Genomic DNA, 144179 nt, shown 5'->3' on the forward strand with positions numbered 1-144179 from the left:
CAATTTACACATTAGATTATCTGATTATTTAGATAATTTGGTAATTTATTTTACATATCTTTTATGCTCTCATCTTTCTTTCACTCTTTTTTTCCTTGTGTTCTGTGTTCTTTAGTTTGGATATTTTGTATTGAACTTTTTTTATGTTCAGTTTTCTTGTCTTCTGCTATATCTGTTCTGTTGTCAAATCCATACAATTAGTTCTTCATTTTAGGCATGGAATTTCTCATTTCTTAGAGAATTCATATTTTAGAGTTCTAGGTCTCAGGTGGAGTTATTTCTTTTATCGTTTTAGTTCATTTTGAAAATTTCCATCTCTATGTATTTAATTAATCTTTTCATATCTCTTTAAAAACATACTAATCATAGATAGTTCTCCTAGACCTTTGAATAAGAGAATAAAATAATAAATATTTTACATTTTCTCAAACCTGGAGGTTTCACACTTGGAGATTTTGAATGTGCTATTTATCTACTACATGCAAGTTTAAAATCCAGTAAATGTTTTCAGAGGGAAACAGTCACCTGCTTGTAGCAATCTCTAACTGAAATTTCATACCATGTAATCATGTAAGACTTTACTCTGCCTTTCATGCTCAGCTTTCCAACCTCACACATTTTTTCAGAATTCCCCAATGTCCTGTGAGAAAAACTAACACATATATCAGTTAGGCCTTGTTTGTTAATTGTGTTATTCAAATATTTCATGATTTAACCATTTTTTGTTACTTGTTTTATGAATTACTGGGAGAAGCACATTAATGTGTTATACTCTGTGGATTAGTCTATTTTTGAGTTGTGTTCATTCTTTGCTTTATATATTTTGAAATTACATTATTAGATACACATAAATTTAGAGCAATTGTGTCTTCTGGTTGAATTGAAACTTTTAATCTCATTTTATATATAAGGCAAACTCCTAACTATATATATATATGTGTGTGTGTATGTGTGTGTGTAAGTATATATACAGAGAGTTTATTTTGTAAACTTTGTATTAATAGACAAATTACTATGTGTATTAATATGAAGTTACTATGGACTATGTAATATGTAAGTTATTATGTAAGTTTAATTTGTAAAATCTGTATGAATATGATAATTTTAGCTTTGTTTTGATTAGTATATATAATTTTTATCCTTTAACTTTCTCCTTCTTCTTTATACTTCCCTGTATGTTTGTGTGCTTGTTTTGGTTCCGGGGATTGAACTCGGGGCACTTGACCACATTCCTAGCCCTATTTTATATTTTATTAAGGGGGGGTCTCACTGAGTTGCTTTGTGCCTCACCATTGCTGAGGCGGCTTTGAACTCTCAGTCCTCCTGCCTCAACCTTCCGAGCCTCTGGGATTACAGGCATGCACCACCATACCTGGCTCTACTTCCCTATGTTATTATATTTAAATAATAGTATGTAGTCTACTTTCATTTTATCACCTGAACTCTTTTTCCTTATCTGAAATATTTATGTCATTTTCATTTAATGTATTTCCAATAAAATTATTTTTGTTCTTCTTTCTTATGTGCATTTTATTTTTTCATCTTTGCTGTTTTTAACCTTTCAGTTTTCCTTGTGTTGCACTAATTATTTTTACTATTACATTTCTCACTCTACAATTTTGAAACATCTTAAAACTGTAAGTAGTTATACTGAAAGCTTATCTTTCATCTTTGTCTTACAACTTTTTAGAAACTTTAATCTTCTTGGATTACACAGGGATTATGGAACACTTTAATACATTAACTCCTCCCCTCTAAACCTGTAGAAAATTATTATGATATATTTTAATTCCACATGTTAAATCCTACTAGATAGTACCAATGTTTTATTTGTTCATCGCTCATTTAAATTTTCCATTTGCTTTGTATTAGATTCTTTTTTCCCCCTGGGGCTATCAGTAATCTAATGTCACTAAACTAAATTTCAAGCTTATAATTTTTGTGTGAATTGCCTTGTTTTACTTTTTTTTTGGTACCAGGGATTGAACTCAGAGGCACTCAACATTGAGCCACATCCCCGGCCATATTTTGTATTTTATTTAGAGAGAGGGTCTCACTGAGTTGCTTAGTGTCTCGCTTTTGCTGAGACTGGTTTTGAACTCATGATCCTCCTGCCTCAGCCTCCTGAGCCCCTGGGATTACAGGCATGTGCCTGTTCCTGGATTTCTGTTTGATCTTATTTGTAAGATTTCATCATTCAGAGCCTGAAAGCATGAAATTTTGCCAAGGACCCTCCCCATTTAGGCCCAGGATCCCAAATTTTGTCTCCTTAGCCTATTAGTATTTTTGAAGCATCAGTTACTTCTTCTGATATCTATAAAGTCTTCTATAAGAAGATCCATGTGCTAGTTTCGCCTATCTAGATTTATGTTTTCTGTCAGCTATTTCTTAGCTCTCTGATACCTTCAAGAATATGCTCTTCCACTATTAAAGAGTTTGAGGAGACTGATACAAGGGTTAAAGATTATTAGAGGAATTTTGAGGGGGGTGCTGGTAAGCTAGGGTTGTTGCTTTCCATTTTTCCTCAAGTCAGGAGATAGAACTTGGGGTGATCATTTGGGGATCTTAATGTATATCTTTGTAGTCTTTTATAATGAACTGGTAGCTGATTATTTGTGGGTTAAGATGTCATTGCCCCCCCCACGTCTTTCAGAAAGATATCTTGAAGTCCTAACCCCAATTACCACAGAATGTGATCTTATTTGGAAATAGGGACATTGTTGATGTAATTAGGATACCATAAAATGTGATCTTATTTGGAAATAAGGACATTGCTGATGTAATTAAGATAAGGTCACACTGGAGTAGAGCAGGCCTTATCTACATGAAGGTGGTCTTACAAAGATAAAGACAAGAGGGGGAGGTCATATGAAGACAGAGGCAGTAATTAGATTATGTTGCCAAGAGCCAAGGAACTGCTAGGGCTACCAAAAACTGAAAGAAACAAGGAAGGATCTTTCTCCAGAGGCCTTGTAGAGAGGATAACCAAGCCAACACTGGATTTCAGACTTCTAACCCCCAGAACTGTGAGAGAATAAAATTGTTATTTTGAACCATACTTTGTAGTCTTTCATTATGACAGCCCTAGAAAACTGTGGGTTCATACCCCACATCTTAAAAGGGAAATGGTGACAGTTGACTGGGTTGGATAACCTTCAGTTCCACATTTGTCAATGCAAATAATGCATGAACATTATTAGAGATGGGCCATATCTGAGAATGAGCCAGCATGGAATTCTCTCAGATCCTATCTAACAGAGCCACCAAGTTGTGAGGAAGATGCAACAACAGGGAAAAATTCTAAAATTTCAGAGGCCAAGGAAGAAACCCAACCCAACAAGTCAGAAAAAAATGCAGTTACCTATACTGAGGGCAGTAGAGCGAATAGATCCTCAATAATGGATAAACGGAGGTCTCAAGACAACTCATTAAAATGCCCCCAAAGAGGATCACCTTTTAACACATATCCCAGAAAACACACATGGCTTCTCATAACACCATTATTTGGGTAAGAATTTTCTGTCCCTTTTCTTCCAAAGAAATAAAAAGAACTGGGATTTATGAGATACAAGGAGGAACAGTAGAAGTTCAACAGAGGACATACAAATCATAATTCTTTTCCCTTTATAGTTGGTCAGTTTGCAATAGACCAAAGTCAAAGAAGAAGGAGAAAAATGCATGAACATTAAAGTTTAAATTTTCTAATTATTTTCCTGTGTCTTAGTACAGTTAGTGCTGCTATAACAGTATACCTATACGGGTAACTTATAAAGAACAGAAATGTATTTTCTCATAGTCCTAAAGGTTGGGAAGTCCAAGATCAAGGGTACCTGGTATGGGTTTTCTTGCTGCAATGGCTGAAACAATAAAGAATCAACTCCCTCTGTCAGATGACTTTATGGGTGCACCTACTGCCATTCACAAATGAGGAGCCCTCATGACATAACCTTAACTCTTCACTTCTTAACACTTTCACATTGGTAACTATTGAATTTTGAAGGAAACACATCCAAACCATAGCACATTGGATCAGACATTTTAATTCCTGAGCAGAAATGTTTGGGAACTGGAGCAATCAAGGTCTATTTTCTTACTTAAGAACCAAAAAATTGAAATGAAAAATTGTGCTCTATATGTGTAATATGAATTGTAATGCATCCCACTGTCATAATAAATAAATAAATAAATAAGCAAACCATAATGCTAACTTAAAATAAATAAATATAGAAGTTAAAAAAGTCATTGAATCTTCTGAAAGGTTATCCAGAATCAATCCTACCCTTTAAAAAATTGTTAGGAGAGGAAACAGGGACTAAAGTTGCCTGCTTCTTTGTTTAACAGTACTTGAAACAAACAATCTTCAGTAGAAAATACTATAATCAGTCTATAGAGAGAAGCAGGTGAAAGAATTCAGCAGGATGTTTGAGTCACTGACTCATTCTGGTTGTCTCTCTTTTCACCTTGTGCCCCAACCACATTGCATTCAAGAGACCCTGTCAGCTAACAATAATTGTATAAGAGGGTTACAAATAATCTATATCTCTACCTCTTTGGGAAAAGATTCTTTTTATGTTATGGGATAAAATATTGTGAATTTTTGTTATGTATCTGTGGCTGATTCATGGGCAGGGACCGACCATTTTACTGCACATCATGAGCTTGAAAGAATAAAAACTGGATTGGTGTCATGGAGACTTGCAGGGAAAACATACAGAATGACTTTTTAAAAGGGCCAAATAAAAGAATGAATGTGATTACTTAGGAAGTAGGTGAGAATATATATATATATATATATATATATATATATATATATATATATGTGTGTGTGTGTGTGTGTGTGTGTGTGTGTGTGTGTGTGTGTGTGTTTGAAACATCAAAATATTTTCATATGCAAAACTAAAAATTAATAAAGATGAAAGAATCAAGCCCTAAAATTTCTACAGACAGAAACAAATAAACCTAACTATATATCAAGCTGATATGAATCAACTCAAGAAACTTCTGAACATAATACTCTAAATACTTTTATGGAAATTTAGTTTAAGGGCAAAAAGAACTACAAAGAAATCTTGAACTTAGTAAAATTTGTGGCTAGTGATGATTTCTGTGTATAGATCAAATGATAAATATGTTAGTGAGGGAGAAAGAATAAATAAACATTGAATTGGAGGATATGAGAAAGAACTCAGCAGTGTTGAATATGAAATATCATTATAAACAAGTGATTTTAAAATGTTATTTATTCATTCATTCATTATTTGCTCTATAAATGTAGCCATTGAAACAATGATAACTTGTATGAAATTACTACTGCCCAGATTTATTGGAAGGTACCAGATCTCTGAGAAATGGCAGAGTTCAGGTCTATGACAGAATGAGCCTGAACATGTTATTGTGCCAAAAAGCAAAGCAGACTGAAGGGGACATATCAAGAAAGCAAAAACCGACCAACAAACAAAAAACTGACTTGAAAGAGCCCCAACTGGGGCTGGGGTTGTAGCTCAGCGGTAGTGTGCTCCCCTCAAATGCAGGAGGCCTTGGGTTCGATCCTCAGCACCACATAAAAATAAAATAAAGGTATTGTGTCCATCTACAACTAAAAAAAAAAAAAAATTTTAATGAAAGAGCCCCAACTGACCAAATCTGAACAATTTAAGCCCTGAAACAAATAATGATATATTATGATATGTTGAATAAAAATTGAAACTATATTAAGGAAAGTGGTGGGTAGGAGGAAAAGTTCTTCTTTATTAAAAAATTATATATAGTTATTGATGGACTTTTATTTTATTCATTTATTTACATGTAGTGCTGAGAATCCAACCCAGTGCCTCACACATGCTAGGCAAGTGCTCTTCCACTGAGCCACAACCCAGCACAGCTCTTCTTTATTAAAGAACACAGCTAGTACATATAGAAAGAATGGGGAGAGAGAGAATTTTTTAATATTTATTTTTTAGTATTTGGCAGACACAACATCTTGGTTTGTATGTGGTGCTGAGGATCGAACCTGGGCCGCACGCATGCCAGGCGAGCGCCCTATGGCTTGAGCCACATCCCCAGCCCATGGAAATGGAAGGAGACCCTCATTGTTATACAAAATTACATATAAGAGGTTATGAGGGGAATGGGAAAAAAAAAAAAAAACAAGGAGAGAAATGAATTACAGTAGATGGGGTAGAGAGAGAAGATGGGAGGGGAGGGGAGGGGGGATAGTAGAGGATAGGAAAGGTAGTAGAATACAACAGTTACTAATATGGCATTATGTAAAAATGTGGATGTGTAACCGATGTGATTCTGCAATCTGTATTTGGGGTAAAAATGGGAGTTCATAACCCACTTGAATCTAATGTATGAAATATGATATGTCAAGAGCTATGTAATGTTTTGAACAACCAATAAAAAAAATAGAAAAAAAAGAAAGAATGGGGAAAAATATCATTGTGCAACCACCAATCTAAAGTTAATTCAGACAATGTTTGACAATGGGTGTCAAAAAATATTAGGTAAATTCTTAAAATGTTCACTCAGTTCTCAAAGTATCACCACTCAGATTACTTACTAATTAAAATGTACATTTATAATGGAGCAATCTAACAGACACCATGTTAACCAAGTAGCCTAACCAATGATAGAACAAACTATCGCATGAGCCTTTTCATGCAATGCAATGATCAATATATAACATCACCTCAGTAATGCCAATTCCAAACAATGTTCTACATGGATATAATCACAGGGAAACAATCAGATTAATCAGACTGTGGGAACTTCTGTAAAACTACTGCCCTGGAATCTTTTTTAAAAAGTAGCATGATTGTATAACAACAACAAAAAAATATTCTGGGGATATTTATAGGTAAATGAAGACTATAGAAATAATACAAAGATATTTGTGATATTTCACTGGATCCTAGATGAGAAAAATATGTAAAGAACATTATTCAGCTCTTACTCTTACTCTCTTGCTCTCCCTCTCTCTCTTACTCTCCCCTCTTTCTCCCCCCTCCTCTTTCTCTCCCCCTTCCCCCTCTTCTCTCTCTCTCTCTCTTTCTTTCTCTCTCTCTCTCTCCTCCCTTCTCTTCTGCGACTGGCCACTATGGTCCTGCTAATAAAATCTCGGACAGGTAAAAAAAAAAAAGAAAGAAAGAACATTATTCAAATGATTGGGGAAAATGACTGGATATTTTATTAGGTAATGTTATTGAATCAATGTGAAATATCAAATGGTATTATGGTTTGGAAGTGAGGCGTCTCCCAAAAGCTCACATGTGAGACAATGCAAGAAGGTTTGGGAAAAAAAAAAAATGATTAGGCTATAGCCTTATCCTAATGAGTAAATTAATCCCTGATAGGATTAACTGAGTGGTAACTGGAGGTAGGTGGGGTGTGGCTGGAGGAAGTGGTTCATTGGGGGTGTGGCTATGAGGTATATATTTTGCATCTTGCCAGTGGAGTGCGTGTGTATGTCTCTCTCTTTCTCTCTCTCTACTGCAAGCCCTCAAATAAACTCTTCTTCTATCATTGTGCTGGCCAAATCTTTCAGTCACGGCAGCAAAAAAGCTTACTAAAATAATAGTTGTGTTAATCAGCTTTACTTTGTTGTGACCAAAATACCTGTCAAGAACATCTTAGAGGAGAAAAAGTTTATTTAGGCTCATGGTTTCAGAGGTTTAATCTATGGTTAGTTGTGTTCATTACTCTGAGCCCCAAATAAGGCAGAATATCATGGTGGAAGAGTAAGGTGGAGAAGTGCTGCTGCTCCATTTATGATGGCAAGGAAGGAGGGGGGGTGGAAAGGGGCTGCAGAGAAGATGAACCCTTCCAGGGAATGCCCCAGTGACCCACCTCCTCCAGTCATGTCCCACCTACTTATACTTACCACTCTGTCCATTTCTCAGGGAAAACATGCCAAGGTGTTTGGGAATAAAGTGTTAAGAAATCAGTAATTTATGCTAGATAATTCTATACTTGGAAATAACAAAGGGATGACTATAAATATGGCAAAATAAGAACTATCAGGAAATCTAGGTGAGAAATATGTGTGGTTATTATGTTATTATAATTTTTTTTTTTTTGGTACCAGGAATTGGTGCTTAACTGTTAAGCCACATCCCCAGTCCTTTTTTATTTTTATTTTTTTCATTTTGAGACAGGGTCTCACTAAGTTGCTTAGGGCCTCGCTGAGTTGCTGAGGCTGGTTTTGAAATTCTGATTCTCCTGTCTCAGCCTCCTGAGCCTCTGGACTCGTTGTGCTATTCCCTTTGGGTTAAATAATGACTTGGAAATGGAAAGGTAAGAATAAATATGTTATGTTTCATATGAGAAATAATTGACATGAAAGAGAAATAGAAAATCTGAGGAGCTAGTTGGTAGTTTTCATAGATTTGAGGGGCTCAAAGTTCAGAATCAGCAGAAAAGACTTCTGGATGAGAAGAGAATACAATCATTCAGATAATAAAGTATAATATTGTTGGTTCTTGGCCTCTACAATGGGAAGCTCCAAAAACCAAAAACAAACAAACAGAAAAAAGAAAAACAAAAACAAAAAGAAGATTGCCTTTTGGATGGTAACCTTTCAGATTAGTAACATAATGCCACAGAACAGAGGTTGACATAAAGTCACTTTAAAAACAGAGAATTGGCTTCCAGGCTTGCCAGGTATAATTGAAACCTGACATTTCTCAATGAAAGGGCTAGTCACCAGTGGATACAGTGGATAAAGTTAGATCAGGAAATACTGACTGTGACTCTCCCAGAGAATGTTGGCCAAAAAGTGTCAAAATTTTCTCTCTCTACTCTTTTCCCTCTCTTCTCTCTCTCCCCTCTCTTCCCTCTCTTCCCTCTCCCCCTCTCTCCCCTCTCTCCCCTCTCTCTCCCTCTCTGTCTCTCTCTCTCCCTCTCTTTGTGTGTGTGTGGTGCTTGGGATTGAACTCATGGCTTTGTGCATGCAAATGCAAGTACTCTACCAACTAAGCTATATCCTCAGCCCAAAATTTTCATTCTTTTACAAAGACAAGTCTTAATGGAAGTTGGATGCATAGGGATGAAAGGGTAACCCCCTAGTTCTCAGAAGTTTCTTTTTGCTTCTGTATGCTTTGTCTTTTGCAGATAAATTGCACACTAAAATCATATAGAAATTTGTAAAAACCCTCCGTTCCTAGCACTCCTTAGTCCCAAGTTATGGGAGAAGGTCACATCTGGAAATATGTTTGCCAGAAACACTGACCACAACTAACACCAGTCATAGGCTATTGTAATCAACACAGAAACTTTCATTATTTATGCATTCTGTAGAACCACAGGATTGCAACTCTAGCTAACCTATGTGAAAGAGATAAGATGTACACAGTGCACTCTCCAGAGAGGTTACTTTTTGAAATACTGAACAAAGTGAGGCACCCACCTGTCCAGGACCCACATATCTTCCCCTGAAAAATCATATAAAAGATTCTCCCTTAGGGCAAGGGAAAGATGGTCATTGAAGGCAAAAGCAATCATCTTCCAACACTACATGGTTTGTTGCTAATGAAACTTTTTCTCTGTGACTCTGCCTTTCCATACATTGTTTACTGATTATAGCTAACTGAACCTCATGCAGTTACAAGGTATTTAAGCTTATTGTCATCAAAAAGTCAGTTCCTTTAAATTCTTTTCTCTACATTTTAATCTTCATGAGGAAACAACTGCTAGTTGGGGGTCCTGTTTATCTTCTTATAAGAAAAGACTGCTCTGATCACATATCTTCCAGCTCTTATGACAGTTCTCAATTTTAATAAATTGGTCTTTTGAATTATAATTCCTCCTCTCGAGCTTGGTTAATGTGCATTGCATTGTTGGGATAGCTAAAATAGGTTTCTAAGTCTGGAAGCATGAAGTCTAGACCCAAACTATGGTACATTCATCAAGTGTGACTGGTTTGATCATTATTTTCTGTGCAGGGCAAATGTTCTTGCCTCCCTAGATCTTACCAATGTACTGCATGCCAATTCTAGATCCAGTGGCCAGAATTTCTCTTAAGGCTTTTTCTGACCAGTTGAAGCTTCCATGATCCAATCACAGCAAGCCAGTAGGATTAGATTACTGTGTTATACACTCAGGATAACCGTAAAGTGAGTGTTCTGCACTGGCTTCCAGAATTTCTCAGCAGAAGTAAATTCCAGTTATTCACAGTGGGCACTTGATTGGTAAGACACATGTTTGTTGTTGTCTCTCTGCCCCAAATCACTTTTTTTTTTAAACTAATTTTGTATTAAAGCATTATCTCAAGATCTGTTGTGGAACATGAACAAAAGACAATCTCATTCATTTATTAATCAAAATTTATTGGGCATCTATTATGTTCCAGACACTGAGTTAAGTCCTTAGCAATGAATTATCTCTTTAACAGTTATATTGTCTACTTAATCATCACAAAATCATCCTCTTGTTGAAGAAATCAAGGTTTAAAGAAGTCAAGCAGCTGTTCTAACATTATATGATTAAGGCAGGGTACTGGAAAGGGGTTATGGCAGATCAGGCAGGTTAGGTGTCCCAAATGCCACTGAACTGAACAGTATGAAAAAAGAGCAATTTGAAAGTATTATTATGGTATAGCACTTCCATGAAGCAATGAAAGAGAATATTCAATGATTAATAAAATATTTCAGTGGTGGTGTACACCTGTAATTCCATTGGCTCTGGAGATGGAAGCAGGAAAATTGTAAGTTTGAAATCAGCCTCAGCAACTTAGCGAGGCCCTAAGGAACTTAGTGAGACCCTGTCTCTAAACATATTTTAAAAAGAGTTGGGGATGCGGTTCAGTGGTTAAACACCCTTGGGTTCAATCCCTAGTATGAGAGAAGAAAGAAAAAAACATTTCATTTCATTGAAACATTTTTGAAATTAAAAAAATTATCTTAATTAAATTTATTCAAGAAACTTTTAGGTGAAGCAACATGCTACAACAAGAACACATATGTATATATGTGAACATGAGTACACATATGAACATACACAGGTAGGCTTAAATCTAGCCCTTTTAGTTTTTAGCTGTGAGACAGGTATGTTACTTATCTATTATTCTAAGCTCAGTTTTTTGTTTTTTTTTTAAGGAGAGAGAGAGAGAGAGAGAGAGAGGGGAGGGAGAGAGGGAGAGAGGGAGAGAGGGAGAGAGGGAGAGAGAGAGAAAGAGAGAGAGAGAGAGAGAGAGAGAGAGAGAGAGAGAGAGAGAGAAACTTTAATATTTATTTATTTTTTTAAGTTTTCGGCAGACACAACATCTTTGTTTGTATGTGGTGTTGAGGATCGAACCCGGGCCACACGCATGCCAGGCGAGCGTGCTACTGCTTGAGCCACATCCCCAGCCCTAAGTTCAGTTTTCTAATCCATAAAATTTATAATAGCCAAGATTGTTGTAATAATTAATTAAATTTATTCAAGAAACTGGCACTTAATGAGTACACAAATTTAATCTGTGGAAATATACTATAATTTCAGGAACTTTGTGTTAAATACTGACAGGTAGATGCAGTGATTATCATGCTTAGCAGGAACTTAAAAACAAAGAGGTAACAAAATATTTTGTTATAAATAATATCCATATCATTATCTTTAAAGATCTTGGTCTTTAAAATTTAAAAGCAAGGTTGTTCTTAAAATTCTGTTTGAAGCAGTGTCAAATAATCTACATAGTAAAATTTATTCTGATAACAGAATTTTGTATTTTGTATGTCATTGTCAAGCAAGACTAAAAAAATTAATAAATACAAATGATATTCATGATTCTTCCATAGCTAGATGTCTTTTTTAGTTGAGAGACCATGAAAAAATCCCAATAATAATAGTTGCTGCACTATCTTTAATACCAAGATTTTATTAAATCAGTGCCCTTCCTTAGGTTAAAAAATATTTTGTTATAATCCCTGTTAGAATCAACAAATGCATTTAAAATATTATTAGACATATGGATACAGCATGAATGAATTTAAAAATCTCAAATGATGCATTTGTCAAAAGGAAAACTATTTCTAAGTGTTGCTTCATCTATTTGAGTGGAACTTTTGTATCCAGAAAGCTCAGAAAACTGTAGCAGCAACTGATGTTCAATGAAATGCTTCCTTTTTCACCTTTTCTCCAGCTGAGTTAAGGCAGGCACAAAGGGATTGAAATGACCAAGGTCAAAGCATGATTTGATAGAACTTCCAGGTTTTTGCTTCAATAACTTTGTATGTAGTCTGGGATGTAGGAGCAATTAGTGGTTGAATTCATTATAGGTGAATTGGTAGTTGAGTAAATCATAGATTCACAAGTACTTTATCTTAATTTTATACATGATATACTAAGGTTCCAAAAGATTATTCATTGTTGCTTACCTAGTTACTGGAATTCATGAGAATTTTTTACAGTAAATTAATTTGCCTGATTTTTCTGTCCCCAACTGAATTCCGTAAGCAAGCACCTCTCCACCTTATATAACTTGACATAGATGAAATGTGAAATATCTAAAGATACACTACTTTATCACATGGTAGCTTAGTAAAGGGTCCTCTGTTTGACACGCTGGTCTTAGTTCTTAACTTCCTCCTTTTCTTTTACCCCCTTTACATTCACAAGGGCTGATTCACTCATTCATTTGAACATTTTTTGAGGAGTTATCCACCTTCATCCATTGCATGCAGAAGGACTGCAAATGACTCAAGTGTGTAAGTACTGCTTGGGCAATGAGTTCATGTTGATATGGGGAGATGGAACTGGAAGGGAGGCAGGGGCCACATTTAATAAGCCTTGTTCTTGGATTTTAGACCATATTCAGAAGCCATGGAGAGTCATTGATAAAGAAAAGAAGTAATATAGTCATAGTTTTTTCTTTAAAAAAAGATTCTGTGTTAAGAACATACAGTAGTAAAGTAGTATAATATAGACAAGAATTTGCTGAGTGTTGAGTATAAAACAGTGAATGAAATATTATGGCCTTGCCCTTGTAGATCTTACAGTCTAGTTCTGAAACATTAAGGGTCTAAATTAAGAGAGTAACAAAGCCATTATAGAGGAGAACATGAATGTTACAATAATGGTGATAATAATAATGATAAAATCAGGAATCGTCATCATGATAGTGCTTATTACCATTTACCGGATACTTCCCATTTGTCAGATATCAAACACTTTATATGCTCTATTTTTGATTCTTCACACTGTAGCTATGTAATTTCTACAGGCTATATATTTTTTAAAAACTTTCTCAAACTCTTCCAGAGTCTTCCCACATCATTTAGTGGCTATACCCACGTTCTTAGAATAACCAACAAAGCGCTCCAGGCTGTGACCCAAGGTGACTTCTTTAACTTCTGCTTTCTCTGCTCCAGCCATAGTGTATTCCTACGTTGTCTGAGGTGGCTCTAGGCACCTTTTTGTCTCAGTGCTCTTTATGTCCAGAATGTTTTTTTCCCCATTATATTCCCCACAGCTCATTCTCTCACTTATGTCAAGCCTCTGCTTGAATGTCATATTTTCAATGACACCTTCACTGGCCACCCTGCATGACATAACTCCTATAACGGTCTCTATTCCCTTTGTATTGCTTTATGGTTGTCCTTGACATTTATCATATTCTGACACACCACATATATGTTGATTTTCTTTCTCTGTTAGATCATAAACTTCATGAAGGTAGTCTCTTTGTTTTGTTGATTGTTCTATTCTTGGCACCTAGAATAGTGTTACTACATAAGATCTGCTCAAAACTAATATTGAATGGAAGAACAAAGGCCTATAGTAGCCTTATGAGATCATTACTATTATTTTTCCTACTTTACTGATAAGGAAACATATCAATTGAAATACTAAAGATTCTGTATCTGGCAGAACTGAGATTTGGGATTTAAAAAAATTCACATTTGTTGTACTATGCGCTGGGCATTCTTCTGAGTGCTTTATGTATATTAATATCTAATACTCACAACAACTCTTTTTATACATGAGGAAACTAAACTGGGGAGGGATTATGATCTTGCTTGGCATCTGTCACTTGCAGGTAAATTGGGGGCCTGTGCTCTTAACTATTTTGCTACATTACCTGATATGAATTCTGGAAGAAATATGTGACTTTGCCTCTTGGGAGAAAGAACTCTAGGATTTCTAAGATTTATTTTGATTGGGAACTTCCACAGATGGTAATCAAGTAAGTCAAGGATGGTAGGATGATTTGGTTTCATTCTCCCCTAACTCCAGACTTCTGTATTAGGATACAAGTTCATCTGTAGTAAAAGGGATCTAAAGTAGTCATGGCAGATTACAAATGTTAGCAGCTGATTCAAATCGAAGTTCAAACTGATACACAGACTTTGCCTAATGAAGGCCTCAGGATCCTCCTTATTGCTCTGTGATAATGGGAGTGCCTTCCCCATCTTAATTTGTGCTGCTATAACAAAACACCTGATATTGGGTAATTTACAAAGAATAGAAATTTATTTTCTCACAGTTCTAAAGGCTGGAAAGTCTAAGATCAAGATACTAGCAGGTCCAGTGTCCAATGAAGGCTTCTCTCTGCTTCCAAGATGACACCTTGTTGCATTCTCTGCAAGAGATGAATGCTATTCACATGATGGAAGTGAGGAAGGGCAAAGGAGGGTCTAAAGTAGTTCTTTCCAGGACTTTTATAGGCGCAATAATCCACATGTGTAAGGGCGGAGCTCTCATGACTTAATCACTTCTCCAAAAGGTTTTACCTCTTAGTACCACCATAATGGGTGGTAAGTTTCAACATAAATTTTGGTGAGAATACCATCATTCAAACCTTCCAACAAAACAGCTCACCACATTTCAATCCTCAGAAAGGGATGAAGGGAAACAGCAAGTGGAATTCCTTTTCTTCTTCTTCTTTTTTTTTTTTTTAAACAGAGGGTCTCATTATGTTGCGCAGGCAAGTCTTGGAATCCTGGGCTCAAGTGATTCTCTTCCCTCAATTTCCTGTGTAGCTGGGATTACATGCATGCACCACTGCAGCCTAGCATCATTTCTTTGAATAGTGTGATCCAGAAGGTACAAATATCATTTTTATTCACAGTCTATTGGCCAGAATTTAGTGACATGACACACTAAGGGGTCAGTATGTGTAAACTGATATGCACATTAGGGATCAACAAGCAAGTAGTCTCTACTACAGCTGTCCAATAAGCTTTTCAAATTTATCATTGTCAAAACCGAATTCCTTCTTGTTATTCTAAAATCTGCTCCTCTGCACAGATATCCCCATCTCAGTTAATGATGGAAAATAGGACAGTGTTTGAGGTGTTATAGAAATCTAGTTCAAATTCCCTACAAAGGGTTGAAAACTTAGTGTCTTAAGTTTCCAAGTGAGGTCTATGTTCAATATTCAGACTTGAACTCTGACCAAAGTGAAAGAGAAAGAGTACATGTAAATTGTAATATGGAGGGCAAAGAGAACCAAGGATGGAGAGGAAGAGGATTCTGCATAAGAGAATTGAGGAAGAGTGGCCCAAAACACTTGGAAAAAAAAAGTCAGAGAACTTAAGGTGATGGAACCAAAGAGCAGTTTCCAGGAGGCATTGGTTAGCATGTTGAAGGTTGCAGAAAGATCAGATACTATGAAAAGTGAGAAGCAACCTTTGATTTAGCTATTATGTTATAGTGACATTGATACAAGGAATGTATAAAGTAAAATGGAGGTAGGTGCTAAAGTTTAGTAGTTGAAGAAGGTTTTGGAAGGAAATGGTAATCTGAGTATAGATACCTTTTAAAACAGAAAAGACAAATAGAGGGAGAATTTATGAACAGGAGAGGGAAAAACAGAGGGAGTTAATTTTTTTTAAAGGGGTCTTGAGGCGACCCCTTTTAAAAAATGTCTGTATAAAGGAGGAAGGATGATTCATACTTGGCAGGTCAGGAAGAAGGCAAATTTAGCTCTGTATGAATGAAAGCAGGGCACTAAGGAGTTCATACTGGATATATGTAACAGTAAATAACAATATTAATAATACTAATATTACTATTTCTAGTAAGCACTAACATTTATTGTGTTCTTTATTTATTGAAACTAACATTTCTTGGGTACTTATCACATGCTTCTTGGAGTTAATTTTGCTTCAGAAGTACTTGTTAAATATTGGGAACTACTCATACACCAAAATCTTAGAATCTTTCAAGAGATGAGTGTTATATTTTGATGCAGCCTAAAAATAGCAATTGTGAATATTACCACATCTGAACTTTCTCCTTCATGCTCTCAGATTATTTCTGATTGTGGGGCATGCTGTATAATAAAAAATTGTGGTTTTATTTTTTAATTCATCTGTTGTGATTCACATCAATAAGAAATTTTGAGCACTGAAACAGCCCTGTCAAAAACTCCCACTTCACTGGCAGATTAGGGAAAAATATTTCATTTTCAAAAAGTATATTAGTATTAGTACATATTAATAGACAACCCTACTCCACATGAAAAAGTGTTCAGTTTTTACAGGTGTGATATCCTCCTGAACTGCCTTCTAGAGGGGAGGATAGAGATTGTTGATCTTTTATTGATTCCCAAGGCCTGGCACAGTTCTGGGTAAACACAAGTTCAAAGTTTGCACATAGCATTGATGTATACACTTATAAAATTATACTGCTTTTTACTTTTTACCTGAAATGGGAAAATTATTAGAAACTACTGGTTCTCATTTGGACTAGAATAGTCTAAAGAATTTACTGCAAACTTAGATATGAAGTTTTTTTTTGAGAAAACATACTTGAAGAGAAATAAGGGTCTGGTTTCAGATAAACATTTTCTTTTTCATCAAAACTTGTATGTATGGAAATGGAACACTACTGGTATCCTGAGGACTCCTGATAATATTCATTGCTGACAATTTTTATTAATCAACATTTCTTAATTTAAAAATGGGTAAACCAAAAAATACAGAGTTCCTGTATCAAGTTTAACACTGTAGTCACACACAAGAATATATATATATATATATATATATATATATATATATATATATATATAACTTGAAGAACTAAAAGAATAAGGGTAATTTTTTCAGATTCCCAGGAAGAATTAGTTTTTTTTTGTTGGTCTTACTTAAAACCAGAATAGTCATTTCAACATCTAAAAGTAGATTTACTTCCCTCAGTCTTGAAACTCTTTTAGAACTCATGGATTTCAGCCACATTTGAAACTTCAGTCTATTATAAAATTAATTTCACTTAGACAATTCCTATTTAAGAGAAAATAAAATATCTAAAAGTATCTTCATATGATAAATCTAGTAGTAAAATTTTGCTTTATTTATTCTAATAACGTATTCAAAGATTTTCATTCTCAGTTGCCAGTAGCTTCCAAATGTGAATCTGTAATGGGGGAGAAATGGAAAATGAATAAAGATATTTTAAAAATATCTTACAATCAGACATAGCTTAATACTTTCATTTATCATCAACTGTCCTAGAATAACTTAAATTACTCTTGCTTATTTTTTATAGTTAATTTAATAATTGATTATAGGTGGGAGGTGGATTATTTCTATCCATATATACACATTTATGTATAAAAATGTCAATTACCTGATTTTTATAAAAAAGATGATGTTAAGAATTGCAATGTAAAAATTCACTGCTGATTGATGACATTAACATTTTCTGAATACTAGATGACTGGTGTATCACATAGTACTTAAAGGCTTATCCAAAAAGTGGAAAACCTTAAGACTGAATTAGTGATTTTTAAAATAACTTCGCTAGCAAAATCCCCCTTGAACAAAACAAAAAAAAACAACAACAAACAACAACAAAAAAACCCCAACCCTTTTTAAGTTGCCCTAGTACCAAGTATGACACATGGATTTAAAAAGGCTAGGCTGTTATACGGATTAAAATTACCCTCTACCCCCATGGAGTCAACTAAGAGACCACTTACTTTGACAACCCACTAAATGTCAACACTATGGGAGGTGGGCTTTTACCTTCTAATCACATCCTGTGTTGTCAAGTGGCCTAAGCAGATGACCTTGGTCCTTGAACACTGGCTCACACTCTCGGGCCACCCCTGAAATGTTTACAAGGGCAGCTCTGGGAGAAAAGGAATTCGGGTCGGAACCTAGTATCTGTCGGTTCTGCCTTGCCTCGGGCCTGGGGACTATCAACACTGCCCAAGCTGACATACGGAATCAATTCATTCCCCAATAAAATCGGAGGCGTTTCTTGGTTGGGTAGGCCCGGGACTCCAACCCTTCTGGGGATCGCTGGGGTTTCCAGAGTGTACCCAATTCTTTCTATTAGGCGACAGAGAGCAGGGGCTTAAAAGGGAGATTATTCTTTTTGCCCAGTCTCAAGATGGCGACCAACCCTAAAGAGACTCCGCGGGACCGCGGGCCATCTCCCCTTCCCACGGGCCCCTGCGCCGGCGGCGACGGTAAGCGGGAGGTGAGGGCAGAGTCGCACGGGATTTGGCCCCGCCCTCCCGCGCTCATCCTAGCACCGCCCCGCGTCCCCGCGTCCGGCTTGGAGTCCTCGCCTGGCTGGGAGGCGCGCGCTGCCTGCTGGGATACTCGGCCCGCCCAGCCAGTCCTCCCGTCTTGCGCCGCGGTCGCGAGATCCGCGTTTCTCCCAAGATGGTGGCGCTAGGCTCTGGGTGACTACAGGAGACGACAGGGCCTTTTACCAATCGCCAGGATCCCGACGCATCATACTTCGCTCGCTTGCGCACCCTGCCACCGCGTAGTTATTGCCGACCCGGGCGCCCGCCACCCGCCTCCGACTTACGCTTCACCTCTGCCGACCCCGGTCGCGGGCAGCGGCGCCACCCCCAGCTCCTCCTCTCAGCTCGCGGCCTGTAGCCCCTGCCAGGAGGGCCTCGCAGCCCCCCAGTGTGGACAGACAGCGGCGGCTAGCGACGAGTGCCGGGTTTTCGGCGGCCTAGGCGCCCCGTTTCCCGGCCTCGGTTTCCAGAGAAGGAAGCGCGGGTCCCGCATGAGCCCCGGCGGTGGCGGCAGCGAAAGGGAACGAGGCGGTGGCGGGCGGAGGCGGTGGGCGAGGGCGACGACGACCAGTGAAGCGGCCGCAGCTGCGAGGGCCGCAGCCCAGGCGCGGGGGCGACGACAGGTTAGTGTTGCTGCGGACTCGGTCTGGGCCCGGAGCGCGTTCTCCCCTCGGTCTCCTTTTTTGCCCTCGCCATCCTTCGGGACCCTTCTGGCAAGGATAGGCATCCCTTCCCCCACCCCCACCTCTGCCGGATAGAGTGTTTGGGGGCGCGTGGTGTTGAGGGGCCGGTGCCAGGAGTAGGCCCCTGGTGGCCGCGGCTGCTGCAGCCTTAACTGTCAGTCCTGGATATACGCTGGAGGGAGGGTTTTGTCGTCCAAGGGGACTCGAGAGGGCCCGGGGCGGGGCGGACGTGCTGGGCGTCGAGATGGGGCCCTATTGGAGCTAGGATCGCAGAGCCGGCCAGGGCCTCTAGGCTAGCAAAGGATGCCTTTTCATTCAAAGGGGAGCTCTTTCTCGGCGTTTTCGGCTCTCTTGGGGAAGACATATTTAATCGTGTGCATAGTGGGTTGGGGTTTTGGGGGTGGATTGATACTGAGGGAGGGCGGATGAAGTGGTATGTCAATCCCAAGGATTGTGCTCACAGATTACTCATGTCTTGTTGATCGCCAGGTTTCTGGATTTGAACGTGAGTTCTTGGGTTTGTTAGAGCTGACTTAAATATAAATGCAAATCTTAAAGCGGGTGGCTTTTTTGTTTTTTTTTAACCTTTCTAGTTAAAGAATGAAAAGGATGTTTTCCTCATCTTGGGGTAGAGGCTTTTGTTGGTAAAGCCAGAATTAAGTGTGCCAAATATTTTTTTAATATGTAAAATATAAAATATGATTTTAATGCAGACACTAGTTAATCTTAGAATTCTAGAAAGATAATCTAGTCCATTATTTTTGGCTTCCTGTGGTCGTATTAAAATAGAAACACCGCAAAATCTGTTTGAGATTATATTTATTTACTGGCTAGGGTGCTGTTGGAAATATAAACTGAATAGCATATGGAATTTACAGGCCTAATATGGATATGGCCCATAATTTTTGATCATTCCATTCATGCAGTATTGGGGGAAAAAACCCAAATGGTTTATTCTACAGTGTTTTTTGTTTCTGTTTTTTTGGAAAGGGAAGGGAATTTGAAATAAAGACAACCTAAAGTTTAAGGTTTAAGAAATAAAAATATTAAAAGTTATGTCAAAGACACGTCGGTACCCAGTAAATCTTGGTGGCTAAATTGAACAAGTGGCATCAGAAGCGTTTTTCTTACACATCTGACTACACTTAAATACACTTACTTAAGAAATTATTTGGTAAATCGTGTAAAATTTAGAATTTAGGAGAGAGAAAAAAAATTTGGTCTTGGTATGTGTAGTGAAAATAGTTTTGGAATTAGATTTGCTTTTAAATATAAGCTACTTATCATGTTTTTAATGAATTGAATACAGTATTAATGATGCTGTTAATAAGCTTTAAGGATGACTCCTAAACATTAAAAAGCACCACAAAAACCGACTTAAAAAAAAAAAAAAACAACAACATTCACAACAGCAAAAAAAAAAAACTTCAGAAATAATTTATAATTTTTACATATTTGTGATATGCATAGAAGGATGCAAAAATATAGAAATAATTTGTAATCTTTATTTATAAAAATAGAATGTATAAGCTATGAAAATAAGCTATGAAAGTCTTATTTTGTCAATATTTAACTAGCATTAGTGTGCTAAGTAGTGTACACACCATCTATTGGACATTGCCCTCATCCCTGAGGAGTGTAACCTATGCAGAGATACAACATACTGTGTTTTGATTTCAGAGGTTTTGTAGTCTGCTTTTGTTTTATAGCTCTTAAAATATACCCTTATTATTTTTTTTTTCATAGCTTAAAAAGTAACTTTGTAAGTAAGGGTACTTATTAGACATCCCACTTGTCTAGTCCATTTAACAGGATTCTTTGGGTGCCTACAGTGTCTTTGGCCTGTAACCTTTAATCATTTGTATTTCTTAAACTTTGGGTGATTTCTGCGTCAGTCTCCTTTCTCAAAATAATTGTAATAATTTATTATTTCAATATTGGAATGACCCAAAACTATAGATGGATCATATCTCAGTTTTTCTTCCTGAGCACTTAATGTTTCCAAATTTCTATTTTTTAAAATGAATATTGGTTATATTATCCAATCATGTTGTATACTTTTTATTTAGACTTAATAAATTGTACAGGCTTAAATGCAGGTGCATTTAAGGTGAATATACAGCTATTAAAAGGTACAGTTTTCTGATGTTCATGGGTGAAGAGAAATCAAAAAGTGATCATTCAAGTAAGTAATGCATGTGCCACAAGGTTATATTTTTTTAAAAAAAAGTCTTAAATGCTCTTTTCATCATAATTCAGGATGATAATTTTGAATAGCTTTGAAAATTCCCCTCTCAGACAAGTGTAAAGATAATGTAATCAGAGATATCTTGGTACATATAGTGGAAATAGCTTTGCCATTAGAACCTGTTTTTAATTTTGGTGAATCACAGTTTTGTTATCTGTAAGACAGGATGGTGAAACTAACTCAGATTTGCAAGCATGTTAAATGCTTAATCCATGGGCACTCAATAAATGTTACCTTATAGTCTTCCTCTTCAGTTTTTTTTTTTTTTTTGGAAAGGTCTGAAGTACTATATACATAGTGACCTATAGCATTTTATGCTTTATACTACTTGTTTTCTTTCACAGTGTGAACTCAACTTTTAGAGGGCAAGGATTCAGAGGATTCCTAGTGTTTACCTGAGAGTATGTTACTAGATGTCTTAGTCTCTTCAGGCTGTTATTATAAAATACTGGAGACAAACAATTATTTTTTAAAAAATTTATTTTTCACAGTTTTGGAGGATGAGAAGTCCAAGATCAAGGTGCTGGCAAATTCCTGTATGTTTGGTGAGGGCTTTCTTCCTGGATCTTAAGATAGCTACCTTTTCACTGTAACCTTCTGTAGTGAAAAGGATAAAGGGGTTTTCCTTTGGGCCTCTTCAGTAAGGGCATTAATCCATTCATGGGGGCAGATCTTCCCCAAAGTCCTGCCTCCTAAAAAGTAACTTTGTAAGTAAGGGTACTTATTAGTCATCCCACTTGTCTAGTCCATTTAACAGGATTCTTTGGGTGCCTACAGTATCTTTGGCATATAACCTTTAATCACTTGTATTTCTTTAGGTAATTTCTGCGTCATTTAGGCTTTCAGCATAGGAATTTGTAGGGGACACAAATATTGAGACTGTAGTTTTAGAGTATGCTTCAGTTAGTTACCAGTGAATTAGCAGGGGGTCCACTAATATCTTTTAGGTACCTACTGTGGCTACTATGAGCCAAGATACATTACAGAGGCCACAAAGACCTTTGGAAGTTGATGAGTCTAGTGATTTTCTCCATAAAACACATTAAAAAAAATTAGTAAAGCCCTGTTAAATATGGAACTTCAGTCTCCATTCTCTGCCCTTTTAGCTTTAGGGCAGATTTCTATAGATTTAACACCTCCCATCCCCCACCTTCTACTCTACCTGTTTTACTTTTTTACATCCCTTTGGCATGTTTTTTACTTCAGATTTTGGTCCTAGCGCACCATTCAATATTTGGGCATATGTGTGTTAGTGTTTCTAGATCTCTGTGTGTGTGTTTGTATAATTTAAAGAATTTAGTACTTGCCTGTGAATACTCCTTCTTTTGGGGGGTGGTGATTATCATTATGTCTTCTAGTAATAGATTCTTAGATGTTGTAAACCTGAGTAGGATTATCCTACTCTGTTTCATTTTATACATAATTGAAGTGTAAAGATGGTTTTCTTAATGTCTCACAGGTGGTGGGGCCATAACCAGCATCTCTGGACTCTAGTTCAGATTCTAGTTATGACTTTGCATGTAGTTAGGTCTTTGCATGCTCTGTACATGTTTTGTCTTACCATTGTGAAGAGTAGTTAACACTTTGTAATTATCCATCAACTTGTGGAGTTATTTTCTACAGTATTAATAGAAGCAAATGAAGTACCACCAGTAGACCTTTTCTTCTACTAAAAAACAAAATTTAATAGAAATAATTAGTACTAATCTTGTAGAAACTTATATTCTATATCCAAATGTGAGATGTTTGAAATACTTAAAGATGCTGTATATATTTCTTTAATAAAAGGACCTATTAACAAATATATAGTGAATATCTTTGCCAACTTTCATTTAATTTAATCTCGAAAATGTTACTAATAGTGCTTTGATGTAAGTTATCTTTATCAAGTAAATTCCAATATGGATAATAATTTGGAAAGGTTATTAATAAGTATTAGTAACCTGAGAATGAAATAAGATTATTTTTTAATATTGCTCTTTGTGCTTGAGATTTAGCTAGAAGTCAGCTATTACTGTTTGCTTCTAAGATTTAGGATTTACCCCTCTAAAATTATATAAGATTTTAAGTTCTTCAGCATTTCAACAGGTTCAATGAACAGAAGCCACCCTGGACCATTGAAATGGAGAAAGGAGCACACTAGCTTTGATGTCAGAAGATCTTGGGCTCCTTTGTTTTCTCTAGCTTCTCAACTGGTTACAAGCAGGTCATTTAGTTTTCTAAAAGCCTTTGTTCCTTGAAGTTCCTTACTTGTTTTGTTTCTGAGGACTGTTATATATTTATGTATAATATATATTATATATGTGATTGTTGAAAAGTGAATTAATAATTGACCTAGTGATTTGCCTAAGAAGATTGGTGTGTGGTAGACAGGCAGGTGACTAGAATCTTGGTACATACATTTTCATGTGTTTTTTTTTGTTTGTTTGTTTGTTTATTTGTTTTAAACAGTTAACCTCTATTTAGAAATATTATTTGGGGAAATGTATAGTATGTCAATTTACTTTAAATATGGTAAGTACATTTGAAATGAACAATAGATCTTGGTAATACATCTATTGTAGAAAAGTTATTAATACATCATTTAGTGTGACTGATTTGAAGTCAGATTCCTTTTGTGATTTTTCTCTATTTGATATGTAGTTTTAATTTGATAAATGGCAAGTGAGTGGATTGACCTGAGAAGAAGAGAGGTTTTAGGGGACATAGAATCCTATGGAATCAGATTATTCATAAAGTTCAGTTCCAGGAAATCTGAACAGGAATCTCATGTATGGTTTTGCCTCTAGATCATAGAACAGAATCCTATGTAAGACTTTATTAAATTCAGCATCTGTATCTCAAGCAAAAGCATACAGGTGCTATATAAGTTCTGAAGACTTACTAATACAATTAGGATAAAATCTTTTCGTGAAACTCTTGGCTAGTCAGTAGAGTCTAATACTGTTAACCCTTGGCAGCTCAGGGTGTTCCAGAAGTTGGTCTTCTATACTTGTCAGGACAGTTGAGTAGTGTAGCATAGATTCCATTAAGCTACAGAAATCAAACATGAAAAAATTTTTTTGTTCTCTTTGTAGGCATCATTCACTATAGACAAACCTCATATTTGCTACTTCCTTACACACTCTAGTTCTCCCTATAAAACAGATTCTTTATTTTCTTCTTATTTATTGCCTTTATTACTGTAGCTCTTTTCTAGTTTTTAATGTGTACCCTATGTATGTATGTTTGTATACATTCATACATACATATTTTGAGAAATTGATGTTATTTTTCATGTTTGAGATAAGCATTGTTGCACAAAACTACATAGATGTGGACTAAATGAAGACGCTGTCAGTGTATGCTTCCACACATATTCTGTTCATACATGACTGTTTCCTTGCCTCAAAAGGGATGACTTATCCATTTCAAGCTTCTAATGGACTTCTACAATCAGCATTATCTTCTCAAATATGAAGAAGTAGTCTTAGAATTGCCCTTGTAGACTGTAGCCACCATCATGGCTTATATATTTGTATATTCTTTGTGATAATAGAATTAATTTTGAACCCCCTCTCCCAATTAAATATATAGACAACACAGAGAACAATAACAACCAGCCAGGTGTGCATCATTCACTATAGGCAAACCTCATTTGCTACTTCCTTGCACACTCTAGTTCTCCCTATAAAACAGATTCTTTATTTTCTTCTTATTTGTTACCTTTAGCACTGTAGATACCACTAAAGGAATTTCCTACCTATTACCAAATACTTTCCTATCTATTATCAAATGTCATGCTTTGGAAAATTAATGATGAAATGGCCAGTAGTGTTTTCTATGTAAAGCTAATATATCATGGGGGGAAATATGGGTTATTTCCAGCTCCCGACTGATCTGACATTAATTATCTTAAGAATCCTAAAATATTGTTCCCATCTCTGTGTATAGAGCAGTTTTGTTAACCATACAGTGAGCTGTTAATAAGGAAGTTTAATTTTCCTTTGTTAAATATTTAAAGTTTCTTTGGGGTGGAATTAAACATTAGTCTTTTGAGCACCTATTGTATGCAACATTTATGCCAATAGATAAATCTTATTTCATACAAAGATTAATGGGAGTAATATTTTTCTTTCCTAGTTTTTTGAAGTGTGCTGACAGTGTTCTGTGATAGAAAATACGCTGTTTAAGATAATCCAAATGCAGTTTATGAGAGATGAAAGGGTCCCTAATTACTTAATCTGCTTCATTCTCACTCTGTCTTAAGCATTATGCTGTCTTTGTAATATATTAAACAGATTTAAAGAACAAAGAGGGAAATTGGGGAATTAAATGGATAAAGTTGGATAACTAATGAATCCACTGGGCTCGATTGGAAGTATTTCTTAAAAGTAGATTACAGTATTGAAATAAAATTCAAATATAATAATGTATTTGAATAACTTGTTAATTTTAGTGGGTTTTTTGGGGGGGTGGATACAGGGATTGAACTCGGGCACTCCACCACTGAGCCACATCCCCAACCCTGTTCTGTATTTTATTTAGAAACAGGGTCTCATTGATTTGCATAGTGCCTCTCTTGGCTTTGAACTTGGGATCCTCCTGCCTCAGCCTTCTGAGCCTTGGGATCATAGGTGTGCACCACTGTGCCCAGCTAATTTTAGTTTTTTACACACAAGAAACTAGATTTCAGCATTTCAAATTATGTTGTGTAATTATTGCTCAGTGTATCATATTTCAAATTATTTTAGAAATGATGGTCTTGTTTTATTTAATTCAGTATGGGATCATCCTCATCACCAATCCTGAAAATTACATCTTTTGGCATAAATTGAAGATAAGGGATGCATCTCAGACTGGTTATATAGCTCAGTGGTAGAGCACTTACTAGATGCATGGGGCTCTGGATTCAATCCCCAAAACCGCAAAACAAAACAAAACAGATGGATCTCAACTGGAGAATAGAGTCACTTATCTCAATTGAAATTAAGTATTTTTTTTTTTTTTTTACTCCTGAATGGAGTAAAAGACCAGTATATGTTTGTGCACAAACTCTTTTTTCCATATGCAGATTTAGGAATTTGTAAATGCTGGAATGAGTGAACTGCTTTCTAGTTTGTTCAGGCTTGCTTTATTGCTATGGGCTCATGAACTATGTGTGAATGATCAGGAACAATCAGTACTCCAGGCTTGAGAAAATAAAGGAGTTTTAAGTGCAAATAGGCAAGTGATCTTATTGTAAAATGTATCACTTTTGTACCTGTGCTGAATTTCAGCTAGTCATTCAGAGACAAGGTGGAGGTGTTGATGTGTGTATGCATGTGTTCTTATTGCTAGTTAAGTCCAGATTTTCAGAAATGGGCTTATCTCTTCAGTGATGAAGATGTAAAGTATCTATACTTAATGCTAGCATGTATCTAAATTGCCATGTTGCAATAGTATTTATATTAATTATGTTTTTAGTAGTGTATCTTTTCTTAGTTATAAGAAGTTTGATGATCTCCAAGACTGTGACATTTTAAGCTAGGACATTATATACTAATGCATTTTTAAAATATATGTAGATATTTTAATTCCCAAATATTTAAAACATAGAAAATAATGAATGTCCATTTACATACCACCCCCAAATGGAAATTATGTCAGATTTGATCTTTTGGAGAAAAAATGAATAACCCTATAGTGACTCACTTGTAGCAACTCCATTCCTCCAAATGTTAGTGCCCTCTCTTTTTACCCAGAATAACAACTGTCTTGAGATTCTTGAATACATTTTATAGTTTTGCTTTGTACATGTGTCATAAGTGATATAAGGTGTTTAAATTCTTGCAGATATGTTTTGTATATCTTTCAGTAGATTATTAGTATTAGTATTTGAGATTGAACCCAGGGCCACTTAACTACTGAGCCACATCCCTAGCCCATTTTTAATTTTGATACAGCCTCCCAAGAGGCTGAGACACTGGGATTGTTGGCAAGACCTACCACGCCTTCCTTTCATCAGGTTTTTAAAGTCAATATTGGGCTGGAGATGTAGCTTAGTGGCAGAGCACTTGTTTAGCATACACAGGTCCTGGGTTCAATCCCTAGTACTTCCCAGAAAGCGGGGGATGGGGTGGGGAAGGTGTCAATATTAAGTTTTGAGATAACATACGTTGGTACAGGTGGAGCTAATTTGGTTTTATTGCTTTATGGTCCTCCGTTGTATACAGATATAAAATGTTTATATCTCACTATTGATGAGTATTTTTATTTGTTTCCTATTTTGCTTTTATAAGTAATGCTTATGCATTTTTTATACATGTGTCTGCCTCTGCAGATGTTTCTCTTGGGAAGATCCATAAAAGAGATTGGTGGGAAATAGGATCTGAGTTATTTTTAATTTTATGATATTGCTGAATTATGTTAAAATGGATTAGCCAAATATACTTTGTTAGCAATGTGTGGGCATTTTTGTTTTTAGAATCCTTCCCTGGTTCTTGAGATTGTCAGATTTTAAAATATTTGCTAAAAATGATGGATATGAAATGCTATATAATTTGCATTTACTTCATTATGTGGAGTGCTTGGTAAAAAGATGTGAATTTTATTATTTTCTGTATGTTTTAAATATTTCATAAGTTAAAAAGTACTTTTCTTCTAAGAAAAGAGACACCATTGTACATTTATATTGAAAAAGATCTTAAAGGTCATCTCATCCAACCTTTTTACTTTACAATGTAGCCAAGGAAAGTTTTCAGAAAAATATAAAATATAAAATCTGGTCCTTGTATTCTTTTTTATCCTTTGGAATTTCAGCGTTTTTTAAAATATTTATTTTTTAGTTTTAGGTGGACACAGTATCTTTATTTTATCTTTATGTGGTGTTGAGGATCGAACCCAGTGCCTCCAGCATGCCAAGCGAGTGCGCTACCACTTGAGCCACATCCCCAGCCAGGAATTTCAGTTTTTGATGTCAAAATAAGGAGTTGTTCTTAGGATTTGTGCTTTTTGTTTTGAGGAATTACTCTAATAGGACTTTTTATTCCTAATTATTTACTTGTTTTTTTTTTTTTGGCGTTTAGGTCCATCTTAAGGAAGTTAGGAATTTTTTTTTTTTTAACGTGTGAAAAACTAGTAGTTCCAACATTATTAATTCTTCCCCCATATATTTTTTTAAAATGTCACTTGAATCATCTCCCATATGCTTGGGTATGATTTTAACTTCTTCATTCTTTTTTGTTTGATTAATTATTTCCAAAAAATGGTCCCACTATACTACTATTGTTTTATTTATAATAGCTTTATATAAAGCTTTGAAATTTGGGAGTTTTCTCAGCTTCCGCCTGTATTGTTTCCCAAATTCTTGGCTCTTCTTGAACCTTTACTATTCCATAATAATTTAAAACTAGTTTTTCAGGTTCTTTTGTGGAATTCATACACTATGTGTCCTTTTGTGTGGCTTCATTACTTAGCATGGGGTTATTGAGGTTCATTCTGTTGTATCATATTATTGCATTTCATTTCTTTATGAATGAGTAACATTTTGTAGATATACTCCATATTGTTTATTCCATCAGTTGGTTATTATGAATACTGTTGCTGTGAACAAGCTTTTGGGCTGTTTAATTCCCTTGAGTATACATCTCTAGTGAAACTGCTGGGTCATACAGTAACTCAAAGTTTAACACTTGAGGAATTGCTAATCAATTTTATAGTTGTACCAGCAATATGAGGATTCTGATTATTCTATTTTCTTGTCAGTCGTCTCTGTCCTTTGTTTTTTGATTCATTCTTGTAGGTTTGAAAGTGTCTTAGTGACTGTTATTTGCAGATTCTTTATGACTTAATGAGCATCATTTTATGTGCTCATTGCCTATTTCTTTTGGGGAAATATCTGTTTAAATCCTTTAGAATTTTTTTATTGATGGGTTATAAGAGTTCCTTATATATTCTGTACATAAGACTCTTATCAGAGATGTGAGATTGTAAATATTTCCCCCCATATTCTGTGGATTGCCTTTTTACTTCATGAGTTTCACTGGAAATACATATTTTTAATTTTGGTGAAGTCTAGTTAGATTTTTCTTTTGTTGCTTGTGCTTTTGGTGTCATTATCTGGGAAGCCACTGGCTAATTTGAGTTACAAAGGTATATACTTGCTTTCTCTAAGTTGTGTAGTTTTAATTATTATATTTAGGTCTATATCTGTTTTAAGTTAATTTGCGCATGTATGTGGGCTCCAGCTTTAGGTTTTATTCTTTTCCTAGTAGATATTCATTTGTCCCAGCACTATTTGTTGAAAAGACTATTCTGACCCCATGAATCAACCATAAATATAAGGATTTACATTTTGAATCCAAGTTATATTCCATTGGTCTGTATGGTCTTATGCCAATTTTAATTATTATATCTTTTAGTAAGGTTTGAAATCAGAAAATGTAAATATTCAAACTATTGTTCTTTTTTATATTGTTTTGACTATTTGGGTTTTAAAAATTTCCTTATGAATTTTAGAGTTATTTTGCAAAATAACTTGTATTTTCACTGTATTATAAATTTCTAGAGATACCTGTGACATTTATTTTTACATATGCCTGGTGAAGTTTTTTTTTAAATAGCTATAAAACTATTCTTTAGTCAGAAATACCACCTTCATCATTTAAGAGAGAATTAAAGAAAAAATTTTTTTTTAGTTGTAGATGGACACAATTCCTTTATTTATTTATTTATTTTTATGTAATGCTGAGGATCGAACCCACACATGCCAGACATGTGCTCTGCCACTGAACCACACCCCCAGCCTAAGAGACAATATTTTGTTACTAGGTTTTGTTACATATCTAGTATCTGGCTGATTTCTGTCACTTATAGAAATTTAGATATTTTATTAAACCTGGATGTCATTAAAATTCCATGAGAGACAATGTTGAAAGAGTCACTGAAGATTAAGGTATTTTGTGTCTTAACAGGAAAGTGAAAGGAGCCAACCAACACACACAAAAAAGGGCTGAGGTTCTAATCATGGCAACTCTTTATTTCTAAAGTACCAACAAGAGTACCCTACTTACTGTATGGCTTTTCTGTTAGCCATAAAATAAATTTAATGATTTTTATTCTGTCTGTAAGCTTACTTTACCAGGAAATCAGTTGTATAATTCCTATAAACCAAAAAATTTACCATCCAGATTTTGTAGAAATATATTTTGATGAAACGAATCAAAATTAATTCTATAACTGGTATCTGTTTAAATGCAGTTCTCTTTCTCAGACTGAATCATCTTCTTTCCAATCCCTAGTTTTTTGTCTTCTAATATTGTTATTGCTGGTGGGTGTGTGTGTGTGTGTATATATATATAGAGAGAGAGAGAGAGAGAGAGAGAGATACATATCTATACATGCCCCTGAGAAATCTATTAAATACAGGTAAAATGTCAATAGTGATTTCTTTCTTGGAGGAATATACTTGCAGGTTTCTTTGATAGGGTTTTTATTGTCTGTAAATCTGTTTTATATGTATATGTATGTCTGTATGTGTATATAGAGCTATATAAATATGCAAATATTTATGCATTCAATACATATGATTTATATACAACATATATACATAAATGTATTTACACAAGGGGTATTGATGGTTTACTGTTATATCTTTTTTGATCTCTGGGTATGAGATATCTTTCCATTTATTTCTATCGATGATTTATTTTGTGGTGCTCAGGAATAAATATAGGGTTTGTGCATGCCGGGTAAGCATTTTACCACAGAGTTTATAATATATACCCCCAACCCTCTTATGTTTTGTAGTTTTCAGTGTCCAGGGTTTTCTTTTACTTATTTAGTACTTTTGTTATGCTTATTCCTAAGAATTTTTTGTTCTTGCTCTGACTGCAGATGGAATTGTTCTCTTAACTTCATTTTCAGATTATTCATTACTTATACATAGATTTTTGTATGCTAAACCTGTGTTGTATATAACTTATTTTTTCTTTTAACAATATAGAAATAAACAGTTATATGTATGTTTCATTTATTTATAGTTCATTGAACACTGGTGTGGCTGGTATTTTTTAGATTCTGATAGTGGCAGCAGTGTCCAGAATCCATCTAAACCCCTGCCAAAGGCACTTGTATGCTAGAAATGGAAAGATAATAAATAAAATATATAAAAAGTGGAAAGAAATCACAAACAAGGTATGCAAAATAATGTTACATGATACATGGTCCTAAAGAGAAAAAAAAAATAAAGGAAGTGGGATATAAAGTTTTTGGAAATGGGAAGGATGAGGGGAAATTTTAGATAGGGTTATCAGGGAAAACCTCACTGGAATGGTAATTTGGGCAAAAAATTGAAGGAGATAGCCATGTGGATTTTGGGGGGAAGAACATTCAGGCAAAGGTTGTGGTGAATAGGAGACCCTAAAATGGAAGAGTATTTATTGTGTTTGAGAACAGGGAGATGGCCATTGTGGCTTTAGAAAAATAAATGATGGAAAATTAAGAGTCAGATAGTGGAGGGTATAGGTCCTTTGGTCATAATTAGGAGTTTGTTTTTAATCTTCGAATGATAGGGAAATTCATTGGAAGTTTTTGAATGGGAGAGAAATATATGACTTAGGGCTTTAGTAAGATCACTTTTTTTTTTAATATTTATTTTTTAGTTGTAGTTGGACACAGTACCTTTATTTATTTACTTTTATGTGGCGCTGAGGATCAAACTCAGGGCCTCACACGTGCTAGGTGAGCACTCTACCGCTGAGCCACAATTGCTGCCCCTGGTGTCTGTTTTGATCATGGACTGAAAGAGGACTAGGGCAGAACCAGTTAGTATGTGATTACAATTTCATTGGACAGGTGATGCCAGTGAGGGTGGTGAGAAGTGGTTGAAAATTGAGTACATAGGATAAAAGTGAACTAAAAGATAGCACAAAGGTTTTGACCAGAAACAACCAAAGAATAGAATTGAATAATTCTTTTTAATTACTTCATTAAATATGTATATAACATCACATGCCTACATGATTGGAGGGGGATTTAAACTGTGAGAAATCGTGTTAATGAACATTTGTCCTGAAGTAAATTTGAGATGGAAAGACTTTAACCTGTGTTCTATCAATCTTGAGAACTGAACTAGGAACCCTGAGAGGTCATAATATATTTTGAAACACTTTCCCATTATGGAAGTTCGATTACTTTCAATTTTGCCTTTACAAATAATGGTGCCTGTTATTTCTGTAAGGTAGAGTCCCACAAACAGGATTGTTAGGCCATTAAGCTATGTCAATTTAAAGATTTGGTAGATTTTGCCAATTACAGTTACCTTTTAAAAAGCATTTTTAGCAAGTTTCATGCCCTCAAATGATGCATGAAGCCACTTACTTACTCATTGCTGTTTTGTTTTATGTGCATATAAAAGTCTTTAAAATATTTATAAGTAGCTTTATTTATTTGATATTTATAGGTAGTCCCTCTTTTGGTCCATTTTTTATAATGATTTTATTTATTATTTTAAAGCACTCTTATTTAATCCTTTACTATTATTTTCAAGTATTGTTTCATCATCCATCATTTACCTTTATGGTATTTAATCAAGTGAAGCTTTAAATTCTTTATGTAGGTAAATCTGTGTTTCATGGTGCTGTTTTAGCATGCTTACAAAGATGATGTATTAAAATATTGTTATGTTTTCTTTCATACTTTTATGATAGTACTTTGTTGGTTTAGATTTATAAATGTAGATCTGAAAATTCATAATTTTGTATATGGAATGCTATGGTTTAGATAGGAATTGCAGGTGACATTTTTGGATATGGTATAAGAGCAATATCTACCTTTTATTTTCTTTCACTTGGGTATCTGAGTGTCTTGATCACTTAAAGGATCTTTCTATAATAAGTTTTCACAAACTTTGAAAAAAATCAAGTTTTCTTGAATAATTTATATACCCCTATTATCTGTACAGTTGGATGTATTTTGACAAATGTGAATACTAATTGCCACCATGACCATAAGCTAGAATATTTGATTCCCCTTCAAAAGTTCCCTTGTGTCTTATTGAAGTTGTTCCTCTCTTGGCTCCGGGCACTATCTAGTGTATTAGTTTAGTTTGTTCTAGAATTGCAAATAAGTGGAACAGTGCATTTTTACTCTTCTGGCCATCTTTCACTTAGTTTTTGAGATTCATCTATTTTTGTGTGTATGACTAATTTCTTTTAGGATAGTGTATTTATTCATTCATTTTTTTTGATGAATCTTTAGATTGTTTCCAGTTTTAAGCCTTTGTGAATGAAGGTATATTTTGTGTACATGTCTTTATAACATTTTCATTTTTCTAAAGTAAATCCCTTAATTTGGAATTAATAGATCACACGGTAGGTCACTAGTTTCGGTTTAAATGTGTAGAGAACTGTACAATTATTTTCCACATGGTTATACAAGTTTATATTTCATCCAATGGGTGAGAGTTCCATTTTCTCCAAATCCTTGTCAACATTTTTATATTCTGTGTCTTTAATTGCAGATAGGCATGTTTGATATCCCTTGGCAGTTTCTTGTTTTAATTGTGGTAAAATATGCATAACATAAAGTTTACCATTTTAACCAACTTTAAATATACAGTTAGATAGCATAAAATTCATGATAATTGTGCAACTATTACCACATAGTTGGTGATGGATAATGGTGATAGTTGCACAATTTTTCTTTCTCCTAGATTAAAACTCTGTACTCATTAAACAATAACTCCCCATTACCTCTTTTCCCTAGCCCCTGATTATTACTATTCTGATTTCTGTCTCTAAATTTTGACTATTCCAGGCACTTCCTGTTATTGGAAGTAGTGATACTTGGACTGTGTCTGGCTCATTTCACATAGCACAATACCCTCAAGGTTCATCCAGGTTGTAATGTGTCAGAATTTGACTCTTGATGGTTGAATAAATTCCATTGTGCATACCACATTTTATCTGTTCATCTGTATTTGGTTGTTTGCACTCTTTGGCAGTGTGAATAGTGCTGCTATGAACAATGTACAAATATAGTTGACGCTATGTATCTACATATTTTGGGTGATAATATTATACTTTTAAATTTTTTGATGGACCAACCCACTGTATTTGACAGTGGTTGCACCATTTTACCAGGGTTCTAGTTTTTCCACAGCCTTGTTAAGACTTGTTAGTTTGTTGTTTTTAAAAAATAATTGTCATTATTGTGTGAAGTGTCATTATCATTTTAATTTATATTTTCCTAATAACTAAATTTTCTTCTTTTGTGAATGTCTGTTCACATGTTTTACACATTCTATTCTTTTTCAGAACATAAGCCCTTTGTCAAATGTATGTATGTATACTGCATCTTTACTGATTTTTCTGGCTATTTATTTTATTAATCACTAAGGGATTAGTATTGAATTCTCCCAACTGTGATGTGGAGTTTGCTGTCTTTCCTTTTGTCAGTTTTTGCTTTAAATATTTTAAAGCTGTATTAATAGCTAAATTCATGTTTGGAACTATTAGATCTATTTGATGAATTGATCCCTGTTATCTTTATAAAATGTCCTAGATGTTCCTTGTCCTAAAATCACTTTTGTCTAGTATTAACATAGGCTCTCCTCCTTTCTTAGGTTTGGTTTTTGTATCTTATACCTTTTGCCTATCCCTTTACTTTTAACTTATCTATCATCATAGTTAATGTGCCTTTCTTTTAGACAACATAGTTGAATCTTGCTTTTTGATTGGTTTTTAAACTCTACCTTTTGAGTGTTGTTCATTTACATTTATTATATTATTGTAGTTAAGACACTACTTGTTTTCTATTTGTCCTATCTAAATTTTTTTTTAAAGAGAGAGAGAGAATTTTTTTTTTTTTTTAGTTTTCGGCGGACACAACATCTTTGTTTGTATGTGGTGCTGAGGATGGAACCCGGGCCGCACGCATGCCAGGCGAGTGCGCTACCGCTTGAGCCACATCCCCAGCCCCCTATTTAAATTTTTAAAAAACAAATTTCTTCCTTTCTTGCTTTCTTTTGGATTGAGTTTTTTTTGGGGGGGATGAGGTGGGGGGTTTGTTTTGTTGTCATATGGGGAATGTAACCCAGGACCACCTCATTGTATGCTAGGCGAGTTCTCTACTACTGAACCACATCCCCAGTTCTTTTCATTTTATTCTGAGACAGGGTCTTACTGCATTACCCAGTCTGGCCTTGAACTTGTGATTTTCTTCCCTCCACCTCCTGAGTATCTTGGAATACAGGTGTGTGCTACTATGACCAGCTGGATTGAGCATTTTTTTTAAAGAATTTTGTTTTGTCTCCATTCTGAGCTTATAACTCTGCTCTTGCTGCTCTAGGGTCAACTCTAGAATTTATAAAATACATATTTAACTTATTTCTATCTATCTTGAAAAACATTATATCTCTTAGTGTATAGTGTAAGAACAAAGTTTTCAAACTTACATAGACTTTAAAATAATTGTGGCATGTAATTGTACAATTAACATTGTTATATTTCCTTTGTTTCATATTTATCCATACCTATCCTTCTATTAGTTTGTCTTTTTTGTGCTTTTCAAGGTAAGTTACAGATGTTACACATGTTTTTGTACCACTTCCTTAATTTCATCATGTATATTAACTGGAATCAAGTGTACTGTTCCATTTATTTTCTTCTGTGTAACAGATCACCTTAAGGGGACAGTTAAACATCAACAGTCATTTACTTTACCTCTGAAACTGAATTTGTGCAGGAATTGGCAAGAAGAGCTTGTCTTGGCTTTAAGCATATTAGCTGGGTAACTTGAAAACCAGAGGCTAGCATCATCTTAAGGTTTGTTCAGTCATACATCTGCAGATTGATGCAAACTGTCATGACTTTAGCTGGAGCTCTGGTCTGGAATGCTTCATTTTGGTTTGACATGTAGCTACTTGGCTCCCTTGCAGTGTGGCTGTTTTCCTTATAGCATGTTTGACTAGATCCCAAGAGTGCAAGGTAGAATGGCATTTTTATGACTTACTATCAAAAGTCATAGAGCTCCTATGTCTACTTCATTGAAAGTTTATGGGGAACTTGAGCAAATTTGTAATACTGTTTGAAAGTCCTTATTTGCTGATTCCTTCAGTCCTTTCAGTTTATCTGCTGATTTTTTTTTCTCTTAGTTATGTGTTGTATTTTCCTGTTTGTTTGTGTAGTAGCAGTTTCTTACAAATTCTGATTATAGTAATATTTTGTTGAATTTTATTTTGGCAGTCAGCTAAATAACTTGCTGGTCAGTCTGATCCCTTTAAGGCTTTATTAGGGTGTATCTAGAGGAAGCCTTTACTTTTAAGGATAGTAGCTACTGCTAAGTCAGGACCTGTTTTGAATCTCTACTGAATGCTCCAGTGTCCATTTATTTTCTTTTCACTATGGTTGGAGAAAACACAGGAGTTTGCCAGTCCTTTCTAAGCAGTGGGAATATTTCAGCTCATAATTCCTCTTCTTTCAGCTTCATGGAGTGTTTCACTTATGCAGTGATTATACTGCAACAGACTCTCAAGTGGCCCGTATTTTGTAGCTTTTTCTCTGCATAGCTCCCTTCCTCTCTATTATTCTATCATAAATTTTACCCACTTTTGGCCCCCTCAACTGTGATATCCTGCCTCTCACCTCAATGAGATTGCTGTCTTATGATTGGACTTCCCCTACATTGACTGTTGGTTGAAAAGTGCCTCCAGGTAGAATTCCAAGAATTAGATAGGTAATTTCATTCCATTTCCTTTTCTCTTGCTTGGGTTACAGTCTTGTGCTGCCTATTACCCAGGGTTTGAACATTCGTGTGTGTGTGTGTGTGTGTGTGTGTGTGAGTGAGAGAGAGAGAGAGAGAGAGAGAGAGAGAGAGAATGTATATTTGTAGATGGACACAATGCCTTCATTTTATTTATTTATTTGTTTTTATGCCGTTCTGAGGATTGAACGGCATGAGTGCCTTACGCGTGTTAGGCAAATGCTCTTATCACTGAGCTACAACCACAGCCCCACATTCTTATTTTTGACAAGAAGTACCTGTAATATATTTTTGAAATTTTCTCTATTATTAATTTCTTGTTCTGTGTATCTGTTTGTCTACTGCTTATGCCACCCTAGTTTTTAAAATAAACTCTTTGATTGTAGTGTAGTATACATACGGAAGAGTAAGCTTATAAGTATATGTAGCTTGTTAAATATTGAGCATGCATATTCAGCCAGGCCAACAAGCATTAGCATATTCTCTTTACTCCATCACTACCCATTTCCCCCCAGGGGTAACCACTGTCCTATTTCTAAAAGCATAGATCAGATTTGCCTGTTTTATTATATATATAAACTGGAATTAACCATGTTTATAGATAGTCCCCAACTATGTTTCAACTTACAATTTTTTACCTTGCATATGATGGTGCAGAAGCCATATGCATTCAGTAGAAACTGCTTTGAATTTTGATACCCCCCACTCCCAGGCTAGTGATACACTTGTGATACTCTCTCATGGTCTCATGGTGCTGGGCAGTGGCATTGACACAGCTCCCTGTTAGCCATGAAATTGAAGGTAACTTATATTTTACAGTCTCTCTTGTTGAAGTTTTAGTTATCCGCAGTCAGCTGAGATCTGAAAATATTAAATAGAAAATTCTAGAAACAATTATAAGTTTTAAATTGCACCTCATTCTGAGTATCGTGACCATTGGGCTCCTTGGGATGTGAATCATCTCTTTGTCCAGCATACCCACCATATCATATGTCCAGCCTACTACCCACCCCATTGGTCAGTTAATCACATCAACATTTGCAGTTTCATACTGCTTTTATTCAAATAACCCTTATTTAATTTAAAATGACCCCAAAGTGGAAGAGTGGTGATGCTAGCAATTTGGGTATTATAAAGAGGCATAAATGGTTTCTTTAAGTGTTGTTTAATATCAAAAAAAGTGCAATAAGATATTTTGAGAGAACTTCACATAATTTTTATTATAGCATATTGTTATAATTGTTGTTTATTAGTGTTGTTAGTTTCTTATTGTGCCCAACTTATAAATTAAACTTTCTAGGTATGTGTGTAGAAAAAAATGAAGTATATATAGAGTTTTGTATTATGTGTGGTTTCAGGGATCCAACTGGGAGTGTTGGATCCTCTGAGAATGAGGAGACTGCTGTTCTGCATTGCTAAGCTAGCTATAATGTTCAGTAGGCTAGGTATATTAAATGCATTTTTTACTTACCATATGTTCAACTTATAGGTTTTATCCTTCATCACAAGTTGAGGAACATCTGTAGTTGTGTCTGGTTTCTTCCATTTAATATATTTTTGAGATTTATTGTTGGTTGTAGTAATTGGTTATTGTCATTGCTGTATAGTGATTTTTTTTTTTTTTAAAAGAATGTACCTCATTTTGTTCTGCCATTGATGGACATTTTTAGTCATTTTTGATTTGGGGCTATGAAGAATAATGCTCCTGTAAACATTTCAATGGATGTCTTGTCAAAATATGTATTCATATCTCTTATACATAGTGAAATTTAGTTATTAGATATACATATATTTAGTTTTAGTGTATACTGTTCAAGTTTTTTGAAAAAGGTGTACTGATTTTAATATTATTTAAATGAATACAGTATGCTTTAATATCCAGCAAAGCAAGTTCCCTGAAAGACAGGGAACTTTTCTGTTAGGAACAAACTTTTTTTTTTTTTAAACATAATCTTTGAAATAAACTTTGGTAAATTGACATTAGATTAAAGTTAGTTAATTTGAAATGAATTGTTCATCCATGAATGCATTTGGAACTAACTTAACATTTTTTTTTTTTAGTCTGTAGATCCTGATTCCACCCCCTGCTTTTTTTTTTTTTGGAAGGAGGAAGCATGGTATTAAAACATAGTTACCATAAGTGTGAAAATAATATGGAAGAGATGATCCCTGCCATCAACCATATAATAACTAGAGGCACTGACAGATGTATACAGATAACTATAAGGCATAGAATAATAAATATAGGGTGGCATTAATAAATTATTTTATGGTATTGGGAACATGTAAATAAGAATCAAAGGAGACAGTGGTTGTGTATTGAGGAAAGTTTAGAAGGCTGTATTTTTGTGCCATAAACCTTTAGAATGAGTAGGGTTTTTTACAGGGTTGGAGAGATGAATGGGAGATGGAAGTTGCAGAGCATAGGGAAGTATTTCTAAGTGAAGTTTCCTGAGAAGCAAAACCAGTAAAATCAGAAATTTAGATGGCTAATATGCGATAGCCAGTAATTCAGTGATAGGACTAAATCTGGGAGTTGGTGATGGTGTAATATAAGGAGCAGTAATGCTTAGATGACCATGTGGGGGCCTTATGGCAATGGCTTCATATAATATGTAAAGGAGTTTGAAATTTATTCTATTGGTATTTGGAAGACAAAGAATTTTCTGAATGTGGAAGTATAGGACCAAGTTCTAATTTTGAGGAGGATAATTCTAGCAATTGAATTGAAGGTAAAAATAAAATAAAATAGAAACCAAATAATGAGGCTATGTGGTAAGACAGTGTTAATAAGCATGGGGAAAAAAAGAAATGAGATTTTAAAGACAAAATTTATAGGGTTTGAGTATAAATTGGAATGGGGTTCAAAGGAATGAGTGTGGCCTTTAAAAACAAATTTGATTTTGAATTTTAACCTTACATTTACTGTGGACCCTAGAGCAAGTAACCTAATTTGTTCCTCCTTTGTGAGATGTTTATTCCACGAACATTTTAAAGCACTGGAATTATAAAACTGAATGATACAAATATTGTCTCAAAGCTTTGTCTAGTCTGGAAGAAGAGGCTGGACTAATATGTTTTGGCCAAGTTGGGGTAGTGTCATGTGACATGATTTTGGGGATTTGGTTTATTCTGGATTCAGCTAAAAACCATTAAAAGAACTGAAGAGAGTTTTGGAATATGGGGTAATTCCTGACATGGAATTGGTGGCACCTGGTGAGTGATTTGTTATATCAAGAGAGAACTTAGACTATGACTTTTCTAATTGGAGTGACTGTACCTATAGTGCTACCATTATCTCACAGGATTTACTTATTGTGTCTGTAAATATTGCTTATTCCTCTTGAAGGATGTCTTTTCCCCAGATTTAGTCAGGATTATAAAACAGTACTCCCTGTTTTTCTCTTGTAAAACACTTAGTTATGCATTGTTATTACATAATTTACTCTACTCTAGTTTTTATTATCTGTGCCCATCTCCCCCCACCCCAAATAATGCAGACCAATAATTGTGTCTAGTTTTTTACCACTGCATTTTCATCTACCTCATAAGCACTCAAAATCTTGTTGACAACGAATGAATAACTTTTAAGAATTTGCATACTGACAAGTGCTGGTTAGGCTAAATAAAAATGAGAGAAAATAGGGAATGGTCCCTGATTTTTTGTCTGTAACTATGATAGTAAAATTAGGACTATATAGAATAGAATGAAATGAGTCTTGGGGAAAATAACTGAGTTTGATTTTAAAAACATTTATTTTAGATGTTAACCGGACATTTAAGTGGTTGTGTGCTTTTGGTTATTGAGAATTGTAGGCTTATAACTAGAGACGAGGGTTCAAATATATAGAGTTAGGAGTTGTAAGTATAGAGGTGTAATGGGAATAGATGGCATTGTACTGAGATTAATTTAGGTTAATTGACTATTGACAGAAACTTCAAGAGTGGCTATGTGTGAGAAATAGGAAGATGAACTAGCAGAAGACCTAATTACTCTTCCAGGGGTAGAAAACAGATGGGCAGGAGTACAGTATTAGGGAAGTGGGAGTTAAGGGATAGTTAGCAGTGTGAAATGCTGCAGATATTAAACAGGATTAAAGGGACATAGGATTTGGAATATATATCATCATCATCATCATTACTGATGATGACTTTTGTGAGGAAAATTATAGTTGGTGGAAGATTTTATCCATCAGCATAGGCTAAACTAATGTTTATTAGATCTTTCTGGTAGTTAAGGGAGAGTAAGGTAAAGGTATGTTAAGGGATTAAATGGAGTTGATAGAATTGTGTTGTGAGTACTATATGAAAGATATATTTAAAACTTTAATCTTAGCGTAGATAGATAAGAATAAAAGCCTAAAGATAAGATGTTAGCAGGAAAGTTGTTGGAGCAGTCTTTGATCAGTTGTGAAATTTGTAAATGGACAAAACTTAACAAGAGTTTTGATAAGTAATTGTACCTATAAACATGGTACAAAAGAAGGACAAGAATGGTAGATGTGAAAATAAAATGTGAAATTCAAATTTTGACATAGGTTTTGGATGGAGGTAAAGGAAACAGGCTTTTGAAGAAGAGATCTGGGATGTATTCTATTAATTATGTATTACATATGTGTATATATATATATCACCAGGGGAGGAGTGAGGGGTGGAGATTGTTGGCAGATGGGACTATTTTTAAATATAAAATAGAAAATGAAGAAAATAGAAATGAGTAAAATGAAAAGTTTTGGAGGAGATGTTGATTGACACAGGCATTTTAAATTTAGATTACATTTATTAGTTTAATTTATAGACTGAGCTCCCTCTCGGAGAGACATAGGAATAAATAAAATGAGGGCACCATGTTCCAGACTATAGGGTTCTAATGGTTAAATTTGCTAAGTAAATGCACCTAAAATTTCTGGTGCTTACAGTTTTTGTTTCTTTTCCGGTATATATAGATTTTAGATTTTGTATATTTCCTCTGTGATATTTGTTCCTAATCTATAATTAGGAAGACAAGTTTTCTCACATTAGGCTCTGAGCACCACCTGAAATATATGTTAAAATACCAGTTCATGAGTCCTAACCTCATAAACTGAATTAGAATCTCTGAGGCTGGAGCCTGAGTAACTGCATTTTAAAATTCTCCAGGTGATTCTGTTACAAAGTTGAAGACTGTTCTCTAAAGTTTTAAAATTGGTTAATTTGATTAAAAATATTTAATGCATTGTATTTATTTGCTGCCGTTAGCCGGTAGAACACCAAGTGGATTTCTTAAACTTTGCCTGTTTTCATTATCATAAAATGACACGTATTAAAAGATTTTAATTGCAGTTCCACTAGAAATGTTCAGATTGTTTACAGAGGAGTTATGCATTTACAGAGGTCTCACTTAAAGCTTCAGAATAAGATTTTTTAAATAAGAGTTAAATTTTGATAGATTAAATAGTTTAAGACATAATGTCACAGAATATCAAGACCGTGTTATGTGCCAGACAGGCATTATCTTACATCCTTTTAGTACACTTTCTCTAATCAAATAGTTTGACACTTGAGACTCAGAGGTCAAAGGACCTGCCTATACCCTTATTTTTACATGGCCGATGCTCAGCACATAGAATTTAGTTAAAAGGAAAATTACTAAAGGTGTCTGAAGGCATGTAGTCAAAAATTTTTATAAATTTCCAGCCTATTTGTAGAGAGGGTGATGAAATGGAAAGCACTAAGCTTTGTGGTTGAAAATGAGAAAGCACAGTTTTGCCAGCTGAAAGCATTCAGGCTACAAAGGCCTGCCTGACTACCCTGCCACTTGTCTTGGCAACAACAGTAGGATAATTTGATATTTTTTTATATATTCATAAACATTACAGAAAATTGATTCACTTTTATTTTATAATGAGTTTTAGTAAATTTTTTTGCAAGTTTATCCAGCTGTCTATATAAAAGGAATTGAGTGAGGTGTTTTATATTTTAGGTTAAAAAATCTGTAAGAGCCTGATTTTAGAATTCACCAGCTCCTCAGAAGTTTGGCAAGATATGGTATGTTTCTGTTTTATTTTTTGAAATTCATATTGCATGAATTATCTTAATGTCATGATTAGAATGACAAATGTGTTCCACAAATTTGGGCACCTGTCATTTTTAAAGCAGTTTGCTAGGTACTACAGGTGGACTGTATGAGAGACCCAAGTGGGATGCTGAAAGAATTTGCAAGAAATTAGATGCTGTGGGATGGAAAATAATACACACAAGAAGATTGAGAGGATAGGTTTGGCTGTTAGGCTGTGAATATTTATTAATCACTCCCTTTTGTGAGCACATTATATTCAGGCACTGTTCTCAGTTGTCCAGGTGTTAGCTTGCTCATCCTCGTAACAGCCCTTGATATTGAAATTCTACCTGTAAGAATTAAGCTTCAGAGGTTAAGTGACTTGCCCAAGATTTCCTGCTTCTAAGTGACCAAAGGGACACCTGTTTGTGTTTTGTTGAGCATCAGAACTCACAAAAAAAAGGGACTGGAGGACTGGGGTTGTGGCTCAGCGGTAGAGTGCTCGACTAGCAGGTGCGAGGTGCTGGGTTCGGTCCTCATCACCACATAAAAATAAATAAGTAAAGTAAAGGTATTGTGTCCAACTACTAAAAAGAGGTGGGGGGGGTGACTGGAAGGGAGTATTTAACTTAGTAATTTTCAAAATACATCTAATTCTTTATTTGATTAATTGATGTTGATTAGTTAAGTCCATTAAAAAGATACTTTAACTTCGCATTTTTGTGTTTACAAGTTGGAAAGTTAGACTTATTTTGGATCTTTTAAATCCATATACACTGAGAACCCAAGAAGAATTGTATCATGATCAGTCAGTGTTTTTTATTTCCAGGGTGCAGTTGTCTCTTTCCATATTACATCAGCAGTACCTAGGTTCTTAACAGGAGACATATAGTTAGGATAGGGAAACTGAAAAATTGACTTATTTTCTTAAAGGGATTATAATTCCTGTTTATTGGAATCCCAGGTTACTTATATATTCTCAGGCTAACCTTTTTTCTCTCCTAGATTTGAAGCCCTTTGTTTATAACTGTAGTGGTGTTCCATTGATGTTTCAGCTCTTTCCTTGGGGTTCTCTGATACTTTGCTGTTTTATATTGGATTCTGGGTCCATGCTGTTAACCACTTTCCATGCTCTTCTGTTGTTCTCCCTCTTCATTTTATCATCTTTCTTTAGTTCCCTCCTCAGATTTGACCTGGATATAAAGTTCATTAGGGCATCATTGAGGGGAAAAAGTAATTGAATGAAATGATCTCTTGATACTGGATGTTTCAGATGTGTGATATCTTTGCCAGAATTATAATATGGTTTAAAAGGCCTGCTAAATTTGAATTATAATAGTCAGGAAAATTTGGTTAAGACCATATATGGGAGTAAAAAGATAATAGGTTGAGGGAAGAAAGATGGACTTTCTTATCTTGCTATAATTCTTTCATGAAATTGAATCTAATGGGTTGATGACAGAGTAGAATACATTTTCATGTAGAAACCAAGGAGATCTGGCTAATGTTAGATGACTCAAAGAAAGAATAAGTAGAACTAGACTTTGGGGTATGTGTTTGTGTGTGTGTGTGTACCCGTGCACGCACATGTACGCTCACGCTTAGGCATGCATGTGTACCTGCATGCACATATATAGGTAGAGCTATTTTATTAAGTATTTGTCTACTTGGTGACTTATTTCTCCATCTGTGATTAAATTAGTCCCATTTAAACTCCTGCTATAATGGTGAGTTAACGGTCCATGTTCTAAATCCTTGCTCCTTTATATATATTTAAATCATGAAATTCTATGACAAAAACTAACCCATCTCCCCAAAATATTCCTACCCTTAATAGAAAGTCTGTAGGTCATTGTTATAGTTCTGATTTCAACACTAATTCTAAAATCTTGGGCAAATCAATTAATTACTCTGAGGCCAATTATTATTGTTATTATTTCTTATAGTATCTGCCTTATTTAGGTAGGGAGAGCCCAAACTGTCCTGATATTTAAGGCATCATTGACCAAAGTACTTTATAAACTCTAATACTACATAAAAAGTACAGATAGCGTCTGTTATCCAAAATGCTTGGGACGACATATGTTTCAGATTTTAGAATTTTTTTTGATTTTTGGAATATTTGCATAGACTTTACTGGTTGAGCATACCTAATCTGAAAATCCAAAATCTGAAATACCCCCGAATTTAAAACTGTTTGAGTTGGTGACATGAAACTTAAATTGTTTTAGATTTTGGAGCATTTTAGGTTTTTGGAGAAAGATATTTTAAGAAAACAAAGTGCTGGGAAATATTCCTTGAAAACTTTCCTATAAGTATTTTTCTGATAAATTTTGTATTGAAACCTAATTTGAAGCTTTGCAGATTTCTTTTAAACATTGAATTGAGTTTATATACTAAAGTGTTCTAACCAAAGGTTTGTTTAATTTGTTAGAATTATTAAACCTACGCTCAGATCAAGTTAGCAGCTAGACTGGTGTGACAACCTGTTTTTAATCAGTGACTCAAAGCTGTGATCACCCTGATGTCACCGAATGGCCACAGCTTGTAAAAGGTAATTTTAAATGTTATTTTACAGCCTTTAAGAGGCTGTCATCATAAAGTGAAATACATACTGTAAAAATGAAGAAAATGTCTAGTTGGCAGGAATACTGTTAAGAATAGAGTACCTAAGAGTTGACCTATTTCTCCATTTAATCTCCTTCCTAATGTATTTCAGTTCATTTCCTACCCGCTTTATAAGGTCAGTAGCCACCACCAGAGACTTATCCATATGGATAAACAAGAAAGTATTATTTCATGGTTTTAAATAAACATTTTAAAGAAATGTGGAAAGTTTTTTCATGTGCTTTTTAAAGTATGTTTTTTATGTGGTGGAAGTTTACTTTTCTAGAAGTTTTGGCAACTTTAATAAAATTAGTTTACTTTTTTGTCCTAGAGAGTTATAGTGGAGGCAGAAGAGTAGCTTACAGGAGAGAGAAGCTGCACCCATTGGAAATGATCCATCATTTGAATTTGCTAAGTCTTGTTGCAGTATTTAGATTAGTGGGCATTTTTGTGTTTGTTATTTTCTGCAATTCAGATCAAGACCTAAAATTGAGAGTCTTATAGGATTTATTTTTTATTTTCTAATGCTACTTGGCTAATATGTAGTTTTAAAATTATCTAATTTGTTATTCTCACAAACTTTAGGGTAACTAAAGTCAGTAGTTTTAAAAGAAATTTTTTCCCCCTTGTGTTATATGTTGTGAATTGGGTAAAATTAGGAGTGTGTTCTGAATTTTGTTTCTAACATTTTGGCAGTAAAAGTGAATGAGCTTTTTAGGAGCCAAAATAATGTTGGGAACTGTTACTAGATGTTTTACACACATACACACACACACACACACACACACACACACATTATAGTTTTGAGAGTTTGAGTCCTCACTTGAAGATATTTTTCGGTAACTTATTTAGAATATTATAGAAATATACTACAAGGGGGATGAATAGAAATTTATTCAGATATTCATTGTTACTCAGAAACAATTCTGCTAATTCTGTATATTCGCTTTTCTGTGGATTAAAAAAGTTTGCAATTTGAGTGAAAAGCAAACTATTATGTTTAAGAGACCCAGCAGAGATATTTATTTTAGGATAATAATATTTCAGTCTTTCCTTACTCTCATCCTTCTGGACTGGATTATTTTAAAATTATTTGGTTTGACTTACAAATGATTTTTAGTAGCTTACTTTAATATTTGTAAATATTAAGTATAATCTTGTATATTTATAGTAATTTAGTAACATTTTGATACTAATGTTTACATATTCTTGCTAAGGGAACAGAACAGAAATTGGGAAAATAGATGTAGTTACCATTTGATGATATATTTAATCTCTATACCATTTTAGGGTCTCAAAGCTTCTCAACAATTACATGTTATACTTCCAAGATTTGGTTTTGTTTTCCTTCTCCTTGTATCTGACCTTTCTGAAGTAATTTTTTAAAAAAAATTTTGTCATCATGTTCTTGCTTTTTTCCCCTTCTTTTTTTTTTATTCCCTGTTAATTTTTGAAAATTTTGCTGCTTAACTGTTTAAAAGCTTCTAATCTGCCTTTCTTCCTTCAGTGCCAGCAGGTTTATTTTTTTGTTTTGCAAGCCAGCTCTGCCTCTTTACCGTATGACATCTGATGTTGGAGGGTCGCACTTTCAAAAATGAGTCAGCTGGTACAAGGGGTTATTATCAGTTTTTAGCTCTTCTGTCTGGGAGACACACATTTGGAAGCATTCTTGGGGTACTTACCCACAAGCTGATTTGCTTGCTCCCTGGGGGAGAGTGTGGAGAAAATTTTTGGATTCATGGTGCTGCCAAATCACTACCTCCCCCAGCATGCCCCAGTTTTTAGTTCTTAAATAATTTTGTACAAAATTGAAAGTTTAAATAAATTGCAAAGATGATCTGACAAATATTTGAGCTGCTGGAGTCTTTTAAAAATATTTCTTTATTTATTCTTGCATTCTTGTCTTGGAATTTGAATGAATAGCAGTGTGTGTAAATTTGAAAGCCTGATAACAAAGTGAGATTTTTTTTTTTTTAAGTTAAGGAATTTAACAAACATTTTTCCCCCCTTTCTGGTGACTCTGATTTTCAGATTTTTTGTTAGTAAATTGTTTGAAATTGGAAATTTAAAGTCAGTGATAAATTCACAAATCAAAGTTCTTGAATGGCAATTTGAAATTTTAACTTTTGATGTTAATTTTTTTTTTAACTGTTTTGGGAATCTGAAAGTGTTAGAAATGAATGAATGTGACCGTGTTCCTCTAAAACATTACATTTAAAATTATGTGGTTGGCCCAAGCTTTAGTTTTGTCTGCTCAGGTTGCAGTTTGCTGAACCAGAATTTGAGACCACGAATACCACTTTCTTAATATGGATAAGCAATATTGAGATATAAAAAGTTTCACAGTTGTATTGTTGTATTACATGTATTTGACTTGATTTGTCTGTTGGTATCTAACTATAGTGTTTACAGTTTCCTTTCCTTAAAAACATTGTGTTGAGATTTTTATTAGTCCACCCCTCAAATAAATGTTTTGTATGCAATCTGATTGGACTGCTTTTTTTCTCATGTTGAAATCTTGATTTTTTTTTTAAACCCTTATTTAGTGCTTAAATCTTGTTTTCAAATCTTGCTTTCCCAAGTTAAGTTTTATTCCCTTTTTGAATATGGAATATTTTGCTAACTTTTCTTCAATTGCATTTTACAGATCACCAGGAGAACCTCAGTCTGACAACATTGAAGCTAGCCGAATGTAAGTATAATTTGGTTGAGGCTGTGGTGTATTTTATGTAGTCCTAGACTGTTTTCAGTGGTATCACGTTATTTGAAAATGATTTTCAGGTAAAAGTAAGTAATGATTTAAAAGTATATATGAAAATGTCTACTTTTCCCTCTACCAAACACCTGTAAACATTTGATAAGAAATCACTAGATGTTTACTGTTAAATAGAAAATTGCTTATTCCTGAATTCTTTTGTCATTTGCTCTCCTAGAAGTTGTGAGAAATAGGGAGACAGGGCAGATGAGTTTGACATTCTTAATCCCTACTATGTGAAAGGCATTGGGTTTTGTCATGGATACAAAGATTCAGAGTTAGTTTCTACCCTGGAATAACTTAAATTGAAAGATGCAGAAGCAAAGTTTTCCAGTTACTGAGGTAAAATGGTACTCTGGATGCAGTGGGAACACAGAAGAGTACCCAGGTGTGCAGCAGGAACCGAATCCAGATGGCAGGAAAATTGAGTGACTAAGTAAGGTTAGGATCAATCTTGAAATATGACCGGAGTTAGGCAGCTGAAAGCATGAACAGATTTCTTCTAGGTAGAAGCATAAGCAAAGTTATGAAGCAGCATATTGAGTGTAGATAACAGTAGTCAGTTAAGGACTTTTATATCATAGATTGATCAAAAGACAAGAAAGTAAAGATAAGACTTGGTAAAAAGGACTAAGTCCTTGCATGCCACATGAAAGGTCTTGATTTGTATCTCATAGATATTTGGGAATTGTAAGGAATTTGCTTAACAGGCAGTAGCGTACCTGTAAGACATATTTTCAGTAACTTTAGTAGCAGAGAAACAGGTTTGAAGACAGACACGTGGACATGGTAACCAGGGATTCAGTAGTTCAGTCAATGGGAGCCTTAAAAGGAACAATGGTGTAATAATGAATTCAAAATCAGTTTTTCTGGACTTAAGACAAATACTTAGAAAGTAAAATAATGAAGTCTTCAGTGATTTGTTGTATGAATTTAAGAATTTTAAGACAGTAGAAGTGCACTATAGTAATTATCCAAGCAAGGTTTTCAAGACAGTAAATTGAAATGAAAAATGTTAGTACAGAATTTGATCTTAAATAAGAGAAAAGATCCCCATCTTCTGAAGATAGGAGGAGATAAAGATAAACATGTGATTTTAAACTTTTAAACGTGCATATGGGTAAGATTGAGAAAGTCAAGGTTTTCTTTACTGAAAATAGAGTAAATCCTTTCAAATGCTATGTACACTGTGAAACTTCAAGAGGGAACTGTAAAATGTAATTCTCAGACTTATGTGACCATGTAATTTTTCTGTTAACTTAAAACAAAACAAAAAAACCCTCAATGTTTTCTTTACTGAATGGAGGAAATCTTTTTAAATACTTGATGTATACTGTGACTCTCCAAGAAACGACTACAGAATGTATTCCTCAAGTTTATGTGACCATGTAATTTTTCTGTTAATTATATGTATATAATATATTAACTATATTATATAACCATGTAACTATAATAAAATAATATAAAAATTGACCATCTTGGGGTTGGGGGTGTAGCTCAGTGGTAGGGCGCTTTCCTAGAGTGTGTGAAATGCTGGGTTTGATCCTGAGCACCACATAAAAATAAATAAAATTTATTGTGTCCTTTTACAACTAGAAATGAAAGAAATCTTAATTAACCTTTTTAAAGTGTGCATTTCAGTAGTGTTATGAGTGTTAACATTGTTACATAGTCATAATCAGAATTCTCTTCATTTTGCAAAACAAGACCCCTATACCCATTAAACAGTAACTCCCCATTCCTACTGCCCCTGGCAACCACCATTTCACTTTCTGTCTGTGATTTTTGGCTACTCTAAGTACCCCATATAAGTTGTCTTTTGAGATTATTTTATTGTACTTTGTATAATATCCTCAGGTTCATCTATATTGTAGCATATATCAGAATTTCCTTCTTTTTTCAGGCTGAATAATATCCCATTGCATGTATGTACTATAATTTGCTTATTTATTCATCTGAATGGGCACTTGGGTTGTTTCTATATTTAGCAATTATGAATAATGTTGCTATGAGCATTGGTATACTTTTTCAGACCCTGCTTTAAATTGTTTCAGTATATATGGAGAAGTTGAACTACTGAATCATATGGTAATTCTGTTGTTAATTTTTTGGGAAACTGCCATACTGTTTCCACACCATTTTAGATTCCAAACAACAGTGTATAGAGGTTCCAGTTTTTCTACCTCTTTACTAGCATTTGTTTTTATTTAATTATATTTGTAATCCTGTTGGATGTGAAATGATATTTTATTATAGTTTAGTGACCATGTAAAGTTTTTTTTTTTTTATTAACAGTGTTTTGTGGAACATTATACTTTACACAGGGTTAATTAGGGGATTTGGGAATATTGAAAACTTCGAAAATTATTGAGGGTTATTGGTGAAGAAGAACTAAAGATCATTGAAAATCATCAATTGAATGGCTCAAGGTTAGAAACATTATCACACTTGGAACTTAAAGACTTTTCTCCAATAGCCAGAAGATTATTCATGGAATTTCCCATTGAATATTAGCAGTGTAGAGGGGATAATACTAAAGCATTGTAATAGTTAAATTTTTATGCTATTTATGATGGCCTTTTGTTCCAAGGTTCAGATGTGATGGTGGGTTAGGATTTTGCAGCACTCATTCTACTTTAAAAACATCAATTTGAACAATTATTCATGGACAAAAATACCTTCACAAGTGCTAAGGAAACCAAGTAATGCACTGGGTGTGGCACAGAAATGAGTAAATGTATTGAGGATAGGCAAGACAGTTTTACATTATTTGTGTCAAGTCTCCATCAACCCTGGACAGGACAGTATGTAAAGAGATAATCTCCTTGCGGGAAGGAGAAGTAAGTATGCACCAGACTTCGTAGAACTCAATACTGGGCCTGCCCCGATAAAACCCAAGGCTGAGCCATGTCCTTGGTTGTAGACCCTAGGCTGGTACCAATACACTGTGTTTCCAGGTGCACTGCAATGCCAAACCACATCCAATAGTCCCAGGTTCCAGGCTTGCCCAGTGCTAAGCTGGCACCTAGAATCCTACCCTCCAGCTTTGCCCCTGGGGTCCCACACTCCAGCAGGTTAAGTGTTTAGGCCTTGTTCTCCCAGTTTCAGTAGACTACAGTGCTTAGCCATACCCCTTGGATTCAGGTTGCATGATCATCCTTGTGAATCCAGGTACTAGGTTAGCCTCTGTGGCCTCAGGACCTATTCTATCTCCTGTGGACCTAGCTTTCAGGCCCGTACTCTCACACTTGGCCTCCAGACTGACTCCTCTGGACTCTGGCTGCATACTTACCTCAGAACCAATCAAGCCCTAAACTTCAGATTGTTCCCTGTGACTCTAGGCTTCAATGGACTCAAGAGTGTAGACCCACCCCAGTGGACTCTGTTACCTACATACTAAGGCTACACTTCCTCCCTGTAGACCTAGGCTCTAGACATACCCACCCCAGTGGACTCTGTTACCTATATACTAAGGCCACAGTTCTTCCCCTTAGACCTAAGCTCTAGGCTAATCTTTGTGAGCTCGATCTTCAGGTTTATCCCAATGAGTGCAGATGCCAGGCCCATCCTAGCATTTCATTGTCTTTTGCAGTCAGATTCTAGGCCCAACTCAGCATCAGGTCAGCCAGTGTGGATATAGGGTCTAGATCCACCTTCACAAACCCCATCAATAGGTTTACCACAGTGGATCCAGGCTTCATGAAATTCAGCCTCACAGATACAGGCTCCAGTCCTGCTTTCTTGTTGACTTAGGGACTCCCACCACCCTGCTCGTGGACTATAGCTGCAAGTTCTCCCATGGGCTACAACAAATGGTGGCTCAAAACCTGTAGATAGGCAGACTGTTCATGGGCTTTTTAAACAAAGCCAGTCTGAAAAGACTGGAATAAGTCCTTACTTTTTTCAAATGTGCAGATACCAACACATGGCCATTGTGGATCAAGAACAGTTAGAAGTAATTAAAACACCCAATAATCAGTCCTAAAAAAGTGGAGATTTATGAGCTGCCTAACAAAGAATTCAAAGTAATTGTTCTAAGGAAACTTGGCGATTTAAAAATAAAACACAAAGAAGTAATTCAGTGAAATCAGTAAACAATCATAATGAGAAATTCAACCAACAGATTGAAAATATTTTCTTAAAGAAAAATTCTTTAGTTGAAAAATAAAGTGAATGAAATGAAAATGAATACAAGAGCATAAGCAGCAGAATTGATCAAGCAGAAGAATTTGAATCTGAGGACAAGTTATTTGAAAATATACAGTTAGAGGATATAAAAGGAAAATGATTGAAAAGGATTGAAGAAATCTTGCAAGGGAAGCTCCAGGGGTTGGGGTTGTGGCTCAGTGGTAGAGAGCTTACCTAGCATGTGTGAAGCACTGGGTTTGATTCTCAGTACCACATATAAATAAAATAATGGTGCCTTAACAACTTATAAAAATATTTAAAAAAATTCAGTCCAGACACATTACTTCAGGGTATGAATGAATAATCAAAGTCAAAAAGGATATAGAAAACAGGAAGTACTTTACACCTAAGGGAGTTCTAATATGTCTCGGAACAAAAACCTTATATGCCAGGAGAGAATGTGATAGTGCATTTAACCTGTTGAAAGAAAACACAACAACAGGAATATTTCACCTGGCAAAACTGTTCTTCAGAAATGAAGGGAATTTATTACCACCAGACCTGTCTTATGAGAAATATTGCAGAAAATTCTTAAAGTTAAAAGAAAATGATGCTAATTAGTAACATGAAAACATAAACACAGTCCAATTCTTCCAATTTTGTATCAATGGCATATAAATTACTTACATTAAGTATGAAAACTAAAAGACAAAATTGTTCAAAATTGTAATAGGTACAATATTTTGTTGAACTGTATGGTATGAATTGTGGCATCAAGAATGTGAAATGTGAGCTGGGTGTGGTAGTGCATGTCTGTAATCCCAGTGACTCTGGAGGCTGAGATAGGAGGATGGCGAGTTAAAAGCCAACCTCAGCAACTTAGTGAGGCACTAAGCAACTCAGTGAGACCTGTCTCTAAATAAACTACTGTCTAGGGCTGGGGATGTGGCTCAGTGCCCTGAGTTCAATTCCTGGTACCCCCACCCCCTAAAGTGTGGGGGATGATAGAGAAAAAGTGATTAAAAAAATGCGACCACAGTTGTTAATCTTAATATAGCCTGTTATAACTATAAATGTTTTGTCAGCCTCATGGTAAGCATAAAAGTGAAACCTTATAGTGGTTACACTGAAGATGAAGAGTAATAAGGAGTCAAAAGCCCAGCAGTAGAGAAAGTAATGTAATCACAAGTAAGACAATAAAAGAGGAAGAAAAGAACAAAAGGTTTATAGGACAGCTAGAAAACAATTAACAAATTGGAGTAGTACCTGCTAGTTATTACTTTGAATATAAATGAATTCATTTTCACCAGTCAAAACACATAGAGTGGTTGGATGGATAATAAAACAAGAACTAACTGTATGTTGCCTATAAGAGACTCGCTTCACTGTTAAGAACACAAATTAAAAGTGTTCTTAACTTTTAATTCCATGTGTATGGAAATCAAAAGAGAGCTGGGGTAGCTGTACCTACATCAGATAACACCAGATAAGTCAAAACTAAAGCAAGAAAAAGAAGGTCATTGTATTATGGTAAAGTGGCCATTTCATCAGGAGGATATTATAATTGTAAATATTTATGCACTTAGCATTAGAATATCTAAATATATAAAGCAGATAATAAGTGCCCCCCCCCCTTGTGGTGGGATTGAGACCAGGGCCTCACAGCCTCACATATGCCAAGTATATGTTTTTTTTTGAGAGAGAGAGAGAGTGAGTTTTTATTTATTTTTTTAGTTTTCAGTGGACACAACATCTTTGTTTGTATGTGGTGCTGAGGATCGAACCCGGGCCGCACGCATGCCAGGCAAGCACGCTACCGCTTGAGCTACATCCTCAGCCCACTAAGTATACATTTTAACATTGAGCTACAACCCTAGCCCCAATAGATTTTATAGACTGTGATAATGATAATAGTTGGAGACTTCAGTACCCCATTCTCAGCAATGTACAGACATCATAATTAAATTATACTTTAGTCCAGATGATATGTAACTGTACAACAGTGGTAGAATACCTTCTTTTAAATACAGGATAGGTCATGTGCAAGAATTATCAAATGTGTTGTTTGAAATTGTATCAGATATCTTTTCTGATCACAGTGGTATGAAACTAGATATCAGTAATAGCAAGAATTTTAGAAAATTCACATACATGAGAGTTTAACATAATACTGTCTGAACAACTACAGGCCAAAGACAAAATTAAAACTAAAAAATACCTTTAGACAAAAATGGAAACAGAAGGTATCCAAACTCATGTAAGGCAGCAAAAATAAATTTTAAGAGGGAAATTTACAGCAATAAACACCTGCATTAAAAATAAAAAATAGCTCAAATGAATGAGCTAACATTACATCTGAAGGAGTTAGGAAAAAATAACTTCAAAGTTAGTTGATGTAAGAAGGAGTAAGATCAGAGTAGATATAAATGAAAGGGAATGACAAGAGTCTCAAAACTAAGAGGTTTTTTTTTTGTTTGTTTGTTTTTAAAGATAATATTAAGAAAGCTTTAGGTAGACCATGAATAAGTTGGCTTAATCAAATCAGAAACAAAAGAAGAGCCATTACAACTGATACCAGGTAAACAGAAAGGATCACAAGACACTACAATGAACAGTTATGCATCAACAAATCATTCAACCTAGAATATATTTGGTTTTTCTTTAATCTAGAAGAAAAAAATAGATAAATTCTTGCATGCATACTGTCTACCAAGACTTAATGTTGAACAATAACAACAGTAAAAAATCTGAACAGATCAATAAGGAGTGAAGACATTGAGTCAGTGGTAAAATCCTCCCCCAGATAAAAGCCCAGGACCTGATGGTTTCACTGCTGAATTTATTGAATATTTGAACAGAAGTAATATCATTTTTTTCTTTTTCAAAGAACTGAAGAAGAGGGAATATCTCCAAATTTATTTTATGAGGCCAGCATTAAATTGATAACAGAGTCAGACGGAAACTCTTAAAAACAAAAAACTAAAGCCCAATATCCCCGATGAAGTAGATGCAAAAATTGTGAAGAAATTACTGGCAAATTGAACTAAATAGCATGTTAGAACTGTTCATCATGATAACAAATTTATCTTAAGGATGCAATGAATGTGTAACATAACTAGATCTATAAATGTGACATCATATTAATAGAGTGAGAGGAAAACATTTAAAAAAATTCAACATCTCTGATAAAAAGCCTTAATAAATAAGGCATACAAGGAATGTACCTCAACACGATGAAGGCATATGTGACAAACCTACTGCTAATGTCATACTTAATGGTGAAAAGTTGAAAGCTCGAACAAAGCAAGGGATCCTGCTCTCACCATTTCTATTCAACATTGTGCTTCAAGTCCTTATCAGAGTAATTAAATGAAATAAATAGAAGGTATCCAAATAGGAAAGGAAGAAGTTTAACTCACTTAGTTTGTAGATGGCATGGTTATTAGAATTACTAAAGAGATATGGTAAAGTTGTAGGATTCAAAATCAAGGTATAACAATTGTCATTGTTTCTATACACTTAAAGAGCAGACTAACTAAAAAAAGAAATCAAGAAAATGTTTCATTTAAAATAGCTACAGAAAAATAAAAGCATTTAAGAAGAAATTTAACCAAGGAGATGAAAGATGTCCACAGTAAAAACAAGAAAACATTGATGAAAGAACTTGAAGAGGATACAAAAAAGTGAAAAGTTAGCCCATATTTATGGATTGGAAGAATCAATATTGTTACAAATTCCCACACTACTCAGAGTACTCTTAAGATTCCGTGTAATCCCTAGGAAAATGTCAATGACCTTTTTCACAGAAATTGAAAAAATTATACTGAGATTTATATAGAACCATAAAAGACTAGATAGCCAAAGCAGTCTTGAGTAAAAAGAACAAAGCTGAAGGTATCATACTACTAATATACCTAATCAGTAAGACATAAAAACAAACACATGTACAAATAGAACACAATAAAGAGCATAGAGTCTTGACAAATTTGATGAAAGCAAGTGTGATCTGACAGTCTGTTCAGTAGTTGATGTTGGGAAAACTGGATGTCCACATGCAGAAGAATGAACTTGGAACATTAGCTCATACCATATAGAGAACTCAGCTGAAAATGGTTTAAAAACTACGTGTACAATTTGAAATCGTGAAAGTACTAAAAGAAGACAAAGGAATACATCTCAGTTTTTTTTTTTCTTTTAATCCAGAGAAGGGCAACAAAAACAAAAGTAGACAAATGAGATACACCAAACTGAAAAGCTCTGCACAGAGGGTAAAATCAATAGTAAAAAGAACACCTATGAAATGATTAGAGAAAACATTTGTAAACCACACCTGAGAAGGGGTTAATAAATTAAATATATAAGGAACTTAGTAGCAAGAAAAAAAATAACCCAGTTAAGAAATGAGCAAAGGACCCCTATAACCATGACATGCATGTGCATGCACAACACCCCCACACATTCAAACACAAGCAAATACCCAAAGGTAGATGAAAAAAGTACTCAGAATTGTTATTAATCCAGGAAATGCAAATTCAGACTACAATAAGATGCCCCATTAAAATAGTTAATATAAAAAATGAGACCTTTCTTGTTGGTAAGGACGTGGAAAAAAAAGGGAACCTCTGTATTCAAGACAGTAGGAATGTAAATTAGTACAGCTATTAGGGAAAATAGGAGGACTTATTTAAAAAATAAAAAATGGGACTGCCAAGATTTAGCAGTTCCACTGCTGAGTACATATTCAAAGGAAATGAAATCACTATGTCAAAGAGATAGGAAGGGCAGCAGAATAGAATAGACATTATGATTGCTGTATGTATATAGGTGACTGTATGACCAGTGTGATTCTGCAATCTGTACAATCAGAAAAATGAGAAATTATACCCCAGTTGATTCAGATGTATGAATTGCCAAGATCATTGTAATGTCATGTATAGCTAATAAAAAAAAAGAGAGATACGTGCATTGTCATGTTCATTGTATCATTATTCACAGTAGCCAAGATTTAGCGTTAAACTGAGTATCTATCTCATTCAGTTTAATGAATAGATTAAAGAATATGGTGTATATTGCAAATGGAGTACTATTCAGCCATACTAAAGGATGAAATTCTCTTTTGAGGGCACAGGGAAACAATATGGATGACACTCAATTCATTATTTAAGTGAAATAAGCCAGACACAGAAAAACAAATATTGCATGATGTCAGTTATATGGGAAAAGTAAAAAAGTTTATCTCATTGAAGTATGGAGTAGAATGGTTGTCACCAAGGGCTGCACACATGATACTTAGAGGATGCAAATTGTCAACATTATTCAACTTGTTAACAGGTATTATCTTCTTGGAAATTGATCAGAAAATTTTAAGTGTTCTTACCACAAAAATTTTATGTATATGAGGTATTCCATATATTAGCTGGATCTAGCCATTCCACAATGTATTCATATTTCAAAACATGTTGTGCATGTGATAAATATATCCAATTCTCATTTGTCAACAAAATAAATGAATACAAAATTTTAAAAATGTCTCGTGTCTTTATGTCAATGATCATTCTATATGAGTGCAAATGAGGGTAGATGATAATGATCAGAGGTGGGTGTTTAACATGTCTGGAATGAAAAAAGAGGTTAAAAAAAGCTGTTTAAACTTAAGGCAGATATTTTAAGGGACTATAATATTGGAATAGAACAGAGACACAGACCTTGACATTGAAGTCACTTTGCTAATGACTTAATATACATCAAATAGAACCTATCTGAGTTTAACAGCAGAACAGAGGAAAGTCATAAAGAATTCAGGTAGATTATGTTAGTTTCAAGTTAGAAGTTTTTTGTTTTCTTTGCGGTGGGGGCATTGTTTGTTTTTAACAAGGGTATTAGAAGAATAATGGGGGACTTAGGGGCTTTAGGAGTCTTTTCAAGCTCATATAAAAGTGTTGCAGGATAAGTGCCTTTGTGAGGGAGCCAGGCTTTAGTGCGATGTAATATGTTGAAGAGCCATTATGTAAAGCATTTGAAGATGATGGACACCTTATAAGTGGGGTTTTAGAGATCTTGGTGGAATTTAGGAGAATGAATCAAGATTAAAGAATGGAGAGTATAGATGAAACTTCATTGGTAGTAAAAATCAAGGATGATGACATTGTGAGGCATGGTAAGCTGTTTGTTACAAGTTTCTCTATAAATCTCTGGTGTAAGTCCAGATTGTGTTAAGAAAGCTCTCATGCTTTTTAACTTGACCATGTTAAAATAGAGTTAACAGCAAATTAGACCTACCATGATGTCTCAACAGAGCTATGGTCCTAGCCATAATATCATGGGAAAATAGCTCTTAAGCCTTCACATCTGCCACCATTTCTCAAGTTCCTATACCTGTAAAAACCATAACAGGCAGCAATTTAGTAAGGTGAGTAGGTCCAGTTTTGTTGTACCATAATATTGTATGTCTTAATTTACAAAATAACTAATGAAGGATTCTTGCTTTCCCCTAAGAATTAATGAGGGTAATTTATAAAAGACAACATTCCACATATATTGAAGCATGATTTTTAAATTTTTGTGGTACTTGGGTATACAAGTTGGATTTTGGTGTAACTCAGTTATGTTTTAAATATACATTTAGAGAAGACTTTGAGTACATTTTTAAATAGTAATTTTTATATTCATAGAGACCATGCCTGTTAAGGAATTCTTAATATTTCCTTGGAAGCAGAAAAGCATAGCAAAGATTTTTAACAGCTGGATACTATTTTGTAATTCAACCTAAAATTAGAAGTAATAGTAACCAAGATCTTTTTTGATCATATGTTATTCCAAGTTTTGTTAAAACTTTGTAAGTATCTTGTGGTAGAGTCTTTTTATATGTATTTAGGCTTCTTGATATCTTAATGATTTCAAAGCAGTTTCTTAGTAACTTCAGATTTCTCATATTTGGTAATTACTCCCTATACCCCATCTCTAACATTAAGGCTATATTTTCAGGTGTATTACTATAAATGGAGCAAGGGTAAATGTATCAAGTGATTTATGGCTCATTAAAGCAAGATTGTTTAAATAAATCCTCAGTTTACTCTAAATGTTGGAATGCCCCAGACCAGTCCTAAGGCCATCTTTATCCTTTCTCTCCAGGTAAGAGATTTATTATCTGTACTCTTACAACTTGCATATTTCCATTCCAACCCTGACTTACCCTCTGAACTGTAGATTTATTTATCCAGTAATTGGATGGTTACTTCTTAATGTTAACAACCAAAATACAAGTTTAGCAATCTTTTACTTAAATAGATAGAGCTCTTGATTTTCATCCTCTCAAATCTAATTCTTTTACATTCTTCTGCCATCTCATTCAGTAGCAGTCTGCCCTCCATCCCTACTCCCTTTTAGTTAAAACCTTTGAAGTCTCTAGATTTTTGTCTCACATAGTTCAAAGGATTTACGAATACTGTTGTTTCTACCTTGAAGCATCTGTACTTTAACCCCTTGTTATCATTTCTACTTCTGTTATCCTGATTAAAGCCCTTTTCTTTTGCCAAAAAAAAAAAAAAAATGCCCCTTACATTGTATTCTTAATACCCAGACTGGTCTTTTTGAAATCTTAATCTGTTAAGTTCCAAGTTTTCATTTCTATGAACATAATAAATATATAAATATTATTTCAAAGTTAACTCAAATGGTATAAATATTGATTAATTGAAGTTTTTATTGGTGTTACACATCTGGAAGAAGGGGACAAAATGGGTTAAAACCCTTCAAAGTCTTTCCCCCCCTCTCAAAGTAATACTTAGAAATCTATGTTGCTCTATTATTGGCTCCTTTTTACTTCTGTGACCTCTGTACTTCCGTTTTTCATCTCTGTCTATACTAGCTTTATGCTCTTGCCCACATATCTTTGTGTTCTCAAGGGTTATTTCTATTGTCTATGACCCTTCTCTTTGATGTCCACATGGTTTCCTTGTTTACTTCTTTCAGAGGTCTCTGTTTGAATGATGCTATATCAGAGAGCCCATGTTGTGGCTTCTGTAGTCCTCATATCTATTTTTCTTCACACAATTTAATGTCATTTGACAACTTTCATGTTGACTTTTTTGGTGTCTTTCTTCTTCATCATTAGAATGGAAGCCAAATGAGACAATAAATAGGTACTCAATATTTATTACATGAAAGAATGAAGATGCTAATTTTATGTAAAAGGTTTCTGTCTTTTTAATTTCCTTGTGAAAACAGGAAGAATTTTTTAACATCAGTTTATATGCTAATAAACTGACTTATATTTTCATAGCTGTTGAATGTGGGGAATGCCATCCGACGTCTTGAACATTTGCCATATGGCAAGTTACTGTGTTCCATGCTACTCATGAATTCTCTCAAAGTAGATTTGGAGAGCTGAACCTTTTAATCGAGTTGACTGTGGCGATAGAGTGTGGATGCTTTTAGTTTTTCCATGAATTATAGGTGTATTTTCATATATGTAAGCATTTATGGACTAACTAATATCAAAATATTTTCTGAAATAAGATAGAAATCTCTTTAATCATGTACGTGGTTCTTCTGTTGCCATGATTTTTCTCATGTGGAGAAAATTTCCTGTGGAAAAAAATCTCCTTGTCATATTCTTGTTCTGCAGATTGAGACTTTGTAGGTTCTTTTATATACTTACAGTATACCCCAGAAACTGGGAGATATTCTGACTTTTCTCTTCCCTTCAAGGTCATATAACTGGAAAAGATAGGGTTGATACTATTTATCTAGACAGCATCAGAAGAGAACCTGAAGAATCTTTATTGAGGTTCTGTAATTTGCTAAGAACACAATAATAAATTACTGGGTTATGTGACTTAGGGTGCTTACCATTTAATAAATGGCAGTTATAAGATAAAAATGTAGTTTAGTGATAGAGTAAATATAGGTTGCTATGGGGAGCATACAAGAGGAATACCTAATTATCTTAGAAGTGATTATATAAGCTGAAACCTCCAGCTTGATTGGGGATAACTAAGACCATAGTCCTCAAGGCAGGAGGAATAACTTCTAAGATCTGGAATCAAGGAAGACATCAGAAGAGGTACACTGAATGGCCTTTTCACTTTTCAGTATTGATGTATGGCAGGGTGAGGTGATGGGAGGAGGTGTGAAAAATGTAGCCATAAGTAGAAAGCCATGATTAGATTGTGAAAGATCTTGCAACAGTAAAGTTCTTGGTTCTCTCCTGACACACAGGGAGTCACTGAAATGTACTGGGCATAAATTAATGACATGAGTCATAGTCTATCCACTTTTCTACTGTATAATGCATCATATTGACTGGTACCATCTGCTATAAATAAAGGAAAACATATTCTTAGTAGGGATGGTTGAGGGAATGACTACCTTGCTCTATTCTCCCCAAAATAATAAGAGCAGAACTTAGGATTCATGAAGTATCTAATGGACATACATTGTTAATTAAATCTTGATGAATGTTCTTTTTGTTAGCATGTAAGGTTTGAACCCTGTTGCACATACCAGAAGCCTGGGCGTTATCTTTAGTTCCCTTATTGTGGATTACCTTGTTTGGCATAGCATAATCTCTACAAATTATGTCTTTTAATTATTTCTTATGTAATTTTCTTCATCCTCATTCTTGTTGGTACTTCCTTCTTGGCCTGTAACATCTTCAGTATTCACTACCTAACTGGATTGCCTATATTCAGTTTTGTGCATTTTGGTCTTAGTTTAGATTATGGAATTATTGTAAAAGCAAATTCTTTAGACACTTATCTGCTTAAAATCTGTTAGTGACCAACTTATTCGTTCGTATATAGTGATTTATGAATCCTGGGAATTTCTGGCAATATGAAACATGCATTTTTTTTTCTTATCTGTGTCCATACTTTTATAACAAAGTTAGTTTACATGGAGAAAACAGAAGTTATATAAGCTGTTGAAGTGTTTAGGATACCATCGTGGTTAAAAATTTTTTTATTAGTATGAAACATGCATTTTTATGGGGGGAATGTCATTAAATTTTACTCTTGATGTTGGCTAAGATTAGAATTTTGTATCATGAATATGAGATTTTCTTTGAACTCTCTAGGTTTTTCCTGTAATACCATTTTTTTCAGGTCCCTCTTAACACATTTTTTTTTTCTGTCTTAAGCATTCTTTGTACCTTTTAATCATTGGCTCTCCAGTCACCTTTAGAATTTGTTTCTACTAAATTGCCTCTTTATATTGTCATACCTCTCTCTGTAGGCATCTTAATGATCTCTAGAACTTTCTCCTCTTTTAAAGCAACTGAAACTATATCCGTTGAATAACTACTTCCATTTTTCCCCTTCTCCTAATCCATTGGCAAATGCCATTTTACTTTCTGTGAATAAATTTCTTTGAGATACTTCATGGAGTATTTGTCTTGTTGTGGATTACCTTGTTTGGCATAGCATAATGTCCCCAAACTTCATTCAAGTTATAGAAAGAATATTACAGAATTTCCATTTTAAAAGCTGAATAAATTGCTGTATGTATATTCTACGCTTTTTTTCTCCAACCATTTATTGATAGACATTCCATTTCTTGGCTATTATAAATTATGCTACAATAAATATGAGTGTACAGATATCTTTCTGGGATCCTATTTTAAATTTATTTTAAAAATATATATATAACCAGCAGTAGGACTACTGGATCATATGGTAATTCTATCTCTTTTTAAGACTTAAAAAAAAAAAAATAGTAGTTTTAGGTTCACAGCAAAATTGAGCAAACTTTCCCACATATCCACTGTCCCCTAAACATGTGTAAATTTCCCCATTATCCAGTTTTCCAACAGAGTGATATACATGTTAAAATGCATGAACTTCAGTTGACATATAGTATTCACTCAAAGTCTGTAATTTACATTAGGATTTGTTCCTGATGTGCATTCTATGAGTTAGCACTAAGAGTAATGGCTCATACCCATCATTATAGTATCGTACATAATATATTTATTGTCCTAAAAATCCTGTATTCAGTTTATCAATCCCTCTCCCCAAATCCTGGCAATAACTGATTTTTTGCTCTTTCCTTAGTTTTATCTTTCCCAGAATGTTATATACTTAGAATCTTAAATTATGCAGCCTTTTCAGTTTTGTTTCTTTTACTTTTGTGCATTTAAGTTTCTCCTAGGACTCTCGATGACTTTTTAGTACTAGGTAATATTGTGGTTTTTGGTTGTATCACAGTTTAGTCATTGACTTACTGAAGGACATCTCGCTTGTTTCCAAGTTTTAGCAATTAAAATAAAGCTCCTAGTTTCATTCAATATATGGATATCCAATTTTCCTAGCACCATTTGTTTAAAAGACTATTTTTTCACCAACTGTATCTGGGTTTGTGTCTGTGTCTTCTAGTCTATGATATTGGTCAACATGTGAGTTTATGCTAGTACCACACAGTTTTTGTTACTATAGCTCTAAAGTATAATTTGAAGATTGGAATTATGATGCCTTCTTCATTGCTTTTACTACTCAAAATTGCTTTGGCTATTCTGGTTCTTCTTTCAAATTAATCTTAGGTGTTTTTTTTCCCGCCCCCTGTTAAGAATGTTATTGGTGTTTTGGTGGGCACTGCATTGAGTCTGTGTATTGCCGTTTGACAGTATTAATTCTGTCTATCCCTAATATGGGAGATATTTCTGTCTTCTAGTATACTCTGTAATTCTTTCTTCAATATTTTATCATTTTTATTGTAGAGGTCTGTCACCTTTTTTTAGATTTATTCATTCATGTATATAAATATGCAGATATTTATTCATGCATTTATTAAAACTACTGTGAAGGATTTTTTTTTTCAGCAGTTTCATTATTGCTGTATTTAAAAGGTGTTGATTTTTTTATGATGATTTTATGGCCTAATGCTTTGCTGTATTTATTTCCAAAACTTGAGAAGTCTTCAGGTATTGGATCATATCTGTGAACAGTGCCAAATTGACTTCTTCCTTTCTTCTTTATATACGTTGTATTTCTTTCTTATGTAATTGCTGTGGCTGAGATTTCAAGACCTCCTTGTTTGTGATTTTAGAGGAAATGCTTTCAGTTTTCCCCCTTTTAGTATGATGTTTATTTTGGGTTTATCATTTATGTTCTTCAAGATGTTAAGTTCCTTCTGTCCTTAATTTCTTCAATGCTTCTAAAATGAACTGGTGCTGAATTTTGTCAAAGGCCTTTTCTGTATCTAATTAGGTGATCATGTTTTTTTTTTTCCTTCCTTCCATTTATGTAATGAAGTTTATTGTTTTGCCTGTGCTGACTTGATCATAAGCTTCTTAATGTGTTTTTGAAGAAGAATTACTCCTATTTTATTGTGGACTTTTGCATCTGTGTTCAACAGGGATATTGTTCTGTAGTTCTCTTTCTGTCATGTGCCTTTATCTGGTTTTGGTAGAAGGTTGATATCTTCATACAATGATTTGAAAATGTTTTCCCTTATCTATTTCTGTGTCCCCTAATTTGAGGATCACTGACATTGTTTGTTCTTTAAAGGACTGGTAGAATTCAGCTAGGCATTTTTTAAAATATTTATATTTTAGTTGTAATTGAACACAATATCTCTATTTTATTTATTTATGTGGTGCTGAGGATGGAATCCAGGGCCTGTCACATGCAAGGCGAGCGCTCTACCGCTGAGCCACAACCCCAGCCCCTAGTCTCATTGTTTTTTGCTGTCCTGTTCAGGTTTTCTTTATCTTTTTGGTTCAATTTTGATAGGACATATGTATATAGGAATCAGTCTACTCCTTCTAGATTTTCTAGCTTTCAGAGTAGTCCTAATGATCCTCTGGAATTCAGAGATGTTTATGGTAATATCTTTTTTGCATTTCTAATGTCATTAATTTGGGTCTTCTCTTTGTTTCTGGGGTTAGTTGGTTTATCATTCTTATCTTTTGAAAGAACTATTTCATTAATTTTGGCTCTGACCTTAATTATTTTCTTTATTCTACTGGTTTTGGAAAGGCTTTATTGTTGTTTTTCAAGAATCTTGAAATGTATAATTGTTGTTGGGGATTTATTTATTTATTTATTCATTCATTCATTTGTATTTTAATGTAGGCACTCATAGCTGTAAGTTTACCTGAGAGCTGCCTTCATTGTGTCCCAGAGATTCTAATATGTTATATCTCCATTATATTTTGAGTCTAAGAATTTTTAATTTTCCCTTTCATTTTATTATATTATCCATTCATTGTAAAAAACATATTGTTCATTCTCATTTTCTATGTAATTTCTATGATTTTTCTTGGTTTTAATTTCCAGTTTCATTCGAGTATGGTCTGATAAGATGGCTGAGATAATATCAGGGTTCTTATTGTTTTTGTTTTTTGTACTTACTATGATTTACTTTCTTTCCTAAAATATGATCTGTTTTAGAGATGATACCATGTGCAGTTGAGAAGAAAGTGAATTTTGGATTATTCTATAGATGTCTTTTAGGTCCATTTGATTTATAAAATTTTTTAGGTTTGAGACTCATTTTGTGTTTGTGTCTAGATGACCTATCTTGGTAAGAGAGCAAGCAGCATATATTTGAGTCTTGTTTTTTAATCCATTCTGGTTCTTTTTTAATTAGATTTGGGGCAGTTTATATTCAGTGTTATTATAGAGATGTTTTTATTATTATCTGCCATTTTTGTTTATTTCTGAACTTAAATTTGATCTTAATTCTTATTTGGTAGCTACTCTTCTCATGAAATTGATCCATTTGTAGGCTCTGAAGTTTGTTTTTAATTTCTTCTGTATGTAGTGTTCTTCTAAGTATTTTCTTTAGTGTTGACTTAATAATCATGAATTCTTTTAGTTTTTGAGTATCTTGGAAGACTTATTTTTCCTTCTAATTTGTTGAGTTTGTGGTCATGAAGGCTTTTTTTTTTTTTTTTTTTTTTTGTCTTGTCTCCCAAGTAGTGGAAATATATAACCCAGGACTTCATATATGGTGAGCAAGCAGTCTACCACTGAGGTACATCCCTAGCCCTTTTAAATTTTATTTTGAGAGAGTGTCTAAGTTTTTCCCAGTCTGTCCTTGAACTTGTGAGCCTCTTGCCTCAGTCTCCCAAGTAACTGGAATTATATGCATGTGTTATTGCACCAGGCTGGAATATTGAATTTCATTGAAGCTTTTTCTGCATCTGTGGAGATGGTTTTGTCCTTTTTTCTGGATCTGTGGAGATGGTTATATCCTTCATTCTGCAAATGTATTATGTTTGTTGATTTGCATATGTTGAACTTTTCATGCAGCTCTGGGGTTAATCTCATTTTATCATTTTTAATGTGCTTTGATTCCACTGTATTTGATATTGGCCTATGATTTTTTCCTTTTAAATTGATCTTGTCTGCTTTTGTTATCAGTAATTTTGTAGAATGAATTTGGAAGATTTCCCTGCTTATAAATTTTTTGGAGTAGTTTAATTAGGATTAATTTTTAGAAAATGCATTCAGCAATAAAGCCACCTTAGTCATGGGCTTTTGTTTTTTGGTCAACTTTTTATTTCTGATTTAGTTTCTTTGATTGTTATTGATATGTTTAGGTATTCTGTTTTTTGTAGTTCAGACTTCATAGCTTGTGTCTGTAGAAATCTATCCATTTCTTCTTGATTTTCCAATTTGTTGATTTACATTAGTTAACAATAAGCCTAATAATCTTTCTGTGGTATTAGTTATGTCTTTTTTCTTCTGATTCATTTGGTTCTTTGTTTTCACCAAACTAGCTGAAAGTTTCTTGATTTTATTTGTCCTTTGAAAAAGCTACTTTTGGTTTCCTTAATTTTTATTGTGTTGCCTGCCTTTGTTTTATTTATTTCTGCTCTGATCCTTATTTCTTTGTTTCATGGATTTTGCTTCATTTATTTTTGCTTTAACAGAAGTTTAGTTGGCTGTAGGTGTGTGGTTTTACTTTTAGGCTCCTTTTTCAGTTCTCTTGTTCTATGTATTTGTTTTTATGTCTGTATCATGCCCTTTTGATTTCTGTTGCTTTGTAGTCTTGGTAAGGACTTTCAGTACAATGTTGACTACAAGTAGTGAGAGGGCATTCTTGTATTGTTCTTGGTTCTAAAAGAAAAGCTTTCAGTTTTTCACTATTAAGTATGAAGATAAGCAGCTGATTTTTCATATAAAGTCTTTATTGTGTTGAGGTACATTCCTTAGATACTGAATTTGTTGAATTTGCATTATAAAAGGATATTGATGTTTCATAATATTTTTCTGTATCTGTTGACATGATCGCATGGTTTTATCCTTTATTCTGTTGATATGGTATATCACATTTATTGATGGGCACATGTTAGATTATTCTTACATCCTGGGGTGAATCTCTTATATTGAATAATCTTTTAAATGTGATGTTGGATTTGGTTTGCTAATGTGATGTTAAGGAGTTGTATGTGAAGGATATTGGCCTCTAGCCTTTTTCTTGTGTCCTTCTTTGATTTTGGCATCAAGGTAACTCTGGCCTCATAGAAGAGCTTGAATGAATTTCTTTCTCCCTCTTGCATTTTTTCTGAATGATTTCAGCATTGGTATTAATTATTTTAAAAATGATAATATTCAGCTATGGCTCTTGTTTGGTAGGAGGCTTTTTTTTTAAACACTACTGATTGTCTCATTATTCGTCTATTTACGTATTCTGTTTCTTCATGATTCAATCATTGTAAGATGATGTGTCCACATACTTGCCTATTGTTCATTATTAAATTTTTGAAGTGCTACTCATCATAATCTAATGAATAAGCCTTTGTATTTCTGTGGTTTCAGTGTTAAAGTCTCATTTTTCTGATTTTATTTACTTTAGATTTCTCTTAGTGTAACTAAAGATTTATCCTTTACGTACATATGTTTTCTTTAAAAAAACCAATTTTCATTATACTGATACAGTGTTTTATGTCTGGATTTCCTTTATTTATATTCTTTATATTTTTACGTCTAGTTTTGGGTTTAGAACTTGTTTTTGTCATTCTTCGAGGTGCAGTAGTATGTTATTTTATTTGAGATCTTTCCGGTTTCTTTCTCTATATCTTGTTTTAATATTAGTGCATTGTAGTTGTACATAATAAATTTTATTTTGACATAATTGTATATGCATGAAATACTCCAATAAATCCTCTTTCCCTCCCCTTCTTTCTACTTCTGTTCTTTTTCTATACTCTACTGGTCTTCCTTTCGTTTATCGTTTTTTAAATCGATAGTTGATACACATAGAGACACACACACAGTCTCTCTCTCTCTCTCTCTCTCACACACACACACACACACACACACACACAGAGGTGGGGAATTCACCATGGCATATTTATATATGCTCATAGCATTCTATAATTCTTCCTTTTTTCTCCGCCCTTCTCAATAAGCCCCATTCTCTACTCTCTTCTATTTTCATGAGCTATGCTCCCTTTTCTTCCTTATTTCACTCTAGCTTCTGCATATGAAAGAAAACATTTAACCCTTGATTTTTCTGAGTCTGGCTTATTTGACTTCATGAAGTTCTCTAGTTGCATCCATTTATGAGAAAATGCATAATTTCAGTCTTCTTTATGGCAGAGTAAAACTTTCTTAAACCATGTGTGTGTTGACAGGCACCTGGGATGATTCCATAACTTGACTGTTGTGACTTGTATTACTGTAAATATTGTTACATGCCTATATCACTATGGTACCCTGATTTTTAGTTCCTTTGGATAAATATCAAGGGGTGGAATACCTGGTCATATGGTAGTTTCCTTACTAATCTTTTGAAGAATCTCCATACTGCTTTCCAAAGTGGTTGTAGTAATTTGCAGTCTTACCAATAGTGTGTGATTGTATCTTTTTCCCCACATCACTGTCTGCATTTATTATTTGTATTCTTGATGATTGCCATTCTAGCTGGAATGAGATAAAATCTCAGTGTGGTTCTGATTTGTATTTTCCTGATTGCTTGGGATATTGAAAATTTTTTTCATATATTTGTTGGCCATTTGTATTTCAGTAAATGTCCATTTATTTCTTTTACCCATTTATTGATTGAGTTTTTTGTTTTGTTTTGTTTTTGGTATTAAGTTTTTTGAGTTCTTCATGTATATTCTGGGTATTAATCTTCCTATTAGAGGAGTAGCTGGCAAAGATTTTTTTCCCCCACCATATAGACACTCTCTTCAGACTCTTCTTTTTCTGTGCAGAAGCTTTTTAATTTGATGTCATCCCATTTATTGATTCTTGGTTTTATTTCTTGCACTTTAGGGATCTTGTTAAGGAAGTTGTTGTTTGTGTCAATATTTTGAAGTGTTTAGCCTATGTTCTCTTCTAGCAGTTGTTAAAGTTTCTGGTTTAATTCCTAGGTCTTTGATTCACTTTGAGTTGACTTTTGTGCAGGGAGAGAGAGAGGGATCTAGTTTCATTCTTTTACATGTGGATATCCAGTTTTCCCAGTACTATTTGCTAAAAAGACAATTTTCTCCAATATATGTTTTTGACACATTTGTTGACTATCAGATGACTGTATCTATGTGGTTTTGTCTCCTTGTCTTACCCTCTGTTTTGATGTCAATACCATGTTATTTTTGTTACTACAGTTACATAGTATAATTTTAATGCCTGTAGCATCCTTTTTCTTGATCAGGCTTGCTCTGGCTATTCTGGGGTCTTTTATTCTTTCAAATGAATTTTAGGATTCCTTTTTTCCCCACTTCTGTAAAGGATGTCTTTGGTATTTTCATGGGAATTGCATTGAATTTGAATAATGCTTATTTTAGTGTGTCCATTTTGACAGTATTAATTCTGCCTATGCAAGAACATTGGAAGTCTTTTCATCTTCTAAGATCTTCAATTTCTTTTTTCAGTTTTCATTGTAGCAGTCTTTAATCTCCTTGGTTAGGTTTATTCCTAGGTTTGGGTATTTGTGTATGTGTGTGTGTGTGTATTGTGAACAGGATAATTTTCCTGGTTTCATTCTCAGTAGGTTCATTATTGGAATATAGGAAAGCTATTGTTTTTTTATGTTGCTCTTGCATCCTGCTGTTTTGCTGAATTATCAGGTCTAGAAGTCTTCTGGAGTAGTTTTTTGGGTCTTTTATAAAGAATTATGTCATCAACAAATGGATCATTTTATAAAGAATCATGTCATCAGCAAATGGATCATTTGCTTCTTTTCCTACTTAATATCCCTTTAATTTTCTTCTTTTCCCTGATTGCTCTAGCTAGAATTTCAAGAACTAAATTGAATGAAAGTGGTGGGAGAGTATATCTTGTCTTGCTCCTGATTTTAGAAGAAATGCTTTCAATTGTTCTTGGTTCAGTATTATGTAGTCCTTAGATTTGTCATATGTATCTTTTACAATGATGTGTTAAGTTCCTTTTATATCTGCTTTCTCCAGCATTTTAAACTTGAATGGATGCTAGATTATTGTCAACTCTTTTTTCTGCATCTATTGACATGATCATGTGATTCTTGTGTTTAACTCTTTATGTGGTGAATTATGTTTATTAATTTGTATAACGTGAACCAACCTTATATCCCTGGATGAAACCCACTTAATCAGGATGTATTATTTTCTTTTTTTTTTTTAATGATCATATTTTTTTTTAATTCTAATTAGTTACACATGACAGCAGAATGCATTTTGACTCATTGAACACTAATGGAGCACAACTTTTCACACCGTTTGTGTAATCATACCCATACATAGGGTAACAATGTCCATTTCATTTCACCATCTTTCCTATCCCCATTCCCTTCCTCTTCCCCTACACTGGCTCTCCTCTGTCCAAAGTTCCTCCACCACCCCTCCCCCCAATTATGGATCAGCATCCATTTATCAGAGAAAACATTTGGCCTTTGGTTTTTTGGGATTGGCTTACTTCACTTAGCATGATGTTCTTCAGCTCCATCCATTTCCATCCTGCAAATGCCATAATTTCATTCATCTTTGAGGCTGAGTAATATTCCATTGTGTATATATGCCAGTTTCTTTTTTCCATTCATCTAATGAAGGGCATCTAGGTTGATTCCATGGTTAAGCTATTGTGAATTGAGCTGCTGTAAACATTGTTGTGGCTGTGTCACTGTAGTATGCTGATTTTAAGTCCTTTGGATATAGACTGAGGTGTGGGATAGCTGGGTCAAATGGGGGTTTCATTCCAAGGAATCTCCATACTGCTATTTTTTTTTAAGTATTTAATTTTTAGTTGTAGTTGGACACAACACTTTTATTTCACTTGTTTATTTATTTTTTTTATGTGGTACTGAGGATTGAACCCAGGATCTTGCACGTGCAAGGCAAGAACTCTACCCCTTTCTAGAGTGTTCACACCAGTTTGCTTAATGGTTTTTTTTTTTGGGGGGGGGTGAGGGGGGCTACCAGGGATTAAACTCAGGGACACTTGACCACTGAGCCACATGCCTAGCCCTATTTTGTTTTTTATCTAGAGACAGGGTCTCACCTAGATCTTGCTGAGGCTGGCTTTGAACTTAGGATTCTCCAGCCCCGCCCTCTCAAGCTGCTGGGAGATGGTGTCTGCCACCGCACCTGGCCTTAATGTACTTTTGAATGTGGTTTGCCAGTACCTTATTAAGGATTTTTGCATGGGTTCATCAGGGATATCGGTATGAAATTTTCTTTCCTTGATGTGTCTGTCTGGTTTTAGTATCAGGTTGATACTGAATTCATAGAATAAATTTGACCATCTTCACTCCCTTTCTGTTTCATGTGATAATAATGAGGAGGATTGGTATCATTTATTTAAAGGACTAGTAGAATTTGGCTGAGAATCCATCTAGTTTTGAACTTTCCTTTGTTGGAAGCCTTAACTACCACTTCAGTCTCATTGCTTGATATTGGTCTGTTTAGGTTTTGTATATCCCCATGATTCAATTTGAATAGGTCATATATAGAATTTCAAAGGAGTTTCTAATGATCCTTTGGATTTTTTTAGTGTCTGTGGTGGTATCTCCTTATTTTACTGGTAATGTTTTTGATTTGGGTCTTTTATTTTTTGGATAGTTTGGGTTAGGGTCTAACAATCTTGTTTATCTTTTCAAAAAACCAACTCTTTTGTTTCACTGATCTTTCTATTATTATTTTATTCTTGATGTCATTAGTTGTGGCTCTGTTCTTAATTATTTCCCGTTTCCACTGGTCTTGGAATTATTCTTTTCTAAGGACTTGAGGTGTATCATTATATTATTTCTTTCTGCTTTTTATACTGAGTGGTACACATTTCTCTCATAGTACTGCTTTTGAATAGTTTTTTTTTCCAGAATTTATTTGTTTATTGGTTCTTTTTAGTTATACATGACAGTAAAATTCATTTTGATATATTGTATAAGCATGGAATATATCTTATTCTAGTTGGGAACCCATTCTTATGGATGTACATGATGGTGGGATTCACTATGGTGTAGTCATATAAGTACATAGGAAAATTATTTGGGATTCATTCCACTATGTTTCCTTTTTCTATCTCCCTCCCTTCCCTTTATTTCCTTTTGTCTGATTACTGAACATCTATTCTTCCCCTCTCCCCACTTATTGTGGGTTAAGCTTCCACATCAGTGAAAACATTTTACCTTTGGTTTTGGGTAGTGGCTTATTTGACTTAGCATGATGGTCTTCAGGTCCGTCCATTTTGTAAATGTCATAAAATGATTCTTCTTTATGGCTGAGTGATACTCCATTATGTATGTATAGCACAGTTCTTTATTCACCATATTTATCCACTATATTTTTTCTTCATGGTTATAGTGAGACATATTTTTTAATTATAACAAGCTATTTTGAAATTATTTCAATTTAACATTCATCATATAGAAAATGAGAAAAACTACTGATAAACTCTACTTACTTAATTCCTCCTTACATTTTGAATTTTTTTTGGGGGGGGGGTACCAAGGATTGAACTCAGGGGCACCCTATCATTGAGCCACATCCCCAGCCCTATGTTTTCTGTATTTTATTTAGAAACAGGGTCTCGCTGAGTTACTTAGCGCCTCACTTTTGCTGAGGCTGACTTTGAACTCGCAATCCCTCTGCCTCAGCCTCCTGAGCCACTGGGATTATAGGCATGCACTGCCATGCCTGGCACATTTTGAATTTTTGATGTACCATTTTAGGTCTTCCTTTTTCCCATCTCTTAATATATTAATGTTGTTCTTGTTTTTAATCATTTTGTTTTGTAGTATTTAATCTGAAGATTTTTGAAAGGTTTATGATTTTTTTCTGTTCAGATATTTACAAATGGGTTTTACACCTTCCAGTGTTTTCTTTCTTACTGGTTAGCATCTCTTTCAGTTTGAAGAACTCCCTTTAGCAGGGAGTAGGGCAGGTCTGCTGGTGAGAAATTCTCACAGCTTTTGTTTATCTTACAGTACCCTTTTTTTTCTAATTCATTTCTGAAGTGTAGCTTTGCTCTGGATGCAGTATTCTTTGTTGGTAGTTTTAAACAGTTTTTCTTTAGCAGTGTTAAAATATCAAACAATCACAGCCACTGCATCCCCCCCCCCCCACTTTGTGTAAAGTTTTTTCTGAGAAATTTGTTCTCAAGTAATTTTGGAATATGCTTATATGTTTCTTCTGATTTCTTGCTCCTTTGAAATTCTCTTAATCTTTATCCCTTGAGAGCTTAATTTAACATGTTAGATTTATTTTGAGTTGAATTTGGTGACTTGTGACCTTCTTGTATCTGGTTATTTGTATCCTGTAGATTTGGGAAGTTATCTCTTATTATCTCCTTGAATAAACTTTGTACTCCTTTGGCATTCCCAAATTCCTCTTGAATGTCAGTAAGTTTAATATTTGCTGTCTTAATGCTGCTCCAGGTTTCCCATAAACTTTCTTGATTATTCTTCATTCTTTTCCTTTTTCCTACTCTATTTTCAAATAGCTCACTTTTAAGCTTACAGATTTTTTTCTTTCTTTTGATTTCTTCTTCTATTAATGCCTTTGATCATGTTTTAAGTTTGTACTTTTCAGCTTGAGGATTTCTCTGATTTTTTTAAAAAACTGCTCAACCTCAGGTTTGTCTGATAGACTACTGAACTCTTTGTTTGCAAAAAAGCAATTTTTAAAAAAATGAGGTCTCCTCATTATAACTTTCGAATTCTGTATGCGTTTGTATATGTCAGCTGCTTTATGGTTGGTTCCTGTTACTTTGTTAGGTTAGGTCAGGTCAAGGTCCCTTAGAGTTCTCAGGGCTTGTTGGCTTCTAATGTCATATGCTCATTGAAGGATTAAGATTACATTCCGTTCTTTATAATCTGGCTTTTGTGCCTGTCCTTCTAGAAATATTAAGCAGGGCACTTATTTTCCCTGTGCCTGTTGTTACTTTTACTATTTTAGTACAAGATTACATCCAAGTCCAGGTTTGCTGCAAATCTGTTTTTCCAACCTTCCCAGCACTAGTGAGTGCTCTAAACCCAAATTTGTCCCAAATCCATAGTTGGTGTGTTATTTAGAATTAACTGGTAGAATACCCCAAAATGGTAGTCTGTCCCCTCAGGCTTCTGCCTATGGTTGGGATGGGCCCAGAATCCTCATCCATAGCCAGTGGCTTGTGGACAGGCATTACAGAATTCTGCTTGCCTCTGGACCTCACCAGGAGGAGATTGGCCTCTGCCTCCTTCTCTTGCCCCACATGGACAATTACTCTTTCCACATTGTGCTTTCAGTTATTGGGAAAGGGATGGGGATGGGAAATAAAATGTTAATTCTGTATCGTACCTGGAGTCCACAGTCCACCCGGACCAGTGCAGTACACAGGCAAGAACAAGCTAGCTTTGTGCATAAATAGCTGTTTAAATTGACACTTCTGTGAGAGACAATGCTGGAGGGCCTTATATGCCTTTTCTTTATCTTCCTTTGTCTTTAGAGTTTTTGACTTAATGTCTTTTTTTTATATGAGTATGGCTACTTATACATGCTTATGGCTTATATTTACATTGATTGTCTTTTCATCACTTCACTTTCAGTTTGTATGTATTTTACCAGTGAAGTTAATTTCTTGGAGGCAGCATGAAGTTGAATCGTGTTTGGTTTTTTACCCATTCAGCTAGTCCATTTGTTTTGATGGGGAATTTAATCTGTTTATAGTCAAGGTTTTTACTGATGAGTAACAACCTACTCTTGTACTTTTGAGCAATAATTTTTTCATTGTTTTGTGTATCCTTTGTTTTTATCTTATTATTAGTCTTTGTCATTTGTTAGTTTTCTATACTGATTCTCTTTCATTTTAATATCTCTTCTAGTAGTGAGTTTTATACTTGTATGTGTGTTCATAAGTCTTTGTCCTTTTATTTCTGATGTAGGAGTCTCCTAATCATTTTCTCTAAGGCTGGTGAAGTGGTACTGAATTTAAAATCTTGTTCAATTTCTGCCTCCTAAATTGGTGGTGGCCGTTTTAATGGTTCGGACCCTCATGCTTAGTCATTTATACAGGAATAGTAAATACATTTCCCTATTATATGTCTCCTTTTTGGGTAACTTAAGTTGTAACTTATAGCAATGGTAAGATTCTAACTCCTTAATCAGTCTCATTTTAATTTTTTTCTTCTATGTGCTGGACTATTACAAAAACTAAATTAGAAGTCAAAAAACATGGTATTGGTGGGTGCCATAGATGACATTGAGGTTGTATTTCCTTTTTTTGCCACTTGTGGTTGATATTCTGCAGATTAACGTACTTTCTAGAAAATTGGAATCTGGTGACAGCATTTTCCTCTCAACATTTTATTATAAAAATTTCCAAGCATGTAGCAGAGTTGGAAAAATTTAACAGCTGATATCTACAAGTCTGTTACCCAGAAGCTGTTATTAATATTGACTTTATTTTGCCACACATCCTTTTATTGTCAGCTCATCTTACTGTTTTCATACTTCACAGTTAATTACTGACATCATCACACCAAGAAGAAACCAGTTTTAAAAGACTTGTTGTCCAGATCTCTAGAGTAAACTCTGACCTTCCAGATATGATTTATTCCATAGAACTTTTTATTTTTAGGACTGTCTAAATAATTCAGTCATAGAAATAAAGTATTACCTGTTTTAATTGGATAAATATTTTCAGGTGTCTGCATTAACTTTTAGAGATCTGTTACTGGAAATTCTCACTTGATCTTTATTATTGACTAAATAAGAAAGGTATACCTTTTTTGTGGGGGTTGGGGGATGTACCAGGGATTGAATTCAGGGGCACTCAACCACTGAGCCATGTCCCCAGTTCTGTTTTGTATTTTATTTAGAGACAGGGTCTCACTGAGTTGCTTAACACCTTGGTTTTGCTGAGGATGGCTTTGAACTCGCAATCCTCCTTGCCTCAACTTCCCAAGCCTCTGAGATTATAGGCTTGTGCCACTGTGCCTGGTGAAAGGTATACCTTTGTTTAACAAATATTATTATTATTGGAGGATTCTATCTTCTGACATAGTAAGAGCAATGTGTGAAAACTGTAGAAAGTAAGCTGTAGACCCTATTTTGATTATGAACAGTAGGTAAGGTGTTACTAAAGGAATCTAATCAGGGCAAATGCTTTACTCTGTTTTTTTCCCTTTTCCCTTTACACCCTTTTTCCTTCTGAACTTTCTTCTTCCCTTTCTCCTTTCCTTCTTTTCTTTAGTAATACTGGAAGAAAGATACATTATATATAAATATATGTAATAATGGACACAATACATTTATCTATTTATTTATTTATACCTATCCACTTATTTATTTCTGTATGGTGCTGAGGATCAAACCAGTGCTTCACAGGTGCCCTTTAAGCGCTCTGCCGCTGAGCCACAACCTTAGCCCAAAGATACCCATGTTATTACATTTATTTGCTCAGGAGAAAGAGAGGAAGGAAGACAGATGATTAGATGAAATTGTCAGGACAGAGAGGATAAATCCTAAGGGTTGGCAATTTTTGTGTGTGGTGTTTCAAGGTAGTATTTATTTTAGGCTTTGCAGGCCAACCATAAGTCTCTGTTCAACTCTGCTGTTGGAGTGTAAAAATAGTCATAGCTAATAGATAAATAAATGAGCTTGGGTATATTCTAATAAACTTTATGAATACAAAAATTTGAATTTTGTATTATTTTTATGTGTCTGAACACCAAATATTCTGTTCACATTCTTTTAAACCATTTAAGAATGTAAAATATTCTAAGTTTGTAAACTCTAAAAAATAGGTGATGGGTTAGGTTTGGCCCTATGATTTGATGACTGCTGCTGTACAGATGTTAACTGTGGACAGGAAATTTATTAAAACATTATGAGTAGTATTTACCTTTATATTATTAATATGTTAGCTTTTCTGTGCTCTATAATTTGTATGCTTTTTTTTAGTCTACTGAGGAAAGTTTCTTTTTTAAAATTTCTTGCTTTTTAAAAAATTATACATGATGGTAGAATTTGTTTTGACATAGTTATAAAACATGGAATATATCGGTTTCTACTTCAATCCCCAATACCTCTTCCCCCCTTCTTTCTATTGATTGTTCTGCCATTTGCCCAGTTTTGTTTTTTAAATTAATTTCTTATACACAATGGTGAGATTGACCATGGTATATTTGTATGTGTACATAGGAAAATAATGTCAGAATGATTCCACTGTCTTTCCTTTTCCCATCCCCTCCTTCCCTTCATTCCCTTTACCTACTCCACTGAATTTCGGTGGTTCTTCTTTTTTTATGCCCTAAATTACATGGGATACAAATGCACTCAGATAATTCAAGGCATCATTGGGGTGAAGAAAAAATAATCCTTAATATGGTTGATTTCACCAGTAACAGAGTTTTGGGGCATGACCTCTTTTTAGTCCTGTTTTATCAGTGAGCTTTGTATCTGTTACCTGGCGACAGAAAACCAGATCAATTTGAGGTAGTAAGTAACTCTTTATTCTCCTCTTAGTAGTTGTAATAAAAAGCTCAAGTTCTGCAGTCAAACCTGGATTCAAATTTCTTATTAGATGTGTGATTTGTTAGATAATTCCTCAGAGCATCAGGAGCATGATGGTTAAGGTAGCTAATCATCTCAATGTATACTTAGGAGGGTAATAACAATACCACAATAATAACTGCAGCTAATGCTTATATAGTGCTTAGTATGTGCCAGATAATATGTATATAAAGTGCTTATAATATTAACACATTTAATTCTCACAGTCATGATAATTCTTACACATATGACCATCTTAATAAAGAGGAAACTGAGGCAATGGAAAGGCCAAATAATTTATTCAGGTTCACACAGTCAATAAGGGGTAGAGCCAGCGTGTAAACATGGGCAGTCTAGCCTTGGTTCTAGCTTTGAAATGTTAAGGATTACTGTTTTCTAAAATGGCACTGTCTATGAAGTGCCTTAGCATATACATGTTAAACAGATTAGCTATATATTAGCATTAAAGAATACATTGGTACCATTTCCTCAGGAAACTCGGTCTCTATATATGGTACCAGATAACCTGCACATTGAAATAATGATTTTTTTTCTTTTTTAAATTTTGTGTCAGTTACATATTATTAATGGGATCTTTTTTTCCCATAAGATTTTTTAGGACCATTAATGTTAGGAATTAGTTATGAGGAAATGAATCACCTTCTGTAAAATTACATTGTTCTACTAATCAGTGAATGACTTAGACTCTGAAGCTGGAAGACTTTTGGACTCTTTTACAGTCCTGGTTATATACTTTTCCCTTGTGTGATCTTAGGTACAAGGTTCAACTCCTCATTCTTTCATTGATAGTAGACTGAAGAGGATCTTTGGATTCATAGGTTTTACATGCAATAATCTTTATAAAAGTTCCTGGCAATGTGTTGAGTTTGTTACTAGGCATTCAATAAGTGCGAATTTATTGCTCACTTTTCCTATTCCATAGAATAACTCAAAATTGAGAACTGAAAACACTCTTAAAAATGGGAAAATGGAGATCTAAAGAATCATCTGGTCAGTATCATACAGCTCCTGAGATAAAAGGAGCTAACACTTAATGAGGGTCTTTTGATTTCTCAGAGTTATTTCATTGTTCATACTCCTTCTTTATTCAGTACTTACAGAAGTATTATATATATGAAGAGTTTTTTGTTTGTTTATTTGTTTTTGGTTACTTTAAGACAAAACCTGACATTTTCACTAAGAAAAAACAGCTAGATCATTTTGGCATTTTGAATTTGATAAATAATTGTTAAAAATTATGGATACTCTAGTATAAACTCTGGGGCTATTCAGGTCGTGTACATAAAATTTTGAAACTGCTAATGTTCTCCCCATTCATATTTATTAATTTTTAATAACAAGTAGCATACTTAATATAGAAAAGAAAATATTAGAAATAAAAAGATGGAGATATTTTAGAAAACCCATTCAGTCATATCACACAGTGAAAATTACTATTAACACTTTGAAACAAAAATGGGTTCATCCTAAACCTACTGGGTCATAGCTGACTTGTGAGTTGGTGATGTATCAGGAACATGGTCGCCATATTCATATTATGGGAATTATATAAGTGGAATCTCTAATTGGTAGGATATTTATATTTTTAAGACTTTTGATAAATGTTCATAATTGCCCTCCAGAATAGAAATACCTATTTCATGTTCTTGTTAGAGAAATCTACTTCTGTTTGAGAGAGCAGGTCTTATACCTCCCATTCTTTACTGAAGAATAGCAATATATGCTTTAAGTCTTCTGTATTCTGTTATTCCTTTTACATGTTTTAATTTTCATATTTTGAATTTTGATATCTGGAATAATAACTTTTAGTATCCAAAAGTGGGATTGTATGTACCTACATATAGATGGTTCATGCATTTTTAAGTGTGTTCTGTGGGTTTTTCTTCTTTCTCTGTTTGCATGCCATGAATGGTAAATTTGCATGGAACATTTTGAAATTGAAAAAAGCACTAGAATGAATTGGATGTGTTGAATTATCACTCTTTTTGTCTTTCTTTATAGTTTAGAATCCTACCTTTTAAGACAAAATTAGACTTAATTAGTGTGCCTTATCTCCTTGTTTGCCACTTTTCTTGAGTCTCTCATGATGAACAAACTGTAAACTCCAGTGCCATTTGACTCTTAGGCCTACATGTTTATAAGATAATTGCAGGAATGTTTTGAGATTTAAATTAGTTGAATTCCTTTTTTCTTATAGGTTTGATTCTTTATAGTTATCCCATACATAAAATTTAGAACCAGAGAGAAAAGCTTCGAATTATATTTCTTTGGATCCAGTAGACTATTTCTACTTAACCTCATATTATCACTGGAAGCATAGAATTGAGTTGAATAAACCATAGAAATAGATTCTATTTGCTTAATGAAATATTCCTTCCTCAACATTCTTGGTTCCTTTGCTGGAACAGCCGTAATGGAAAAGTAACTTGCATTTAAGTTTATCAAAATAGGAGGAATATAATATTTTGTCTTTATGGAACTTAAAATATTCCCTGTTCTTTTGATGAGGAATTAATGAGGAGGCTTAGTGATAAGTTTTGGTTTCAAGATTGTGTGCTCTGGAACCACTTTCTTGTAGTATAACACTACCTTTCAATATTTTCATTTGTAAAGTTACTCTTTATTTTTTTATTCTCTCATTTAGTTGATAACTAGGGAAAATGTTTTTTTAATTTCAGATAGAGATTCTGTGAAAACTAAAAATTAAGTATTTATAAACTTGATTTGGTGATTATATAAAGGAAAACTGGATTGATGCTCTAAATAGACTCTCATTTTTTTAATTTAAAGTGATAAAATGATAAAACTCTTAGCTTTCATCCTTGTGGTTTTCCGGCTGTTGTGCTGAACAATACAGCAACAAGAAAACTTTCCCCCCTCTTTAACCAAAAGAAAACTGTATATTAAGATGCTTTCAGAAAGCATTGACATTTTTTATATTAGTATCTTAGAAAATATCAAATATTTCACTAGTCAAAAGCTATGGGTAAACAGTGGATTTCCTGTTTTTACATCTCATCTTAATATGCAAGTTTATTACTTCAATGCTTGACTAACTTTTGCCTCGATGATCTGTTGAGCTTTGTTCCTGAGCTGTACTAATCACTGTGCTTATTACTGTTTGAATGTTTGGTACAGGAAGCGAGCAGCTGCAAAGCATCTAATAGAACGCTACTACCACCAGTTAACTGAGGGCTGTGGAAATGAGGCCTGCACGAATGAGTTTTGTGCTTCCTGTCCAACTTTTCTCCGTATGGATAACAATGCAGCAGCTATTAAAGCCCTCGAGCTTTATAAGATTAATGCAAAACTCTGTGATCCTCATCCCTCCAAGAAAGGAGCAAGCTCAGCTTACCTTGAGAACTCGAAAGGTGCCCCTAACAACTCTGAGATAAAAATGAACAAGAAGGAAGGAAAAGGAGCTAGGATTGATTTTAAAGGTAAGACATTTTTTTTTTTAATTGAGAATTGTGATTGAATACCATATTAGAGATTTAAATATATGAATTTATTGTTTTGTCATATTGTGTGAGCTTAGGACATTAGTTTTCTAATAGGAAAAATGTTTTAAGTTGTAGTTAATCTCTTAAATTAGGCTACAGACTTGTAAAATTATAATATAACTGGACTAGTTATCTGGTATGAGCTCTGAAACCCCATGACCATGTGGTAAAAGAAGCAGAAAAATGTTGGGCCTGGTGGCATATTCCTGTAATCCCAGTGGCTTGGGAGGCCGAGGCAGGATGATTGCAAGTTTGAGGCCATCCTCAACAATTTATTGAGGCCCTAAGCAACTTAGCAAGACCCTGTCTCAAAATAAAGACTAAAACTTGCTGGGGATGTTGCTCAGTAAAGCACCTCTGAGATCAATCCCCATTACAACCCCCCACCAAAAAAAAAAAAAAAAAAGAGAGAGAGAGATGAAGCCATGTTTTTTTTTTTTTTTTTTTAGATGAATGATAGGGCTTACACCAGTAGAGGCAATTATATTTTCAAAGAGAAATCTTTTTGCTTAAGGCATATGTTAGAGAATGCTTCCAAAATTTTCAATAACTCATTTGAAACAAAAGTTTAAATTAATTAGTGAAATGGAGTTGTGTTGTTTTCTACAATAAAACATTTCATAACTATAAACAATTTTGTTACTCAAAATTTATAGTTCTATTTCATTAATTAGTTCACATACTAGGAATAAATAGGTGAATATTGTCAACATGTATAATGTGAAAACTGCAATCACTTTGTTATACACATTTCTCCAGCAAGTGTGCATTACAAAGTAGCATTCAGTGAAGTAGAGTGTGCCACCACAGTTGCATTCAACTACCTACAGGAAATATGGTGCATGATAGATACACTCATTGTGTTTTTGACCATATACTCGTTTTTAGAGGTGCTTATCCTATGTTTGCCCCAGTCTTTAAGCACCCCTCACCCTTTTTTTTTTTATTATTATTTTGTTTTTTTGCTGAAGTCTAAAACATGTAGCAGTTTTAATCTTTCCTTATTTTAGAATATGCCACTGTCCCCTTCTTTTTCATTTTTCATTTTTGTAATGTTCTGCATTTTTCTGTTAGGGATTATAAATATTTTAATCATACCAATACTTTGATGTGTACAGACATAAATCTGAAAAAAAATCTGTTCATTTAATGTTTTCTCAGTAGAATACCTCTTTTTATTGATATCCCAGCTTAATAATTTGTATTTCTATAGTTTTTTTACTTTGTATATATATGCATATATATGTATGTGTTTGCATATATGTTTAGAACTCACTTGAATATTTTAAGCAAAACACTAAGTGGAAAAGTATTGATACATTTCAGGTAGTTTCTGAAAACTTGGCATATCAGCAGAGGATGTATGAGTCTAGAATGTTGCTCTTCTACAGTCATGTCCCCTTACTGCACACAAAGCAAGCCTCTGTTAATAATCTTATAATTTGATGATCAGAAGGCAGTATATATATTCTAATAGGATATTTATTTATGTTAGATATCTTCTGTGTTTTGATTACGTTTTAGGAAATTGCATATGGGTTTGTATTGTCTTATAAGAAGGTACTATTATATTTTCCAATTAGAATAAAGAGAAATGGTCTCCTAGTTAGTGGTTTCAGACTTTTCAGGAAGAGATTGACGATATTGAGTAAAAGATACTCAATAGAACAAACCTGAGAATTACTTCTTAAATAATTTGAGTTCATAAAGGAAACTGTAGGTGTAGACATTTTTAACTGGGCCACAGATTAGTTTTTTGGTATGATAAAATTTGGTATTTTTGTGTTTTAACTTTTGGAAGCCATTTATTCTTTCAGTGATGACTTGCATTTCATAGCGTCTTTTACTATGGAGCAAATATTTTAAGGCAGAGTTAGAAATCATATCAAAGTTTTTTTTGTTTGTTTGTTTTTTAAACACATGTTGTACTGTCTGTGTATAAGGGTACAGTTTTAACATCAGAGTTTATGAGAAATGGTATATTCTCAATCACAGAATGCCACCCTAAAACAAACTAGAAATGCCTCAAATGAACCAGTTTGGTTTTAATACATACAGAAGTAGGAAAAGAGGTGTTTCCAGAAGATTAGGCTGAAGAAAACCTTTCAGAAAAATGTTTTTCTGCCCTGTAGTGAGGTTGTAATAGGGTATTGTCATGAAACAGCACAGGATATGTTAGTTCATATTTACAGTTTAAGCTATTGATTGCTGAATCTGTGTATTAGATACTTTTTTAAAAAATCTAACTCATAAATGAGACTGAGTCCAAAATATTTGACAAACAAAAAGAGAAATCTTTTTGTTTAAGGCATGTGTTAGAGAATGCTTCCAAAATTTTCAATAACTCATTTGAAACAAGTTTAAATTAATTAGTGAAATGGAGTTGTGTTGTTTTCTACAATAAAACATTTCATAACTAAGTTCATGAGAACTTATTACAATAAAGTGCATATTTTGAAATTAAATATTCTCTTTTTTCTTCTAACTTTCTAGATGTGACTTACCTAACTGAAGAAATAGTGTATGAAATTCTTGAATTATGTAGAGAGAGAGAGGATTATTCCCCTTTAATCCGTGTCATTGGAAGAGTTTTCTCTAGTGCTGAGGCATTGGTACAGAGCTTTCGGAAAATGAAACAGCACACCAAGGAAGAACTGAAATCTCTTCAAGGAAAGGATGAAGACAAAGATGAAGATGAAAAAGAAAAAGCTGCATGCTCTGCTGCTGCTATGGAAGAAGATTCAGAAGCATCATCCTCAAGAATAGGCGATAGCTCACAGGGAGACAATAATTTACAAAAATTAGGCCCGGATGATGTGTCTGTGGATATTGATGCTATTCGAAGAGTCTATACCAGATTGCTCTCTAATGAAAAAATAGAAACTGCCTTTCTCAATGCACTTGTGTATTTGTCACCTAATGTAGAATGTGACTTGACATATCATAATGTGTACTCCCGAGATCCTAATTATCTGAATTTGTTCATTATTGTAATGGAGAATAGAAATCTCCACAGTCCTGAGTATCTGGAAATGGCATTGCCATTATTTTGCAAAGCAATGAGCAAGCTACCCCTTGCAGCCCAAGGGAAACTGATTAGACTATGGTCTAAATACAGTGCAGATCAGATTCGGAGAATGATGGAAACATTTCAGCAACTTATTACTTACAAAGTCATAAGCAATGAATTTAACAGTCGAAATCTAGTGAATGATGATGATGCCATTGTTGCTGCTTCAAAATGCTTGAAAATGGTTTACTATGCAAATGTAGTGGGAGGAGAAGTGGACACAAATCATAATGAAGAAGATGATGAAGAGCCCATCCCTGAGTCTAGTGAATTGACACTTCAGGAGCTTTTGGGAGAGGAAAGAAGAAACAAGAAAGGTCCTCGAGTGGACCCATTGGAAACTGAACTTGGTGTTAAAACTCTGGATTGTCGAAAACCACTTATCTCTTTTGAAGAGTTCATTAATGAACCACTGAATGATGTTCTGGAAATGGATAAAGATTATACTTTTTTCAAAGTAGAAACAGAGAACAAGTTCTCTTTTATGACATGTCCCTTTATATTGAATGCTGTCACAAAGAATTTGGGATTATATTATGACAATAGAATTCGCATGTACAGTGAACGAAGAATCACTGTTCTCTACAGCCTAGTTCAAGGACAGCAGTTGAATCCATATTTGAGACTGAAAGTCAGACGTGACCATATCATAGATGATGCACTTGTTCGGGTAAGTTTGCTGTTTAAAATCAGCACTAAATAAGAAACCTAATGGGATATTGTAATGCAGTTCAGTGAATTCATTTAGTATCATATAGACATTGATATTTCTGATTTTAAGTTTTAAGTATTTTTGTTATTCCTGACCAAGTTTATAAGTGTATCTACATTTTATTGTCTTACCTAATGAGTACTCTCTATTTGAAAAAGAATGGATTTTCTAAATCTTGAAAACTAATCCCTAGAGTTTCTTCATTTAAAAGAGAAGAGATTATTAGGGAAAGACTGAGACATAGGAACAAGGAAAATGTGGAGATATCAATATTAAGTATGAATATGAATTCTTAACTGGGAGACGTAGTACAGTAAATTTATACCATAAAGTTGTAAGTGGTGCCCCCAAAATTCCATCATGTATAATTTAGATGTGCATCATTGTATTATGGTAAGTTTGATAAAATGACCAGGGCAAGTTGGTGTGTATTGGAGTTCTATTAAGCCATTCAAAATGTCCCTGTATGACACTGTGGTTGTGGTAGTTTTTCTCCCTTAAATATTTATAGGGACAACTTTGGGGCTTGAAATAATCTTGGAAAAGAGCAGCTATTCTAAGAATTTATTGATTGTACCTGTATCATCAGCCAAATTCAGAGAGATTAAGCTGGGAAAATACTGGGAGCTTGGGTACCCATCTTCTAATTCTGTTTTTTTTTCAGATGGGATTGCCTCTAGTTACTACTACTTTTCCTCCACAGAATAAGAATTTTAGTGTCACTACTTTAAGAATGTTGGTTTCGCCAGAAGACAGAAATCAATTGCCAGTCACATTTTACAAAATTACATTTGTTAGTTTGCTTTAGTATGCTTTTATTGTATTCATAGCATTTGGTATCCTTGTTGTTGATAGTTTTTTCATTAACTTGAAGTAAAATTTAATGTCAGCTAAAATTAGTCAACCTTCTGTACTAACAGAATAAGAAACCATAGTATAAACAACTACGATACAGTGATAAGTAGTTAAAATGTATTTTATTTTTAGAATAGATTTGTCTAACTCTGAGGATTCATGAAACTTTCAACCAGTGGAAAATTTTGTTACAGCATCTCAGAATTCAACCTTAATGAACTTCAGAGCTTGTGCCTCTTTTCTGTTACTGGTTTTTAATAATGTCAAATGTTTATAGTGTTGAAGAAAGATTCTACATTCTCAAGAAAGTCAAAACAGCTTTTTGGTGGAGACAGAAAGGGGCTTTATCTGCCTGAAGAGATTATTATTGCTTGCTTTTTGCCTCTTATTTATGTAGCTTTGAGCAACATTAATAATTAATACATTTAGTAACTAATCATCAAGCAGCCAGCAACTTATTTTGCGTAGTTCAACAGGGTGGGTAGGACATTTTGTAAGAATGAAAATGAAATCTTATGAAAAGCACTTTGAGGTTTATATGCATATTCGTTGTTGGAGCAGAGATTGAAATGCTGAAACTACACACTATATGTGACATGTCCCTTCAGCTGATTTCAGCAAAAGTTATGCCTGACCTGAAAAAAGCAATGATTTACTGTCTTTTAAGAGTCCATTGAGGGTTAAACAAAATTATCTGTCTCCCCTACTTGTCTTCTGCTCAAATATCTATCCAGCCTTATTTTCTTCCTTATTCCCAGCCCCTTTTTCCCTTTTAGAGTAATGCTAAGATCCAGTAAAAGTTTAGGTCCTTGATACTCACTTAACTCTGTGTTTTAAATTTATCTTTAAGGATTTTGAGGAAATAGCCATTTCAGTTTTTAAAGCCTTCTCCTAAGCAAGCGTCAAAATAACTATTAGCTTTGTAGTTGCACTAACAAATATATGTGTATTTTAGTGAGTTCTGCTTATTTTATCAAACTCAATATGATTTGACTTATTATAAATTGGGATTCACTTAGATGATACCTCTACTTGATTTTTACTTGTCCATAAAACCATTTCATTTCACTAATCCTCTGTGTTGGGCACGCTGATAAGAAATAGACACAAGGAAGTAGAGCCCACTGAGACTTCTAAGGGGCTCTTGAATGCTCACACTAAGCAGATGGCAGTCTTTATTTTCTTCCTCCCTTTTTTTTGTTGTTTCTTAGGATTTGTTCTAACTGAAATGAAGAATTTTATGCTTGGTTTATATCCTCTAACTAATTTCTTAATGAAAGAACGAAGTAGTCAGCATCATGTAATAGTTTAAAAGAGTGAAACTTGACAAATTCCTTAGTATTACGAGAGAAGAAAATGAAATCTAGAGACATTTTTACCTACAGAAATGAATGGCAGAATTAGAAGTAGACTCAGAAATCCAGGTCTCATGGACAAATGTAATTATGTGATGTGGCTTTTACACTAACTTTTCAATTTTCTATTTAAGTGATAATAAGCTGTTCTTCATTTGCTTATAGAGAACGTGAAAAAAATTAAATATATCTGAATAATCTGAGAATTGCTTTCTAATCAATAGTATAAGGTTATTCACCACCAGACTTCTGTCCATAGAAACTAATGGGCAGAAATAGTATAAGCTAGATTCCTTAGAGAATGTAAGTATTATTAAATATTAGGCTGAGTTTATGTGAGCATTACTCCTTAAATATTCATACCATTAAGGAATCATTTTTCAGTTATGGATAAGGTTGGATTTTATTTAATAGCCCAGGCTATTAAAGTTTTTAAGTAAAGGGCTTTCCTTTTGATTATTATAAATCTGGTAATACAATATTTTTATATTGAAATGTCAACATACCTAGGTGTTTTGGGAATGCTTTCATGTTGGATCAGTTTTTTTAAAATGACCCCTAGAATTTAGTCATCATGCCTAATTAAATGTTTAGAAAGTATCAACAATTGGTGAAATAAAAAGTCTTGTTAAGAAGAGGAAGTTATATAAGAAAGAGGTTCATGTTGTTCGTTATACCCAGTCTGTTTTTGTTTATCACCCGTCCCCATGGTCTCTATTATATTTAAGTATAAAATATATCCTCTACTGCGGTTCTTACATAATTCTCTCATTAACTAAACAAAAGTATTCAAGGTTGTTATTTTTATGAAAGAGGAAGAATAAATGCAGCCTCTGTGTAACAATGACCATTGTCAAAATCATTATTGTGAAATTTTACTTTCTTTATCTGTACTATAATTTAAAGTTAATTTTTTAAAAAAAGGCTACCCATGCAACTTTAAATGATAAAATATTTTACAAAATGACTTATATATCTGAGAATGATACTCTAAAATTGATAATTGGAAATTTACATCTGAGAAATTTAGTTGACAACTATTTTTTAAAGCATTCATTGTAAAACAATAGAAAATATGGAAAGCCAGAAAATAAAAGACACATTATAGAGAGGCTGTGAAGCACAATGATTCAGAGCTTGTTGCTGGATTAGAATCTCTTTCTTTATGACTAACTTGTCTTGATCAAGTTTTTAACCTTTCATTAAGTTAACCATCTGTAATTGAAGTTAAATAATATTACCTACCTGATGAAGTTGTTGTGAAGATTAAATGGTTGCAATGTGTAAAGTGCTTTTAAGTTGTATATGTTGTTGTTGCAGTTATTCCTGGGATAGTTTGAAAATGACATAATGGCTGGAGTTTCACATAAACCTGGAAAAAGTTTTAGAACCAATAGAATAGTAATAATAGCAACAACATACTTTTATAAGCACTGATATTATGCAGGGAATTCATCCAAGCATTCATATATATTAACTTTCAATATGTTATTTTGCTTATTTTATAGATTGAAACTAAATCAAAGAGGTGAGGTTACATGTTTTCATTTACCATAACAAATACTGCATTAAGTTCTTTTGACACCCAAGGTATACAGTGAAGATTGGTGGAACTTGACAGATATATATTTTTTAAAGAATGAGGACAAATTTTGTCTCATTTGACATATGACATTTCTTAGGTGGAGTTAAGACTCAAATATAGAACCTCTGAATCCTATAGAAACTCTCCACCAAATTCTTTAAAAGGTTTTATGTTGATAAGTAGTCAGTGCTCATTTATGAGTATTAATGGGAAAAACTCTAGGATATGGTCTGAATATCAGATTTTTTTTTTCCACTTTGGAATTCATTATATTAGATGTATAGCATGTTTGCCTTTGTGATAGAAAAACAAATAGAAAAATATACTTACATCCATTAACACCTAGCCATTTGAGATCTGGGAGAATAAAACTAGGAATGGGTTACATTGCAATGTGGGATATTAAATACATACTAATTGTAAATTTAGACCTCAGAATCCTATATAGTCTATAGATTGAGGCTGGATATCAACTGGAATTCCGTCCTCCCCCCCCCCTCGTTTATTTTCAAGTCTATATTTATTCGAGTCTAGATTTTTGAAACTAGTCTTTCTGCAGTTCCTTTGAGGACATAAATATTTGAATCTTTTGTTTGGAGAACAAAGTTTTAAAAGATAACAATCTGATGTGTTAACGTCTTAATAATATTGCTGCTCTGTAGAACTCTCTCATGTATTCTTTTAAGCCTTCATGACCTTGTAGTATGAAAAGTATTGCTTTTTTTTTTTCCTTTGTGGATAAAGAAACCGAGGCTTGAGTCACTTGCTAAATTTAAAAGTTAAATATTTTATTAAGTGGCTGGGGTTGTGGCTTAGAGATAGAGCATTCACCTAGCATTCGTGAGGCACTGGGTTCCATCCTCAGCACCACATAAAGTAAATTAAACACATTGTGTCCACCTATAACTAAAAAATAAATATTTTTAAAAAGTAAGTGACAGGGCTAGTATAAAGTATTCTGAGTTTTATTATTTCCACAATGAAATGCTGTCTCAAAAATAAATCCCTGATTTTTTTTTTTTAATTTTTGAGATTGCTTTTGAACATTCTTCAAAGCTTTAGACTAAATTCACAGAATTATAAAACCTCGGAGTTTAAGCTGTTCAGGAAAAAAATTTCAGTCAGTTTTTTCAAACTATCTTTTTTAAAAAATTATATTCCTTAATAAGAAATAGTTTATTTAGCTTCCCAGTACACAGTGGGTATCCATCTATATACATCTAATTGAAACAAAAAAGTTTCATGAAAAATAGGTTCTGTTACTATGTGTAGTGCATTCTTATTTTTTCCCCTTTGCTGGCTGTAAACCACTAAATGGATTTGACTACCCACTAATGAGTTGCAGTTGGCATTTTGAAAAACATGGAGCTAGAGCCATCATGAATTGAGATTTTTAAAAAATTGCTGTAAACAAACAAGAATGTCCAAATATTGCTACCTAAGTCATTACTTTAGGAATATAAGATACTTATTCCAGTGATAGTTGCATTGTTTAAAAACATTTTCTAAAATTCCATTTGGAATAATTAGAATAATTTAAACATTCTTAAATATTGTTTTGGCAAATTTAGATCTTGAGGAGTAAAAAACAATTTTTTTTTGGGGGGGGGGGTATCGGGGATTGAAGGGGGCACTCAACCACTGAGCCACACCCCCAGCCGTATTTTGTATTTTTCTTTACAAATACAGTTTCACTGACTTGCTCAGTGCCTGGCCATTGCTGAGGCTGGCTTTGGTGCTTCTGCCTCCAGATCCACTGAGATTACAGGTGTGCACCACCGATCCCAGCTGAGTGAAAAAGAAAATTTTTTTATTACCATTAGATGTTTGGAAGCAATTCAGCAAATAAGATGGATAATTAATCAGACATGTTCTATGTAAATTTTTGGCATAGAACAAATTATATATAAACATTTTACATTAGAATCTAGTGTTGATTTGGTGATTAATCTCACAGTGACTGAATAATCAATATGTACATTATTCTGTAGATAGAAAAAGTGTTTAGTAAAAGATCTATAGTTGAAGAAATGCTAGATACTAGGATTTGTTAATTACAAGTGTATGTTTTACCTGCACTCATTTCAATACATTTTAAAAGATTAATTTATACTGAGTTCCATTGTGAGAGACCATAAACTGTTTTTCTGTTTAGCCAATTTATTTTTCTTAGTTGAAATTATTTTACTTATGACTTAATGGGCAGTGAGACTTAATTCTTGAGTTTTTATTCTAGTAAACATGAAGGACTGTTAGTAAATAATTTTGAAGTTCTGCTTCTTTGCTCCATTGTTTTTGCCAAACGATTTAGAGCAGTCACATAAGCATTAATCTCTCTTAACTTCTATGTCTTTTGAGGCACAAATTTGTTAAAAACAAGTAACAGAAAATCTAATTCTAACTTTCTACTATGTATTATTTTTATAAAACATCAGTAAAATTAGAAAGTAATCCTAAATATTATGCTGGGTTTTTTTTTCTATTCCACTTTTCCATTTTCTTTGAGACTTAATCTGTCTTTGACTTTTTTTTTTTTTTTGGGGTCCGTTTGATTCCTGTTTACATTTGAAAGGAAAAAAAGAGAAAATTTTTTCTTTATTATTTGTTTTTGTGTTGCTTCTACTTATTTTTATTTTGCTTGTATCCTGATAGCTGACAATCATCTTTTACATTTATCTTTTCAAAAACTAGCTAGAGATGATTGCTATGGAAAATCCTGCAGACTTGAAGAAACAGTTGTATGTGGAATTTGAAGGAGAACAAGGAGTTGATGAGGGTGGTGTTTCCAAAGAATTTTTTCAGCTGGTTGTGGAGGAAATCTTCAATCCAGATATTGGTAAATATTTTGATGATATGAATAATATACATCATATATTTTTGAATTAAGAATTTACCTTTACAAATATTCTCAGCTCTGAAAAGCAGAAATGAAGGATGATTTTTGGTATGGAGGACCTATAATCACAGATAACTGACTGCATTGTGTAAATCTGTGCTTTAGGAACAGATTTGCATCATTCATTCAAGTTCTTATTTAAGATTATGTAACCAGGGGGCTGGGGACATAGCTCAGTTGGTTCATTGCTTGCCTCACATACACAAGGCCCTTGGTTCAATCCCCAGCACCATCAAAAACACTGGGGGTAGGGGGCAGTGTTGTTCAGCACCCATGTGTTCAATTCCCAGTACCAATAAAATAAAAAGATATAGCCAAATGTTTTAATAAAGGTAATTATCTTTTTAGTAAATTTGATTGGAAACATCTAAGAATGTTGTAATTTGGAAAAATTGAAGGAGTTTCTTTGTATAGTCTGAAATGGTCCCAAACTCGTGGTGTTAATGAGAGAAGTCATTTGAAGAATGTCAAGAGAATGTCTCACAAGTATATCATACTCAAAGTTCAGAAACTAGTAATATCAAATTAATTAAATTAGATTTTTTTTGCTCTAAGATTTTTCTGGATATGAAAATATCCAGAAAAATATGGGCTGGGATATGACTCCGTGGTTGAGCATCTACCTAACATGAGCAAGGCCTGAGGAAAACATTTTTTCTTAGGTTTTTGTATAGTAGCAATTCCTCCAAACCACTCCAGAACCCTTTTCTTACCTCATATCTAATAGTACTTGCCAGTCAAAAGAATTATTGTTTGAATGCTGTTTGTGAAATACTTATTACATATGTTGGTCTGGAAAGTGAAGGATATGAATCTGATTGTATCTTTCTTTGTTGTGAAAAGTAGGCAAAGCAGAACAGGGAAAAGACTGCCTATTGCATGGTCTGCTTAACGGAATCATTCTGCACTTGTTCAATTTCTACAATGTAACCACTTAGTTATTGGGCTTGCTTGCATTAAAAATTTAATAAAATTATAGGAAAAAGTTTCAACTAAAGATACCATTAGAATTGTGAGGAACATGGCATAGAATCATGCACATCATTTCCCTTAATCTTTGAGTTAAACTGTTAAAGCCTATGGATTCTTAGTACTGTAGGTAAATTGAATTGATGATGAATTAATGTTATTGTTCTTAGCCATTCATTTGTGTGTGTATAAATAGAAGCAAACATTTTAGGTTCATGACAAGTACAGTTAGGATAAGATGACAAATACAGTTAGGATAAGATTTATCTATAATAGTCTAGCCAATATTTTGTTATTAATCAGAAGTCTAGGCTCTTTGTATGTAATTTCTTCACAGTAAACCAGAGACACACAAAACTATATCCTTTTTGAGAAAGGAAATTAATTTATGAACTTCATAAGGAATTGGTTTGTAGGCTTCATAAATTTGGCAGACCCTTCACTATGTAGCTTCTGATGTATCTGGAAATGTTAAACATTAGATTAAAATGTATTTGGATTATATGCAAAAATAACTTTTAAGAGAAAAAATACATTAAGCTGTTCCAGGTGATAAGATAATGAAGTGATGGCAGTAGGAATCTTAAAGAATATCTTACAAGAGGCATCCTTTATGGGACTTTTCTTCTAGCCACAGTGTTTTGATTTCATAATTGCTATTTTTTTGTATATGGAGAATCTGTGCTCTGGTTAATTTCTAGTTCCTTATTCTTAAGCCTAAGGACATGCATTTGTGACATTTTACCACATTTACTATTTGCCACCTGAAATTTTTAGCACTTCCATATATACTATAACTTGTCCTATAAATAAAACATTTTTTAAGATCTAAATTGTGAGCTGGGGATGTGGCTCCAGCGGTAGCACGCTCTCCTGGCATGTGCGGGTTCGATCCTCAGCACCACATAAAAAATAAAATAAAGATGTTGTGTCCACCGAAAACTAAAATAAATATTAAAAAATTCTCTCTCTCTCTCTCTCTCTCTCTCTCTCTCTCTCTTGCTCTCTCACTCTCTCGCCCTCTCTTTTTTTTTTTTTTTTAAAAAAAGGATCTAAATTGTGAAACTTAAGTATGAATTGGATAATTTACAAAACATTATTCCATGAATTGAATTTAGAAAAATAACCTGTGTTTAATGTATGCTTTTAGTGGTCAAAGAGGCATTTTAAAATCCCTGTTATTTTTAACTTAAAGTAAAAATGAATGACTTTTTAAAAGCTTTTGAAATTATTATTATTGATTTAAAAATACATTTTTATGCTATGTTATTTCTGAATTCTGTTCTGTTGGAAATTACAGATTTTTTTCAGATCTAATTTTAAAAATATTTTTATTTAGTTTCACAGTAGTAATTGAAAAACATTTAGTAAAATAAAAAGAAATAATAAAACCAGTTATTTTCATTCCCTAGTAATGCTTTTTCATGTACTAAAAATGAAAGAGTTCTGTTTTCTAAGGAATGATGCTAAAAAGTTCTCTAAGTTGATTTTTTTTAAATAACCACCACATGAAATTGAAAGATTACAAAACTACTTTTGTTATATATTAGTTCATTTAATATGTGTATTAAATGGCTTTTACATATAAGCTTTTAAGGAAATCTCACATGTTTTGGGGTCATATGACTTTGCTTTTGCACTTAATTTTCAGTGATTGAATAAATTCAATGTAAATTCACCCTTTGAATGTTTTAATAGATTATAAAACTTGGATTTAATGAAATACTCTACGCTTTCTAGAAATGCTACCATTTCATATTACCTTGTTTCTTTACTTGTTAAAATTAACATGCCAGCATTTGCCACATTTATATCAACCAATTATATTTGGGCATTAGTTTCTCATGTTCAGATGTGAGTTTTTTATGTGTAATGATTTCAGTTTTACATTTATGCTATTGTTCTTCACCAATCTTTCATAAAATAAAAAGTAATGTATTTTTTAAAATTATTTATTGTAGGTATGTTCACGTATGATGAATCTACAAAATTATTTTGGTTTAATCCATCCTCTTTTGAAACTGAGGGTCAGTTTACTCTGATTGGCATTGTACTGGGTCTGGCTATTTACAACAACTGTATCTTGGATGTCCATTTTCCCATGGTTGTCTACAGGAAGCTAATGGGGAAGAAAGGAACTTTTCGTGACTTGGGAGACTCTCACCCAGTAAGTTCTTTGTCATTTTATATTTAATTTCTTAGGTTTTATTTAAATGTAAAAGCAGTTTAATTTACATAAAATGTTACTAAAGGTTTTCAATATTTTTACCTAGTAAGATAAAGTTATCTTAAGTCAAAGAGGGAAATTTCTATATGTTACTGATTACAGGCAGGTTTTTTTTTTTTTTTTTCTTTTTTTAGACTAATTCCATAAGGAAGAGTCTGTAAACATTTATTTTTTTAATGTGATCATATAAATCTGCCAGGTGAAATCACAGTTGCACTGGCTTAGGGACTTGGTGTGTTCAAGTTTGTGTGTCTGTTTCTCTCCTTCTGCTCTGTCCTCCATACTTGACACTGTGGATATTGTCATAGAGCACAATGTGAAATCTGTTGCTGAATTGGTAGTGTGAGGTTTCTTAGCAAAGAATGGAACATCATCAATGACTGACAGTCTTTCTAGATTATGAACTATTTAGGGGACAGGAAGAATGGATATCGTTTATGGTCCAGTTCTCTCTGACACAATTTGTATTTTTTGTTTTTATTTTTCTAAAAAGAGTTACATGCAGGAGCTGGGGTTGTGGCTTAGTAGTAGATGGCTTGCCTAGCATGCGTGAGGCACTGGGTTCATTCCCTGGCACCACATTATAAAATAAACAAATAAAATAAAGGTATTGTATCCATCTACAACTAAATGTGTGTATCTATCAGTTATATACAAATAATTTTTTGTATTTTGAAGTTAATTTTTCCATTTCTCATTATTAGGTTCTATATCAGAGTTTAAAAGACTTACTAGAATATGAAGGAAATGTGGAAGATGATATGATGATCACTTTCCAGATATCACAGACAGATCTTTTTGGTAACCCAATGATGTATGATCTAAAAGAAAATGGTGATAAAATTCCAATTACAAATGAAAACAGGAAGGTAATGAATGTTTTTATATATTCATTGTTTTTGTCTCTTTGATAACAATTTCAAAACCTGTATGCTTGTGATTTTTAAAGAAGTATAATAGAGTTGGAACCAAGAACAAAGAAATTAAGTACCCAAATTCATGCAAATGGTAGAGCTACAGTTTTCAAAAACTTGGATTTAATCTGGTGTGTGAGCACACAGTTGAGTACTAAATTCCTTAATAAGAGGACATTTAGTAGGAGAGAATGAGTACCTAAATGTGGCTATAGTATAAAACAAGAAACAGGGTTTTTCTACCTTAAACTTAAGAAGCAGATAGGACCTTGTGATTAAAGTTTTTACCACACACAAAAAAATGATAATTGCATTTAATGTGTATGTGTATTTCTCATTTGGTATGTAATTGTACTTCTAAAGCATTCTTTACATCAGATTTGGATTTCTGTTGACCAAAACGTATTTGTCTGAAAACAAGTAGCAGGAAAATTATATACATTTGTAATATACCTATAAGGACATGTGCTTATATTAAAATATTACACTTATTTGTCTGAAAACAAGTAGCAGGAAAATTACATACATTTGTAGTATGCCTATAAGGACATGTGCTTATATTAAAATATTACACTTATTTGTCTGAAAACAAGTAGCAGGAAAATTATATACATTTGTAGGATACCTATAAGGACATGTGCTTATATTAAAATATTACACTTATTAAGTTAGGATATAAAGTTCCTTTTATGATTCAGTGTAGTAGCTTAGGCATCAAGCAAAACACCAGATTTTTTATGAACTAGATGCGTAGGTAGCTTACCAATATTCTGTAGTAGATAGCATGAGACTTTCTGGTTTGCTCAAATTTAGTACATTGTACTCTATTAAAAGTTTTGACTATTATAAATGTACACACGGTTTAAATGTAAGGGAACCTAAAACATTATATTAAGGCCTCAGCTTTTTTATTTTTTGATACCAGGGATTGAACTTTAGGGGCGCTCAACCACTGAGCCACAACCCCAGCCCTATTTTGTATTTTATTTAGAGACAGGGTCTCAACTGGGTTGCTTAGCACCTTGCTTTTGCTGAGGCTGGCTTTGAACTCTCAATCCTTCTGCCTCAGCTTCCAAGCCACTGGGTTTACAGGTGTGTGCCACCATGCCCATTTGAGGCCTCAGCTTTTATATTCAGTCTTGTTTAAAATACTATGAAAATTGAAACATATATAACCATTTTATACACATGAACTTTTTACAGCTTAATATTGATTATTGTAGAGAATTATGAAATTGTAAGATATTTTCCTTTGTATAAAATTTTAATTTTGAAAAGTGTTCTTGAATGATTTGCCCACAAATTAGGTGTTTTTTTTTAAAGACATTCTTGTGGTTAATGTTTTCGGCAGGAATTTGTCAATCTCTATTCTGACTACATTCTCAACAAATCAGTAGAAAAACAGTTCAAGGCTTTTCGCAGAGGTTTTCATATGGTGACCAATGAATCTCCCTTAAAGTATTTATTCAGACCAGAAGAAATTGAATTGCTCATATGTGGAAGCCGGGTAAGAAAGCAAATGTCTGCCCCCACAAAAATTGTTTTAAAGCATCACGTATTGTTTTAATGGTGTAATGTAGAAGACATTAAGACATATTTTCTTGAATTTGCAGAATCTAGATTTCCAAGCACTAGAAGAAACTACAGAATATGATGGTGGCTATACCAGGGACTCTGTTCTGATTAGGTGAGGTACTCAATTCTTAAGAGGACTTTTGTCTCTAAATATTACTTACCAAATAAGCAAACTTGCAATTTCTCAGCTGCAAAATTAGAACTGTATTTGTAATATAATCATCAATGTTTATAGTATGATTTATTTCCCAAATGAAATATTTATGTGCATTGTTTTCCCCTGTATATTGGTTATAATTTACCTGTTACTCCTGGTGATGTGAAATGGTACACTTTTATTGAAATCCGTATGGCAAATACATACATATTAGCATGTACTTCTACTAGTATATAAGTAAGCATTTCCAGTTAATTTCAGGGTAGAGGTTTCCAGTTCTGTCTGCTTCTGGCAAATGCCTTTGCTACCATATTGTCTACCTCTCTGTAATATCCCATTCAATCCTGAAAAACACAAGACTTCCTTATTCCCGGCTGAGATTGGTAAAAGAGACAGCGATGCCTTTTGGCAGTGGGGTGAGGTGAGAAGGTATACAAACAGGTACCTTCCTGGAAAGTTCTTGCTCTGGAATGCAAATATGTAAACACCAGAATAAATATTAACTTTTGTCTAGCAACAAATTGTATTTTTTGTTATTTTATATTAATTATTATTAATTCTTATTGTTATTTTGTTCATCTTGGTTTTATCTCCTCTTTCTGGTGCACTCTTGGTCATTTCTAGCTGCTGCATTTATTGCTAGCAGTCATTATATTGGTACTTGGAGTTTAAAGGTGATTCCTATCACATGGTGATAGGAAAACCCCAGTTGCCAGTCCCAAGATGTATCACATCTCTGTAATACAGATAATACTTAACAGTTGTTATTAAAAACGTAGCATCTTAGTGTTTCCTTGAAAATATTAGAAAATATCTATATTTTAAAAATTTTAATTTGTTATATATGACAAAAGAATGCATTTCAATTCATATTACACATATGGAGCACAATTTTTCATATCTCTTGTTGTACACAAAGTGGAGTCACATCCTTTGTATCTTCATACATGATACGATAATGATGATTATTGATACGGTAATGATGACTATCACATTCCACCATTTTTCCTACCTTCCCTCCCCTTTTCTCCTAGAGTTCATTTAATACCTCCCTGCTCCAGCACATTATGAATCAGCATCCTTAAATCAGAGAAATGATTCGGCATTTGGTTTTTTTGGGATTGGCAAATTTCACTTAGCATTATATTCTCCAACTTCATCCATTTACCTGCAAATGCCATGATTTTATTCTCTTTTAATGCTGAAATATTCCATTGTGTGTATATACCACATTTTTTTTTTCCATTCGTTTACTGAAGGGCATCTAAAATGAGATGGATTCAAACTAAAAAGCTTGTCAGCAAAAGAAACAATCTGTGACGTGAATAGAGAGCCTACTAATTGGGAACAAATTCTTAACACACGCATGTCAGATACAACACTAATCTCTACAATATATAAAGAACTCAAAAATCTTAACACCAAAAAACCAAATAACCCCATCAATAAATGGGCTAAGGAACTGAACAGACACTTCTCAGAAAAAATTATACAATCAGTCAACAAATATATGAAAAAATGTTCAACATCTCTAGCAATTAGAGAAATGCAAATCCAAACTACTCTAAGATTTCATCTCACTCTACTCAGAATGGCAGCTATTAGGAATACAAATAATAAGTGCTGGCAAGAATGTGGGGGAAAAGGCACACTCATACATTGCTGGTGTGACTGCAAATTGGTGCAGCCAATATGGAAAGCAGTATGGAGATTCCTTGGGCAACTGGGAGTGGAACCACCATTTGACCCAGCTATCCCACTCCTCAGTCTATAACCAAAGGACTTAAAAACAGCATGCTACAGGGACATAGCCACATCAGTGTTTATAGCAGCACAATTCACAATATCTGTGCTGTTTTTTAATGGAGAAATTGCTTCATAGGTTTTTGAGTTGTTACTTCCATATAGGGGTACTTAAAATTTGACTATTTCTTTAAGAAATTTTTATTATGGATCATGATTGCTTGGGTTTACTAATTCGTTAAGCTTTGCAATATGGTAATATTCTAATTCTTTATTTCTCCTTCGTTATTACTTGTAACATTTCTTAAGTTTTACCTATAATACTCATCTACTTTCTAGTTTCCCAGAATTATAAATCCACATATATGATCCATGTACATGCATATATATATATGTATATGTATATGTATATATCAGCATAAATGCTTGAGTTTTATTAGTTACTAATTTTGAAAATAACATGATTCCCTGTTTCCTAATTGTTCCCAGGATTGTGTTGATGATATTGATGTTATATGAAGTTAGATTTGAGTACAGTGAAGTATGTAAAACTTAACTGGGCCGTTCAGAGTTTTAGAAAATTATATCCATATAACAGATCTAGATGTAGACTGTGTCCATTATCCCCACAGTACCCATGCATTCTCTTCTAGTCAGTGCTCATTCATCACAGGTAACCACTTTTTGTTTGTTGTCACAAGTCTTGTCTGTTATTGAATTTCATGTAAATGAAATCACATACTTTTTTTGGCCTTTGTACTTAGATAAGCAGAATATTTTTGAGATGCATCCATGTCATTGCATTAATTTCTAGTTCATTGTTTTTATGGCAGAATAAGGTTGCATTAGATGCATACACAAAATTTGTTCATCTGTTCTCCTGTTGGAGAAAAACTGGATTATCTCTGGGTTTGGGGCACTTATGAATAAAACTGTATGCAGTCTTAAGTGTTTTCTTTTTTCTGCACACCATTCTACACCTCCACCAGAAATCTCAAAGTTCATTGTTTCATATCTTCTTCAGTATTTAGTGGAGGTAGTAGTCTTTGATTTTAGTCGTTCTGGTGAGTGTGAAGTGGTACTTCATTGTAGCATTAATTTGCATGTCTCCGATGACTAATGATGTTGAGCACTTAATATGTTATTTTGGCTAGTCATATTTTTGTAAAATTTCTCCCCCCTTTTAGTTAGTTTTTTCTTTTTGTTGTTTATAGACTTTTCCTTTTAAAATACATTCTAGCTGAAAGACCCATTTCTAATATGTATTTTGTGAATACGTTCTTCCAGTGTATAGCTCTTCTGTAGCTTTTCTGAATTACTTTGGCACTTGAAAATCGGTTTGTGTGTGAGTCTTTTGGACTCTACTCTGATTTACTAATTTATTTGAATGTTTAATTTAAAATTTTTTTCTAGTTGTAGATGGACGTTGTACCTCTACTTTATTTATTCATTTTTTTTTTAATGTGGAGCAGAATTGAACAGTGCCTCACACATGCCAGGCAAGCACTCTACCACCGAATCACATCCCCAGCCCTGATTGATTTGTTCTTTTACCAAAATCAGACTGTGTTCATTCTTGCAGCTTTATAGAGCAGGTAAAGCTTTACAGGGACCTCTTTTGATTATACTAGATTGCTTTGGTTATTTTATTTCCATATAAATATGAGTCAGTTTGTTAATTTCTACAAAGAAAAGAAAAAAGCCTGCTGAGATTGTTATTTGGTTTGCTTTCACTGGTGTAGGTCAGTTTGGAAAGAATTGTAATTTTAACAGTGTGGAATCTTGCAAACCTAGAGCATATTATATCTCTCTATGTAGATTTTTATTAGTTTCTCTTTTGTAGTTTCTGAAATTGAGCACGTTAGGAATAAGTTTGAGTATTTCACGTGTTTGATATTGTTGTTAGTGCTCTTTATTAATTTCATTTTTCCTTTGCTTTTCTAGCATATGGGGAAAATTGAATTTTTATGTATTGACTTTGTATCCTGTGATCTTTGTAAAATCACTAATTCTAGTATTTTTAAAATAGATGTCTTAGGGTTCTCTTTGTAAATAGGTCATCCACAGATCAAGTCATATTTACTTCTTTCTTTATGAACTTTGTGCCTTTTATTACCATTTCTCTATAAAACTGACTAGCTGGAATCTTTGGTAAACAGAATTCTTAACTTATTCCTGATCTTACTAAGCAGAAAGAATACAGACATATCTTAGAAAGATTGTTGGTAAGTATTGACGATTATTTGAGCCATCAAGTCCTAACTTTTTTTCCGGTGAAGGATTTTTTTCGATGTTGACATTGACAGCTCCTGTGACTGATCACGGTTGCTAAAGGCTAGGGTGGCTGTGGCAATTTCTTAAAATAAGACCACAGGGAAACTTACCATATCAGTTGATTCTTCCCATTCACAAAAGATTTCTCTGAAACATATGATGCTGTTTGATAACATAGTAGAGTTAGTCCTCTCAAACCTTGCCCTTAACTTATCAACTAAATTTGTATAAAATTCTAAATCTTTTGTTGTTATCTCAACAAAGTTTATAGCATCTTAACCAGAGTTGATATCATCTCAAGAAAATTCTTTCTTTGCTCATCTGTAGGAAACAATGTCACATTCATTACAGTTTTATCATGATATTACAACAGTTAAGTCACATCTTTAGGTTCCACTCAAATTCTAGTAGCTCTTGCTTTTGTCCCCTACACCTTTTTTTTTTTTTTTGCCTCCACTGAAGTTTTGAACCCCTTGAAGTCATCTATGAGATTTGGAATCAGCTTCTTCTCAACTCCTGTTGAGGTTCATATTTTGACTTTTTCCCATGAATCACAAAAGTTCTTAATTTCATCTATCAACAATTGTGAATTCTCTCCTTGAAGATTTTCAACATTTCCCCCCACTCTGGTGATAGGAATCAAAATCAGGGCTTCACACCTGCGTGGCAAACATTCTACCACTGAGTTATACCCACTGCCCATCTTTGAAGATTTTCAGTTTACTCTGTGCAGATCCATCCAGAGGAATCATTGTCTGGCAGCCATGGTATAATGAAGTATATGTCTAAATAAGACTTTGAAAGTACTCCTTGGTCCATGGGCTCTAGAATGGATGTTGTATTAACAGACATGAAAACAACATTAATCTTATTGCACCTCAGAGCTTTTGGGTAACCATTTGCCCATTGCAGTTAATCTTTTCAAGGGACATTTCTTTTACTGAGCAGTAATGAACTTAAAATATTTAGTAAGCCATGTTGTGATAACAGATGTGTTATCATCTGGGCTTGGTTGTTCCATTTGTAGAACACAGGTATCATAGTTTTAAGGTTATTCTTAAGGGTCCTAGAATTTTTGGAATGATAAATGAGCAGTGGCTTCAACTTAAGTTACCAGCTGCATCAGTCTCCCAAGTTTTGGAGCCAGACACTCTGTTCTCTTTAGCTATGAAAGTTCTAATTGGGATATTCTTCCAATATAAGGCTGTTTTGTCCATATTGAAAATGTGTTGTTTAGTGTAGCTAACTTCCTTAATTAGATCTTCTGTATAACTTGCTGTATGTAGCTTCTACATCAGCACTTGACTGCTTCACTTTGCATTTTTGAGTTTTGGAGATGGCTTCTTTCCTTAAACCTCATGAACCCATCTCTGCTAGCTTTAATTATTCTTCTGCAGCTTCCTCATTCTTTCTACCTTCACAGAATTAAAGAGGGTTAAGTCTTTGTTTAAGAAAATTTGGCTGATTTATTCTATCTACACCATTAAGAATTTCTCCTATTTCACTTTTTTGACATTTCTGTTCATTTGAGTAGCAATTGTAATTTCCTTCAAGAACTTTTCCTTTGCATTCACAACTTGGGTAACTTGTACTAGAGGGTTAGTTTTCAGCTTATCTCAGCTTTCAATGTTCCTTTCTTTTTAAACTTAATCATTTCTAGTTTTTAATGTGGAGATATGAGACTCTTCATCTGAACACTAGAGGCCTTTGTAGGCTTATTAGTTGGCCTAATTTCAATATTGCATCTCAGGTAATAGGGAGGCTCAAGGAGAGAGGGGAGAGGTGGGAGAATGACTGGCCAGTAGAACAGTCAGAACATTAAGTTCACTGTCTTATATAGGCATGGTTTGTGATTCCCCCAAATAATTACAATACATAAAAGATCACAAATTACCATAACAGACACAGTAGTAAGGAGATAATAGTAAGGGGAAAATTCAGAATATTTTGAGTACTACCAAAATGTTATACAGAGATACAAAGGGGGCCAAATCAAAGCAGTTGCAAAAATGACATCCCTAGGGGCTGGGGTTGTGGCTTGTGGTAGAACGTTTGCCTAGCACCTGTGAGGCACTGGGTTCAATTCTCAGCACTACATAAAAAAATAAATAAAGGTATCTTGTCCATCTACAACAAAATATTTTTTTTTAAAAAATGACATCCCTAGGTGGTTGACTGAGGGTTGTTTTAAAAAAGAAAAATGTAGTATTAAAACACAGTAAAGCAAAGCTCAATAAAATTGGTTATGCTTGGGCTGGGATTGTGGCTCATCGGTAGAGCGCTTGCCTAGCACAGGCGGGACCCGGGTTCGATCCTCAGCACCACATAAAAATAAAGGCATTTTGTTGTGTCCATCTACACCTAAAAAATAAATATTTTTTTTAAAAAATTGGTTATGCTTATAATTGTTATCCCATTAAAGTTTTTGTTTCTCTGGGATAAATACCAACTGTGCACTTGGTTTTTACTGTTGAGTTTTGAGAGTACTTTATGAATATACCACTTCTCTCCTTCCTCCATTGAATTGGTTTTTCTTGTAAGTCATAAATCAATTGGGCATATATGTATTGGTCTGTTTCTGAGATTTGTATCTCTTCATTGGATTTTGCTTCATGCATATTTGAGGCTTTGTCACTTGGTAATTAACCATTTAGAATCAGTATGTCATCTTGGTATACTGGTTCTTTATCATTATTTAAGGTCTTATGTCTTATAATTTTCTTTGCTCTAAATCTGATGTAACTATAACCATTCCTTTTTTAAAACGAATGTTTGTTTGATGTTTTCCCATCATTTTCTTTCAATCTGTGTTGCTGCACTTGGAATCAATTTCTTGTAAATAGCATATAGTGAGGTCATATTTTTAAAAATCCTATTCTATCAGTCTCTGCCTTTTAATTGGTATACTTAGACTATTTATATTTAAGGCAATTATTGATATGTTAGAGCGTCATTTTGTTACTTCATTATTTGTTTTCAGTTTCTTTTTCATTCATTTGTTATTGTTATCCATGGTTACTTGGTTATTTGAACTTTTTTATTTTGGGGGGGTTGTCTTGATGTATTTATAATGTTCTTTTTTTATGTGTTTTGCTCTGTGTCATTTTCTTCATGGTTACTGTGGATAGCACTTTATACATATGTGACTTACTGTTGTTCACTGATATCAGCATTTTACTTTGGATAAAATGCGAAACCTTGCTTTCATTTTTGGTCTCTTCACTAATATTTTTGTGTTGAGTGTTAATACCATCATAATTTTTATATCAGTTGTCAAAAATCCTTTATAGAACTTGTAAGACATTATTTTTTTCCAAGATTCTACCTTTTAACATTTCCCCTAGCTGATCTTAAAAGTCAGTTTGGTAATGACAAAGTCTTTTAATTTCATGTATCTGAATGTGACTTTATTTTCCCCTGTATTCCTGAGGAATAGTTTCATTGATGCTATGGTCCTGTGTCTTTACCAAACATGGAAGGTTTTCAGCCATTCTTTCTTTTTTTTTTTTAATTTTTTAATATTTATTTATTTATTTTAGTTTTCGGCAGACATAACATTTTTATTTGTATGTGGTGCTGAGGATCGAACCCGGGCCGCACGCATGCCAAGCAAGCACGCAACCGCTTGAGCCACATCTCCAGCCCCTCAGCCATTATTTCTTCAAATACTCTTTCAGCCTCACTCTCTTTTCTCTTTCGGGGCTTCTAATGATACAAAATGTTGAGTCATTTGTTATTGCTCCACATGTACCTGAAGCTTGGTTCATTTTTCATTCTATTTTTTCTCTATTGTTCTCTGTTCTTCTGTCATCATCATTTACTGTTGAGTCCATCCAGTGATTATTTTTCTCCTAGTATATTTTTTAGGCCTGTAATTTCCATTTAGCTCTTTTTATTGTAATTTGTATTTCTTTCCTGACATTGTCTGTTGTTTCATTTTTGAAACAGAACTTGTAATTGCTTGTCAAATCATTTTTATGATGATGGTATTAAAAGCCTTGTCAGATAATTTCAACATCTTATTCATCTCTGTGTTGGCGTTAGTTGATTTTCTTTCTTTGTGATTATTCTGGTTTCTTATGAAAGATTTTTTCTTTGTGAAGGTATGACAGGTGAATTTTTATTGCATCGTGATAATTTTGGCTCTATATTAAGAGACTTGGGATTTTTTACTTTAGTAGGCAGTTGTCTTGTTTAGGTTTAACACATGTAGATCCTGGTGTGCTTTTTGAGTTGTGGTTCCAATGACAATTTTAGTGTTCAGAGGTTTTGTGGTGCTCTTATGGTTTAATTCATTTATTTCATTCCACTGGGGGCTTCCACACACTGGTCCCTGATGGTGCTACTTGAGGGGCTTCTCTGGGCTAAGCTTCCAAAAAGCCTTCCATAATGTTTTTTTAGTGAGGGAGGAGCACCTCAGTAGCTCTCTCTGGGCTAGAGAATGCCTCATAAACTGTGGTCGGGCAGTTCTCCTGACCATGTGGTACTTTGGGACTTCAAGGAACTCTTGAGGCTTACAGCAAAAAGTAGCACTTCCAGGGCCAGAACCCATCATAGAGCAAAATTCCTCCTATTAGTGCCAGCAAACTGTCTCTAAATAAAGAAGGAATGCAAGGCATTGTTTCATTGCTTCCCCCGTCCCCAATTCTTAAGATTTTCTTATTTCTATTTTATTTGAGGGGTATTGTTTTTATCTTTATTTCTTCCTTTTTTAGTTAAATTTTAGTTTCTTTGTATTTGGCATGATTTTTTTCCCCATTTTTTCCTAATTCCTCCTTAGTTTAATCATCTTTTGAGACTTTTTCTTCAGTCTGCTTTTCTAAAGTTTTTCAGATATTGTTCTTCAATAACTTCCATTATTTTAAAATTTGTTTCAGCTCAGTTTGAAATTTGTTTTCGTTTTTCATCTGTTTTATTGAGATCTTTTGTTGTACTTTCATTCCCTAAGGACATTGTTTCATGAACATACTCTAATAATAACTTGGGGCAATTTTTCACTGTGATCCTTTTGTTTTCTGTTCATTTTCATTTTAAGTGAAATGACTTTCCTATACTTTCAAGAGAGAGAGAGAGGGGTCAATATAGCTTCCCCCACCCCACCACTTCAGAAGGGCTCTATGTTTGTTTGTGTAAACTGATAAAAAGTAATGGTGTTCTGCTTTTTCAAATTGTCATCTTTACTACCTCATCCTGTATATATTTCAACTTTCCTTTATCTGTTTTATCCTTGACCTGACCCATTTGGATGTTGTTCTCAGCAATATCTCCTCAGCCCGGGTTTGTTTTTGAAAGGTGTTTTGATTATTCAAGAGTTTTAAGGGTCCTGACCCATCATTAATCATCTACAAACTGAATTTTGTAGAACTCCCTTCAGCTTTTAACTGCTGTTCTCAGATTGACTTGTGCTTTTAAGTGGGTGTCAATTTTGAGAGTCTCCTCCTCTCACTGCTATCAGAAACCCAGAAGTTAACTTCTCTTCTACTTGATGTATAGATGTTGACACCAACCAGGTCTTCTAGCTGTAGTACTTGTTCATGTCCACTTACGTGCAGGAATTCATGGAGAATACCTTATTGCCTAATTTTGTTGTGGGTCTTTGGTTTTTTCATTCAATTTGTACTTTTGTGTGGGGGGGGGCCTATTTTGAAAAAAATGAAAATTAAAGTAAAGATGTTATTGCTACCATCATCTTCCTACAATAACTTATTTTTCACTTGAAGTCACTGTCTTATCAGTCTTCCCTTTAATCTGTTACTTCAGTGGAGGTTCAAAATGATGATTTGGAATTTTTTTTCATCTCTTTTTGTACACATATACCATTATGCCATCTTTTTTCTTTATCATATAAGTATTCTGCCTAATTTGTCATTTGTCTTTCAACTTTGCTTTCGGAGTTTTTTGTTTATTTGTTCGTTTTGTTTTTATGATTTTAAAAAGTTTTTTTTTCTTTTTTTGTCTAGACTGGTTCCTAGTAGCAATTTTAATCACACTCTATGTAGTATTCTCATTTCTATTTCTGAAAATATTTCTACTGTCCATTTCTCTGTTGTACTTCTGATCAGTGATGTTCTTTCTGATGCATTCTCCCTTCATGATAGTGTATGCTAATACAAATTCCTGTTGTTTATGATTCACATTTTCCTGTTGTTTGCAGGACTTTTTCTATAACATCTTTATTTGGACTTTGAAATTCTGTTTTTCTTATTTATTTTATTATATGCTTTTAATTTTTTCTTTGAATTGCTATTATTAGAGTACTCCTTGAGAAGAGGGACTTTAGAATAGTCTCTCAGTTGAGAGGACCGACCCCTCCTTATTTTTACAGTAAATGCAGTTTTCTTTAACATAATTCTTCTGTTTATGTGGTCCAGTGCCTTCTGATTCTTGAATTCCATCTTGTTTAGTTAAAGCCCCCTTATTACCAGTCATTTCCATCTGTTTGTGGCCAGAAGCTACTTTCAAGGGACACCTTTGTTCCCCTTCCCTTCAGGCACAGTGTCATTTTCTGGTCTAGGTATTTTCTTGTTGCCTGTCCTGATTTGTTTTTTTCTTTTCCTTTTCTTCTTGCAGTACTGGGAATCGAAGCTCAGGGCTCTGCCACTGAGCTACACCCAACCCTTTTTAATTTTAATTTTGAGACATGGTGTTGCAAAGTTGCCCTAGCTGGCCTCAAACTTGTGACCCTCTTGCCTCAGCCTCCCAAGTGGCTTAGATTACGGTTTAGTGTACCCAGTTCTGTGGCCTTTGCTTTTAACCAACCTGTTATCAGTAGTTCTCTCTTAGGGTGGAGGTAAAGCTCATCAGTGTTAATCTACACACCCTGCTTTTCCACATAGCACTTTGCTAGTGTTGGGTTCATGTGCTAACTGCTGATCAAGAGTGTTCATTATCCCACTCAATTGACATTTGGATTTCTTTGCTCCATTTCCTTTTTTTTACTCTAGATATTCATTGTTTATTCTGTTTTCTGTCCTTTTTGATCTGTGTAGATTTTCAGAGATGTGAGTGGAGTCTGATCCAGGTAGCTACCACATTTACGTAGAAACCTGGAAGCTTCATCTTCAGTTTTCTAAATAGAGGCATTCTTAGTTTTCTAAATAGAGGCATTCTTAGTTTTCTAAATAGAGGCATTCTTATTTAATTAGAGGTTTTAACATTGCACATTACATAGGAAGTGAATTTTATTGAATAAGTGTTTCCATTATGTTGAGTTGATAGTAGTCTGTTTTTAACTTCTTAATTAAAAAATATAACCAAAGAAATAACTTCTTAATTATAAAGCTTGACTTGGTCACTGTCACCACTGCCTATCTTCCACTTCAGTGTCTTGTCTTCCTTGCTGGCAGCTGATACTCTACCTCCTTAGGAGTAACAGTGTGGGAAGCTTTATTATCACCCACTGCAGGGCAGCTCCCCCCCCCCACCCCCGCACCCTGCCTGAAGAGGGCTCAGTGCTTTAGTAGACATGTTTTCTCTTGCCAGCCCCCCAAAAGTACATAAACTGGGGTGTGATTCCTTTACTTTTTAACTGAGAGATGGTTCTGCAAGTTATATGTCCAGTTTCCTTTACCTTGTATATCTTTATTGTTTCATTTAGGCAAGTGATAGGTTTGCAGAAACTGAGGATGAGAAGGTCATTAATGGTGGCAAAGAAAGGAAGTGGAAGGAAATTGAATAAAGTGATGAAATCTCATAAGGCTTTTGAAAAAAGCCTTGGAAACAGTGTATTTTGTCAGAAGAATGGTATTGTAACAATAAAATCACCAGTATTTAGTAGTAAAAAAGAATATAAAAAAAGTAGAATTTTAATTACTGATTTGGGTAGTTTGACATTCTCTGCCACAATTCTGGAAAGAACTTTTCAAGTGAATTTTACAATGCATTCTGTACCCAAGTAAAAATACTCAATTTTTTCTTTCTAAGTCTTAAGTTTTTAAGTTGTGAATTAATGTGTATATTAGTTTTATTGATATAGCTGATTATTTAAACAAGCATGCCAAGATTGCTTTTATGAGCTTTCATTTTCAGAATAACCTAAGTGTCATGCGACATTGCACTTATTACATAGGTTTTAGAAATACGATAAAATAATTTTCTTAAAGTAACTGCATATGACATAAATACCATGATAATATATTCTCTCCCTTCTTATACAATACATAGTACTTGATCAAGTATTCTAGTTCATATAAAAATTGTTTATGTTTCTATTACTGTTAATAAGTAGGTGGTTGTTCTGTTGGTTTATTTGTATCATTTTGTGGTTTTCACCCTTGTTCTCCCTTACAAAATTGAGTAAGGAGTGAATGAATGGACAAGGGAAATAAGAGAGGAAGGATAGATAATATACTTGAAAGCATCTGAAGTTAGTATATTACAATTTAAATCTTTTTCAATTCTGACATATATTATGATTATACCATTGTATTCAGCCATTTCCTTGTGCTACGACATGTTTTGCTATTTTCTTACTATTGCAGATTATATAGTCATGAACTTAAATTTTATGTATTTAGAATTGTTTACTTACAATAAATTTGCCTAAGTAGACTTACTAAATAACCAGGAATGAATATTTAGAGTTTCTAATGTTACTTTGAACTTGTCCCTTAACATTGTTTTTATACACAATATAAGCTTATATTGTTGGTAAAGTGAATGTCAAACTAAAACCAGTGCCATATCTTTTCTCATTAGGGAGTTCTGGGAAATCGTTCATTCATTTACAGATGAACAGAAAAGACTCTTCTTGCAGTTTACCACGGGCACAGACAGAGCACCTGTGGGAGGACTAGGAAAATTAAAGATGATTATAGCCAAAAATGGCCCAGACACAGAAAGGTAATTATTAAATTATCACTACATGACTACTGAAAACCTTGCATTACATATCACACACATGTGACCTATTGTAGCTTTTGAACACTTCTGATTTTTATATAGGAATTTCCAAATCACATGAAGCATTAGATGAGGGAATATTTTGCTGTTATTGTTAGGAAATTTTTGAAAAAGTGCCTCATTAAAAATTATTAGGGGCTTACACTGGTTTAGAATTTTTCAAATTAGTATGTTTCATTCCATTTTGGTTCACTGTTAATTGAAAGCCATACTATATAATAATCTATTTAGAATGGTTAAATTAAGGTTTAGAAGATTATCTGTACAGCATTAGAATATGCTTGAAACCTCAGTTTTGGCATTTAATTGTATTCTTTCCCCATTGTATAGCTTCACATTTTTGTGGGATAAAGACCATTCATGAACTAGCATATTTAGTGTTTTAAATGTATACACACATTTCCATTAGGATTTATTCTACATTATTTGATACATCATGGTGTTAATGTAAATAAATTTGTTTGTTATAAAACATTTTCATAGTTATATTGCCAACACTGCTTCTAATAAACATTAAAGAGCACAGACTTTTTAAATCTAAAAACCAGTTCTGAATATTTTCTTCACCTTAGAGTAAGTTGTCTGACATCTCAGTGAATTCAACTCTTAAGGGTTTAGTGTTAATCCACTATATATTTCTTGTGAGAGATTTAGTTAATTAACTACGTAAAACAATAGCTCGTTATGTTGTAATAATATAACCAATACAAATATTGTCATCATCATCATATTACCATTAATTTATAAGGTAAAGACAAACTGATTCTTGGTGGTTGCAGAACAAAAAGTTATATTTACTTTGATGTATAGCCTTCATTGCAAACCATCTCACCTGTATATACCATCTAAAAATAGGAGCATTTAATACTGAGCATATTTCCCATGACTTATTATTTTCCTGTTTTTCCCCTTTCTCTCTATTTAGGTTACCTACATCTCATACTTGCTTTAATGTCCTTTTACTTCCGGAATATTCAAGCAAAGAAAAACTTAAAGAGAGATTGTTGAAGGCCATCACGTATGCCAAAGGATTTGGCATGCTGTAAAACAAAAAAAAAAAAAAAAAAAAAAAGGAAGGAAGAAAAAAATGAAAAAAAGAAAAAAATTTTAATAAATATAATGAGGGATAAATTTGGTGGTGATAGTGTCCCGGTACAAAAAGGCTGTAAGATAGTGAACCACAGTAGTCATCTATGTCTGTGCCTCCCTTCTTTATTGGGGACATGTGGGCTGGAACAGCAGATTTCAGCTACATATATGAACAAATCCTTTATTATTATTATAATTATTTTTTTGCGTGAAAGTGTTACATATTCTTTCACTTGTATGTACAGAGAGGTTTTTCTGAATATTTATTTTAAGGGTTAAATCACTTTTGCTTGTGTTTATTACTGCTTGAGGTTGAGCCTTTTTTGAGTATTTAAAATATATATACCAACAAAACTACTCCCCCAAGGAAAACATTGCCACCATTTGTAGACCATGTAACCTTCAAGTATGTGCTCTTTTTTGTCCCTGTATCTAACTCAAATCAGGAACTGTATTTTTTCTTTTTTAAACGATTTGCTTTTTAAACTTGAAGTCTTGGAAACAGTGTGATGCAAGTACTGCTGTTCTAGCCCCCAAAGAGTTTTCTGTGCAAAATCTTGGGAATCAATAAAGACGGAAGGGAGAACTCGTAATGTTTTAACTGCAGCCCTCAGAACTTTACTTTAGTAACAGCACAACAAATTAAAAACAACTCATGCCACAGTATGTTGTCTTCACGTGTCTTGCAATGAATTGTTTAAGTAGCCAATCCTCTTTCTTAGTATATGAAAGGACAGGGATTTTTTTTGTTGTTGTTGTTGTTCTTGTTGTTTTAAGTTTACTGGGGAAAGTGCATTTGGCCAAATGATATGGTAGTCAGTTAGTAAGTTTGTTTTATTATAAATGAAAGCATGTGAAAGTGCACTTAAAATAAACTTTTTATTAATTATTACCTAGATTTTAAATAGACAATCCAAAGTTTCCCCTTCATGTTGCCATCATTTTGTTTAATCAGCTATTTTATCAAGGCACACGATCAGTGTTGCAGCGTAATGGAAAGGATGGCTGCTGTGCCTTGTGTTACTTAGTCATATAGTAAGAAGGCTTGGAAATGAATGGAAATATTACTCCTAAGAATTACATTGTATATCCCCAAAGATTAAATTTTACTTCAAAAAGTAAGCGTTAAAGATTAATTTCATGTACTACAGAAAAGTACAGGTAGGTTTAAGTTTCTGGATATTTAATGTACTAGTTTCCCTTTTCCTAGTATTCTGCGTCTGTGATGTTAATTTCTTTTATTACATTATAAAATAAAAGGATTATGTATTTTTAACTAAGGAGAGACATATCGATATATCATTTTACTGCAAGTTACAGCTAATGTGCTGAGCTTGTGCCTTGATGATTGTTTTAACTGATTACTGGAGATCAACCTGATGATTTGCTTGAAATTGGCAGGAAAAATACAGCTTTCAAATCATTGGAGGGGAAAAAGGATGTCTTTCAGGATTATTTTAATTCTTTTAGTAATTGAGACAGAATTGTTATGTATTGTAATGCTAAATAAAACAGTGGCATTTTTCACCATAGTTTAGTGGAAAAAAGAAAATGCTTTCCATATTGTGATAAGGTAACATGGGGTTCTTCTGGGCCAGCTTATGAGTACCCTGTTAAGGTATTTGTACATTACCTTGATGCAAGGGACCCTCATGTGACTATAGTCATTTTAAAGGCCCTCTCATCCACTGTGCTTCTTATGTATTGTGAAAGTGAGGAGAAATTAAATGCTTTGGGGACATTTTATATAATAAATTCATGAAGAAATTTGTGCTCTTTAGTTCTCAAGTTTTATTATCACAACAGTATTGAACTTCTACAATTGTAATAGCACGTCTGTATGAAAAGTTTTAAAATGATAATCATATAGGTTATCAGATTCATAATTCACATCAAATAGATTTAACAAGGAGTCAAAAACCAACCTATTACTATCCTTTAAAAATTTTTAAGGAAAAAAAATGATTGTAGAAATTAACTGCTCTTATTACTTAGTAATCAATTATTCTGTGCATATTATCACTTCTGTTATTATTTCCTTTTCACTATTGATTATTAGAACATCACTGAACAATATGTTAAGAAAGAGGAAAACAATATAAACTTTTAGTGTAAAAGCTACTCCCTACACCCCAGATGTTAAATTATTATAAAAGTACTTTTCGTTGAATTGGCCCCCAATCTCCAGGATGCTCTTGGGCATGTTAAATTGTAAACTAGTTGGTTTTTAAAATAAAATGCAAACTTCTTTTACCTTTTAGTATTATTGTAGAATATTTCAAACATAAAGCATGAAAACACAGCCTTCAGCCAGACTTTTATGGAGTCTGGAAGTTCCAGCAAATGAAATGGGTATCCTGACCCTGTATACTACATTCCTGGGCTGTGGTTAATTGTTTGATGAAATCCAGTTACAGTTTCTTTAACTTTAGTTTGGGATATGTGAGTATAGAGGGAGATACATACCAAAAAGAAACTTGAAAATGAGGCTTTAAATAAACAAAATTTGCTACAAGTGGTTGTTATGGACAGCATCACTTCCTTTTCCCACAGGAACATGGCTGTGTTGAGATTCTAAACCCCTTTTAAGGATCTTCCCAAGAATCTATACAAACTGTCAGAGGAAGAAGTGTCTCCCCAAAACTATTCTTTCTGTTATCTTGATCCCACTTTAACTGTTTACCTCAAAAATATTTTTCTGTCCTTCCATCAACCTCTAAGACTATCTGTACTTTTCCCACCCCTCCCTAAGGGCACCAAAGAATAAAAATACACAACTTTCACTGGTTCCTTTTCTTGTCTTGCATCATTTTATCCACAGTGTTAAGTGTGTAAGAATTGTCTGGGGAGGGTGGGGTTTATAAGTATAGAAAGTTTCAAGCCTTTTCTCCTTTCCCTGTTCCAAGATGGTGGATTGATACTTGTAGCAATCACTGCAAGAAGATTCTGATGAATATATGGGCTGGATTTCATTATGAGAAGGACTTAATCCAGTGCTGTTTTACTAAAAATGCGCTGCTCGAGGATATTCATAACTTCTTAATTGCCAAAATCAAGAACTCTGATCTTTAAACACTGGCAACACCCTATACTTGAACTGCTGCTTCTCTAACTGCAGCATGAGTTGCAGTTCCATAGCAACTTATCCAAATCTTGAGTTCTTACCTGAATCTTTTCCATTCTCTTTGGTCAGCCTCAGCCCTTCCTAAAGATTCTTCTCTACTTCCCTGTCTTCTGCTCAGACTTCTAGCTCTAGGTTGTATTTTTGGTGTTCAAAGTCAGTATGCCTAAAAATGAAACTCTTAAATTAGCATCTCTTCCAGCCACTTTCTGTTGCTTTCTTAAAAGTGTCACCTTTGTACTAGTCATCAAAATCTCTCATTGTTACTCAATTAGGCTTCCTTTCAGGCCTTGCTCCTCTAACCCACCTCGATGTTCTTATTTCCTTCCTAACTTATCTACCTGACTCTAACTTCTTATTGTAAACCTTTTCTTTCTGCCAATACCCTCCACCCAGAAACCTGTTCTCCTTTGAATAAATTCCCAGGTCAGGCATCCTCTGATCTCCACAGACTGAGCCCAACCTACCTTTTCAGTTCTTCTATTACAGTCACCTCTCTCCACGTGCACATTTCCTACACAGCATCTTCACTTGTCATAGACCTAATGATTTTATATTCCTCAAATATCCTTCAAAACCAAATTTTAAAAGCATCTTGTCCATAAAGACTTTATTGATTACCCCCTGCCCCGCCCAAGTGCCTCCGTGACCTCATAGCAGCCCACACATCTCACAGCACAGCATGGTGGAGTATTATTTGAACAGCGAGGAGTTACAATTGTTTAAGGAGTGTTTCAGGCTAATCTTGATATGATCCTTTCCATGTTTTAGCTTTGTTTCTGAAGCTTCTGTTAACTGTTAACCTGGAATATAAATAAATTCCTGGTGAGGATTGTCTTTTTAAAGTCTTTATGTCTTTCACATATAGTAGGTGCTTACTTTGTTAAAGATTTGAATCCATCTTTCCACCAGCTTGACAAAACTTTTTATTTAAAAAATTTAAAATATTTTAATATTTAGTGGTTAAAGATTTGTTCCCCAGTGAGGAGGCTCCCTGAAATTATTGGCTCTGTCATTTTGGCCCATGGAAAGGAAGATAAAGAGGAGGTATGAAAATGCCCTTAAAAGCAAGATTTTTGTATAACATTTCCCATCTTCCGGTATACTGGCAACTAGAAGCTTCTGCAGCTACCCTCTCTGTATCCACATTCTTCCCTTCTCTCTCAGTGGAAATAGAGGCTGACAGTCATCCTACACCATTGTGCTGTTGCCAGCCACTCATGCTTATCAAGGAGCGATTCTCAGATCCTCAACCTCTCAGCCAAACACTGCTCTCTATACTAAATGAAGCATTCACCATGGTGAGTGCCTTTTGTATGAGAGTCATATTTAGCATTTTCTTATACTCATCTAAGTTGAATTCCTTTAGATTATGGAGGGAGTTAACTTCTAGTGCACAGTCTTGTATATATGATCTTTCATTTTCACCTGCCCAAAGCCCTACACCCAGTAAATAGAGGAACAGGGCCTGGGCCAACATGAATCTAAAATCTGTCATTTTCCCATTGACAAAAATTAAACATCAAATCAAGATTCTTAGACAACTGAGCAGTACCTGGGATAATTATTTTAATTACCTTCTCGACCCTAGGAAACCATACAAAGTGGGATTGGATGTATCTGGGAAACAGTACACAGTGGTTGAGGGAGCAGCCTTCAGAGTTAGATGACTCTGGTTTTCGGTCCTGGCCCTGCCATTCCCTTGGCTTGGATTATACCCAATCCTACCTTATCACTGGTTGTCAGGATTCAATGAAATTGAGATATGTATTGCTAGTTAACATCTTGCAAGACATCCTGAGAGACAGATGGGTTCTCCCAATGTTTGCCAGAAAATAAGAGAAAGGGAAGTCTAAGTGAGAGGTTGGAAATGTTTGTAATAAAGATTTGTTGAGCAAGAATTGACCTTCCCTCATCCATCTGAAAAATGGAAGAGGAGTGCTTTTCCTCATCATTGTTTAATTAAGATACAATTCATACACCGTAAAATTCACCCTTTTCAAATTGTAAAATACGTGGTTCTTAGTATATTCACAGAATTGTGCAATTGTCATCATTATATAATTCCAGAGCATTTTCATCACTGTTCTTAATCCCCAGCCCCTGGCAACCACTAATCTACTTTCCGCCTATGGATTTGCCTGTTGTGGACATTTCATATCAATGGAATTATACAATATGTGGCCTTTGTGTCTTTTTTTTCTTCCTCCCGCTTGGAGTAATGTTTTCAGAGTGCATCCATGTTGTAGCATGTTTATCAGTACCTTGTTTCTTTTTGTGGCTGAATAATGTCATTGTATTGATATACTGTATTTTTTGTTTATCTACTCAGTTGATGGATACTTGCGTTGTTTCTGCTTCTTGGCTATTATGAATATTACTACTATGAAAATTTGTGTACAAGTTTTTATGTGGACCTAAATTTTCATTTCTCTTGGTTGTATCTTTTAAGCATCTTATGGTTTTAATTCTTATATTTAGGTCTTTGACCCATTTTTGCATGTGGTGCATTGTAGGGATCCAGTTTCATCTTTTTGGTATGTGGATATCTAGTCATATAAGCAACAACTGTTGAAAAGACTATTATTTCCTCATGAATGGTCTTGGCACCCTTGTCAAAAACCAATTGACCATAAATATAAGACTTTTGGACTCTCAATTTTATTCCATTGTTCTGTATGTCTGTCCTTATGCCAGTTACCACAGTGTTTGGATTACTATAGCTTTATAGTAAGTTTTGAATTTGGGATGTATGAGTTCTCTTACTCTGTTCTATTTCAAGATCATTTTGTCTTATTCTGGGTCCCTTGTATTCCACATGAATTTTAGGATCAACATGTTAATTTCTGCAAAACAAGCACCTGGGATTTTGGTAGTGATTGTGTTGAATATATAGACAGTTTGAGGAATGTTGCTATTTTAACAGTATTAAATTTTTCAATTCATGAATGTGGAGTGTCTTTCCATTTGTTTAGGTCTTTAGTTTCTTTCAATGATGTTTTATAGATTTCAGTGTATACATCTTGACCTCTTTGGTTAAAATATTTCCAAGTATTTTATTCTTTTTAATGCTATTACAGAATTGTTTTCTAAATTTTGATTTTTGGATTATTCATTGCTAGTGTCTAGAAATATAATTGATTTTTAAGTTTTGATCCTGTATGCTGTAGCTATTCTGAACTCATTTATTCTTTTTTTTAATTCCTTAGAATTTTCTATACACAAGATCATGTATCTGTGAATAGAAATACTTTTACTTCCTTTCTAATCTGGATTCTTTTTATTTCATTTTCTTGCCTAAGTGCCCTGGCTAGCACCTCTGTACAAGATTGAATAGAAGTGGCAAGAGTGGAAATCTTTTTCTTGTTCCTGATTTTAGGGGGAAAGCGTTCAGTCTTTCACCATTAAGTATGATGTTAGCTGTGGGTTTTTCATAGATGCTTCAAGTTAAGGAAATTCCCATCTATTCCTAGTTTATTGAGTGTTTTTATCAAAAAAAAAAAAAGATATTGGATTTTGTCAAATGCTTCTTCTGTATCTATTAAGGTTGTCATGTAGTTTTTGTCCTTTATTCTATTGATATGTTGTATTACATTGATGGATTTTTGTATATTGAACCAACCTTGCATTCCTGGAATAATCCCACTTGTCTATGCTACATAAACCATTTTCTATGCTGCTGGATTTGGTTTGCTAGTATTTTGTTTAGAATATTTGCATCTATATTCATAAAGGATATTGGTCTGTAGTTTTCTTGTTAAATCTTTGTGTCTGGTTTTGGTATAAGAGTAATACTGGTCTCAGAATGAATTGGGAGTTTCCGCTATTTTTAAGCCCAGCAGCATGTTTCAAAATAACTACTTCAGCACCTTGATCTGCGAGATCTTTAGATGTTGGGGAACACAGGAATGGTACTTGACTCTGAAAGGGTCCCAAGGTAAGACATGCCTGAAGTGGCCTGTGGGAGCTGCATAAAGGGCACTTTCACCAATGATGAGGTCAAGGTGGGTGTTTCCCATAGGTCACACATGATTGCTGTAAGAAATAAGCCATAAGCAATCTTGAAAATAACCCTGTGCAAGTGGCCTTCCTGCCTGAAGCCAGGCACACAGCAGAAGAGTGCCATCCAGTGTAGAACTGTCAGGGGAGGAGAGTTTGGAAGCTAGTATCCAAGCCAGGGAATCTCAGTGGGGGTTCCCAGAAGGCTGTATTCCAGGAAAGAAAGTCATTACCCTCCCCCCCCCCGCCCCGCCCCAGCAAAATGTCATACTACAACTACAACAACCTGATGAGGCAGATCCTCTTCTCTAATTCCCTCCCCTGTAGAAGGGCCAGAAACACCTGCTGAGTGGGAAAGAAGTGGTAGGAAGAAAAGAAAAGAAGCAGGTTGCCCACACTCCTTATTTTTTCTACCCACAATAAGGCTTGAGAGCAAGAGGCAGAGCTTTGCCTTCAATTTAGAGAGTTTGACAATTTGATAATTCATTACTATGGACTTCACAGTACCTCCCCCTAAAGTTGCTCTGTTTATTTCCTGAATGTGACCAGAAGAGTTATATGGCTTGAAATTTCATCACTAGAAAAATTAAAAAGCAGGCTTGGAAAAAGTAGAAAGTTGTGTTGTGCACCTACCTCTCTCACTAGCACTACACAGATATCAGGTCTTCATGATTCAATAAATCAGACCTAAAAAGGACTTAGGACATTTAGGATGATATTTATGATGAGGAATTATGGGATATTTCCAAATTGGCTTGGATCCTATTCCAAGTGAAGTGTAATTTGTTTTTCCCCTTTCATTAACATTTTTGTCGGGGAAATGCCTATTGAATACTAGCAATTTTGCAGGGTCCTGGAGGTTTCAGGTTCATTCGTTCAGAGGTGCTTTGTTGAACTAAGGAGTTATAGGAGATGATTTAATTAGGGCAGACATAAACACAAAGTGAATATGTAAAAGTACGATTTGGGCTGAAAATTCAGATCCAGAAACTTTTCATACAGATGAATGTTTAGTTAAATCTTAGATGGGTAGTTGTACACTAGACAGATGGGTAAAGTGTGTTCACTACACCTGAGTGTAGGGCTCAAAGGGATCACGGTGGGATTAGAAAGGTCAGATCATGGAGGGCCTCATAGACCATACCAAGGACTTTTGGACTTTGACACTATAGACACTGAGAAGCTAAGGCATAATCAGGCTGGCGTTTTTGTTATGCTCAGTGCCCACATGGTATTTGCATTTAGATTGTTAGATTATTGCTATAATTCTAGAAAGGCAAATAGCCTAAGGGTAGAAGGAAGGGGACAATTTCAGGCAAGTTCAGAATTAGGACTGGGTGACTGATGTTTTTTGCAAAAGAAGAGAGAAAAATCAAAAACACCTGCATGTCTGATTTTAGCAACTGGATGGAGAGTGGTGGTATTGGATCTACAGAGAAGAGGAGCAGATCTTGGAGGAAAAATTGGTACACTTGGGGCATGTTTTAATTGCAGTGTCACGGGCAATGGGATCTGTCCCTATGCAAATAAAAACACAGGAAGAAGCAGCCTCCAGAGAAGATATGTATGACTCCAGCCTGTAGAAATGCCTATTGAAATGCTAGCAGTTTTGCTAGCATTTACACCATTTCCCTGGAGTATTGTCACCAGCAAAAGGGAATACAGGAGACAAGGTCAAGAACACACTTTTTGGCAGTGCTGAAATTTTGAGGGTTACACAAGTTACCCTAATGTAGCTTTTAAAAGAAGGGCGGATACATACCTGTCATCACATGAAGACAAATCTTTGAAATATAAACTTAAAAATAATTATATCAGTTATCCCCTTTTTGATTCCATTCCTATGCCTAACTTTGCTGTGTTTGACTCACTTCTCATTTGATCCAAAAGAGGACAGTAATGAGGTCAAATCTGTTTCCTGAGACAAATAAGGTGTCCTTGTCCCAGAGTTAATCACTTAGGCAGAAGATAACTTGCAGGTACTTTGAGCTGAGAATATGTAGGAGGATCCCAGTTCACAACTTGATGTTGTATATGTGGGCCCTTGTAAAATGGAAGTTGTTCCATTTCCTAAGAATGCATTTCAGAAGTTGCCCCCAATATGCTTGCATCCAGCACTCATACCCAATGAAAATGCCATTCTTCAACACTTAGAACTTATATATTGCCAAATTTAAATTATGTTCCCCCAAAATGTACTATAATTTTTGTAGCCTCTAACAGTCTTTACTTCATTATTGCCTAACTTCTTCCTTAAATTATAAGCTCTATTAGAATAGGAATGCGTTTGTTTTCTTTACCCCAATTTCCATCACAGAATTGTTGAATGAATGTATGAATGAAATTATGATTGCAAAGTCAAAGGGTCTGATTTGTCAACCAGAGTTCCAGATTTCTACAAATCTACCAGTAAAAGGTAGTAGGAGTCTTGTTCCTGCATGTGAAGAGCCATCTTGAAAGAAGCTTTTATGGCATTGAGAGGTTCCTTACACCTTCCCACTGTGCATGGATAATACAACCACACATTGCTCTTAGGTTTCGGCAAAGCAGTAAAAGGAAAACCAGCTTGTGTTTCAATATATTCCTAAGATGGTGGTGAGTAAACCAGACATGTTTTCCTAAGTCACTACTTTCATGAGGGCTTCTGCATTTGCTCCTGCTCCTCTCCCCATTTCACACTTGTAGTCCCATTATTCACTTAATAGTGGCTCTTTGTTTCATCATAACAATCTGTATGCTTTCATACAACCAATCCCTATAGGAAATAAATATAATGAATACTGAATTCATATGAAGTAGAGTCAGTCATGAGGGCCTGCACATGCCTACTCAAGGGGACAGGAGTAGCCTCTGCCTGCAGGTTGGCCTCACTTCAGTAATCTAATTCCACATACAATACTTGAAACCTGCAGTTATTTGGCTGTTTCTTTACAACATGAATTCTACTTTCTTACGTTACTTTTATTGTCATCATGGAACTTTTATATATCAGATATAAAAGCACTACCATTATTCTATTAAAATGTCAGTGCCACTGCGCACACGTGCATTTATACATATATATATATATATATATATATATATATATATATATATATCACTTTTATGACAAGTTATGGATTTTATGACAATAATTGGATTGTGTAAGGTGGTTAGGGGTTAAAAGTAAAATCATTTTGCCCAATGCACATTTTAGAGTATTTAGTGCCAAGCTGTGTATCAATTTGCCCAAGATCACTCTGGCCATTGCATTTATAAAAATAAAGCTAAAAACCAGAGCCTCTGCCTCCCACTCAGCTCATTCCATAGTAGCATGCCAATTTAGCCTCAGCTTCCTTCAGTGGGCATTGTCTTGACTTAATTAGATGTGAGGAACTTACCATAAAGGTTTGACTTGGGAAGGGGAGGCTCTTTGATTTGTTAGATTGTTTTTATTATGAAACACTGAGAAATTAGAGCCAAACTCCCATTTCTGTTCCCTCCCAGCCCACTGAAGAAACAAAATTTGCTAACATTCCCAAATTATTATCTTTTACTCTTTTTTTTTTTTTTTTTTTACAGTAAACAATACTGCCAAAAAACTTCCCAGAGTCATGTTCCTCTTAGATATTTCTCCTTGAAAACTGTTGTGTGGTATGAAGATGAAGCCTGTTCAAGATGTGCCCTGCAGGGTCCCAACCCAGACTGCCCTTTGCTGTCCATTTTTGCCACTTGTATCCACGGTCCATTTGAAAGGCTACGGGGCCGGCCTCAACCTGGGTCCACTGTCTTAACTGTTTAAGTCCTGCCTTGATTGCTGTGATTTTATAGAAGAGGAGGAAAGTTCAGGGACAATCTTGAGATCGGGGGTAAGAGTTTTCATTGGTAAGTATTAAGAAACATTTGCTAAATAAATGATAAGTCGGTGCACAGGGGAGGGATACCTTAGGAAAACAAGTGTCCATTCTTTGTGGTGATAGAATTGCTTCCAGTCTCTTCAAGAACTATTTTCTGTCTTCTTCCTGCAGCATAACTTCTGATTCCTGGAGCATTCAGTGCTCCCTCACTTAACTTTCTTGGAGGGGCTCTTGGAAAGGGAATCTGAAAAGAGAAAATATGCAGGATGTGGGGGACTTGTGACTCTATCCACCAAATTGGTTGTTTCATTCAGGAGATAGTTTTGCCCTAACATGGCTTGGATCTCAGTCAGCACAGCTGCATCTATTTGCACATCCTCTGGGCCATAGAGATTATTCATTGGCCTTTTCTTTTGGGGGTGCTCCACATTTCTGTTTTCATGGACTGTGTAATTAAGAAGCTTACCTTTTGATTCCCTGTCAGTGACTGGATCTATAGGATCACTCAGCACAATGTTTAAGTGCCTGCTGAAATTGCTCAGGATCCCTTCTTCCCCCTGTAGTGGTAGACTCTTTTCCATAGGAAGCTTTCTCTGTTGTGCTCCTTGCTCTGGACTCTTTAGAGACTTTAAAGATAAAACCAGAGCTGCTGACTTGCTCTCCTGTCTGACAGGGAGTGTTCTTTTCATAGTTGCTTTTGGGTCCTCTTCTTTGGAGTTTGCCTTTAGGGTCACCCTGGGAACTTCCTGGGCCTCTGCCTTCTTAATTAGACCATTCCTGCGAGCTGGGCAGTGTCTCTCTTTGTCCAGACAAGATTGAAAGATCATGTTGTTCTCACTCCTCCTGTTCTTGATTATCGCCTTCACTGCTGCCTCACTTTCATCTTCCAAGATGGTGCAGTAGTTGGAAAACATGCTTTTGGAGGTGAGCTGTTTGACCAGCTCCTTGTTGCCCAGCAGTCGGGCATGTGCCAATTCTGACCTTTGGAGCTTTGAGTAACATCGCTTATAAAAGGTTTTCTGCTCCATTAGCCAGGCATTGGCTTCATGTTTCTTCATGGACTCCAGACAACTCAGTTTCTTTCTTAGCAAGTTCTCTTCTTTCCAGTTGAAGGACAGAGTTGAGTAGTACTTCTCCATTTCTATAACTTTGTGCCTTTTCCAAATACAGAAGAGTGCTTGTTTCCCTGGTTCCCAGAACTGTCCCTAAAACCCTGACAGTTACTTTGCTGGTGACTTCTCCATGAGATGTTCAGTTGGGCCTCTGAACCTGACATCTCTCTGCTCACCTCAGGACCTGGCAGACAGTGTTCTGTGAGACCTGTGAGGATGCTTAGTGAACTGTGAGAACTATGAACACAGGATTCTATTCTGGCTTCCATTGTTTGTTTAGAATCTTTTGAGTTGCTTGGACTTAATAGTATGGTGGCCAAGTATTTCTCCCAAAGGCAGGGGTCCTGGGAGACTTGAAGTGTGGCTTCCACCTGAAAATTGTCCCCTTCCTACAGGAAAGGGGGCTGGAAGGCAGTCTACCATGTCTCTGTGATAGGAGCTGTTATTAAAAGCTTAGGAGATTTAGAGTTTTAATCTAATAATCTATATGCTCATTGGAAGTGATAACTTTATATAGTTTTATTATACGAAACCTCCCAAGGACAGAACTGGTTAAGTTGTGAAAGTTGGGCCCTTTTTGTAATTGGGATATTTAAGAACTTTAGTCAAAGATGAGATTGCCCAGAAGTTAGGGAGGAAAAAAGCCAAAGAAAGTGAATAAAGAAAAAAGAAAATGAGGACACCCTTGCTGAGGGCATGGCATACTTGCTGACAGTGGATGCCAGGTTCAAAATATGGCTCTGGTTGGATGTTAGACCTTCTCTAAACATCCTCAGACACAGTGACAGCAAGATGGGCACAGATTCCCTAGAAGGTGCAGGTATCAGCTTGGAGACACCTACACCTTCTATCCCTGTTATGTCATCCTTCAGATCATAGCTCCATTGACATGAGCACCTTCATATAACCTGTTGTATTTGTTCTACCAAGAATTTAGGTTATTATGTGATTCTAGCCATGTAGCAAATCAAGACTGTAACTTGTTAAGGTTTCTTTCTTTCTTTTTTTTTTTTTAATGACTGACCTTTTAGCTGCTATAATCATCCTCTCCTAGGTCCACTGATGTTTTTCTATACAATATGTAACTCATCCATGCTGTCTTCCCCTTCTACTATCTGACTTACTCCTATTTACCAGATTATCCCCAATTCTCCTCAGGTCTAGCATACCCAGCCCTCTTTTGCCTAATCATTGTATACCTGAAATAGAACTGCCCCTTCTTCAGCCCATCAAACCTTCTTGAAGCCTTCTTTCTCTTCTAGTGTTTCACAACACAGTCTCTACCTATGTTCTACTTCCTTAAGGGTTACTTCTTTGCCTATCTCTGCTGTTTAAAAACCCAAAGCTTTGATAGTTTCTTTTTCTTAACAAGGGGACTTACCCTTGCTATGCATTCGGGATAAAGGGAGTATTTTTTTAGTGAAATTAAATTATATAAAAGTTATTTCCAAATAGAAAATGTTACATAAATCTAAATGAGTTTTCAAGAATTCAGGATTCCTCAAATATCCAGACCAGTCTTATTCCACTGAATGCCTATCAAGCAGTTTGTTGGGTTGACCCCCAAGTATATCCCCAGTATCATCTGCCTTGTCACAGATTGACTTGAATTGTGCTGGCCGTAACCCCTTTAGGTTATGAAATGTCATACAGTGTGTACTGTGAGCCTGTTTTCATGTGAGAGTTTAGGAAGTGGCGCTCTGCCCAAGCAAGGAAACCCAGCCTTGAGATGACACTTATGGATAATTGTGTAGAGGAACAGAAAAGCACAGTTTTTTAAATCACATCTCAAGTTTTCAACTAATATTCTTTTTACTGATAAATGGCTGTAATTGACATAGGGAAATTTTATTTCTTAGCAAAATATCAGATTTCTTTGTTTGAGGAGCAGACTTTGAAAATGAAGTTGGCTTTCCACACACTGTACAGGAGGATCACTTTATGACACTACCAACCTTAAATGGCATGCAAACCATCTCAGTTGGTTGGGCTGTTTGATTGTTTAATTATAATTGGTGAAGGGACTGAATTTATCCAGTTGTGCCTTTATTGATTGTCTTTTCCTTCCCCTCAGGATTGTAGCTGCTATTCCAAGCACCTACAGATCAAAAATCCTAGTTTGTTTTACAGTTAACATGGTCCAGCACTGTGCTTTAAAACACACAGGGATAATCTTCGAATATTAATCAGAACAAGATGCTGACCTGTAAACAACCACTGCACCTTGAAAACACTGCCTTTTAAATGTGTCAAAATGCTTAAACAATTTTAGAATTTTAAGGGATCTTGGCAGTTAGTTTAATCCACTATTATTATGAGAATTAACCTTTTAAATGATTTACTCATGTTTCAAAAGACAGGGAACAGTCAGAAAGCCCTTGGTGGGGATGAATATGCAGTAAAATGGTAAACTGACAAGTTACAGATGGGTCCCAGTAGTATTGGCCCAGTGTGATTATGGTGGTGATACCCCCACTGTGAACATAGTACCAGGCTACATAATTTTCATTAGCTCAGATGTTAGATTACCATGTCCGTAAGGTTCATGAGGTGTAAACTTAAAAATTAAGTTAAGTCCATGAGTAGTGGTAGTATCTTAATCAATATTAATTCCTCCTAAAATACTTTTCTAGGCCAGTGTGCCAACAAAGAATAAATAAAAGAATACTTACTACAAAGTCATCTGGCCTTTCATATCTACATGGAGTAGTCTCTGTGACACTGTAACTTTTCTATCCCACAGCCCCAGGGCAGGCTTCACTTGGTAGACTGAAGGGAATTGATGCTTAAGCAGAATTTGGTCTTGCTTGAGTACATATCTTCTATCCAGAGTCTTAAGGCTCTTGATCATTTGGCCTCAGTCCATTTTTCCAGTCTTAAATCTACCCACGTCCTGTACAGATTATCCATTCTCCAAAGAGGTTATTCTCTTGATCATTGTATAGATTGTTTTATTTAAGGCAATTGTGTATATGTGTCGTCCTGCTTAAAGCTTTCAGCCATTGTATATTTTTCACTTTAAGAATGTATCACATTCATAGTGTGTATAGAATTATACCTATTAGACCTAAGGCTGATCAGTAGGAAATAGGATTGTCACAGAGAACAAATCCATGGAGTTACAGGTATTTTTTCTAGCCTTCATTACCAGGCTTCATGTCCAATTCCAGTATTCATTTTCAAATCATCCTTTTTACTGAGCTATCTTTGGGATGTACCAAGGTCCTGAAGCTTCCCTCCAGCAAGGGACAATTTGATGAAGCTCAGAGACAGCAGGAGCTCCAGTCTGCTCTGCGGCTTTGAGATTAGAAAGCTGGAAATGTGATCAGAGGGTGGTCATGTAGCCCAAGGGATGTGGGGGTCTGAAGCCCAGAAAATGATATGTGATTTGCCGGAGTTGTTTAGACTACTAGAACTTAAATTCATACCTTGGACACTGCCTAGTTAAATACTCTCTGTATTGTACTTTGTTGTCTCTGCTCATAGCCTTGTTGGGGAGAAGCTGACAAATGAAGTCTGAAAAGTGCACTTTGTGAATGTAGCAACAAAAGAAAACACACTCCTAATGAGGTGTCTATAGAGAGCTCCTGTGTTCCCTTTATTCAAACTGAACATTAGTGTGATTCTACCCTTTCACCCTTTGCACAGGTGCTTTCAGAAGGGCAGCACTTAACCTTCAGATCCAAGGAATCCCCAGAAAATGCACAGATCCTTCAAGTTAAACTTATTTTCCTTTGCTCATGTAGCTCAACATCAGTGTGTTATTAGTTTGCCAGAGTCTTAAGCGTTATTAAACACATCCTCCCAAAAGTAGAAAGGGGAAGGAAAAAAAGTAAAATGAGAGAGGAACACATTTCTGTCGTCCCTATAAGAGAGCTTCACCCTACGATGTTCTAAGCCTAGGGTGAGAGGCATGGGCTGTGAAGTGGGACCAGGTAATGGGCACTAAATGAAGGTAGGCAGAACATTGGAAGTTTTCCTGATAAGGCATTCATTCCTTGTGACTCTTCGAAATGGGTTTTAAATCTTTTTTTTTTTAATCTGAATTTTCAAAATACATGGCTTTCACAACTATCTAAACCTCAAGTAACACCTGTCTAGTTGTGAAAATCTTGTATACATCCTACTGGGATGGTATGGCATACTGATTATCTTAAACCTAGGTCTTTGTCAAGGTGTTTTGACCTAATTGGCTTTTTGATCAATAGCTATAACTTTTAGGCACTATAACTTTTAGATAAGTAACGGCAGGTTCCTGTTTGGCAGGGAAAGTAGGTAAGGTCCACATATTACCATTCTCAACAACTTTGATAGCGGATTATAAAGAAAGCCACTACATTATTTAAATTTTATATATGGTATGTGTTTATATGTTTGTGTGTATTTATATACACACACAGATATATGTAGCCTATATAATTAGATGTTATTATTTAAATCTGTTTAAAAGATAACAGTTTTGCTGGGTGTGGTGGCAACATGCCTGTAATCTCAGCAGCTCAGGAGGCTGAGGCAGGAGGATCACAAGTTCAAAGCCAGCCTCAGTGAGGCACTGAGCAACTGAGTGGGACCCTTTCTCTAGATAAAATACAAAATAAGGCTGTGGATGTGTCTCTCACTCACCCCTGAGTTCAATCCCCATTACCTAAAAAAAAGAAAACAATTTTCAAGTTCAAGTGAAAGTTATATAAATGTGGGATTTATAACTTAGGAGTAAATAAAATTATGCAAACAATAGACCAAAGGCTAGAGAAGAAATTCTAAGATTCTTATACACAAAGGAGTATAATGTCCCTAGAAGATTGATAAAGATATACATGATAAGCCTTATTTAATTATATAATTAAAATAATTATAGTTAATACAAAACACTTTTTAGATATTCAATTCTATTCCCCCAAAATATGTTGAAGTCCTCACCTCTGATACCTGTGACAGTGGAAATAGAACCTCTGCAGATGTAATCAATTTAGGATGAAGTTATTAGAATGTTATTAGCTCTAATTCACTGAGTGATATCCTTATTAGTTGAGAACAAACAGACATATAGGAAGAAGATGGTTTGTAGGTATACTCCAGTCTCTGCCTCCATTGTCACACAACCAAGGATTACTGATGAAAAATATTAAAAACTAGAATAGGCAAAGTAGGATTCTCCCCTTAAGGTTTTAGAGAAGACATGGCCCTCATGATTTCAGATGACTGGGCTACAATTTCTATTGTTTTGCCAAGATAGACCATATTCTCGGTCATACAAATATCAGTATATTCAAAAGTGAATACAGTGTTGTGAGAGAAATGGTATTCTATACACTTCATTCCTATGAAGCTATCTGAAAAGAATAAGAAACTACTGAAACTGGCTAAAATAACCTTATCAGAAAAGCTCTGGAAAAAAAATCAAAGGTCTCTAGTAATCAAGCAAGTTCCCAGTGAAGAAGTCACATTCAGAAGGTAGGAAAGATTTTTTCCCCCTTTTCACTTGCATCTTTCCCTTACTTTCCTGGCATGGATTAAACCTTGGTGGCATTCCAGTTCTCAATTCCTTACCTCAAGCCAGACTGAGCCAAAAAGATCTGATTTGAAACATTCTAACCTGCCTATCTCACGTGACCTGTAGAAGGGAGAAAGTGGCAGCCACTGGTGGTGAAAGTTGCAGTGGTACTATATAACAGATGCTTAGGTCAAGAGATTGTGGATGAAGATGCTAGAGAGAAACTAGGTTGATACTGGAAAGTTAAGATATAGAAAGTACTATTTATGAAGAGGAAGTGAGAAAGTCATATATAGACTTAAAAGATGTATGTTCACAAGAGCCATGAGAAGCCTTTTTAAACATTTTCGTCCTCTGATCCCTAATCTGATCTCTAATCTCCCTATACTATACTAAATCAGTGAAGGATGTCTCTGGAAGGGAGGAAGTCTTCAAAAGGGAAACCTGACTGTGTTTTCAAATACTCAGTTTTCAACCAAAATTTGAGGTGATTATATGGCCATCCAAGAGAACAAAGTAAATTGGCAGAAAATATCTCTCAAGAAATAGACACTGGACTTAAAGTAAGTCTCTAAAACAACTATCTTAAATGCTGAAAGGGCTAAAGGAAAACATATACAAAGAATTAAAATCAGAAAAATTATGTGTGAGCAAAGAGTATCAACAAAAACAGGAATTACAAAAAGGAATCAAATAGAAACTTTGAAGCTGAAATACAATAACTGAGTTTTTAAAATTTACTAGGTTTCAACAGCAAATTTGAACTGGTAAAAGAAAAGATGGGCAAATTTGAAGACAAGACACTGAGATATATTGAGTCTGAGGAACATAAAACATGGGAGAAAAGTGAACAGAGTCTAAGTGATTTGTGTTACATCACCAAGGGAAACACTATGGGATCTTTTGAAGGAGGAGAGAGATTATTTGAAGAAATAGTGGTTGAAAACTATCCAGATTTCTTAAAGATGAAGTTACAAACCTAAAATGTCCAGCAAATTCTAGGATAAGATCACCACAGATACATTATAAGCAAAAGCCAAAGACATAGAATCTTAAAAGCAAGAGAGAGCAACACATGTACATAGGCTCTTCAATAAGATTCTCATCTGAATTCTCTCAAGAGGGACCTTGGAGGCTACAACAAAGTAGGAAATATATTCATAAGGGCTAAAGCGGGGGATTTATTGTCAATATTCAGGGGAAATATTCTTTTAAAAATTAGGAAAAAATTTATACATTATTTGCCTGTAATCCCAGTGACTCAGTAGGTTGAGGCAGGATGTCCAGAGCCAGCCTCAGCAACTTAAACCCTAAGCAACTTGATGAGATGCTGTCTCAAAATAAAAAAGGCTAAGGATGCCACTTAGTGGTCAAGTGTCCCTGGGTTTAATCTCTTACAAGAGCTATGAGAAGCCTTTTAAAACATTTTCAATTAAAGAATTACAATTTCAGCAACTTAGCAATAATTCTCTGTTATTCTTACAAAGAAAAAAAAAAGATTATACATTCCCAAATAAAACCTAAGAGAGTTCATTACCATGAGGCCTTCCCTACAAGGAATTCTAAAGGGATCTTTCAGGTTGAAATGAATAGACACAAAACAGTAACTCAAACCTATATGAAGATGTAAAGATTGTAACACATTGTAAAGGTTAACACATTGACAATTATAATTAAGAACAAATAGTATTATTTTGGTTTGTAGCACCATTTTATAACAGGTTTTAAGAAACAAATACATAAAATTTATAAATCTATGTTAATTTAGTATGTACACAAGGTATAAAGATGTAATTTGTGACAACAAAATTGGGGACAGAACTATGTAAGAGGAGAAGCTTTGTAAGCAACAAATTTAAACTGGTATCAATTAAAATTATAATTATGAGAAGAGAGAGACTCAACTGATATATAAGTTAAAAATGAACATATTGTTGTTAGAGTCTCAGGGCAGAAAGTCCCATATATCCTACAAGAGAAAACAGAAGGAAAAAAGAAAAGAAAATGGAAGAATTGCATATTTCTTTTGTATAGCTTATATAGTTTTGTATGATAGAATCACATACATCAGGTAGAGATCATTGAAAAAAAGAAAAATCCTAGGGATACCATCAGTGTGATAGACTTATTTCATTAATTCTGTCCCCTTTACATCAATTCTATTTTGAATACTTGTGTTCTCTACATTTATCTATAAATTTTGACCTTTTACATTTATACTTTCTTAATTATACTTCTTCACTATTGTATACTTATGTTGCTACAATTTAATTTTTTTAAAAGGATCATTTCCAATAATTAAAGGGCCCAGCAAATGTACCCTGTTGTGTCATCCTTTGCATATCAGCATAGTGGGTACAGATGAAACACGGGTTGGAACTTGAGCTAATAATGACTGAGATACTAAATTGTACTAGGGTTTTAGTCATGTTATTTAATCTTCAATGGGAGATACTGTTTTAAAAATCTGTAATAACTTAGAGCTGGGCACAGTGGCACATACCTGTAGTCCCAGCAACCCAAGAGGCTGAGAGAAAAGGATTGCAAATTTGAGGCCAACCTCCAAAATTTAGCAAAAACCTGTCTCCAATAAAAGAGCTGAGGCTGTAGGTAAGTGGTAGGGTACCCCTGGGTTCAATCACCAGTGTGAGGGAAAAAAAAGTAATAACTTTAGAAATAGATATGGTTTTCCCATTGTAACCACAAAGAAAATATATACACAAAAGGGAATGAAAAGAGAATCAAGATCTGACACTACAAAAAAATCAGCTAAACACCATTGCCTGTATTGGAAGAAGGAGAGTGGGGAGTTATGAGTTCTTTTCTAAGAAAACATCAAAAGTTATTTCTCATCATTGATTACTTCAAATGTAAATGGATTAACCTCGTATTTAAAGGCAAAAAATGGATTTTTTAAAATGATCTGATACGTGCTATCAATAAGAGATTCACTTTTTAAAAAAGATATTGCACACAAATGTAACAAAAGCTCAGGGAGTGGATTATCCATGCTAAGAACACAAAAAATAGACTTTTATTTTAAAAAAAAACTTGGAAAAGTCAAAGGAAAATAAAACAGGAACATGCAGTAAACAAAGTAAAAATGTGTGTAAACATTGACAAAATTGAAGGAAGAAATAGTTTTATAATAATAGTTGAGTTTAATATCCCACTTTTGATAATGGATAGAAAAAGAAGATTCCATTCCATAGACAGTTGGATCTAATAGACATCAAGAACACTCTTTCAAATACCACAGCATATACATTTTTTTTCAATTGCATTTGGAAAAATCTCCTGGATAGACAACTGAGCAAGTCATAATAAATTTTAAAAGATGGATCATACAGAATATCTTTTCTGATTGTAATGGCATGAGACCAGAAATCAGTAAGAGAAAACTGAGAAATGGACAAATATTTGGAAATTAAACTACCCAACAATACATAAAAGCAGATATTGCAAGGGAATTTGGAAATGAAAAATAGAACTGAGGAGGTTCATACAAATTTGAACAAGGAGAGAAAGATTATCAAACTTGAAGATAGTTCAGTTGAGAAATATGCAGTCTAAAGACCAGAAAGAGAAGATAAATAAGCAGGCCCAAAGACAAATGGGAGATCAAGTGTACAAATACAGAAGTCTCAGAAGAATAAAAAAGGGTAGAATGAATATTTGAAGAAATAATAACTGGAAAATTTGATAAAAATATGCATTAGCACATTCAACTAGCTTCAAACAGGAAAAAGAAAGATCCATTTTGAGCCACACTTTTAGTCTATTGATAACTGTAAATAATCTTGAAAATAGGCAAAGGAGCTACTTGTTGTATTCAAGAGATCCTAAATAATATTAACAGGTGATTTCTGTTTAGAAATCCAGAGGACCAGAAAGCAGCAGTAGGATAACATTTAAAATGGTGAAAGAAGAAAAAATGCCAGATATGAATTCTGTATCTGGAAAGACTTTTCCCAGATAAACAAACCTATAAGAGTTGTAAAAGAAATGCTAACAAGGGTGCTTCATGCTGAAATTAAATGACTCTCAACCATATCTCAAAGCTGTGTGAAGAAAGAACAGCATTAAAGGTAGCTGGTTAAGTAAACATAAAAGGCAATTTTATTGCATATTTTGGTTGATGATTCCTTTTTTCTTTGATTTTTAGAAAACATAAAAATCTGTATCATCATATAATCTATAAAGATGCAACTTTTTACAATAATGATAAATTATTGTAGAGAGGGAGGGTGAGGAGCTGTAAATTAGCCAAAATTTTTGTTCTATTGAAACTGTTGAGGACTGGGATTGTAGCTTAGTGGTAGGTAGTTGCCTTTCACGTGTGAAATACTGGGTTTGATCCTCAGCACCACATAAAAATAAATAAAGGTATTATGTCCATCTACAACTAAAAAAAAAAAAAAACTGTTGGTATTCAAGCTTAATGATTATATAATTAAGATATTGTAATCCATGGGGTAAGCATGGGAAAAAAACCTAAAAAGCTTAAAGAAAAAAAATACTAGAAGGTAATTATATCACCTTACTAATAATATCGACATAATGGATTTTAAGATTTCCTATAAGAGAAACAATTATTACATATTGACAAATAATAAACTGATGAAGGAGATACATGGAAACAAGAATGATGAAATTGAAGGGAGAAATAGGCATTTCTTCAATAATAGTTGGACACAGAATATCTAGACAGTAAATCAGTAAGGAAAATGAGGATTTTGATAATATTATAGGATAAATCTAAGAGAATATATATATAGACAGTTTCACCCAGCAACAGTAGCATATAATTTTTTCAAGTACTGACCATAGACTATATTATAGACCACTCAAGATGCTACAAATTTTTTAAAAAATTAAAATGATACAAGTCTCTAGCCAGATGGAATGAAATTTAAAAACCATTAAAAAGGCAATGTGGAGAGTTGAAAAATATGTAGAAATTTCACAGCACATAAATTGGTCGAAGAAATCACAAAGAAGTTTTCAAGATATGAATGTTTAGAATATATGAATGTAAAGAAAATTTATATAGCATGTGATGCAATGAAAACTGTTCAGAAATGTCTAAAGGAAGAAATTGGGCCTGGGGTTGTGGCTCAGTGGTAAGAGTGCTTGCCTAGTGTGTGTGAGGCACTGGTTTTATCCCTGGCACCACATAAAAATAAATAAAGGTATTGTGTCCATCTACAACTAAGAAAAAGAAGAAATTTCCTAAATAAGCTAACTTATACTTGAAATAAAGGAAGAAGATCAAGCTAAACCCAGCCATTAGCATAAAGAAGGAAACAAAGATTTGAAGTTAATGATATAGAAATTAGAAAATTAATGAAGAACCAACAAAACCAAAAATTACTAAATTTGAGAAAACTTTTTCTAGACTACTAACCAAGAAACAAAGGGGAAAGAATATCCATAACTCAATCAGAAATAAAGTGTTGACATGACAGTAGGTCTTACAAAGTTAAAGGATTATAGAACAATACAAATTCCAACAAATTGGATAATTTTGATGAACAAATTTTAAGAAATACAAAAATTTTAAAACTTTCCCCCAAACAAATAGAACATTGAACAGCTTGTTTAAAAAAAAAAAAAAAAAAAAGAAGGTAACCAGTTCAAATCAGTAGCAAAACAACAAACAGCAAGACTCCCAAACTAAGAAAGGCCCAGGACCAACTAGATAATTTCAGTGGTGAATTCTGTTAAACAAACTCCTGTAAAAAAACAGACCAAGAGCAAGACAAGAATACCTTCCTTCACCAGTTTCATTTAGCATTATACTATAAGTTCTAGCCAAAATTAGGCAAAAGAAAGCAATAAGATGTATCCAAATTGAAAAGCAAGAGATGGATTATTTTTTTTCAATTCACACATGATGTGAATGGAGAGAATATATCAAATATAAAAAACTCCAAAGAATTCATTAAAAAAAGAACTATTAAGCCGATGGATAAATTCAGCCAAGTTCCAGGAGATACATACAATAATCACGCTATACACTAGCAATAATCTGAAAGTGAAGTAAACAATTGCATTTATGATATCAACAGAAAGGTTAAATGACTTAGGAATAAATGTAATCAAGGTTGTGCAAGTCTTTTATATTGAATATTACTAAATATTGCTGAAATTATATAAAGGAGACCTAACTGAGCATATAGATATCCCATGTTCATGGAATGGAAGACTTGATCTTGGAACTATGCAAATTGATCTGTAGATTCAATGCTATTCTTATCAGAATCTCAAATGACATTTTTTTTTCTCCAAAAGTGAAAAATTCAATCCTAAAATTTGCATGAAATTGAAAGGATCTTCAAATTGGGGTGGTGTTGGGGGAAATGGTGAGCTTGGAGAAATTATATTTCTTAACTTCAAAAACTTTTAACACCTATAAAAATATAGTAACCAAAATGTGGCACGGAATAAACATGCACCTGTATATCAGTAGTATACAATTGAAAATTCAGAAACAACCCTATATATCTGTGGTTAATTGATCTTCAACATGGATGCCAAGGCCATTTAAAAGGAAAGCATGGTATTGTCAACAAATAGTATTGAGAAAGATGGATACATACAAAAGAATAAAATAAGATCTCTACTTTGTTTCATGTAGAAAAACTAATTCAAAATGGATAAAAGCCCTATTTTTCATACCTAAAATGTTTTTACCTTGGGGTAAATACTCATCACATTAGACTTTATAATTGATTTTCAAATGTGACACTAAAAGCACAAGCAACAAAAGAGGATATTTTGTACTTCACCAAAATTAAAAATTATTTGCACATCATACATCTTTTAAAGATCTAGTACTCATAATATCTTAATGACTCCATAATTGTACAGTAAAGACAACTGGAGTTAATAATGCACAAAATAAGCTATTTCTCTGAAGAGTATGTACAAACGCCTAACAACCACAAGAAATTACACTCAGCCTCACTATTCATTAGAAAAATCAAATTACAATGAAAATCATATACTACTTCATGCTCACTAGATGGCTATAACATAAAAATGGGAATTAAGTAGTGTTGGTGAGGATGTATGGAAATTGAAGTCCTTATCCATTGTTGGGAGATGTAAAATTCTGCAGCCATGGTAAACGATTTGTCAGTTCCTCAATAAACAGAATTTCATGACTGGATGATTTCACTTACAGGGTATAGCCAGAAGAATTGGGAGCATTCAAAGACATGTACACCAATTTTCTTAGTAGCTTTGTTCATAATAGTCAAAATGTAGAAAAATCCCAAATGTGTGTTTGTGTGTGTGTGTGTGTTTGTGTATGTGTGTGTGTATGTGTGTGTATATATATATATATATATATATATATATATATATATATATATATATGCATGCATTGGGATTTTTTGAAGTAATCATCTGAAGTAGAGAGAGAGGTAAACATGACTTTTCCTTGGACCCCAGAGCAAACCAGGACTGCCACAGTTAAACCCAGCATTGGAAAGAACACTGCAGTCTCTGACACTAGGTTTGTACCTGGGGACCAATCCTCCATGCCCCAGTGTCTGTCAGGAAACTTTAGCCCTCACTATACACAATTGATCAGCAGTTTATTAACACTAGGTAACAGTTGCCTTGGACTCTGCACAAACCTTATTGGCAGGTAGGCCTCTGTGGCCATTGGGATCAGGCATGCCCTAGTTCTGTGGTAACTTTGCTGGGTATGCAATTTAAGTGCACTTTTTACCTTGGGGTAAATACTCAGAAGCCACAGTATACTTGTATAGCACTATGCCAAACACTGTAGTCTTGGAATTAGGGAAGCCCCTTGTACTGCAATGGCTGCAATAGGTACGGGTTTAGGGAATATACCAGTCAATTTTCCCAGAATTTCTGGAGAAGCTTACTGCCGAAGAACATTTCCAAAGTTAGATACTTATTCCGGTCTTTGTGGTCTAACTTGATGCACAGGTATCAATGCCTAACCACAAAGATCAAGAACAATCAGGAAACATGACACCAAATGGACAAAACAAGGTATGAATGACCCTAACGAGATGGAAAGTAGGAACTGCCTGACAAGAAATTCAAAATAACTTTTAAGGATTATCAAATTTCAAGAAAATACAAAATAGGGGAAAGAGACTAGAATTATGGCTTTAACAAATTGATTGAAATAATAACTTCAAATAAATTCCGGAGATGAAAAATATAATCAATGAAATGAAAAATGCAATAGAGATTCAATAGCAGAATTCATTATACAAAGAACTGTGAAAGTGAAGATAAGTCATAGTATTGATGGGACAGCATTAAAAGAGCAAATATTTGGAGTGGTTGTGTTGTTCAGTGGGAAACTGAACAACATGCATGCATGAGGTCTTGGGTTCAATCCTCAGCACAAAAGAAAATGAGCAGATGTTTCTGTGATTGGTGTTGAGGAAGTAAAGAGAAAGGGGTACACTTAGTAATAGAAAACTTTCCAAAACAGGAAAAATATAAATATCCAGGTATAAGAAGTTTGAAGGTCACCAATCATATTCAATCTAAATATGACTACCCCAGGATATATTATAATCAAACTTAGATCAACAAAAGGATCCTGAATGCCTCAAGTTTTTTTTAAAATGTAAATAACATAGCAGCAGACTTTTCAACAGAAACAGTTTAAAAGAGAGGGTGCTGAAGGGAAAAAATAAATAAATAAATAAAATCCAAGAATACTGTCCTTCAGAAATAGAGAAGCAAAGACATTCCCAGACCAACATTTATATATACAAGTTTATTACGTTCAGACTTCCCTTGTAAAAAATGCTAAAAGGGACTATTAATACAGTCGTAGAGTACTTCTCTAGTATGTGTGAAGCCTTGGATTTGATCCACAGCACCACCAAAACCAAAAACATATACATTAAAACATGGGAGTTCTTCAAGCTGAAATAAATGAATACTAATAAGTAACATGGAAACAACCAAAATTAGAAATCCACTGGGCAAAGTAACTATGTTGTCAAATTTAAAATACTCTAATACTGTAATGATTGTGTGTAAATTACATTTTAGTAAGAAGATTAATAATTTGTTAATATAATAATTTGTTAAGGGATATGTTATATAAAAGTATGTAAGAGTGACTTTAAGATTTAAAATGGTGGAGTAAAAGTGTAGAGAGTTTTTTGTGTAATTAAAGTTGTATTTAGCTTAATTGAAGCTTTTTTTTAAACAGTAAGGTTTTTTTTTTTTTCAAGTTCATGGTAATTACAAAACAAAACCCCATAAGTGAGATACAAAAAACAAAGGGACAAAATAAACTACTAGAGTAAATTATTTAACTACAAAGGGAGATAGTAAGAGAGGAAGAAAGAAATGATGGACAAAACGACTAGAAGAAAATAGAAATAAGTCCTTACCTATTAATAGTTACCCTGAATGTAATTCTCCAAGAGACATAGAATAGCAGCATGGATTAAAAAACAAAAAAACATCCAATGATATGCTTTCTAAGAGATGAATTTTACTCATAGGGGGACACACAGACTGAAAGTGAAGGGATAAAGAAAGATATTCCATGCAAATGGAAACCAGACAAAAGAAGAAGTAGCTATATTCATATTAAGGAAGATAGACTGGTCAAAAAAATGTGAAGAGACAAGAAAGTATATAAAGTGGTCAATTCTACAAAAGAATGTAACAATTATAAATACTTACCCAACATTCAGCATGAAAATAAAGCAACTATTAATAGATCTGAAAGGAGAGAGAAGCTACAATACAGTAATAATAGAGAATTTGAACACCCCACTTCACAATGGACAAGGCAGAAAATCTACAAAGATGCATGGGGCTTAAACTATAAGTCAAAAGGACTAAACTGATATATAAAGACTGTTTCATTCAATATTCACAGAATAGAATGCTTTGCAACTGCACATGGAATTCTCCAGTATAGATTACATACATGTTGGGCTACAAAACAATTCTTGGAAAATTTAAGAATATTGAAATCATATCAAGTTTCTGGGGCATAGTGTATAAGTAATAGTGACCAATAACAAGAGGAAACAATTTACAAATACATGAAAATTATACAACATGCTCCTGACAAACAAACGAAGTAATTAGAAGGGAAATGAAAATAATTTCTTGAGGCAAATGAAAATGGAAATATAACATACAAAACTTATAGGATACAGGAAAAGCATTCTAAGTGGGAAGTTAATATCAATAAGTGTACATATTGAAAAAGAAGAAAGCCCTCAAACATGGCACCTCAAGGAAATAAAGTAGAGCAAACCAAGGCCAAAATTAGTAGAAAGAAGGAAAATAATATTAACAGATAATAAATAGCAGAATGAAATAAATGAAAAACAGCTTAGAAAAAAATGAAAATATTAACAATTTGAAAAAATAAAATCAACAAACCTTCAGGCAGACTTAGTTAAGAGACAACACTGAAAAATCACAGGTGAAAAGTGGAGAGATTACAAGTATTAGAAATGGAAATAACAGGATCATTAGAGACCATTATGTGCCAACAAACCAGATAAGCTGGAAGAAATAGATAAATTCTAATGCACATGTAATCTACCAATATTGAATTATGAAGAAATAAGCATTGAATCAATAATAAAATATTTTCATCAATGAAAACCCCAGGCCTGATGGCTTCACTGCTGAATTCCACTAAACATTTTTTAAAATCTTTTTATTGGTTGTTCGAAACATTACAAAACTCTTGACATCTCATATTTCATACATTAGATTCAAGTGGGTTATGAACTCCCATTTTTACCCCAAATACAGATTGCAGAATCACATCGGTTACACATCCACATTTTTACATAATGCCATATTAGTAACTGTTGTATTCTACTTCCTTTCCTATCCTCTACTATCCCCCCTCCCCTCCCTTCCCATCTTCTCTCTCTACCCCATCTACTGTAATAAGAGAAGGTCCACTAAACATTTAAAGAAAAACTAATACCAATTTTTCTCAAACTATTTTGAATAATTGAAGGGTGATGCTTTCAAACCCATCTTATGAGGCCAGCATTATCCAAAAAAAGAAAAAAGAAAAGAAAAAAACTAAAACCAAACAAGGAAAAAAGATGTGAAGGGAGGGAGAGAAAGAGAGAATGAACAAAGAAAAAAAAAGGAAGAAAGAAAAATTTCAGGCCAATATTTGCTGAACATAGATGCAAAAGTTCTCAAAAATACTACCAAACAGAATTAAACAATACATTGAAAAGATTCACCATGATCAAAGGACACATCTTAGAGATTTAAGAATGGTCAGCATATGTAAACCAATAGGCATAATATATCACATTAAAAGAATGAAGGATAAAAATTATATGTTTCTATATGCATTTGAAAATTTAATATCATTAAAAACTTTCAACAAATTAGAATGTGCCTCAACAGAATGGCCATATTTGACAAACACAACCAACATACTCAACTATAAAAGATGAAAGTTTTTTGTCTAAAATCAGGACCAAGAGCAGAATGCCACTCTTACCACTTCTACTTAATATAGTACTGAAAGTCCTAGCTAGAGAAATTAGGCAAGAGAAAGAAGTAAAAACCATCCAAAATGAAGAGGACTAAGTTAAATTGTCCTGATTTTCAGATGACATAGTCTTATATATAGAAAGCCCTGAAGACCCCACACACAAACAGAAAAATGTTTAGAATAAACTCAGCAAAGCTTCAGGATATAAAATCAACATAAAAGTTTGTTTTTGTCAGTAATTTCTGCTCACTTAGCTTTGCAATAGGTGTTTATTGCCTTGTGTGGCCATTTGCAAAAGATGTGGGTAACATTGATAACCATTAGTATTTCCATATCTCAGGATCATCCATTTCCTCTGAATTTAGTCCTGCCAGAACCTGGTAGATTCGATCTCATTTGCAGGTAGATACAGTGTCTGAAAATGATTAGATATTGTCAGTCCCTTTATCAAGGGCTTTTAATTGCTTTTCTCTCAGCATTGAAGTATAGGAAAGCAGAGGAAGGAAGTTATGTCTCTTGTTGGAAAAATTGTGTCTTTTTCCCTCCTGCCAGATAACCAAAAGTCTTAATTTACTGTTATACACTCAGCATGGCTCTGTGGTATATATACAAGATAATGATATATGATCATTATTGTGGGAAATATGGTATTTTAGTCAGGTTTTTTTTTTTTTCTTTTTGTCGCTAACTGTAACCAAAATATCTGACAAAAACAACTTAGAGAAAGATTGATTTATTTTGGCTCATGGTTTCAGAAGATTGAGTTCATAGTCAGTTGGCTGCATTATGACAGAAGGGTGTGATGGAGGAGAGTTTCTCAACTCATGGAAGCTGGGAAGCAGCAGTGAACAGGGGGCAGATAAACCCTTTCAAGCACACCTACAATTGGGTCCCACTTCCAGGTAGCCCATCTGCCAGTTTATTAATCCATGGTTAATTTACTGTTTAAGTAACAGCCCTCATGATTCAATCACTTCCTAAAACTCTATCTCTGAACCTTAATGCTTTGGACATCATGCTTTCAACCCATGACCTTTTGAGAGACAATCCAAATCCAAATCATTACATTCTGCTCCTGGCCCCTAAAAGCCCATGCCCAACTCAGTGCAAATTTCAGTCAATTTCCAAGAGCTCCCAGCATTGCTCAAAGGTGCAAGTCCAAAGCTTCTTCCAACACTTAGGGCAAATACTCTTAGCTATGAGCCTCCGTAAGAATAAAAATGCAAGCTGTAAACTCCAATATACAATAGCACAGAGTAAACATTTCCATTCCAAAAGGTAGGAGTGGGGCATGGAAAAAAGGAATAGGACCAAAGCAAGACTATAACCTAGCAAGGCAAACATTAAGTCCTGTAGCTCCTCATCTGGCATCTGAGGCACACAGTGGCAGGATGTAGGCCCCAAAGGGAGTGACAACCCTGTCCCTTTAGTGGCAGGATGAAGGCCCCAAAGGGAGTGACAACCCTGTGGGCATGTTATGGCCCACGTGGCCCTCTGAGCTGGCTCTGCTCACTGCCTGCAGCTTACCACAGCAGACAGTCTATTTTCCTGACATTTCTAACTTTCTATAATTTCCAATACATCTTCAGCTTCACTCTCTGAGCTTTACCCACCACCCCTGAGGCGTTTCTGGCAAGAATTCTGACTTGGCTACCAAATTGCCTGACTTCTCAGGCCTTCCTTTTATATTGGGTGGAACTTTCATGATCCCCTGACTCTAGCATTGTGCATTCATGTAAAACTAGCACAATGTGGATAATGCTTACTGAAGCTTGAAGTGTATCCCCATTTCAGTCAGACCCCCTTGGACCACAACTGTGGTGGCCTCATAGTACCAGGATGACTGAGCATAGTAAAATGAATCCTAGGGAAAACAACAACAAAAAAACCTTCCTAGGCACCCCTGTGTGAACAGGGTGCCCTCATGGTTTCTATATAAAGCAGAGTTTTTAAAATAAGTTTTTACTTTTAAACCCTTGAGTCTGTGATGGGCATGGTCTTGTTTATTCCTGAGGGCATCTTTCCTATTGTCTTTGTGCAAAGAAGTTGGTTTCTCTTTAATGGTACTAATATCTTCAACAACCGCAACTTCCTTGGCCCCATTCTACACGTGTTTTTCTGGCCAGATGAATTTCCAAATCTTTCTGATCAGTTTTTTCCCCCTGATTCTTACAGTAAATCAAGCTACAAGCTTCCAGTAATATGCATGCCACTATCTGAATGCTGTACTACCTTGAAATTTCCTCCACCAGATTCATCACTCCATCACCTTTAAATTTAGCTTACCATAGACCAGTTCAATTCAAACTCCTCCCACAAACCAATTCCAAAGGTCCAAAGTCCTGAACAACATGGTTAGTGTAGTAATAGCAACAACTCCACTTCTTGTTACCACTGTCTATGTTAGTTAGCTTCTTATCATGTTGACCAAAATACCTGACTAGAACATCTTAGAGGGGATAGATTTATTTTGGCTCATGGTTTCAGAGGATTCAATCGATGCTTGGCTGGTTCCCAGATAGAAGAACATCGTGGCAGAAGGGCATAGTAGAGGAGAGATGCTCAGCTCATGGAGGCCATGAAATGGGAGACAACATAAACTGTTCCATGGCATACCCCTAGTGACCTAATTCCTCCAACTAGACCCCACTTCACAGTAGTCCATTCAGCTATTAGTAAATGAATCAATTTGATGAGATAAGAGCCCTCATGATCCAATCATTACCT

At 34.4% G+C, this 144179-nt stretch overlaps 1 protein-coding gene across 4 annotated transcripts; it reads left to right on the forward strand.

Annotated features, from left to right (window-relative positions):
- The first annotated feature begins 18534 nt into the window (after positions 1 to 18534).
- Ube3a (ubiquitin protein ligase E3A) lies at positions 18535 to 119186 on the forward strand. 4 transcript variants are annotated; one of them, XM_071608572.1, is made up of 12 exons: positions 18535 to 19083; positions 45586 to 45705; positions 48406 to 48450; positions 81695 to 81996; positions 84553 to 85799; positions 92328 to 92472; positions 95463 to 95668; positions 96433 to 96597; positions 97994 to 98149; positions 98256 to 98329; positions 111089 to 111232; positions 112218 to 119186. In XM_071608572.1, exons 2-12 carry the CDS (start codon positions 45686 to 45688, stop codon positions 112336 to 112338), a joined length of 2625 nt encoding a protein of 874 aa, XP_071464673.1. In that variant the 5' UTR covers positions 18535 to 19083; positions 45586 to 45685; the 3' UTR covers positions 112339 to 119186. The 4 variants fall into 4 exon arrangements, with proteins under 4 accessions (XP_071464673.1, XP_071464674.1, XP_027780050.1 ...); XM_071608573.1 differs by lacking the exon at positions 45586 to 45705 and adding an exon at positions 59626 to 59772; XM_027924226.3 differs by lacking the exon at positions 18535 to 19083 and adding an exon at positions 43077 to 43141.
- The last annotated feature ends 24993 nt before the right edge of the window (positions 119187 to 144179 follow it).

This window comes from Marmota flaviventris, chromosome 2 (genome assembly GCF_047511675.1).
Source record: "Marmota flaviventris isolate mMarFla1 chromosome 2, mMarFla1.hap1, whole genome shotgun sequence".
NCBI classification, from domain to species: domain Eukaryota; kingdom Metazoa; phylum Chordata; class Mammalia; order Rodentia; family Sciuridae; genus Marmota; species Marmota flaviventris.

Excerpts from the sequence above, each read along its gene's own strand:
- Ube3a (XM_071608572.1), top strand. The coding sequence starts at position 45,686 with ATGGCCACAGCTTGTAAAAG. Across the intron at positions 92,473-95,462 it reads AATCTTCAATCCAGATATTG|GTATGTTCACGTATGATGAA; the intron begins GTAAATATTTTG and ends TATTTATTGTAG. Across the intron at positions 98,330-111,088 it reads AGGGACTCTGTTCTGATTAG|GGAGTTCTGGGAAATCGTTC; the intron begins GTGAGGTACTCA and ends TTTTCTCATTAG.